Consider the following 144,179-nt stretch of genomic DNA (forward strand, 5'->3'; position numbering starts at 1 on the left):
CCCATAGTATCCAACAGACATTTACATGAAGCAGGAAATTTTAAAGACAGTTCAGTCACTTTTTTCTGTATCCTGTAGAATGTCGCACAGACTCTTTCATGAAGCAGGAAACCTGAAGGACCATCTCACCTTTAGGCAAGTTTAGCAGTCCATTCTCTGCAGATTCTTCATGTCCAGTTTATACAGTAGTCCAAGCAAGAGAAGTTTTCTTGCCCAAATGGCTAACGAACTCCATAAGAAGCCTCTTTGATGCCCATCTTCCTCTTGAAGTAGCTGGTATTGCCAGAAGCAGACATGTCTCACTGTCATGAAATGTCCTAAGTTATTAAAAGATTTTAAATGCTGTATTTTGTAGTCTTTGAAAGATGTGAAGAATGCCTATCTAACTGAAATATATTTTGGACTATCTAGAAAATCTAACTAACATGACTACAAGCTTATTATTTATGATTATCTATTAACAACCTATATTTCCTAATTATACATTTTTAAATGAACTACAAATCATAATACCTTAATCAAAATCAGAAATACATATACCTATAACAAAACTGGCCTTAAATTTATATCAGCAAAGCAAAATTTATACCAATGTAAATTATTTATATCTATATCATATCCCCCTTTAAATGTAAAAGAACATTTATAAACAATATTTGGGAATATGGACATAATTATTTTTCTCCAAACTGCTTTGTGCTTTATGGGGGCACTGTTAATCAGGTGTATCCTGTGTGCTAGGTTCATCTCAGTCAGCAGTTGAGTGAAGTAATTTTTTGAGGGTGTTTACAGTGACCTTTCAGGAGAGTGTGGTCTATCATACCATATTGGTCTAGAAGCAATCCACAGGGTCTCATCTTCTGTGAAATCAAAAGAAGAACTTCTTTTCCAAATCATCATATCCTGAAACCCAAATTCTGAAGTCAAGATATCTTTATGATATACATGCTTGTTCAGCTTAGCCCATAGAATGAAATGTCTCTCTGTACTTAGCTTCTTTACAGTCAAAAGATTCAAACAAAACACAATAAAATACATAATCCAGACTCTCTGTGAATTTCCCATTTTTATGTGGCTTATTTTTCTTTACTATTTTTTAAAGCATTAACTTTATATTATGACTTTGTATACTCTTTATCTTTTCTTTCTCAAGCCTACATACTTTGTCTAACACTATGACCCATCTAGAGGTCTATATGTCTGAATCTGTCCTATTGTGAATCTGTAATTCTTCACCATCTAGGAGCACTTTTTAAAATGCTAATGCTTCTTAAGAAATTTAGCTTGCCCCATGTAGGGGTAATACAGTACCACCTGTTTCCTGCCCAGTCTAAACCTTAACTGCATTGTTATTATGATAATTATGATAGTTTCTGCCTGAGATCAGCATAGTTCAGCATGGCAGAGCCGCTCTGCTCCTGCCTCAGAGCCATTAAGTGACCCTGAGCTGCACACAATTCCAGTCACACAGCAGTCCACATTGCCATCAAGCAAGCTGTAGCACTTTAGTCACAAACCCCATTCAAATGCTCTGTCTCCTGCAAGAGACAGAGGTCATGCTGGTGGCACAGTCCAGAAACTGTTATTTCAAAACTGCCACTTTCTATTAGAACTGATCCCACTGCCTACCCAGGCAGGAAAAGCTGATCCATGGGCATGACCTCAGCTACTTTACTCCCAACCCCAAGTGGGCACACAAACATCCGAGCCCATGAATGCTCCATACCCGGAGTTTGCATTGGCAGTAAGACCTAGGAAACCTCGTTTTAAAATGGCATGGCTTTTTTTTTTCTATCACTGAGTCAGGAAAATGTTTCTGCAGCACGCTGTCAACAAATAGCCAAAAGCTGTGTTAAACTCTGTTTGTGTGTATTTGTGTGTGTGTGTGTCTAGAATTTCTTTTCAAGCCCTCTCAGGTTTTACGTGGAGTTAGTCAACCACATTGAGGTGTCACTCTATAGTAGGTGGAGCAGCAGGCTGTGTCCCACTGCCCAGCTAGCTTATACCTGAAATAATCACACAGAAATTGTGTTAATTAAGTTACTTCCTGTCCCAATAGCTCTAGCCTCTTATTGGCTAACTCTCACATCTAGAGCTGCCTTTGGAGCTGAAGTGTGGCTCTCTCCTTTTCTAAACCCAAGCATGTTTTTAGAAGAAAAATTCATAGTTTCTTCTCATATCAGAAGAGCCACCTGATGTGGAAGAGAAGAAAACCAAACATTTAGGAACTATTGTTGTAAAAATTCTGTTATCTCCTCAAAATTCTATTTCTCTCTTTAGTATCTTTCTTTGGCTAAGCAACTTAAGTATATATTGACAGATTGATAGGTAAAATAAATAGAAAGGGAGATAGATAGATGGTGATAGATAGATAGATAGATAGATAGATGATAGATAGATAGATAGATAGATAGATAGATGATAGATAGATAGATAGATAGATAGATAGATAGATAGATAGATAGATAGATAGATAGATAGATGTGACATATATTCAATAGAATATTATTACATTTTAACATATTTGTCTTATTTTTAATTATTTGTAAGTATATGTTAGTCTATGTGTTTGTATGTATGGTCCTAACTATTTCTCTCAACAAGTCAGTGATTTTCCAGGGTCCTAGAAGATTCGACATTACACTAGCATACCCTACAAACCACAGGGACAAACCATTGTGGAGAGGACCACAAAAGCTCTTAAGTAGCTGTTAACCAGGACTATGTTGCCAGAGTCTGGGAGAAATTTTCATCTGGCCTTAACAGAGGTTCTTGTCCATATGAACTTCCTCAGTTTTGATGACCAGGGGTTCAGCTTAGCTTAGAAGCACTGGACATCCTTGGCAAGGAACACATCTGCCCCAAGTAAGATAGAGAGATCCTATTTCCCTCCAAAGGCAGACATCAGACCCTCTGCTAACTCATGGGAGAGGATATGTTTGTCCTTTTCCTCGGTCTGCCACAGCACCAATATGGGTCCCTGTGAGAAATGTATGCCCAGTGAATCGTGAATTCAGTGCCCTGGGAGGCATAAAGAGAGTGTCAGATGTCCTGGAGTTGGAGTCTCAGATTATTGGAACTACTTGCCATAGCTGCGGAGAATGGAACTTGCTCTTAAAGAGCAGCATGGGCTCTTAGTCACTGAGTCATTGTTCCAGTTCTCAAGTTCATTTTTCCTTACTGAAACAAAACAAGTAGGCCCCACATCACCTCGACTTTCACTGTAGAAACATGTGTGGCACAACTTTTACAACAGCTCCTAAACATGTGTGTAAAATACAATAAAAGATCAGCCAAATGTCTTCATATTTTATTACCAAATACTTTCAAATATCATCATAATTGATTAGATTATTCAACTCGCTATGCATTTAAACACCAGTGTTATTGGCACAGAGCTCATAGAACTGCAAGGTGAATGCTTTTGTATTTTACACTCCTTGTTTTTGTTCTTTATATTAATAAGTGGTACATTCCTTGTTTTTACTAATTATATTAATAACTGGATACTTCAAAACATATGGGATGCCGGGATTCCAGGATGTTTTATTTCTGTATATAAGTTAAATATATAAACGATTGAAAGGTTGAGCTTACACACAAACTTACCTTGGAAAAGTAGAGAAGGAGTTTGATGGTTGTGGTGACACAAATGGGAGAGTGTCCAAAGGAAAAATAAAAGTTCTGTCTAAGCATTCAGTATCTTCCTGTAAGTTAGTGTAGGCTTTTGTTTTTGGCTTTTGATATAAAACTTCTGGAATTCCATCTCATAATTCTGGTGTACATAAATCATCATGAAAATCAAAACCAGATTCTACCCTCAAGGCCCCAACTCTCAGAGGTTTCAGTTGTGTGATCAGTATTTCTGACTGATGTAGGTTCCTCAGACTGCCTGGCAGTGGGGAAACTTTATTCAGTTTGTAACAGCATAAAAACACCAGCACATGTAAATTGAGTTTTGAAAACAAGAGACACTGAGGATCTGGAGGTTCAAAAGCATCATAAGCTACAGATTTATTTAAACTTTACATCATCCAGAATACTAAACAGGTCAGAATGAATATGTGAGATATGGGTCACGCCTTGGGGTTCAAATAGAATAACCATTACAGGTAATAGTAAATGATTTTAAAAATTGGAGATGTGTGTAAACAGCAAGGTAGAAGGAACTCTTAAAGATATCCTAGAAAGTCATGAAACATCTCTACAGAGTGAATTTCTCCTATACCCAACAGTGTTCACTGTTTTAATTTTGGTTGTATACTCCATGATGTATACTCCATGCAAGGGAATAAATATATATTTTTAAGTGGCACTCAAAATTTGCTGAGGCATACACAATTTCTTCTAACCAATATTCCTCTCTTGTTGATGAGAATACCAAGGACACAGGGTCTATGTTTAATGCTGTACTTGGTGACCCCTTCAATTTGAACAGGGCACAGAGAGCACAGTTCTGTCTCAAGACACCAATTTTTTTCTCTTTAGCTGTCACAGTCTCATTAGCCCTTTGCCTTGCTCGCTGCAGTGGCATTTCCCTGTTCTCTAGTGAAGTAAAGTTCTTTCCACTGTGTTTTTTAAAGTTCAACACTTTAATTTGACTTTAGATGGACTGTGCTCTTGTGAACAAAGTATGTTTGAGCACACATTCATGTTGTGGTGGCATTTAAGGATCACAATAATATCTGAAAAGCGTGTAGCTTATTAGAGAGTAACAATGATTGACATGCTCTTTAGTGCTAAGTTAGCTGGCTCCATCTCAACATAGAAGATTCCTGCCTAGATTATAAACACCAATGTTGAAAAACCTAATCCATGCACCCTCCAGGTACTGTATGTGTGCAGAGAGTCTTAAAAAGACATCCTTCATATTTTGGATGGAAGATTCCCATAATAAATTTTCATTCTTTGGGGTGAAACAAATTCCATGTTCAATGAATTGATTTTATAATACATGCTCTCAGAAACATACAGAAATTTTTGTAATTGTTAGATACAATTTAAAATATAGATTCTATTCAAAGTTAAGGGCTGAGAATGCAGCTTGATGGTTGAGTATTTGCCTAAAATATGAGAGGCCTTATGATTCATCTTCAGTGACACATATATACTTTATAGTAATATTTCTAATACCCAGACTGTTAAAATGATGATTTTTTTACAACAAATATAGCAAGAGGATTTTCTCTTTATTCCTCACCTGCCCTCTTCTACACAAACCCAAACAGATCCCCAGATGGAAAGAATGGGTCAGGTAAATCCCTGACACTTTCCGGAAAATCCCAAATACCCTTCCTTGAGCTTGTGATATAGTCTCTGTTCACTATAACTGCTCTTCAAACCGATTTCCTTCCTTTTTTTCTAACTGCTCACTGTAACAGGCTTTACCTGTTGTTGATTTGTCCACTTTTATTCCTTTACCAGTGTATGATAATGGTCTGGGATAATCCAATGACTGATTGGCATTTTTTTGATAGAGGCAAAAGTCTTTTCATTAAATGGGTCTTTGTTGTGGAATATTATTTTAAGGTGTGTGACTTTTGTTCATGCTGTATTCATTTTAACTCTGTGAAGCTGTGATTCTTTGAGTAGCAAAAACAGCTAATGGTTTAATTAAGAGCTTAATGGTAATAGTGAGGCAGAAGCAAGACTAGACAGACATGGCAGGTAGAGAGGATAAATAGAATGAGAAATCTAGAAGAAGGGAAGAAGCAAGAGAACAAGGAGAGGAAGACATCAGGAGCCAGTCACCCAGCTACACAGCAGGGCATAGAGAAAGAGTGAAAGTAAAATATACAGAAGAAAAGGAAAAGCCCAAAAACAAAAGAAAGACAGGGTAATTTAAATTAAGAAAAGCTGGCTAGAAATAAGCCAAGTTAAGGTCAGGCATTTATAAGAAAGAATAAGACTTTATGTATGGTTAATTTGGGAACGGTCTGGTAGGCTCCCCAAAAGCCAAAAAAGTAAAGAGTAAAACATCTCAATTGTTGCAACAATAACAGAAGTGACAGCTCTTTTAGTTCTAAAGGTTATAATCTTTACAGCAACAATAGAATGTCTGCAGGTACAACTCAGCTGTCATCAGTGACAAGATGCTGTGATGCCTCGGGATTTACAGATCTTGAAGCTTGAAGACACCTTTAGAGACATTTGGCTTTTGTTTTTGCTGTTTCATTTTTTAAATTTGATTTCACATTTCCTTCAATTTTTGTGAATTGTTTTTATTAATTGAAAATATGCTCTCATATCCTTCTAACGGTTTCATCATATCCTAGAAACACAGACACCACATGAACATGCAGGAGGTGGCAATTGTATCCAACCTAGACAACCCTGACTTTAGGCCCTAGACCCCTCCAAGACCTATTGCAGCTCCACTAGCCTGTCAGCAAGCAAGGCACATGTGGGTAGGCCTCTCCACCACCATCCCCAATAGGACCCTGTAATCTACAAATCCCACTCTGCCCTATAACCCCAATATCACTTCCATAGCATCAGCAGCTATGGGAGACACAGGCACTCCCTTTGCCAATATCACAATAAATAGTCACCAGAGGTATAGACACTACTCACATAGATTGGACAAAGAACCACACCTCTCTGCATGTTGTGAATATCATTGGTTAATAAAGAAACTGTTTTGGCCTATAGCAAGGCAGAACTTAGCTAGGCAGGGAATACTAAACTAAATGCTGGGAGAAATAAATGAGATTCAGAGAGAAGCCAGTAGAGAGTAGCCCCACTGGAGAGAGGCACAAGAACTTTAGCCAGTAAGCCACAGTCTTGTGGTGATATGCAGATTAACAGAGATGGATGAATTTAAGATATGAGTTAGCCAGAAATATACTTAAGCTGTTGGCCAAACAGTGTTGCAAAAAAATAGGGGTTCTGTGTGATTATTTTAGAGCTGATCAGCAGGGAACAAACCAGAAGCCTCCTTACAACAAATTGGCCCTCCAATGTATGCTAGTTAAATCCACATAAAACCTGAGAGGGCTTAAAAGGAATTCTAAACACACACACACACATAAACAAACAAACAAACAGATTTTAGCCATAATTTTTTCCTGACAGCATAGCTCCCTTAAGAGAAATCTTTCTGATCTTCCTGATTCAGTGGTAGTAGGAAAAAAAGCCAAGTGGTTTTGAAATGGTGGCATTCTGGGCCATGCTACCAGAGAAAACTCTGGCCTTTTGAGGATGCTGAGCATTTAAATGGGATTTTGGGGCACAATGTTGCAAGTTACTTGGTGGTAGAATGGGCCAACAGGTTATCAGATTTGAGGTGGTGAGGACGGCTTGCATCCGGCAGTCTCAGAGGCAGAGAACAAACTTCTGTCATGTTGGACTGGGCAGAGCAAGCACACAGGGCCATATTTGTTCTAACAATGCCACCATTTAGGTTTTTAAGAAGCACTTAGCACTTTAAGAAGCAGTCCTGGTCAGAAAAGGATTACAGATACACAATAAAGACAAATTCAGATGGAAAAGATCTCTAAATGGGTCACAATGTGGAATAAATGTACATAGCCTTGGTAGAGAGAAGAGTATAGCGAGTTATAAAAAGTAAATCATTTAAAAAATAAAACAAAGTCTTTAAAGAGACAGAGTACAGAGAGTCATAGATTAAAGGAGTAAAGATAATAAAATAAATATTAAACTTATAGAAAAAGTAATAGAGTAAGAAAATAAGCCACATAAGGATGTAATATACACAGAGAGTCTGTGTTATGTTTATTATTGTGTTTTCTTTGAAGTTTTTGACTATGAATGAGCTAAGTAACCAACATATATACTTTAAAGGTATCTTACCTTCAAAGTTTGTGTCTAATGATATGTTGCTTTGGAAAAGAGGTTCTGCTTTTGTTCCACAGAGGAAGAGAACCTGTGGAATCCTTCCAGACTAATGTAGTTTGATGCACCAAGACCTCCTAAAAGGTCACCATGAACAACCCCAAAAATATGATGGAGTTGAAGAATATATAGTTATAGTTTTCCTTAGATATGATAAAAGATAAAGTAAGTATAAATATTGTAACTGTAATTCTTGCTTGATACCTGTTTTGTTACATGTAATTTTTTTTTGTTAAAGTTAAAACCTTCCTTTTTATTAAAACAAGAAAGGGGAAGTGATGTGGAATTCCTCTATGTATGCTGTGAATACCGTTGGTTAATAAAAATTCTGCTTTGGCCTATAGCAAGGCAGAAGTTAGATAGGAAGGAATAACTAAACTGAATGCTAGGAGAAAGAAGGCAGAGTCAGAGAGAAGTCATGTAGCCCCACCAGAGACAGATGCCAGAACTTTACTCGGTAATCCACAGCCTCGTGAAGATACAGATTAATGGAGATGGGTTAATGGAGATTAATTTAGATATGAGTTAGCCAGAAATATGCTTAAGCTATTGCTCAAACAGTGTTGCAAATAATATGGTTTCTGTGTAATTATTTCAGGGATGAGCAGCCTGGAACAAGTCAGTGGCTTCCTTACAACACAAAAATGCACTTAAAAACATAAAGAGTAGTGTGGCACCACCAGAACCTATTGGTTTTATGGCAGAAAAACCGGAACATCTAAACCCAGAAGCATCAGAAAATAATGATCTTAAAATAACTTTATGAAGATGATAGGGGCCCTTCAAGAGGAAATTACAAATTTTCTTTAAAAAATGGAAGAAAAAAACAAACAACAATTTGGAATAAATCAATAAATCCACCAACAAAAGCCAAAAAAAAATCAAACAGCTGAAGGAAACAGTTTAAGACTTCAAAATTGAAATAGAGACAATAAATAATACACAAAGCAAGACATTCTTGAAATGGAAAATCTGGGTAAGCAAACAGGAAGTACAGATGCAAACTTCACCAATAGAATAAAGATTTAGAAGAGAGACTCTCACATGCTGAGGATATGATAGAGAAAATAGATTCATTGGTCAAATAAAATATAAAATTCAATAAATTCTTAAAACAAAACATCCAGAAATCTGAGACATCATAAAAAGACCAACCTAATAGTAGAGATAGAAGAATTATAGCTCAAAGGCACAAAATATATATTCAACAAAACCATAAAAAAAAACTTTCCCAACTTAAAGAAGGACAAGCCTATGAAGATACACGCTTATAGAACACTAAATATACTGAACCAAAATATATTCCCTTACCACATAATAATCAAAACACTAAACATACAGAATAAAGAAAGAATATTAAGAGTTGTAAAGGATAAAAGGCCAAATAAATATAATAGCAGACCTATCAGAATTAGACCCAATTTTTTTTATTAATTATTTAATTATTAAAGATTTCTGCCTTTTCCCCGCCACCACCTCCCATTCCCTCCCCCTCCCCCAATCAAGTCTTCCTTCCTCCTCAGCCCAAAGAGCAAGCAGGTTTCTCTGCCCTGTGGGAGGTCCAAGGACCACCCACCTCCATCCAGGTCTATTAAGGTGAGCATCCAAACTACCTGGGCTCCCACAAAGCCATTACGTGCAATAGGATCAAGAACCCATTGCCATTGTTCTTCAGTTCTCAGTAGTCCTCATTGTCCATTATGTTCAGCGAGACCGGTTTTGTCCCATGCTTTTTCAGTCCCCGGCCAGCTGGCCTTGGTGAGTTCCCGATAGAACATCCCCATTGCCTCAGTGTGTGGGTGCACCCCTTGCAGTCCTGAGTTCCTTGCTCGTGCTCACTCTCCTTCTGTTCCTCCTTTGGATCGTGAGACTTCAGTCCAGTGCTCCAATGTTGGTCTCTGTCTCTGTCTTCTTTCATCGCCTGATGAAGGTTAATATTCAGGGGGATGCTTATATGTTTTTCTTTGGGTTCACCTTCTTATTTAGCTTCTCTAGAATCACGAATTATAGTCTCAATGTCCTTTATTTATGGCTAGAAACCAAATATGAGTGAGTACATCCCATGTTCCTCTTTTTGGGTTTGAGCTACAGTACTGAAAACGGCTTGGTACTGGCATAAAAACAGAGAAGTCGACCAATGGAATAGAATAGAAGACCCTGACTTTAGCCCACAAACCTATGAACACCTGATTTTCGATAAAGGAGCTAAAAGTATACAATGGAAAAAAGAGAGCATCTTCAACAAATTGTGCTGGCAAAACTGGAAGTCAATCTGTAGAAGAATGAAAATAGATCCATATCTATCACCATGCACAAAATTCACGTCCAAATGGATTAAAGACCTCAATATCAGTCCAAACACACTGAACCTGATAGAAGAGAAAGTGGGAAGTACTCTACAACACATGGGCACAGGAGAACACTTCCTACGTATAACCCTAGCAGCACAAACACTAAGGACATCATTGAATAAATGGGACCTCCTGAGACTGAGAAGTTTCTGTAAAGCAAAGGACACTGTCACTAAGACAGAAAGGCAACCCACTGACTGGGAGAAGATCTTCACCAACCCCGCAACTGACAAAGGTCTGATCTCCAAAATATACAAAGAACTCAAGAAATTAGACCGTAAAAGGTTAATCAATCCAATTATAAAATGGGGCACTGAGCTGAACAGAGACTTTTCAACAGAAGAAGTTCAAAGGGCCAAAAGACACTTAAGATCGTGCTCAACTTCCTTAGCAATCAGGGAAATGCAAATCAAGACAACATTAAGATACCATCTTACACTGGTCAGAATGGCTAAAATCAAAAACACCAATGATAGCCTCTGCTGGAGAGGTTGTGGAGAAAGGGGCACTCTCATCCATTGCTGGTGGGAATGCAAACTTGTGCAACCACTTTGGAAAGCAGTGTGGCGGTTTCTCAGGAAAGTCGGGTTCAACCTACCTCTCGACCCAGCAATACCACTATTGGGAATATACCCAAGAGATGCCCAAACATACAACAAAAGTATATGCTCAACTATGTTCATAGCAGCATTGTTTGTAATAGCCAGAACCTGGAAACAACCTAGATGTCCTTCAATGGTAGACCCAATTTTTAAATGGAAACTCTGAAAAGCAGAGGGTCCTGGACAGTCTGCAAACACTTATGTGATCATGGATACCAGTCCAGACTACTGTACCCAGCAAAGGTTTTAATCAAAAGAGATGGAGAATACAAGATATTCTGTGACAAAATCAGATTGAAACAATACCTATCAATCTCTACAGTAAGTACTGAAAAAAAAACAAACAAAAAACAAAACAAAAAAAACCTTCAACCCAAGGAAGTTAGCTGCACCTACCAATGAAAACACAGGCAATAGTCAAACTCAAACCAGAAGATTCCAAAGGTGGAAACAAACATACTAACACCACCATCACCAAAACCACGAACAACAGGAATTAGCCATCACTGGTCACTAATATCTCTTAATATCAATGGACTCAATTTGTCAAGAAAAAAAAAAAACACAGGCTTACAGATTAGATATGAAAACAGGGCTGACCTTCTGCTGCATGCAAGAAATATGCCTCAACTTCAAGGACATACCTTATCTCAGGGTAAAGGTTTGAGAAAACAAACTTTCCAATCAAATGGACTAAAGAAGCAAGCTGGTGTAGCTATCTTAATATCTAACAAAATAGACTTCAAACTAAAATTAAACAAAAGAGATGGAGAAGTTCATTTAATATTCATTAAAGAATAAATTCATCAAGGTAAAATCTCAATTCTGAATATTTATGCCACAAATGCAAAGACACCCACATATGTAAAAGAAATGCTACTAAAGTTTAAATAGTACACCACCCTCATACACTAATAGTGGGAAACTTCAACATGCCACTCTCATCAATGGACAAATATTTCAGGCAGAAACTTAGTAGATAAATTAGGTAGCTAACAGCTTTTATGACTCAAATGGGCTTAATAGACATCTATAGAACATTTCACCCAAAACACAAAAGAATGTACCTTCTCAGTACCCATGGGACCTTCTCTAAAATCCACCGGAAGCTTGGTCACAAAGCAAATCTCAACAGATACAAAAAAACTGTAATAAACTCCTGTTTATTACATGTTTATTACATGATTACAGATCACCATGGCCTAAGTTTAGAACTCAACAACAACATCAATTACAAAACGTCTTCAAACTCATGGAAACTGAATAAATGTTTAATTGAATCACCACAGAGTCAAGGAAGAAATAAGAAAGAAATTAAAGACTTCCTAGAATTCCGTGAAAATAAATGTGCAACATATCAAACCTATGGGATACTATGAAAGACAGTGCTAGAGGAAAGTTCATAGAACTAAGAGCCCACATACAGAATTTGGAGAAATCACACACTAGCAACTTAACAGCACCCATGGAAACTAGAACAAAAAGAAGAAAACACAACCAGGAGGAATAGGCCACAGGGAATAATGAAATTGAGGGCTAAAATCAACAAGAACAATACCAAACAAAATCAATGAATCAATGATAGATAAACCTCTATCCAAACTAACCAAAAGGCTGAGAGAGAATATATAATTTATTAAAGTCAGAAAAGAAAAAGGAGTATATAACAACAAACACTGAGAACAATTTCCTGGATAGGAATCACATACCAAAATTAAATCAAGAGCTGATAAACAACTTATTAAGTCTATAACCCCCTAAGAAAATAGAAGCAGTCATTAAAAATGTCTTCAACATTAAAAGTACAAGACCAGATAACTTCAGCACAGAATTCTACCACAATCTCAAAGAAGAACAAATAACAATACTTAAATTGTTCCAAATAATAAAAACACTGCCAAACTCGTTTTATGATGCTACAGTTACCCTGACATTTATAACGCACAATGAACGACAATGAAAGAGAATTACAGACCAGTCTCCCTCATGAACATTGACGCAAAAATATGCAATAAAAACTGGCAAACTCAATCCAAGAATACACAAAAAAAATCATCCCCATGATCAAGTAGATTTCATCCCAGAGATCAGGGATAGTTTAACATAAAAAAAAATCTGTCAGTATAATCCAACATATAAACAAAATGAAAGAATAAAAAAAAACAAATGATCATCTCATTTCATGCTGAAAAAGCCTTTGACAAATCCAAAACTCTTACATGATAAAGGTCTTGAAGAGATTAAGCATAAAAAAAAACATAATAAAGGCAATTTACAGTATGCTGACAGCCAGCATCAAATTAAATAGAGAGAAACTCAAAGGAATTCCACTAAAATCAGGGACAAGGCTGTCCACTTTCTCCATATCTATTCAATATAGTATTCAAATTTCTATCTAGAGCAATAAGAAAACAAAAGGAAATCAAAGAATAAATATTGGAAAGGAAGAAGTCAAGCTTTCAGTATTTGAAGATAATATGATAGTACACATAAATGACTCCAAGAATTCTACCAGAAAATGTCTACAGCTGATAAACACCTTCAGTAATATGGTAGAATACAATATTAACTCAGAAAAAAGTCAGTAGCCCTCCTATATATAAATGATGAACAGAAGTAGAAAAAAATTAAAGAAACATCTCACATTACAATAGCCATAAGTCATATAAAATATCTTGGAGTACCTCTAACCATACAAGTGAAAGACCTGTATGACAAGAATTTTAAGTCTTTTAAAAAATTGAAGTAGATAGCAGAAAATGAAAAGATATCCCATGCTCTTGAATAAGTAGGATCAACATAATAAAAATGGCAATCCTACCAACAGCAGTCTACAGATTCAATGTGATCAACATCAAAATCCAAACACAGACCTCAAAAGAACAATACTCAATTTCATATGGAAAAACAAAAAACCCAGGATTCCTAAAAACAGCCCTGTAAAATAAATGAACTTCCGGAGGCATAGCCATCTCTGACTTCAATCTCTACTATAGGGCCATAGTCATAAAAACAGCGTGGTATTGGCATAAACACACATAAACATGGGCCAACTGAATTGAACTGAAGACCCTGCATTAACCCACACACCTATGAATACCTGTTTTTTGACAAAGAAGTCAAAACCATGCAATGGAAAAAAGAAAACATCTTCAACAAATGGCGCTGGCATAACTGAATGTCAACACATAGAAGATTATGAATAGATCTACATCTATTGCTATGCAGAAAACTCAAGTCAAAGTGGATCAAAGACCTCAACATAAATTCAGGTACATTGAACCTGATTGAGGAGTGGGAAGTAGTCTTAAATGCATTGGCACAGGAGACTACATATGAAATATAGCATCAAGAGCACAGACACTGAGAACAAAAATCAAAAAATGGGACCTCCTGAAACCAAAAAGTTTCCATAAGGCAAGGGACACAGTCAATAAGATAAAATGACAGTCTACAAAATGGGAAAGATCTTAACCACGCCCATATCTGATAGAGAGCTGATCTCAAAAATAATTCAAAAAACTAGAAATCAAAATACCAAATAATCCAATTATAAAATGGAGTACAGATCTAGACAGAGAATTCTCAAGAGAAGAATCAAATGGCCAAAAGACTTTTAAGGAATTGTTCAACATCTTTAGTCATCTGGGAAATTCAAATCAAAACCACTCTGAGATACCATCTTACCTCTCTCAGAATGGCTAAGATCAAAAACATTGATGGCAACCTATGTTGGAGAGATGTGGAATTAGTGGAACACTCCTCCACTGCTGGTGGGAGTGTAAATTTATACAGCCACTTTGGAAATCAGTATGACGGTTTCTCAGAAAATTGGGAATCAGTCTACTTCAAGACACAGCAATAACTAATTTTAGGCATATAGCCAAAGGATGTGCATTCATGCCGCAAGGACACTTGCTCAAATATGCTTGTAGCAGCATTATTTGTAATAGTCAGAACCTGGGGAAAAAACCTAGGTGTTCCTCAACCAAAGAATGGATAAAGAAACTGTAATACAATGCACTGAAACAATGCATTGAAACACACTGCACTATAACTCAGCTGTAAAAATAAGAACATGAAATTTGCAGTCAAATGGATAAAACTAGAAAAAAGTCATTTTGATTAAGGTAACAGAGACCCAGAAAAAAAAAAAAACAAGGTGTGTACTCACTTGTAAGTAAATATAAAATGTAAATCAAAGAATAACCAGACCATAATCCACAACTCCAAAGAAGCTAGGTAGCAAGGAGGACCCTAAGAGGGACAGACACATGGATCACCCTGGGAAGGGGAAATGGAGGAGATCTTCTGTGTAAACTGGGGGCAGAGTGGGCAGTAAAGGGAAGCAGATGGAGAATGAGAACATGAGGGAATGGGATAGTATAGGAGAGCTAGGAAAGAGATACCTTGATAGAGGGAGCCATTACAGGGGTAGGGAGAAACCTAATCCTAGGGAAATTTCCAGGAATCCACAAGGATCACTCCAGCTAAGACCACTAGGAAGAGTGGAGAGGATGCCTAAACTGGCTTCCCCCTGTAGTCAGACTGGTGACTACTCTGTCATCATAAAACCTTTATACAGTAACTGAAGGAAGCAAATGCAGTTTCCCGAGGGTGAACTTCTGTCATAACCTCAGCCTGGGTTGTTTAGAGGTCCCTGTGGGATATTCTCAGCCAACAACTCAACTGAGTGTACCCTAGTCCTACCACTGCGAACCTTGCCTGTCTACCAAAGATGGCCAGTTCAGATTCCTTATCCTCCATTACTATGAGTCTTCCCTAGAATCACTTTCACAGATTCCAGGAACTTTCCACACTGCCCTCCAAATACACCCAAATTCCAGCTGTCTCTCCCTTCTCTTTCTTCCTCTACCCATCCAATAAATCCCTCCAATCTTGCTCCAACCCATCCCCAGTTCACCCTTAGAATCTATTCTGTTTCCCCTTTCCAGTGAGATTCATGAGCCCACCCACTTTTATCCTTCCCCTTTAACTTCTCTACATCTGTGGATTATCATTTATTTGAAAGATAATATCCACTTATAAGTAAATACATACTATATTTTTCTTTCTGTGTTACCTCACTAAGGATTATTTTTTTCTAGTAGCTTTCATATGCCTGTAAATTTCTGATGCCATTTTTAAGCCACTGGATAATACTCCATTATGTAAATTTACCACAATTACTTTATCAATTTTTTAGTTGAGGGGCATCTGGGTTCTTTCAAGTTTAGGGCTATTATGAATAAAACCACAATGAACAATGTTTTAAATGTAAAGTGGAGAAATAATAGTCAGTGCACATATATCTCTACTGACAGGTATAAAATCTACAAAAGAAAAAGTAACACTTTGCTCAATTTCAATCGCTGAGTATTTAGTGTAACAGTCTGTTGAGCCATCTTACCCTCACATAGCTCAAGCATACTCATTATAACAAAATTTCAGAGGACTTTTGAAGCACTGGTTATGAAGTGGGCTTGAACATTAATTTTGTTTATTCCGTGACCCATGACCCAACATGTGGTCTATCTTTGTCCTCAGCCTAGACTTGTAGCTTTAAGCAATCCCTAACTTCTGATTCCCCCTCTATCTAACTCCAAAGTACTGAGACTGACAGGATCAGCTGAGGCAGTGCTGGTGATCAAGCCGAATTCTTCTGAGTAAAGGAAGCACTCTACCAACTAAGCATCAGCTTTTATGCTCAGACTTAGAATTTTGGAATCAGAAAAGGAACTGGCTGTACTGAATTTAATATTTAAGAAATTCAGATTTATTTGTCTTATAAACCTGAAAGAATGGAAAACTTTCCACTGTCACAGTGGGTGGGTGCACCCCTCGTGGTCCTGACTTCCTTGCTCATGTTCTCCCTCCTTCTGCTCCTCATTTGGACCTTAAGAGCTCAGACCATTGCTTCACATTGGGTCTCTGTCTCTATCTCGATCCATCGCAAGATGAAGGATCTAAGGTGATATGCAAGATATTCATCAGTATAGGATAGGGTCATTTCAGGTTCCCTCTCCTCAGTTGCCCAAGGTACCAGCTGGGGACATCTCCCTGGACACCTGCAAGCCCCTCTAGAGTCAAGTCTCTTGCCAACCCTAAGATGGCTCCCTTAGTTGGACTCTCTGAACATGGCGGACAATGGTTCCCTCTCCTCAGTTGCCCAAGGTACCAGCTGGGGACATCTCCCTGGACACCTGCAAGCCCCTCTAGAGTCAAGTCTCTTGCCAACCCTAAGATGGCTCCCTTAGTTGGACTCTCTGAACATGGCGGACAATGAAGGCTGATGAGAAGCCAAGGAAAATGGCACTAGGTTTCGATCCTGATACATGAACTGGCTTTGTGTGAGCCTAGCCTGTTTGGACGCTCACCTTCCTGGACCTAGATAGAAGTGGGAGGACCTTGGTCTTCCCCCAGGGCAGGGAATTTGGACTGCTCTTCAGTATCCAGAGGGAGGGGGAATGGAGTGGGGGGGAGGAGAGGAGGAGTGGGGAGAGGGGGGAGAAGTGGGGGGAGGGAGCAATATGTGGGAGGAGGGGGAGGGAAATGGGAAACGGAGAGCAGGTGGAAATTTTAATTAAAAAAGAATAAAATAAAAAAAAGAATGGAAAACTACTAGTAACAAAATTTTCCCTTAATTCCAATTCCCTACTAATCCTAAAATATGACCAAACTAAAGTAAAAGAAACATATTCTTACCTTGTGTTTGCTTTACCAAGTGTCTGGTGTAAAAGCAGGACAGGTTCTTCTCATTTCTTTAAAGTTTCAAATTCTTTGAATTTGATCTTTTTTCCTTTGCATACCTGACAATTCCACTATGGCTTCTTAACTCTGCACCCAGCCTTCCTGCCATTTCCCCCAAGGATGTCCCATACCTGCCTCACTAAACAAGCTCGAATATCTGTCCCCTTTTTATTTTTTATACTTCAAGATAGAGAATTGTGGTATAGCCTTTTATAACACTCTTTTACCCTAATGCTCTTCCCTTTCTAATCTGTCATGCTTCCTCTGGGTTCTTTTCTCAGCCTTGCTGCATGTTTCCATTCTCTGCCGCTCACAACACCTCCTAGAATTGCAAAATAAATTTTAGTTACAAATCAGAACTTGTCCAGATGCACCGCTGTGCCCAGTCCATTCTTGCCTATCCTTACCAGTTGTTTGTGACATTCCCCTTATCCGAATCATCTATGTATTGTGTTTTTATCCATACTATTCAAAGTATAATGTATTCTGTAATACATGGCAGTTTTAGTAATTGGAATTCATTTCCATGAGGTGCAGAGGAGATGTTTTATTGAATTTTTGTTTGTTTTGGGTTTTGTTGTTGTTGTTGTTTGTTCTTTTTTTTTTCCTATTCTTTCAAGAGAGGTATAGCCTTGGCTGTCCTGAAACTCAATCTGTAGACTATGCTGGCATCAAATTCAGATGTCTGCCTGCCTCTGCTTTCCAAATGCAGGGGTTAAAGGCATGTGGTTTGTATTAGTGAAATTTATTTTTGAAACATCAAGATTATAATAATGCAAGCATCCAGCAAATCAGTGTTCCAAGGTATTCATTACCTTAGATTCTTTTTAAAGAATTTGTAAGAATAGAAAAATGATCAGGCACACTCCTTTAATCTCAACACTCAGGAGGCAGAGGCAAGTGGATCTCTGTGACTTCAAAGCCAGCCTGGTCTACAAAATGAGTTCCAGGACAGTCCGAACTGTTACACAGAGAAACATTGTCTCAAAACAACAACAAAATGAACAGGAAAATGGAAATGGAAATATGGAATTAGGGCTGGATAAGAGAGGACTGAATAAAGAATAAAGTGTAAATATTAAAATAAAACAGTAAAATTATTTGCAGTTCCTTTAAAGGTTGTACAATCTGCAAGACTGCATGTTATTTTTAAAAATAGAGTTTCAAATATATGCTATTCAAGCACAAAAAGAAACAAACCTGGTTTCAAATATAAAGTGAACAAGAAAGCTTATGTTTCTTTCATGTGGTGACTACAATAACTTAGAGAGTTAAATTGCCTGGCATAGTGAAAAGCAAACGGTAGAGTGTAAGTACCACATTGGTTTCAGTGGGGCGAGACAAAAAGAGCAGTAAGCATAAGTATTGCATTGGCAAAATGAGTTTACATTATAAATTTATAATACTTCTCAACAGAAAAACAGATAGTGGAGATGGTTTAAAGACTCTTTGTGTTTGCCTTGTCTTTATACTTTTTGTCCAGTTTCTATGGAATCTCCTGTACTTCTTACCTAGAAGAGCCTGTGGAGTTCTGCACTAAATCTCAATCTCCTGTTAGAAAATAAATGGTGACTCTCTTGGCTTTCCAAGTCCTGTCAGTTATTTAGAGAAAACAAACTTACTTTCTCTGGTAGACTTTGCCAAGTTCCTCCGTAAGTTAGTCTCCATATTCAGAAACTGGATTCTGATCACTATCATACTATGCTATGGATTATTTTCCCACTTCTTAAATAGCAGCTCAAGATTTTAATCTGATTCCACATCTACTCAGAATTAACCGAGATAAAACAAAGTCATTATTTCAAACCAGTTTAATGGGTATAATGAGTAATTCCTAGAACTTTCATTTATAACCTTGGACACTATGAATCTGTAAGATACCAAGTGTTCTTTAGAGGCATATATATGAAAGTTGAAAAGAAAACTCAGATATGACTTGTTCTTAGCTCAACATTCATCCTCCAATAATACATTTCATGTTTTCATTGAAAAGGGATTTATCTTTGAGTACCCTGCCAGTCATATATCTTTATCCTAAATATTACTTTTTACATGACACTTCTCTACAAATAAAATAAATTGAAGAGGATCTTACAATATATTGAAAGCCAGACGATCTGAATTTGATGCCTGTTCTTCAGTGAAAGAATACATTTCATCTGACTTCATGTCTCAAGGATGTGTCTCACCCCAAGATACTTGGCTATGTTCCAGACAAATTTCTTATAACCTGGTGTGACTTAAGAGCTTAAATATTTTCTTTGTCTGGTGGAAATTTTCATGGTCAAAAATCAAATATTTCTCAATTCTCTCTGGAATGACAGACTTCTGCCCAAGTATGCTTCAATGTTTGTGCTTCAAGTATGCCCAAGTTTATGCTTCTACCCCCTCCTACAGACAAATGCATCCACACATCCAGAAAGGCATTTCTTCACTAAGATATGAATAAGCAAATTTAGATGGCCTTGTTTATTGATAAATAAACTGGACTGCAAGGTCATAAAGCATAGCACAAAACTATTCAAGCTTGATTTTTTTGCAACAATTAAAGTGCTCTAATTTTCATTAGTTGAGCTTTCAATAGTAAAATTTCCATTAGATAATACGGAAAACACTATGTGGCTGTATAAATTTTATACTTCTAAGTTCAGAAAATGATTGCCCCAGTAACGTGGTAATCATCTTGAATCTTGTCAGGTCAGAACTAGAAAGTATTAGAAAACATCTAATGTTGCTATTGATGCAGTCAGGGAACAGGAGGTCTTTATGCTTTACTTGATCATATGCTAGGTAGTACTGAACTATTACAGCATGGTTGAGGGAAAGCACTGGAAGATGCACCTACCTCAGGCCTCTAACCTTCCTCTATATCTGTGTCATCTCTTTCCTTTTCTTTCCCTCCTTTCTCACCATCTCCCATTTACTTATAACTTGAGAGAAATTCACAAGTTTGTAATTTTTTCAACACCTTAGGTTTTAAAAACTAATTCTGTAACTGTATAATTAATTAAGTTAAACATGCGTAGTTAGTGTATGCTGAAGCCTGCTAATACAGTATGGCATCAACTAGGCATTCACTGACCAAAGCTAGAGGGGAATAGGAACCTTCATGTATCCAGAGCTATATAAATCCATATTCCTCATAGGGCACATAGATTTGGTCATAGAGATAGTTCATAACATCAGCTATAGGCTTATCTCATAGAGTCAACTCATAGAATCAGGACATATGTTCAACTTATAAGCTAACACTTAGGATGAGGCATATAAGCTAGTCCAACTGAGACCACTGTATGATAGACAGAAGACAGTGTCCCCATGTCAGAAGCAGCACTCTTGGGTGAAGTGCCCAGGTAGTTCATAGAAAACAACCTTGGATAATGAAGAAGAAGGTGGCTTAGTGTCACACATCCATTCTCTATTCATGCTGCTGTAGTCACTAGCAACTGATACAAGCGCTGGTATCATATCAGGCTGTTTTGAACCTTAGCAATGTTTCCTCTTTCATTACTCAAGATTAACTGGAATTTCTATCATCTCAAATATGGTAGAGTTTTATGGATCCTATCCATCCTCTGCAAAGAAAAATAAATCCTTTATAATTCTAACTTTCAAGAGTATTGCAGGTTAAGGAAAGGCATCTGAAAGAATAGTAAAGGAGTTTGTGAAAGTATTCTGAGCTGGGCAGTGGTGGTGCATGCCTTTAATCTCGGCATCCAGGAAACAGAGGCAAGTGAATTTCTATGAGTTCGAGGCCAGCCTGATTTACAAAAACCAGTTCCAGGACAGGCTCCAAAGCTACAGAGAAACCTTGTCTCAACAAACAAACAAAACAAAACAAAAAGTATTCTGAATAAGTAGGAAAAAGAACTCCTAGGAGCTATAAGGTTGATGAATGAAAATCCCACTGCCATAGTTGTGTTGCATCTCTTGAGTTGCTGGACAGAGAACACCCTGATGTTCCTATAAGCCATAAAAGTGCTTTACAAAATTATTGGTTGCATGCCATGCCCTAGTCTATATTGTAAAGGAGCTACACATTTTGCCTGTAGAACATGGAGAAATCAGAATGGAAAAGAAATGGAAGTCCTTGCTTACTGGTTGGCTACATAAGTATCAAGAGCCTCTCTACAGACTGCTGGAAGATAATTGTCTACAATAGTGCTTCCCACTGAAGAATTAGGCAAGGTGTGCTCACTAATGTAATCATGGCATGGCTGTTTGATGCCAATGGCTAGCCAGAATTTGGGGCAGAGAGAATGCTGGGAACAAAGGTCAAGTCTGAGTAGTCTTGATCCAGATACAGAGAAATCAGGATGTGTAGAAAATAAGGTTACAAACCATGAGCTATGTGGTAGAACATAGATTAGAAATATGGATTAATTTAAGTTGTAAGAGCTATTTAGTAACAAGCCTGAGCTATTAGATGAGCATTTATAATTAATAAAAAGTCTCCATGTCAGTTATTTGGGACCTGGCAGTCAGGACAGAAATGTCCACTACAGGATATAACTGTTTGATTTCTGGTTGTGGTTAAATTCCACGATACAGAAGTGAACTTACATGTAGTTCAGTAAATCAGTGCTAAAGTCTGTAGTGGGGAAGTTCATTGAACCTGGAGGTAATCAATTGCTATTGTTTTGTTAAATATGTGTGATTGGCCTATCAAATTGCTTTGTAGACATCTGTTTCTATGCCTATAGATTACAACTGCTCTCATTCTCAAATGGTTATCTTTTTGCAATGGGTAGTATTCTCTAAATAGCCAAAGCTTGTAAAGCTACTAAGAGTGACATTTTCTGTGGTCCTGACTAATGTTCAGCAATATATGGGGGATCAGACATTTACACCAGTACCTCTGAGGGTCAGGGAGCCTTGTGGTAGGGGAGCCTAAGGAAGAGGAGAGCCAGAAGTAATGTAAGGCTTCTTTTAAACAAAGACTGTATCATGCTCCATTGTAGGATATCTGTTTTCACCTGCTATTTGACCCTATGGTTATGATGCTATAATTCACTTACCATTTCTGGAATTTATTTTCAATAAATTCTAGTCTCTTTGGAGCAGAGAATGTGCCCCTGGTTTCCAAAAGCCCTAAGCATGGTCCAGGCTGCTATCCTGTTGATTTAGGTTCTTAGTTTTGCTTTCATATTCTTTATTTTTTTTAGTATAAAATATAATTGCCTCATTTTTGCCATTCTCCTCTAACCCCTCCCATGGACCTATACCCCATTGCTCAGAGACTTTGCTTAATTTTATGTTTTTCTATCTAGAATCTCTTCTTCATGAACTCTGAAAAGTTGCTTCTGTTTCATTATTTAACTTTAACTTCACCCGTGCTTTCTCAGAAAACTTATTTCTTCTCCTTACTTTCATTTCTGAATCTTCTCTACTAGCTTAACTCTTGAATTTACACAATCCTTCTAATTTTCTGAAAACATAAGGTTGATTCTTGGCTTTCCTGTAGTCTAGCTTTAAATATGTTCTTTTTTTAGAACATTCATAATTGTTAAGTCATAGCAGGACTGATTCCTCCTGAATACTTTTGATGGAAGTTTCTGTACTTATTATTCATGCTATGGAATACTGTGTTATCATCCATGGTACCTAACTTGCCATCTTACCTTCTGACTATAAACCTGTGTCTCATGTCAGTTTAAATATGAGGCTTCTCTCACAGTTTGTGTAGATATCCAATTAACTTTTAAACACACTTGAATAAAAGGCTGTCAGTGACACAGAATTTATTTTAAGCACCATATTCCTTAGCAATATTCTTTAGGGAGTCTTTGTGGAGCGTCCCCTCCATCACCATTTGGCTCCTGCTCATCCCTGCTTGCTAAGTATATCTCATTCACTTTGACTCTTCTTGACATTATTGGAAGAGCTGAGAAAATCTTTAGAGTACCAGCATCACATGAGCACTGCAAGTGACTTTGGGGAGTATTTTTAGAATCTTATTGTAAAAGGCATAAAATATAATAGGTTGTTACTTGCGGAGTAGAAAATTACTTGTATTATGTGCAATGAATGCTATTGGCACGAGCTGCACCTCAGCTATTTGTGAACAAGAGATGCTGCTAATACGTGAGTTTTGGTTTGTCTCCTAACCCAGGCCACGTCTAATTACACTGTAGAGGCAGTTAAGTAGGCACTAAATTCACACGCAACAGAACCTCACTGTGAGTACCATCAACAACACATCATTGTTTTTCTGATATTTAGAGAACTTCACAATTACACGTTTTACACCATTGAGGGATCCAACTGTAATGATATAGTTCAAGCACAATAGTGCTGGTTACTGTTCAAATATGTGTAGCTACATGGGATTAAATGTATTCAACACTAATTACATAGAAATGTGATGGGACCAATTATTTCTTCTATTGGGAATGTAAAGTGCAAAGGTATAATGTACCTCACTTACATGTGACAGCACCCCCTATCTCTGCTGCCTCTCTTGTCTGACCATGCAGATAGTACAATACCTTTATATTTTAACACCTACTTAGTAAACACTATTCAAATAAATGAATGAAATCTATCACAGAATTCCTTTGATAAATAGTGTATATTTATTATTTGTGCATTTTGAAGTTCTTTTAACTGATCTATTTCCCTTATTTGTTTGATGTACCATCAGGCAATATCACAAATGAACAGCAGATGGCATTGACTTGAAAAGCATGATCTCTCAACTTTCAACGAATCCTGGAAACATTTTGAATTTGGCATGCATTCAAGAAATAATTTTGTTCAAATATCATTTTGAAGACAAAAACATTTATGGGCAGATCATCCTCTTGTGAATAATGCCTGATCACGCATTCTAATCCCAGTGGATCACCAGCACACTATCCCGATTTTTCGGGTAATTATGGCTGGAGTTCAAAACAGAAAAAACATGATGATTACCAAACGTAGAATCCTGACTGCCAATTGCCTTGCTGGTTGAGTGGTACTTGGAAAAATATTTGGTATTCATACTTGTAATCTCATTTATTGAAAAATATAACTACTTCCAAATTTTATTTTAAGTAGGGAAGTAAAAGAGGATCTGGGAGTTAAGGGAAGGACTTGGAGGAGATTATGATCAAAATACATTATATGTAATTCTGAGAGAATAATTTTTTTACTCTTTGTGAAATACAATGGGTTCTCTTACAAATGCTCTACATGTTTTGGTTACAGGAAAAAGTGGGGGGTAATACCTCTTTCCACATTAACCATACATTAAATTCCAAAGTTGAAGATTCCCTTACCCCCTTTGAAAGGCTTGTTCTTGAAAGTAATAGAGACAATTTACAAAGAGGAAGTATTCCAAGAAAATGAGTTGATAGACATGAGCACCTGGGGATGCCAGCACCTCGTGGTGTTTCAGCCCAGCCAGGACAGGTGAGAGGATAAAGCTAGATTCTCACGTGGTTTTGAAGAGGACATACACAGGAAGGGGCATGGGACTATTCACTACTTAGACATTTACTTATGTCTCTGCAGAAGGCTCTCAGGGTGCTGACATCTTTGAAATTCTTCATCTAGTCCTCATCAATTATTTTCTTGTGTCTTTAGCTGGGCTTCTTTGCAATTATTAGCCCAGTGTACTTAAATATAAAATTATAGACTACACTAGACACAATTCCACTTTGAGATCCTACAGTTGTGTGTGTGTGTGTGTGTGTGTATATATATATATATATATATATATATATATATATATATATATTTGCTTCTTTCTAAATGAACAACATTTCTGCTTGACCATAAACATTTAATCCAAAGTTCTCTTTTATGGTCTCATTGCTTTATAAAATAGCCATTCTAGATAGTAACCATTATGGAGATGCCATATTATTCCAGCTATTTTCTCCTTCCCAGACACTAGACAGATCCCAGTGATGGTCCTGAACACACGGTGCTATTCTACACCCTTTGGAAACAGGGTATAGTGGAATCCAGAGGTCCAGTAAATCTCTGACTTGTAGAACTGTGAAAAAATCAAGTGATTGATGCTTTAGGCTATTAAATTTCAGGGAGATTGGTAACTCATCAATAGTAACTGAAACTGTGTACAACCTGGTCAATTATCCTTGACAAAGTTTCCAAAGCCTAAATTCCCTCATCTGTGAACAGCTATAATGCCACTAAGGCTTAGCCTTGATAAACGGTAAGTAATTCATGTGATTAATACATAACAAATAACGATTAAGACAAGATTAGGAACAGAAGATTTCAGTATATGACAGGTGATTATTACAAAGGAAAACATTGTCAAAATTTGTTAGATTTGTTTATAAGAATCTCATACGGGTATAATGATGACTTGATAATTGGAAAGTTAATGAAATAATTGGAATTAACTTGTACTCCAAGCAACTGGAACTTCAGAATATCTGCAGTGATTGAATGATGTCTTAGATCCAATTTCTATCGGATATACCTGATGGCACCTTTAGCTGTAGCTCACACATTGGGTGGTAGTAGTCCTATCCTGAAGCCAAATCATGCTTCTAGAAAGTTCCATATTAATCATCACCTGTTTTCCTGGTTTTCTAAGAGATACCAAGCTGAGAGTACAATTTTTCAAGCACTCACCCTTCTCCTCTTTCATCCCAAGATAAGCACCCTGATACTGTTTCTACACGGGACATTTTCTTTCTCAGTATCTTTGTGCTCGCCATTCACTTTTCTTTACCACAACTTTACCATTGCTTATGTGACCTGCTTCTGGGTTTGTGTTAGAAAATGAGATAGACCATTGAAGAATGTGATTTGCAAGTTTTCTTTACTGCAGATTTGGACAATATGTATCTACTTTTTATTGTCTATAATACCCCCATTAATTGTCACCATTATATTACAGTTACTATATTGAATTTTTATGTATTAAACACACACATGATAAAATACATACATTTCTCTTATATATTTGTACATATTAAATTTTTACTCCAAATATATGACCTAAATAAATCATTTTTTAAAAGATGAACTGGAGATTATTGTCTTTCACTAATGAAACTTTTCTCATATTTATATTTGGGAAACTAAATTTCCTTCTAGATGGCCTTGAAGATTACTGCTAATGATTTATGAAAATAGGTTATGTGAGTACCTGACAGAAAAAATGCAGCTTTACCTTCCACTGTGATCAACCCATACCTCCACAAACACCCAGAAACTATTTCATCATATGATCTGTTAGAAAAGAAGTTATCATCAAAGAGGAGCAAAAGGAATTCCTAGATCTGTCCTTATCATTGTTTGGTTTTCTAAAATCTGTATCTTAAAAAGTTGTTGTTATCTATTTTCTGGGATAGACGTTATATTGAGAATTAGGTATCTCCTGCTGCAAACACTGTGCTCTGGTGTTCATGAGTTTCCAATGTATTATCACTGCTCCAATGGATCATTCCTGAGTTACTTTTCATTCCTCCAGTAAATTAGATTGAAAGACTGATAGCTCTGCTCAGCACACCCCAGAGACAGCTGTAACTTGATACAGATCCAGCAGCCAATCAGTAACGGAGAGAAGCAGAGGCCAAAGACTTCTGAGGAGAGTCTATTAGATCAATAATAAGCTGTTACGCAGTCCTCAGGGGAAACACAACATTAGGCAGGTATTGAGGTAAGTAACATGTTACACTTGCCTAAATCATATCACTTGCCACCCTTGGGATGCCAAGCATTGTATACTGTGATACTCTGCAGTGTGAAACTGAAACTTCTTTGTTGATATCAAGCAGGTTCGTTATCTCTCTCTCTCTCTCTCTCTCTCTCTCTCTCTCTCGTTTCTTATGCAATGTGGTTTAAGGAAGAAGCCAGAATAACAGGTTTCTCTTTGTTATATATATTTTCCAGAGTGTTGTAAAATCACAGACACTTTGAATCTCAGAATATCACTTCATGGCATTTCAAAATTTTTCAATCTCTTTTAATAATTCTACTGGAAAATATTTACTTTTTGCTTAAACAATGTTATCTATCAGAAAACTAAATATTACCTAAGAGACTATTCAATTCTTTAGTTTGTTAATTCAATTAATATTGTGCTTTTCTCATATTCCATACTTGCCCTTCTGTTATTTTTACTATTAATACACCAACACATCTCAGGCACATACAACCATGGCTTTCTCTGGTCCCTGTCATTTTCCATGTCTCTGATGCCATGAGAAATTCTTAAAACTGTAACAGTAATGTCTGTTGAATCACTATGGTTTTTATTCCCTCTTCAGCATGATGTTTCCATAATGAGGAATGATCATTCAGCCTCTGAAGCTGAATCAGGCTCTGTGTCTAGCTATAAAACCCCATTTGTTATTTGGAACAAATTACTTAAATTTTATTTCTCAATTTTCTCTACTGAAACCTGATATCTATGTGTTTTATAAATTGATGCCCCAGGCAGTTCTTCAATAAACTTCTTCCTTTTCCAGGCACGTGGCCATCTCTATACTCCCAACATCAACTGAATACTCCAGACTTCCTCTCTTATTCTAGTTCTGCCTGTGTGTCTTGTAGACCATCCCATTTTACATTTTCAGAAGTGGTGTTTCAATTAAGATCTAAATATTTTCATTCTTCTCAATAAATCTGTTCCAGAGTAGAGAGTTTCAAGGATTATTTAAATGTTTCTATGTAGCAAGAAATATTAGACCAGATGTTATTAGAAGCACTGCTGTCCATTAGCTTGATTCCATGGTCCAAGACACAGAACAGAAATGTAATTCCCAATACAGAGACAAACTCAGGATGCCCTTTAGTTAGTCTTCCTACATCAGTATGAAGTGCAGCTTTGGTAACAGGTAGTGGACTCATGAGTACATCTGAGAAGTAATCTGAGCTTCTCCACAAGTTGTGAGAAAGGAAAGTATTCACTGGACAAATATTTATTGAATCCAACTTTGAGGTCATCAGTACATTCCTTAGTACTGAAATAAAATTTGTGTTCAATAATTTTATTTTTAACTGAAAGAATTAAACAATATGGATGAAGAAAGTATGGGATATATACATAATAGAGAACTACTCAGTAAAAAACAATGATTTCTTGAATTTTGCATGCAAATGGATGGAAATAGAAAACATTATCCTGAGTGAGGTAAGCCAGACCCAAAAAGAGGAACATGGGATGTACTCACTCATAATTGGTTTCTAGCCATAAATAAAGGACATTGAGCCTATAATTCGTGATCCTAGAGAAGATAAATAAGAAGGTGAACCCAAATAAAAACATATAGTCATCCTCCTGGATATTAACCTTCATCAGGCGATGAAAGGAGACAGAGACAGAGATCCACATTGGAGCACCGGACTGAAATCCCAAGGTCCAAATCAGGAGTAGGAGAGAGAGCACGAGCAAGGAACTCAGGACCGCGAGGGGTGCACCCACATACTGAGACAATGGGGGTGATCTATCGGGAACTCACCAAGGCCAGCTGGACTGGGTCTGAGAAATCTTTAATAAATAAATAAATAAAGATGATGAGAATTATAAAAATAAAATTTTAAAAAAGAATTAAACAATATATAATGATCATGTTTTCCCTCCCCTAACTCTTCTAAGATCTTCCCCACTTCCCCACTTCAATTCCCCAACTCCGTGCTTTTTCTTGGAAATTTAACAAATTAAACAGCCGGGCAGTGGTGGTGCATACTTTTAAACCCAGCATTCGGGAGGCAGCCAGGAAGCTCTCTGTGATTTCGAGGTCAGCCTGGTCTATAAGAGCTAGTTCCAAAGCTACAGTGAAACCCTGTCTCGAAAAACAACAACAACAACAACAAAAATCAAACATACTCCACAATCAGGGTCTGTGTTGATGTCTGTATCTTGTGTTGTCATGAGAGTCATGTGTATTCCCTGGGGTCTACGCTGACACCTAGGTCTGTACTGGTGTCTAAGGGATGAGCTACCACTGGAACCATGCAGATCTGAGTGGCATGGACCACGATCTGGGCCATAGTGACATGAAGACCTGGACTGCTACCTAGGACTATGTCTGGGTCTGTGGTCTGACTGAAACCAGGGTCTGTGTTGCCATCAAAGGTTGTATGGGAAGCCATTGTTAGCCATAACCTGTAGCCTTGTTGTCCAGGGGCTGTGATGCTATCAAAATCATCCTGATCTGACTCCTCTATACTTCTACCCAGAGGTATGATATTGATGATTGATGGCATCTGGACCCAAGTTGCTGCAGAGAGACATGACTGGGTCTGAGGTCTTGCTGCACCAGAGGTCTGTGTTGATGTCTGTAGTCTGTGTATCCTCAAGGGGGCATAAGAGCCAAGTGTGAATGATAGAATCAGAGGGCCATGATGAGTCAACCCTGCCCTTTGCTGTCCCAGGAATAGTTGACACTGCAGGAAGAAGCTGGCCCAGACCATCATGGAGAGTAGCCCGCCCCCACACACACTTAAGACAGATGGCCCTACCCTTCACCATGAGGGTTGAGGGTCTGTGAGAGCTGACACTGATGCCAGGGGCATTAGGGGAGATGGTTTCAACCCTGGCCTGAGGAAGGCAGCTCAGGTAGCCTGGAACTACCAGGTGGTAGCTGAGCTACCACCCAGGCCCACAACTTGGCTAGGGCTGGCCCACCTTAACACCTACCCCATCTAGCAGCTGCTGGAGCTCATGCAGGGACCAGTGCTGGGGAACGAAAGCTGCAGGATCTCCATGACTCAGAGGAGCTGCAGGATATCAGAGAGGAATTTTGGTGAGGATTCGGTGATGGTGTACAGAAACCAGAGGCCTTGAACCAGACCAGTTGCCCATTGCAATGAACGTTTGCAGGTAGAGACAATTAGACAAAACAGTATACGGTGTGACATACCTCAACCCCCAGTGCCATCATGATGTGGGATTCCTTTTTGTTTGCTGTGAAAATGCTTTATTACTATTAATTAATAAAGAAGCTGCTTTGACCTATTGCTGGGCAGAATAAAGCCAGGTGAGAAATTCAAAGAGAGATATACTGAGAGAGTAGGCAAAGTCAAAGAGATACTATGTAGCTGCTGAAGGAAAAAGATGCTAGAACCTTACCAGTAGGTCACAGTCTAGTGGCAATACACAGTTTAATAGAAATGGGTTAATTTAAGATATAAGAGATAGGTAGGAATACACCTAAGTGGTTGGTCAAGCAGTGTTGTAATTAATATAGTTTCTGTGATTATTCAGGTCTGGGCAGCTGGGAATGAAAGAGTGGTCTCAGTCTACATCATCAGAATAAATGAAGAAGTGTTAGAGAGGCAGAAAAGATGGAGAAACGAGGAGGTTTATTTATATATGTATTTTTATTGTTGTTGTTTTGTTTTTGTTCTTTGGACTTTTTGTTTTTGTTTGCTTGCTTGTTTTTTGTTTTGTTTTGTTTTACTTTTAGTTTGGGAGACCACTGAAATAGCCAGGGGAGGATATGGATGGACTGGGAAAATTAGTGAAATCATGGTGCATGATGTGAAATTTCCAAAAATTCAAGTCATCAATAAAGAAATTATGTTATAAAAAAAAGAAAAAAATAAAATAAAACCTTCTTTCTCTCTCTCTCTCTCTCTCTCTCTCTCTCTCTCTCTCTCTCTCTCTCTCTCTCTCACACACACACACACACACACATTTAAGATAAAATGTCTACAAAAATACTATTGAGTAAGTTTTGTGTTCACCTTCTACTGCTGGGCATGGAGCCTATCCGACAATGTGATTAATATACTCATTAAAACTTAACTCTGGTGATAAATAATTTTTTATTTACAAATTGGTGTCAGCTGTAGCTGGTGTTTTGGTTAGAGGTGGGAGCTTTTGTCCATTTTCCCTTCTTATCATTCAACTTACTTTTGAAACCAGTAGTGCCTTCAACATGACAAAAATGTACAAAATCACAAGTTGTTGCTACTGTCCTCCAGCACAGGACAAACTTTGAGAGTGTTGCAGGCTAGCAAGTATGTGAGACATGTGTATGACTGGTTCAACTTACTAATCTATAGTTTCAGGCCAACTATTCTCCAGTTTTATCAAGGTTATTTTACTAAGTCTGAATACAGTTTTTTTCCCCTCTCCTGTTTGGTAATAAAGATTTGATCCAAGACAGAGACTTCTGCATTCTAAGCAAGTGTTCATGACTGTGAAGTATGTCCATCCTACTTTGTTCCGTGCTCTGACAAATATATTTTGAAGCTGGCCAGGCTTGTCCAAGTTCAATGAGTCTCTCTAGGAATCTAGGTTATGTGTATATACCTGCACACCTTGATAGTCCTAGTTTCAATTTACCATATTCTCTGTCAGGGGATTACAAACACAGGTGACCTCCACAGAAAAAGCTTATGACTGTGCATATTGTCAGACTGGCTGGTTTATCATGCCCAAAATCTGTCTATAATCTTGACATTCTTTGTTTAGTATTCTTAAAGGTAGATATTAAGTTAGTTGATTCCAAACTCATTTGTGGAGTAATGAGGGTGATTTCAAATGTAGTTCAAGGTTTAGGACAAGATAGACAAGCTATATAAGCAGTAAGAATACTGGGAATTAACTCAGTAGGAACAAATAATTTTGCTCATGATTTCTATAGAGTGATAAACAATTGCTTTCTTTGGCTTTGTATTTGAGATTTCATAGCCATGATCTGTCAGTGGAACCATTCCCATTCCTCCTAGGAGACTTTTCACCTGTCATTCCAGGGCTGGTAAAGAGGCATTCTTTTGTCTGTCAATGGTCAATTTCAATGTTTAACACATTTGCAGGTAATGTCTACACTCACCACAAATCTGCATCATCATGACCTTAGGAAATGATGTTTTAAGAATTTATGAATATGAAGTCACAATTAGTATGGGGGGAAAGTCTGTGTTTTATATCCTAATTAGATTTCTTTCTATTTATTAGATATATTATATATATATATAACCCAAATTAAGAAGTTTCCAGAGTCTTGACAATTTCAACATTGTACAATCATCAGTATAAAGTTTCCTTTGAGACTCAAAGTAAGACTTACCTTCTGTATGTTTTTGACTCCCTTTCCTTAAAAACAAAACAAAACAAAAAATAAAAACAAACAAAAAACCCTTCTAACATTTAATGAAATGTAGGCATTGAAAATAGAGAGGGATTGAAATAAAGGTAAGATGAAGCAGGCCTCCATTCAGTAAATCAGATCCTGCCATGATTTGCCTGATATATAAAAATTTTTGTGAAATACACCTTGGCACTTCTACTCATGCAATTTGCACTCAGGCAAAACCAGGATCACAAGGATGTCAAGGTTTGTTTCCATCTTGAGTGGAACCCAACCCTTTCTACCACCATTATAATGGCTTCTGGGTACCTGCACAGCAGAACTAGACAGCTTCTTCCTTTGTTGCCCTTGGAAAACATGGAACCAGAACTGCACTTCTTAAAGAGTAGGCTTTTAAAAGAGTTTGCATTTTTATACTCTTTCAAAGTCCTATCTCACCAAGACGGTGGAGCTCAGGGAACATTGTCAATTCCTTCCAGAAATCAATTAAGCAATAGAGAAAGAACTGGAGGGGGTTGAAAGAAGTGGGAGGATGAAAGACAGGACTTGTAAGTAGAAACAACATACTCCTAGGTCCTCACTCCACGAAGCAACAGTATTTATGCAACCATAGAGATGTGTTCTGTTCACAGCATTCTATATCTCAAGGAACTTCAGCTGTTACAGTAATGTTAACATCACAATAGCAACTTGCTATAGCTAAGCAAGGCAAGTAGCAGGTTCTCAGTATTAACACACACACAAATATAAAACAAATTTGTTAAAACTTACAAAGCAAACTTAAAGCCATGCAAAATGATATAAAAATGCAACTAAATAAACCAAAAACTGAAATACAGAAAAAGTAGATTATCAATTATACTCATAAATCTTGATAAAAGAAGATAATGGAGAAGAACATTCAGTGTGTAAAAGAAAAACGATAGCCAAATTAATATTTTGTAGTTGATAAAATTATCCTTCACCTGCAAATCAGAAACAAGAACTCAGAAGAAAGTATACAATCATTATTCACTTGCAGTGTAGCTCTCCTGTAAGAAATCTTAAGTAATAACTGGTCTCATCCACTTCTCCCAAAGTACATGATATAATTTTTCTTTATGGCTAAATAAACTCTGTCACAGACATGTGCAACATTTTCCTTCTCTTTCTAGCTTGATTTTCCCCTACCCCCCCCCCCTTCTCTTTTCCTGAACTTGTTCAGTATAGACTCTTTCATATGCCTCTGGCTGTTCTCTCATTTCTACAATAAAAAAAATATTTTCCTCAACCATACGTTGGATCAATCATTTTGATTCATTTTTCTAGTTTTTCTGTTAATGATAAGAGGTAACATAATCTCTTCTGTAACTGTTTCTTAGCTGAAACCAGAAATTTTTGCCAATGGACACAAGAAGACTGAAATATTGGTAAAAGTCAGGATGGGAGAAAGAAATGCAGATTAGGTGACATCTGTTTTCCTCACTACCCAGATTCTGTGGGACTATCTGGGGCTAGGAAAGTGCAGGGGGTCTTGGAGTAGTGTGTGATGCCGGATCACCTGGGACTAAAGCATAATCAGATGTTTTGAAATAGACTGCAGCTGGTTGGAAGCCTGGTGAAACAGAGATGAAGGACAGAAGGCAAAGTTAAAGAGCTTAGGAGAAAAATGTTTATCTTGGCACTATACTTGAAACCTCCAGATGCATGGTCCTGGTAGTTGGGTGGGTAGAGTCCCAAAATCAGGGGAGAGAGAGAGAACCCACTCTCGAGAATAGTCAGGTGTGGAATCTTAGGCTGTTTGATGGACAGGAGAATATATATGGAGTCTGTTTGACCTGTAGCAGATAGATACAAATAAATCACAAATCACTGAAGCTTGCATGAACTTTTCTCAAGTTTTCAAAAAAAAAAAACAGAAGTTTTAGATATGTTAGCATTGTCAGTTGTATTCTGTACTAAAATGTGAATTATAGGAAAAAAACAGTAGACTCATGCCTTTGAGTCACAGCAAAACTATGGCTTTGAGCTAAAAGCATGGACACTCTTACCTCTGTACTGAGGGCTGAAGATGTAGAATAGACAGAGATATTTTCAACACAATGAGAAGCATTTTTAAATCTATATATAGAAGACAATCACAGGAAGCTTAAATTTTTGAGCTGGTGACTGTTATAATAGCATAACAGCATAGTGAGAAGGAAAGCAATCTGAAACATTTCTTACTTTCAGTATGAAATTTGTCAGCAAGGTAAACTGTGCATGGCTTTCTTAGATGAAGACCTAGTAGTTTTAGAAAAGTGAGTGTTGGGGGCACAGAGGTCCTTGTACTCACAGAGAAGCACTAAGAGAGCCAGGAATGTTAATCTTGCTGTGGTCGCTCATCAGTGGAGGAGATAAAAATCAAATACCTGCATTCTATCCAGAAAGTTGAGGGGGGAGGTTATTAATGACCTGGAGACTTTTGCTATCTGAAGGGACAGACCTCACCCTAATTTCCCAGAATGTTTATCCCTGACCCTCCCTAGACCATTCCACCTTTCAGGTAGATACAGTACTTTCTGGCCTGCTGACCTCTATGCTATCAGTCAGAGACCACAATAGATTCAAGGTCTTTTAGCTACAGAATTCACCCTCACAGTCAGGTGTACTTTGTAAAGAGTCCCTGTATAATCACACATTAAGCTTTATTGCCTACCTGGAATTCAAGTGATTGTTGCCTGGAAGCCTTCTCCCAAACCGTACTGTGTTTTAAATGTGCTGACAATAAACCACCTGGTATTATACTCCCAGAATTTGATCTGGTGGAAGTCCAAAAATGTAAGCCTATTTCCACATTGTCTGAAGGTCAGAGAGTTTTTAGCTTGTTCAAAGTTTTTGACAAGTGTGGCTATAAACCCTGCCCTAGGGTGTGGTTGCTTTGTGTTTTGGACATTAAATGGTCCATACAGGTAGATCCATTCTGCCCTGACCTAAGGTCATACTTTAGAATACTTCTGTTTTTTTATTTGAAATAAGAAGTTTGACCTAGGGAGTGGCTTCCTTTAGGATACTTGGTCTAGGGTGGGTTTGCTGCCTAAACAATAGAATGCTTTTCTCATGAATTAATGACTTGGTGTCTCAAGTAATGAAGCAAGCAACTGTTCTAGTTGTCCTTTGTATCATGTTAAAGAAGACTTTTGTCTTCTTCTCCTTTTCGTATTAGGCTATAAAAGTGAATGGGAAATTAAATATGGCGGTACTCACTGGCACTCCCTCCAGATACTATCCTATGTTTCTGTTTATTGTTTTCGCTCATGTCTTCAAACTCTTTACTTATTTTTTTCAATCCCGATGAGTTGTATCCTGGTAGGGAGGAGCTGGTTTGCTTACTGCTGTTAACATAAACCTACAGTCAGCTAGCATCAGAAATTTGAGCAGATAAATGTAGCACAAATTAGTTCAAACTAAAGATCAGAAAAGCAAAACATCCAAGCCACTAGAGAACTCTTACCTCTACCAATGCGAGGTGACTACAGATTGAGCTCTGCGTCTCTGTTTCCTCATGTCAATTTTTGTTGTTGTTTTTTTTTTTTTTTGTTTTTTGGAAAGCCAAACAGAATGAAGACTCCATAGTTCATATCAATCAGTGGAATGTCTGGAGAACTGCACAGCTATGAAGAGTCAACAGGTATATACAAAACACATGTCATCTTTACTTTGGTAACTATCACTGCTGATGCAGCAAACCAAACCAAGCTGAATTAGAAATTAAAAGTTCAAGTTGAATGAATAAAATGCTCCTGAATGTTCTTCCAGACCCCAGAGAGGAGACAGGAAGAGAGAATGGGAAAACCAAGTTACCTTTGCTTAAGATGCCACTTAAATACCCTGAAGGAGTTGCCATTTTGCAGACTTTGTGAGACTGGACAGGGTTTGGAGTTAGAAGGGGCACCCTGAGGCAGAACTCCACCCAAACTCAGTAATAAATATAAAATATTGTTTAAAAATTTCGAAGCTTATCAGCCCACAATAGATTCTCCTGTCATTGGAAAATATTTAAAATTTGGATTTTGCCACCTGTAAGAAGTAAAAGCTTGCAGGTTGGCTGTGGTTCTGAGAAAAAATTATATTTCATACATGTGTGGTACTTTGCCCATATGATAAGTACGTTAATTCTTTAGAAACACATTTTACCACCTCAGAGAGATGATATGGCAATGATAATTTTGTACTAAATGTCGAAACGTAGTCACAACTTAAAAAGTCTAATTTTATGTTGAAAATTCCCTGTTGACATTGTATATATGCACTAATATTGAGGTAGGGTTTGTATCCTTTCCTATCTACAGCACATCAGTTCTATACAACACTTGTGAAGGAGCTGATCCCAGGAGACAAGACATCATGGACTCATCTTGGTTGGGGTTTGAGTTGTTTTAATGAATGTCCAGTTTCTAAACTGACATAGTCTTAGCCAGAGCAACAAACTTTGGCACTCCTTGTTTACAGACAGGTTCCAAGTACCTGTTTGAATGTTTTATCTTTATCAGAATCACCAAATTTGGTTAGCATATAATGCCTAGCATAACAATATATTTATTTAAGACTGGTTCTTATATTGATTCATAACTACTTCAGCCACAGTTTTGAAGAGGTGGGATCATATATACATAAAATCCCTGGGATTCGAACTCCATAAAGCAACTCAGTTGTGCAAGTAGGCAAGCAGAATTGAACAAGATTCTGTAATTATTAACTCACCTGAGCCATCTTTATTGGACAATAGGGTGTATTGATGATGCGATATGATTGGAGAATTGCCCAAGGTACCAGCTGGGGACATCTCCCTGGACACCGGCAAGCCCCTCTAGAGTCAAGTCTCTTGCCAACCCTAAGATGGCTCCCTTAGTTAGGATATATACTTCGCTGTTCCCGTATCCACCCTTCCTATATCCCAAACATCCCAATCCCTCAAGCTCCAGCCATCCTCCCCTTCTCACATTTCTCATCCCATTTCCCCTTAGCCCCAAGCCACCTCTCCCGCAAGTTCCCAGTTTTTGCCCTGCAATCTTGTCTACTTCCCCTATCCAGGCGGATGACTATACGATTTTCTTTGGATTCACTTTCTTATTTAGCTTCTCTAGGATCACAAATTATATGCTCAATGTCCTTTATTTATGGCTAGAAACCAATTATGAGTGAGTACATCCCATGTTCCTCTTTTTGGGTCTGGGATACCTCACTCAGGATAGTGTTTTCTATTTCCATCCATTTGCATGCAAAATTCGAGAAGTCATTGTTTTTTACCGCTGAGTAATACTCTAATATGTATATATTCCACACTTTCTTCATCCATTCTTCCATTGAAGAGCATCTAGGTTGTTTCCAGGTTCTGGCTATTACAAACAATGCTGCTATGAACATAGTTGAACAGGTACTTTTGTCATATGATCGGGCATCTCTTGGGTATATTCCCAAGAGTGGTATTACTGGATCTTGGGGTAGGTTGATCCCAAATTTCCTGAGAAATCGACACACTGATTTTCAAAGTGGTTGCACTAGTTTGCATTCCCACCAGCAATGGATGAGTGTGCCCCTTTCTCTACACCCTCTCCAGCAAAGGCTATCGGGCAACTGAGGAGAGGGAACCTGAAATGATCCTATCCTATACTGATGAATATCTTACGTATCACCTTAGAACCTTCATCTGGCGATGGATCGAGATAGAGACAGAGACTCAATTTGGAGCAACGGTCTGAGCTCTTAAGGTCCAAATGAGGAGCAGAAGGAGGGAGAACATGAGCAAGGAAGTCAGGACCACGAGGGGTGCACCCACCCACTGTGACAGTGGAACTGATTTATTGGGAGCCCACCAAGGACAGCTGGACTGGGACTGAATAAGCATGGGTTGAAAGTGGACTCTCTGAACATGGCGGACAATGAAGGCTGATGAGAAGCCAAGGACAATGGCACTAGGTTTCGATCCTAATACATGAACTGGCTTTGTGGGAGCTTAGCCTGTTTGGATGATCACCTTCCTGGACCTAGATAGAAGTGGAAGGACCTTGGTCTTCCCGCAGGGCAGGGAATTTGTACTGCACTTCAGTATCGAGAGGGAGGGGGAATGGAGTGGGGGGAGGAGAAGAGGAGTGGGGATAGGGAAAGGGGAATGGGGGGAGGGGGCTTTGTTTGGGAGGAGAGGGAAGGAAATGGGAAATGGGGACAGGTGGAAATTTTAATTAAAAAAGAATAAAAATAATAAAAAAAGATTGGAGAATTGTTCAAATGGCTTCATATGTGTTGTCACATAGGGAATAATACAAAAGTGCTGTATGACTATAAATTTTATTAACAATAACTCTATATCACAGAGAGAAAATCAATTTGTGGAAGTAACGGCAGAGAAATGGAAAATGTTGGGATTATGTGACATTACAGAAAGTTGTTGAGCTCAAATAGGTCAGTGTGGCTGACTACCCATTGTACTGTTATGAATATCCTTCCTGCTATGTGAAAAGTATTATGACAACCACCACAATGAAGGCTTTATGAAACATATCATTGACTTGCCTGTGGAGGCAAACTTAACTGGGATAATGTTAAGAGGCTCACCCTATACTCCATTCTCATCCCTGAAGGCAGTCATGGATATGTTGCCATGGGTACTGTGGTAGTTTGAAAGAAAATGGCCTCTAGAAAGAGTGGCACTGTTTGGAGGTGTGGTCTTGTTGGAAGAAGTGTGTCATTGTGTGTATGGGGAGGAGTCTTTGAAGTTTCTTTTTGCTCAAGCATTCCTCAGTGAAACAGTCAGTAACTTTTTGTTGCCTGCACTCTTAGCTCCAGCACCACATCTACCTACATGCTGCCATGCTCTCCACCATGATTATAGTGAAATAAACCTATGAACTGTACGTGTACCAGTTCCTGTGTAGGTCAGAAGAGGGTATTGGAATGTTTTCCTCATAAGAGTTGCCATGGTCATGGTGTCTCTTCAAAGCAAATCAAAAGCAGGTATTGACATTAGATTAACAAGTTGATCTACTTTCTGATATATTTTTTATATATGCTTGTTAGTGTAGTAATCTTACTATGAAATACAGTGGTGTGGGAAGTCCTTCTGTATATGTGTTGCTTTTATTGGTTAATGAATAAAGTACAATTTTGGCCTGTGATAGACCGGAATAGAGCTTGGCCGGGAAGACTGAACTGAATTGCTGGGAGGAAGAAGGCAGAATCACAGAGATTCCATGCAGCCTCCAGAGGGAAAACATATGAGCTGCCAGCTGGAACCTTGCTGGTAGGCCATGAACCTTATGGTAAAATATAAAAGAATGGAAATGGATTAATTCTAGATGTAAGAGCTAGCTAGAAATATACTTAAGCTATTGGCTAAACAGTATTGCAAATAATATATTTTCTGAGTGATTATTTTGGGTCTAAGCAGCTGGGAACAAGCAAGTGGCCTCCCCTAATAATATAGCGTTACAAACACTTTATTATAGCTGTCATCTCACCTTATTAGATTCTGTTGATTTATTTTAGAAGCTGTCTATAGATATGATATTTATGAACCAGTGTGTTAAAAGGTGTCTGATTTGCAAAATAAGCTCACATAGTTTCCATATAAAGTAATCAGAAAATTTTTATCTATAGTAATATTAGCTTTTAGCTCAAGTTTTTATAATACACACCCTTTCTCTTCTCCCTGGTGGTAGAATGAAATTTTATTCTTACTGTAGTATAAGAAAATTTACAAATGAAATAACAATCTATATATGAATAATCAAATTTTATTCAAAATCCTTCCCATATATCTCTTCTTCTCCAAGACCTCCTAAATGTTGAAAAGTAAATTGAGCAGATCCTGTTAGGCTGGATGACAGCTAAAGTACCAAATCCTGAATCTTCTGTTTCTTTTTATTCTTTCCTGGAATTGCATTGTCTTAAAATTAGTTCTAAGTATTAATTTTCTTTCATGTAGCTTTCCCATTTCAAATGAACTTGATTCTCTGTGGATATAGAAAAAAATGAGAGCATATCAATTTGCTGCTTTATAAGAAAGTAGATATTCTAATGTGTATATATTCCACACTTTCTTTATCCATTCTTCCATTGAGGGGCATCTAAGTTGTTTCCAGGGTCTGGCAATTACAAATAATGCTGGTATGAACATAGTTGAACAAAAGCTTTTGTAGTATTATTGGGCATTTCTTGGGTATATTCCCAAGAGTGGTGTTTCTGGATCCTGAGGTAGATTGATTCCCAATTTCCCGAGAAACCACCACAGAGTCTTCGTCCAGTGAAGGATGGAGATAGAGACAAAGTCCCTCATCAGAGCAACGAACTGAGCCCCCAACATGCAGTTGAAGATCAGGAGGGAGAAGATGAGCAAGGGAGTCTGAACAGTGAGGGGTTGGTCTACCCACTGAGACAGTGTGCCTGTTCTAATGGGAGCTCACCAAATCCAGCTGGACTGGGACTGAATGAGCATGAGATCAAACCTTACTCTCTGAATGTGGCTGACAATAGGGGCTGACTGAGAAGCCATTGATAAAGGCACTGGGACTTGTTTCTACTGCATGTTCTGGCTTTTTGGAACCCTACTCTATTTGGATGCAAACCTTCCTATGCCTAGATGTAGGGGGTTGGGACTTGGACTTCCCACAGGGCAGGGTTCCCTGCCCTCTCTTAAGGAGGGAAGGGGTAGGAGGAGGAAGAATAGGGAGCAGGAGGGAAATGGGATGATGGGAGGAAGTGTAAATTTTTGAATGGAAAAATAAATAAATTAATAAAAAAGAGAGTAGATATTATTTTATGAGATGATTCTAAAAATAACAAATAAAAGTTACAAAGAGTTGGGTGAACTCTTCACCACCATGCTCTAGAAACTCAAAGAAACAGGAAGGTGTAATGTGTGAATAAAATATTACTGAGGAAAATTTCAAGAAGAAAATTTGAGAACATGAGATGTACGAAGGGCCATGCTGCAAATGAGAGGATATGAGGCCAGGCTGAGAAAACCTAAGTAGCAACCACAGTGATTGTGTTGAGATGGAGAAACAATTTCAGTGCATTTGACTGAGTTTATTTAGTAGAATATAAATACAACCTGATCAGGACAGGGATCTGTTTCTCTAAGGAAGAACTAATAGTCAACTCTCCTGAAGAGGGTGCTGTAAACAAAACAAAAGCAAGAAGGACTTTTGGTTATAAATCCAGGAGAGTTGGAGGTGTATGGCTAAATAGTTATTGTTTTCATAAAATGGTAGATGAAGTTGTGTTCAGCTCTAAAGAACAAATTAGGTCATTTGTTGGAAAACAGGTGTGACTGAAGACCATCATACTGAGTGAGTCAGGTCCAGAAAACTAAGCATCCTTTTCTGGCTTTTATTTGTCCATCTTCATAGATTCATTCTTTCACTGTATTATTGTCTTTCTGTGTCTCTGTCTTTCTCTCTCTTTCTCTCCCTCTCTCCCTTCTTCTCCTACACCAAAATATTTCCTTGCTTTCTTTTCTTCAACTCATTTTCCTGCTGTATTCTACATAATTTTTTTATTTGTCTTACTTTATTTCCTAAAATGTTCAGTTTAATAAGGAATTTGGAGTTCTGTGTGTTTGGCTTTGCTTAGTTTTCCTTCCTGTAGTCATGAAGTCCACTCAGAATCAAACCTCAGGAAATCAAGATGTGTTTGTTGAAATGATCAGGTCACTGTATGTTTAAAAAAAGGAACTTAGATTAAAAACAAAGAGATAAAATAGCTTACTTCTCTGAAGAATGGTAATTTAACAAGATTTATATAGAAGTTATTCCACCAGAGAATTTGCTTTTTTGGGGGAAAATCTGACATATAAGTTTGGATATGTTTAATTGTGGGAGGAAATGACATTTCTCTGTTTGGACAGTTTGGGCAAGATGGGTTCAGAAACTTACAAACCACATCAAGGCTTTCATTCAATATTTAAACAAAACAAAAATATATTTAATGAGAAACATAGGCCTTAATCTTGAATCGTTGCTAATTAATGTATAATAATGAATTACTATGCTGGATTTTAGAAACAGTAAGCATTTCATACACATATAATGTAAAATCCTCAAGCATAGCATTGTGTATTTTATTATGTGTGACTTCCTGTGTATGTGCACATCTCTGTGTGCATTTATCTTCAGAAATGTTTTCCAAAGGTAAAAGTAGTAAGTACTGTGGCCACATTTCCATGTTAGTGCCCTGGGTATAAAATGGAGTGTGAAATATTGTCCCCTTATGTCATAAAAGACCTCTTCTCGGTGAGCCTCTGGCATTTAAAGGTCTGAAGGAAAGAGCCACTAAGGGTGTGTGGGCTGTATCAACAATGACATTTTCATAGCACCCGAGAGCATGCAGAAGCACAGGGCTAAGTACCTCCTTCCCTCTCAGCACCCTTTGGGACTCCAGGGCTTACTTTTCATTTCGAAGAGCCATTTGTGCTCTGTAAGCATCAAAGTGAAACTAGGGGAGGATGCAATACTTTAACTTTGAATTTAGTTAGTTGAGTTCCAGCAAATTTCACTCAAATAAATGTAAGTAAGCATGTTTGTCTGAACTAAATATTTTTATTTAAATCTGTAATAAGTAAGGGGCTATGAGTGTACACTTGTATTAACAAAATAAATTGAAAGAGTCTGATAGAAGAGGTCACAAAATGGACATACATGGGAGCATAGAAGATGAAAGGCCTATGAGAGAGAGAAACAAGCCACATTTATTAGGCCATAAGCAACAAAAGGCATTTATTTTATATAGATCCTTATTCAAAACAAGAATTATCATATTCGTAACAAAAGGCATTTATTTTATATAGATCCTTATTCAAAACAAGAATTATCATATTCGTGGGCAGCTCTTGATAAGTTTGTTTATATAACTACATGTTATATTTTCTTTTTTTTTTTTTTTTTTTTTTTTTTGGTTTTTTAAGACAAGGTTTCTCTGTGTAGCCCTAGCTGTCCTGGAACTCATTCTGTAGACCAGGCTGGCCTTGAACTCACAGAGATCCTCCTGCCTCTGCCTCCAAAGTGCTGGAACACCGCTAAATGTTAATATTTTCTAAAGATGAATAAAATTCAATAAATAGTAACTCTTACTTAGGCATGCAGGGTCAGGCTTTTAGTCTCAGTACTGAGGACACTGAATGAGGCAGAAGTATTATTGTTAGTTCACCTGACCTCCTTAGTGAGTCGAAGCCCTTGTATCAAAGCAAACAAAATCTACTATTAATGGAGAAAAATAGAGATAATGATAGCAAGAAATCCCAAATTTATTCTTTTGTTACCATTCAGTTTATCGAATTAAGCAATATGATGGTCAAGCTTGAATGAGTCGAGGTTCCAGCGTATCTCTACCTGCATGCCCACTCTTACTTTGCCCCTCAAATGTGTCAGTTAAAACCTTCTCTGGAGCTGTAACTCAGGTCAATGAAGCTTAAAATTTCCAGGAGCCTAGAACTATCAAATACATGTATTTCAGGAAATAAAACAATTCAGAATTGTGGGTGGGGGTTGAAGTAGGTATAATTATTTTGCATAATCTCCATCTATTTATTGAGACTAAAACTAATTTACAGCATTTTTCTTTTCTGCTCTTTCATAATTTTCTTTTGTTTATTTTGATATTGTACTTTAATTGCTTCATCTCTCCTTTTCTTTTGCTCCCTCCAAATTCTCATATGTATTCCTTCCCACTCTCTTTCAAATTCATGGTCTCTTTTTAATAGTTAATGAAATCTAATACAAAGGATTTTGGAGTAAGTTTTTCATGAACTTCATTGAAAGAAAGGTAAACTGGAAAGGGATTCTTATAATTGAGTATGTTTGTATCTTATACATCTGTTTTCATTCACCATGGTCAATAGCCTGTCTGCCACTATAGTTCAGGGCCAGCTTCTCACAGGTTAACAAAACTCATTTGTCATTTTCTTATGGCTCCTATATTGAGTCCTAGCTTCTGTGTTTATCAAAATGATTGATTTGAAGAGATGACTCTTGGGAAAAGGAACTAGCTTCTAGCATGTCAGGAGTATTTTCAGACTTTGTCTGGGCCCTTGCTTTCTCACAGCAGGTGCTGTTTTGCCTGGTGTGCTTCTTTTCCCTCTGCATCACAGCAGAGATGTCCTCTTTCTGGGACTTTCTCTCTCATTTTATGAACCCCCCCCCCATTTTGAGGAAGCACTGTTTAGTACCCTAACTGCTGTGCTTTCCTCATATGCAATGTTACAGAACTCTAGCAAGTTAGAGAAGCTCGCTGCTATCACATCTTTTGCTTAAATATCACTTGCTTCTTAAACCTGCTAGGAGATACACCTTCTGTCCTCTGGAAGGTCTTATCCACTGATGACTGTCTGCATTTGATGACATATCCTTAATACATATGTCTACATTCGCCCAAAAGCATTATTCTACTACATTAGAAGCTAAAACTTATGGATTTTGAGTCTTCGTACCTTTGGGAATAAGATTATTTTTAGGAATGGTTAAAAGAACTAGGAAAAGAAGGAAAGGGTTATTTATAAATTAATGAGTTAATGTTTGACCAAGTCAATGCTTAATGATCTTTCTGATTATAAGGATAATCCTTTGCATACAAATATCAGTCACAAAATTCATGTTCTCAGATCACATACAGAAGGCTTAACATATGTTGTTTTCATCGTATTAAGTTGATGGTTAATAATTACCATCAACTAAACCATATTAAACATATTAAAATCCATTCCCCAACAGACATAATTTTCTGCACTTATACTGGCTCCAGACAGTCTGGAACTGATTCAATTCTTTGTTTCATGGAAGAATTAAGACATATTTAAAACAGAAGTCATAAAAATAAACTCATATCATCCCACCTGGAGTCCATTTGTAAGGAACCATGGCCAATGTGGATCGATGCTATCAGGAAGCCCCTGAAAATATTGCACCACCATGAAAACCAGCCTGCTTATGAAAAAAAGAAATTGATACTTACAGGGAGTAGTTTAATTCATGAAAGTTTGTACTTCCTTAACTCATAAAAATAAAAATGACAATAATGCTAGAGAATTTGATGACTTAAATGTAATTTAGATTATATACTAGATGATGTCAATAAATGATATCGTATTAATGTACAACACAGAATGTTGAAGTATATAGTTCGTAGTTTTATGAAACTATAGAGGAGCCATTTGTAAGAGTAGAAGAAAGTTGAAAATGTGTTCATATGTTATTAATCTTGAGAATTTGACCATTGGAAGTTACAGCCAAGAATTGGCCTAAATACTTAAAAGATTCAGGAAAGATAGTAATCAGGGCATTGCAGTGAAGTAGGGAATGGAAGAGCAAGAGGAAACTTAACAGGATGTGAAGCCACAATGTTCTGAAGGTTTGAGGTGAGGTGGAATGTTAAGGACCACCCTACTGCTTGAAATGGAGGAATAAACTTTCATAAAACCTTAAAAAGAAGAGGAAGCTTTTTTGAGGTTCAAAATGCAAAACAAATGGCCATGTCCACATAGTGATGATATTTCTGTCAGAGAAACCAAATAGGCTGAGAGGAAACCAAACCTGTGGAGAAAGGAAGTGGTCTGATGCAGTTGGAGAATGGAGCTTCTTGATGGTGGCACCAGTTTTACAGATTAGAAGTTAGATCTGATTTCTTGGCATATTCAAATTAAGTAAGCAAACGGTTGGTAGTAATTAACTTCATATACATAAATATGAGACAAATACCACATAGATGCTTAATTGTATGTGAATTATGGAAACAAATTTGGCTTGGGTACACTTCAGTGTTGTTTATGTCACCTTGAGAGGCATAAAATAATTAGACAACAGGGAAAGTGGACTATGGAGACAGAATTCACATTCAAAGTTTCAACTGATTGAGTGACACTGGGACTTACATAATGAGTCCAATATGACTTATTTTCCTATTTTCTAATTAAAGCTATGAAGTTTTTAATCAACCTGCAGTGGTAAATTTAGAACCTGCAAAGTACTTGGGAAGTAACCATTAACAATATTATTTCCTTGGAGCTAGGAAAGTTCAAAATAGACCTTGGCATCATGATATTGTACTTGAATGAGTCACATAAAGTATGTCATCCTTATTCACAAGGATGACCACAGCCTGTGTTTTTGTAGGAATTTTCATAGAGGATTTGCAGGCTATTCAAAAAATGCAAGAAGAGTTTTGCAAAAACAAAATGTAGCCCTTTTTCTGTTTGCTTCCGGATTCGTGCTCCATGGATTCTTATAGTTTGGTTAGAAACAGGTAGAATAAATACGAAACAGGCTAAAAAGGAAAACACTAATATTCACAGTGTAGTTACTCTTTTATATACTGAAGTCAAACCTTGGACCAGGTCTCTTGCTAAGGGCTATAAAATATGTTTTTTTTTAAATTGTCAGCACAGCCCTGAGTGTTATTTACTCTTATAAGCCTCATTCTTTCTAGTTCACCATCCTACCTTTTCAGTATGTCAACTTGCTTTGGAGCTAGACAGTCTTACAAGATCATTGATCACTTCTTGTAGATGATGTCCAAAAGCCTGTTGTATACCTAAAACCTTGAGAGTAGCCAACAGAGGGAAAGATTAACCTCAAATTCTTCATGGCTTCTTGAACCGCAGCTGGTGGTATACGTCCAATAAAAGTGGCATGATATAGCATCCCATTTAATACAATATGTAAAAGAGTATATTTACTAAGGCATTATTGCATGTTTTGTTTATATTGCTATAGCAAGAAATTAACATAATTTTCAACTTCCCATGTAAAATGAGCACAGTGGTTAATTTTGATTATCAGGTTAATGAAAACTAGAATCACTATGGAAGCACACCTCTTACCATGACTGTAAGAGACTTTCTTGGTTGGGTAAATGAGGTGGAAACATATGAACTGAATATAGGTATCAGTATCCTATGGTATAAGGTACTGCGTTTGACAAAGAAGAAAAAGCAAACTGAACACAGCATTCATCTCTTTGTGCTTCCTGAGCACAGATACAATTCCTGAGCCACCAGATGTCTCACAGTGGTGTCACCACGCACCCACAACAATGAACTATTACCTCAAATCATGATCAAAAATAAACCCTTCTTCATGGATTTGCTTTCGCCAGGTGTTTCGTCACATCATCAGGAGAAGTAACTAATACAAGCAGTGATGCTGTGAAGAGCTTGAAAGGCTGAGATTTACTTTCTTTCTGATTAAATACTCTATGAGGGCCAGTTTATATTTTGAAGTAAGAGCCTTTACTGTTCTTCAACAATCAATAGCAATTGCCTGAAGCTAAGAAATTACATTGATTAAGAAGATATTACTGCCCCAACAACAGATGACTTTTCCCCTGATCAGGTGCAAGGCACACCAGTCAGAACAGGTGAGTGATCTGTCTGGCAGCTGAACTGCCCCACTTCCTAGATTTGGTTCCCAAGGACCCATTCCACTGCTCTCCTGTGACATTCCACAACTCTCCCCTCTCACTACTATATACCCACCCCCAACTCAGGAGACTTACATTTCCCAGGAGCAGGTCATGCCAGTCAGAAGAACTGGTACAGGCCATATAAGTTTAAAGAACAGGTACAGGTCAGGCAAGCCAGAAAAACACACAGCAGAATTCAGGCAGAAACTCGCTGATGGACCAGAGACAACACCTGCTGCCACAACCAGCAATAGGCATCCCACCAGCAGACCTCCTTCATTTCCTCAGTGTCCCTCTCCCAACTCCCTTCCTCAACACCTTGTCCCACTCCAACTCAGGCAGAGACCCCTGTTACACCAGAGGTCAAGCTAACTCTCAGAAGTACAGCCCCAAACTTCAAGAGAGACTCTACTTGATCAATGGTCATGCCAATTGCCAGAAATCCAGGTCACAAAGACCAGAAGATGAAAGAGGAAACATAAACTAAGAAACAAAACAGCCATCTAACAAAGAACTGCTCAGAAATCAGCACCTAGACCAAAAGTCATCCCAAAACCTGATTCTTAAACACACTCTTGAGCATATACCCAAAGAATGCACACTCATACCACAAGTACCACAAGGATATGTGAACAACTTTGTTCATAGCAGCATTATTTGCAACAGCTAGAACCTGGAGAAAACCTAGATGCCCCTCAACTTAAGAATGGGCAAAGAAAATGTGATACATTTGTACAATGGAGCATTACTTAGTGGTTAAAAAAATCTTGAAATTTGCAGGCAAGTGGATGAAACTAGATAAAACCATCCCGAGTGAGGTAACCCAAACCCAGAAAGATGAACAAAGTATGTAGTCACTCATAAGTGGATATTAGACATAAAGTAAAGGATAACCAGCCTACAGTCCACAACTCCAGAGAAGTTACGTAACAAGGAGGACCTTAAGAGAGACATGCATAGATCCTGCATGAGGAAATAGACAAGGTCTCTTGAGTAAATTGGTAGCATTATGGGGAGGGGGAGGGAAAAAGGGAGAGAACAGGAAAGAGAAGATGATAGAACAAGATGGTCTAGTTGGGAGAGAGACAGAGAAGGAGAGCAAGGGAAGAGATATCTTGAGAAAGAGATCCATTATAGGGTAAGGGAGAAACCCAGTACTAAGGAACTTCCCGGGAATCTATAAGGCTATCCCCAGCTAAGACTCCAAGCAGTAATGGAGAAGATTTCTGAACTGATTTTCCTCTGTAATCAGATTGATGATTATACTAACTGTCATCATAGACCCTTCATCCAGAAACTGACTCATATGATGGAAACATATGCAGAGATCCATAGCTAAGCACTGGGCTGAGCTCCCAGAATTCAGTCAAAAAGAGAAAGGAGCAATACTATTAACAAAGGGGTCAAGATCATGATGGAAACATGCACAGAGACAGCTGACCCGAGCTAGTGGGAGGTCATTGACTTTAATCTGACAATTGGGGAACCTGCATTGGACCAAACTAGGCCCTCTGAATGTTGTTGACAGTTGTGTCGGTTGGACAGTTTTTGGGAGCCATTGGTAGTGCAAACAGATTTATCCCTAGTGCATGAACTGAATTTTTGGAGCCCATTCCCTATGGAGTGATACCTTGTTCAGCCTAGATGTAGTAAAAAAGGCCATGGTCCTGCTTCAACTTGATGTGCTAGACTTTGTTAACTCCTCGTGGGAGGCTTTAACCTCTCTGAGGAGTGGATATAGGGTGTGATATGGGGAAAATGGTAGGGAGCAGCAGGAGGGGAAAAAGGGAGAACTAGACTTGGTGTGTAAAATTAAAAAAAATTGTTTTTAAATAAAAAGTAAATTTTTAAAAAGAAAATAACCTATAATAGTCAGTGCAATAATGGCACCACCAGAGCCTAGTGATCCTATGACAGAAAGACCTGAATATTTCAATAGAGCTGAAGCACACAAACACAAATAAAACACACCTTAAACCAAGTTTATAAAGATGATAGAGGTTCTTAAAGAGGAAATGAAAAAATCACTTAAAGAAATTTAGGAAAAGAAAACAAAAATATTGGAGAAAATCAATACATCACTTAAGGAATGCCAAGAAAAAGCAAACAGGTGAAGGAAACTGTTCAAGACCAGAAATATTGGAAATAAAAGCAATAAAGAAAACATGAACTGAGGGAGTTCTGGTCATGGAAAATCTAGGTAAGTGAACAGGAACTACTGATTCAAGCATCAGTAACAGAATTCAAAAGATGGGTGAGAGAATCTGAGGTGCTGAAGATATGATAGAAGAAAGAGATTGACTGGTTAAAGAAAATGTTAAGTCTGGGTTGGAGAGATAGATGCCTCAGCCGTTAAAGGCTTGACTTATAACCAAATATATAAGAAAATGTTACATCTAAAAAATGTTTAACATAAAACATCCAGAAAATCTGGGACATGATGACAAGAACAAACTTAAGAACAATAGGAATAGAAAAAGATGAATCCCAGCTCAAAAACCTGAAAATCTATTTACCAGAAATCATAGAAAAAATTTTTCCAAACTAAAGAAGGACATGTCTATAAAAATCAGATGTCTTTCAGACACTAAGATACCATAGATGCCAGTCCAGACTATTATACCCAGTAATACTTTCAGTCACCATAAATGTAGAAAACAAGAATGTGATAGTTTGAAATGTATGATTCCTATAATCTTATAGGAAGTCGAAATATTAGGAGGTGTGGATTTGTTGGAGTGGATACGGTCTTGTTGAAGAAAGTATGTCACTCTGGGGGCAGGATTTGAGGTTTCCTATGCTCAGGATATTTCCCAGAGTCTCAGTCCACTTCCTGTTACCTACAATATGTAGGACTCTAATTTTCCAGTACTATGTCCGCCTGCACTACCCCATGCTCCCTGCCATGATGATAATGGACTAAAGGTCTGAAACTGCAAGCAAGTCACTCTAATTAAATGCTTCTGCTTCATAAGAGTTGCTGTGGCCACAGTGCTTCTTCACAGCAATAAAAACTTTTAAAAAGTCAGAAAGGAATGAGGAGTGGGATACTGCACTGATAGGCCTGACCATATTTTTGTTAGGAGTAATATGTACTTTGGGAGTTTGGATTAGGAAATCAGTAGAATATTCTAAGTGCTGTTTAATGGACCATAGTAGCAAAGCATGGAAGAGAATGGTGCTGAATGTGATTTGATGAACTTTGGGGATTAAGGGATTCAGAGGAGAAGAATGTTCATGTGTGGCCTAGAGATTGTTTTTACGATATTTTGCAAGAAAAAAAAAAGGAGCTGCCTTTTGCCCTTGCTTGAAGAGTCTGCTTGAGGCTAAAGTGAACAGTTTTTGATTAATTCTGTTGGCAGAATCTTAAAACAGTCAAGTATAGACTCCATTGTGTGATTATTAGTGTTAATGCTGATAAATACATATACTAAAAATGAACAAGAAGAGCAAAGAAAAATGCTTGAGGAGAAAAATAACACCAGAAAGTAGAATGGAACTAAGTTCTGTGTTCAAGGAGATAAACAGATTAAGACATGGGGCTTCTAGCCCAGGCTTGTGAGAGGTCTCCAGCAACACCTATACACTAATAGGGAGCTGCCTGGCTGGGCACTATTATCATCTCTCTGCAATGAGGAAGCATGATCCTGCCCAGGGTCATGACACACCAAGTGGGACAAGGAGACAACATAAGCAGGCCTGGGGCAGATTGCTTCAGGCTCCAGAAAGAAAAGAGTGGGCCACCAGGCACCTAGTTGTACCAGATAGACATTACTATGGTAAGCAAATGTATGATGTAGTATGGGAGGGAGATGACAAAATGGTTCATGCCCTGTGGACAGAGGCATATCTAAAGAGGCAAAGGAGATGAAGAGTAGGCTGAGGTGGGTTGCTTTATTGCCACTTAGGGCCAAGGTGATGTCTGTGCTGATGGAGGAAGGTCATTGGTTAATATAGAGACTGCCTTGGCCCATTTGATAGGCCAGCCCTTAGGTGGGTGGAATAGACAGAACAGAATGCTGGGAAGAAAAGAAGTTAGGCAGATGCCATGCCACTGCTCTCCAGGGCAGACACTATGCCTCTCCTCTCCAAGTCAGACACAATGAATCTCCAGCCCAAGATGAACGTATGCTAGAATCTTCCTGGAGGGTCACCATCTTGTGGTACTACACACATTAATGGAGGTGGGTTGATAAGGATGTGAGAGTTGGCCAGTAGGAGGCTGGAGCTAATGGGCCAAGCACTGTTTATATGAATACAGTTTGTGTGTTGTTATTTCGGAGCATAAGCTAGCCAGGCAGCCGGGAACTGGTGGCAGGAATGCTGCCCACAGCTCCTTCAACAGAATGGCTGCCCAATGTGGATAACTGGATCCACAGAAAGCCTGAGAAAGCTTGGGAAAAAATCGAGTAAAGCATGTTTTCTTGGTAGCAGCAATTTCTTAGGTCTACTCTACTTGCTAGAGGCAAACAAGCGCTCTCATCTAAGAGAGGCTTCCTGACTCAGCTTTAGCTGCAAAACCGTGCAGCTCATTAAGAGGTCCTGCCACAAAACACTTAAATGGCATTGATAAAAGCTGACTGTATGCTTGTTTGTTTTCAGCTGTAGCAGGAAAAAAGTTGTGCTGTTTTAAAATGCTGGTGTTCTGGTCTGTCTTGCCAGGGCAAACTCTGACTCTTTCAGACAGACAGGCCAACTGAGTGTGGTAGTATGGTCTGTGAGCAGAATGCTGCAGTTTGCTTGCTGGCAGGGACCCTGAAACGACATAGAGTTGTGGCAATAAAAATGCTACAGTAAGTACCTCCACCATGAGGCTGGAAGCTAAGAAATGGGCTGGATCTAGCCGGCAAAGCCATGGCTTTAATCCTACCCATATTGCTCAGTAATTGAAAGGCTCATGTGGTCAGAAAAAGAGAGAGCGATACAGTAAAGAGAAATTCAACAACAAAGAAAACCTCTAAATGATTTACAGTGTGTTAAAACATATATGCAGGCTAAAAGTTAAAGTTCTTAAAGTAAAAAACAAAAAGAAAAGAAAGAGAGAAGTTGCCTGTGGTGGTACACACCTTTAATCCCAACACTTGGGAGACAGAGGTAAATAAACCTCTGTGACCTCAACATGTGGCAGGACACACCTTTAATCTCAATGCCTGGGAGGCAGAGACAGGTGGATCTCTGAGAGGTCAAGGACAGCCTGGTCTACAGAGTTATTCCAGGACAAGGATATATAGAGAATCTGTCTCAAAAAGTAAAAGTAAAAATAAATGAAATAGAGGTTAAAATAAAGATGCACAAAGATGGAAAATACACAGAGAATTTTGATACTGTATGCTATTATGCTATGTTTGAATTGTTTGAATGCTGAAGAAGGAGCAACAGCTGCTAAAATATATTTGTTTATAAATGCTGCTGAACTAATCCAAGATACATATTTTGAAAATACCTTGACTTCAGAATTTGGATCTAAGGATATGATACTTTGGAAAAGAGATTCTTCTTTTGTTTTCACAGACGATGAGACCCTGTGGATTGCTTCCATCCCAATATGGTATGATAGACCACGCCCTCCTGAAAGTTTGCTGTGAACACCTTCAAAAAGTTACTTCACTCAACTGCTGACTGAGATGAATCTGGTACACAGGTTATACCATGAAAGACCTAAATAACAGTACCCCCATTCAGCAAGAAGCAGTTTGGAGAGAAATAACTGCACCCATATTCCCAAACATTGTTTATAAATGTTCTTTTACATTTAAAGGGGGATATGATAGAGATATGAATAATTTGCATTGGTATGGATTTGACTTTATTGATATAAATTTAAGGTCAATCTTGTTATATGTATATATATTTCTGATATTGATTAAGGTATTGTGATTGTATAGTTCATTTAAAAATGTAATGTATAATTAGGAAATATAGGTTAATAGATAATCATCTATAATAGTCTAATTTCTAGTCATGTTAGGTTTTCTAGATGTACATAGATGTATTTTAGATAAACATTCTTCATATCTTTCAAAGACTACAGAATATGACATTTAATGTTTTAATAACTTAGGGCTTTTCATGACAATGAGACATGTCTGCTCCTGGCAGCACCAATCTACTTCAAGAAAAAGATGGACATCTAAGAGACTCCTTATGGAGTTTGATAACCATTTGGGCAAGAAACTGTTCTTGCCTGAACTATTGCATAAACTGGACACAGAGAACCCGCATAGAGAGGACTGCTGAACTTGCCTAAAGGTGAGATGATCGTTCAGGGTTCCTGATTCATGAAAGAGTCTGCGAGACATTCTGCAGGGCACAGCAGATAGTGACTGAACTGCCTTTGAAATTTCCTGCTTCATGGAAATGTCTGCTAGAAACTATGGGCCTGTAGGCCGAAGATGGATGCCCTAATGGTACAGAGGAACTTTGGGTGACTGTCCAGACAGCGAAATGTCTCTGTCATTTCTAGAGTTTTGAAAGTTGCTTATTTTTTGTTTGCTTAGGTAATATTGTATTCTTCTGGAGTCTTTGATGGAGTTGAAGAATAGATAGATAGTTATAGTTATAGTTTTTCATTGTTATTATAAAAGATAAAATAGATATAAATATTGTAACTGTAATTCTTACTTGATAACTGTTTTATTATATGTAATTTTGCTATGTTAAAGTTAAAGCCTTCCTTTTTTTGTTTAAACAGAAAAAAAGGAAATGATGGAGGAAGGTCATTGGTTAATAAAGAGACTGCCTTGGCCCATTTGATAGGCCAGCCCTTAGGTGGGTGGAATAGACAGAACAGAATGCTGGGAAGAAAGGAAGTTAGGCAGATGCCATGCCACTGCTCTCCAGGGCAGACACTATGCCTCTCCTCTCCAAGTCAGACACGATGAAGCTCTAGCTCAAGATGGACGTATGCTAGAATCTTCTTGGAGGGTCACCATCTTGTGGTGCTACACACATTAATGGAGGTGGGTTGATAAGGATGTGAGAGTTGGCCAGTAGGAGGCTGGAGCTAATGGGCCAAGTAGTGTTTATATGAATACAGTTTGTGTGTTGTTATTTCGGGGCGTAAGCTAGCCAGGCGGCTGGGAGCTGGTGGCAAGAATGCTGCCCACAGCTCCTTCAACACTGTGCCTCAGTTTCTTTGCATTCACCTTCTTATTTAGCTTCTCTAGGATCACGAGTAGGCTCAATGTCCTTTATTTATGGCTAAAATCCACTTATGAGTGAGGACATACCATATTCATCTTTTTGGGTCTGGGTTACCTCACTCAGGATAGTATTTTCTATTCCCATCCATTTGCATGCAAAATTCAAGATGTCATTGTTTTTTACCACTGAGTAAGACTCTAATGTGTATATATTCCACACTGATGAATATCTTGCATATCACCATAGAACCTCATCTGGTGATAAATAGAGATAGAGACAGAGACCCACATTAGAGAACTGGACTGAGCTACCAAGGTCCAAACAAGGAGCATAAGGAGGAAGAACATGAGCAAGGAAGTCAGGACCATGAGGGATGCTTCTACCCACTGAGATGGTGGGGCTGATCTAATGAGAGCTCACCAAGGCCAGCTGGACTGGCACTGATAGAGCATGTGATCAAACTGGACTCTCTGAATGTGGCACACAATGAGGGCTGAGTGAACAGCCAAGGACAATGGCACTGGGTTTTGATCCTACTGCATTTATTGGCTTTGTGAGAGCCTAGTCTGTTTGGATGCTTACCTTCCTAGAACTGGATGGAGGTGGGGAGAACCTTGGACTTCCCACAAAGCAGGGAACCCTGACTGCTTTTTGGACGAGGGAGAGGGGTATTGAGGGGAGGAAGAGGAAAATGGGAGGAGGGGAGAAGGTGGAAATTTTTAATAATAAAAATAAATAAAATAAATAAAAAAAACAGAGCCAGATATCAAGGAAAGTGCTGAAAAATCTGAGAGAGCAAGGAGCAAGCCACAGCCAGCTCTTACCTTGCAAAGTCCTCAGCTGAAAAGGGGATAAGGTCCGGTATCCTCCTTCCTCTTTTTGCACAGCCATATCACTTCCTGTCTGTCTGTTCAGATCTGAAGATTTCTATGGTGAACTAGTGGGTAGCTGCACACTCTGATCTTCACGCAAGCATTATTTGTTAGAGTACAAACAATATATCACCACATTCCCCCTTCTGTCTAACATAAAAATAGAAAGTTATAACTAATATAAGAAAAATTATATAGCTTGATGGTGGTGGTGCACACTTTTAATTCCAGCACTCAGGAGGCAGAAGCAGATGGATCTCTGTGAGTTCAAAGCTAGGAAGGTCTACAAGAGCTAGCCCCAGGACAGGCACCAAAGCTACAGGGAAACCTTGTCTCAAAAAATTATATACAATAAGTACAATAGTTATATATAGTATAAAAAGCAATAAATACACAAACAATGTCTAGTCCATTAGCAAATGACAAATTCAGAGAGAGGAAATACTCCATATCTATCCTATTTTGATATGTCCAAAAGGTTGTACCTAAATTATTCTATTCCAACTTACATTCCTCAAATTATCTGTTTTTGTGTTCAGTTCATATCCCCCACTTTTTTGTTTTTGTTTTTTTCTTAATTTATTTTTTTATTGAAAAAAAATTTTTCCCGCTTCCTCCCCGCCTCCCATTTCCCTCCCCCTCCTCCTGTGCCTCTCCCCCTCCCCCACTCCCCTTTTCCTCCCTCTCCAGTCCCAAGATCAGTCAGGGTTCCCTGACCTGTGGAAAGTCCAAAGTCCTCCCCCCCTCCATCCAGGTCTAGGAAGGTGACCATCCAAACTGTCTAGGTTCCCACAAAGCCAGAACATGAAGTAGGATCAAAACCCTGTGCCATTCTCCTTGGCCTCTCTTCAGCTCTCATTGTCCGCCATGTTCAGAGAGTCCGGTTTTATCCCATGCTTTTTCAGTCACAGTCCAGCTGGCCTTGGTGAGCTCCCAATAGATCGGTCCGACTGTCTCAGTGGGTGGGTGCACCCCTCGTGGTCCTGACTTCGTTGTACATGTTCTCTCTCCTTCTGCTCCTCATTAGGACCTTGGGAACTCAGTCCGGTGCTCCAGTGTGGGTCCCTGTCTCTATCTCCATCCATCGCTAGATGAAGGTTCTATTCATCAGTATGGCTATAGGATAGGTTCATTTCAGGTTCCCTATCCTCAGGTGCCCAAGGAACTAACTGGGGATATTGCCCTGGGCACCTGGTAGCCATTCCAAGTTCAAGTCTCTTGCCAATCCTTAGGTGGCTCCCTTAACTAAGATATGAGTTTCCCTGCTCCCCTATCCAACCTTCCTTTATCCCCAATCATCCCGTTTCCCCCATTTCCCCTCATCCTCTCCTTCACACTTTTCTATCCCCATCTCCTCTCACCCCCATACCACCCCACCCCCAAGATTCCAATTTTTTGCCCGGCAATCTTGTCTATTTCCCATAGCCGGGAGGATAACTATATGTTTTTCCTTGGGTTTACCCTCTTGTTTAGCTTCTTTAGGATCACAAATTATAGACTCAGTGGCCCCTATCCATGGCTAGAAACCAATTATGAGTGAGTACATCCCATGATCTTCTTTTTGGGTCTGGGTTACCTCACTCAGGATAGTGTTTTCTATTTCCATCCATTGAATTAATTTATTTTTTTTAAAAAAAACTCCCTTTTCTCATTTTACATGCCAAATACATTTGCCACTACCTCCTGCCTCTACCTTCCCCCCAACTCCCATCCCATTCCCTTCATTCCTCAGAGACGGTTAGGCTTCCCATGGTGAGTCAACAAAGTCTAGCATATTGTTTGGAGGCAGGACGAAGACCCTCCCCACTATATCTAGGGTGAGCAAGGTATCCCCCATAGAGAATGGGTTCCAAAAAGACAGTAAAAGCAGTAGAGATAAATCTGGTCTCATTGCCCCACAGTCTGCCCCAGCCATACAATTGTCACCCACATTCGGAGGGGCTAGTTTGGTCTTATTCTGGTTCCCTCGCTGTCAGTTGGAAGTTGGAAGGCTTCCATTAGCTCAGGTAAGCTGTTTCAGTGAGTACCCCATTACAGTCTTGACCTCTCTTTGCTAGTATTCTCAGTCCTACCTCTCTTCAACTGAACTTTGGGAGCTCCTCAGTGGTTCTCTGCCTCTTCTTCCATCAGTTTCTGGATGATGGTTCTATGGTGACATTTAAGATAGTCATCAATCTGACTCAGGGCAAGGCCAGTTCAGACACATTCACTATTGGTTAAGGTTGTAACTGGCTTCATACTTGTGGATTTCTGGGAATCTCTAGTGCCAGGTTTTTTTTTGTTTGTTTGTTTGTTTGTTTTTTGTTTTTTTGCTAGCTTCATAATGACTCCCTCAAACAAGATATCTTTTTCCTTGTTCTCCATCTCTGTCCTTCCCCCTACTTGACCATCCCTTTCCCTCTTCTTCTCTTCCCCTCTTCCCTTCTACCCTCTCCACTCCTTCCATTTTTCCTTCTCTTCCCACACAAAAACCCCCAATTTTCTCAGGAGATCTTGTCTATTTACCCTTCCCCAGGGGATCTATGTATGTTTTTCTTAGGGTTCTCCTTGTTACTTAGCTTGTCTGGGGTCATGGACTATAGGCTTCTTATCCGTTGCTTTATACCTAGTATTTACCTATGAATAGAAACCTACCAAGTTCATCTTTCTTGGTCTGGGTTACCTCACTCAGGATTTGTTGTTTTTTTTTTTTTCATCCATTTGCATGGAAATTTCAAGGTGTCATTATTTTTCACCATTGAGTAGTACTCCATTGTGTAAATGTACAACATTTTCTTTATCCATTTTTCAGTTGAGGGGAAACGAGGTTGTTTCTAAGTTCTTGCTATTACAAATAATGTTGTTATAAACATAACTGAACAAAAGTCCTTGTAGTATGCTTGAGCATTCTTTGGGTATATTCACAAGAGTTGTATTACTGGGTCTTGAGGTAGTTTGATTCACAGTCTTCTGAGAAACTGCCATACTGATTTCCGGAGTGGTTGTACAAGTTTGCATTCCCACCAGCAATGGAGGAGTTGCCCTTACTCTGTTGTTTTGCATCCTCTCCAGTATAAGATATTATTAGTGTTTTTAATCTTAGGCATTCTGACAGGTATAAGATAGTATCAGAGTAATTTTTATTTGCATCCCCTGATGGCTAAGGATAGTGAACATTTCCTTAAGTGTCTTTCAGACATTTAAATTCTTCTGTTGAGAATTCTGTTTCGATCTGTATCACATTTTCAATTGTATTATTTGATATTTTGATGTCCAATTTTTTGAGTTCTTTATATATTTTGGAGATTAGTCCTTTATCTGATATGGGGTTGGTGAAGCTCTTTTCCCATTCAGTAGGCTGCCTTTTAGTCTTATTGACTGTGTCCTTTGCTTTACAGAAGCTTCCCAATTTTAGGAGGTCCCATTCATTTATTGTTGCTCTCAGTGTCTGTGCTACTGGGGTTATATATTTAGGAAGTGATCTACTGTGCCCATGAATTGAAGACTACTCCCCACTTTCTCTTCTATCATTTCAGTGTGGTCGTATTTATATTGAGATCTTTAATCCATTTGGAGTTGAGGTTTTGTATGGGGGTGGACATAGATCTGTTTGCATTCTTTTATATGCTAACATCCAGTCATACCAGCACCACTTGTTGAAGATGCTTGATTTTTTCCATTGTATAATTTTAGTTTCTTTGTCAAAAATCAGGTATTCATGTGAATGTCTTTGATTTGATTCCATTGGCCAACATGTCTGTTTTTATGCCAACATCAAGCTGTTTTCATTACTGTAAGTCTATACTAGAGCTTGATATCAGTTATGGTATGTCTCCAGAAGTTCCTTTATTGTACAGGATTGTTTTGACTATCCTGAGGTTTTTTTGTGTTTCCATATGAAGTTGAGTATTGTAATTTCAAGCTCTGTAATGAATTGTGTGGGATTTTAATGGGGATTGCATTGAATCTGTATATTGCTTTTGATAGGATTAACATTTTGGTAGGATTAACATGATAATGTTGATCCTACCTATCCAGTATCATGGGAGATCATTCCATTTTCTGGTATATTATTCAAATTCTTTCTTAAAACACTTCATGTTCTTATTGAATAGAACATTCACTTCTTTGGTTAGTTTTACTCCAAGATATTTTATGTTATTTGTGGCTATAATAAAAGGTGATGTTTCTCTGACTTCACTCTCAGATTTTTTATCATTTGATTTTTGAAGGGCTACTGGTTTTTTGGGTTGATACTGTATCCTGCCACATTACTGAAGGTGTATATCAGCTCTAGGATTTTCCTGGTAGAATTCTTGAAGTCACTTATATATATATATATTCTCATTTTAACTGTGAATGCGAAAATTTGACTTCTTCCTATCCAATTTGTATCCCTTTGATCTTCTTTTGTTGTCTTATTGCTCTAGCCAGAAATTCAAGAACAATGTTGAGTAGATATGGAGAGAGTGGACAGCTTTGTCTTATTCCTGATTTGTTGAATCACTTTGGATTTCTCTCCATTTAATTTGATCTTAGTTCTGTTGGCTTGCTGTTTATTGCTTTCAGTGTGTTTAGATATGTTTCTTATATCCCTGAACTCTCCCAGACCTTTATCATGAAGGGATGTTGGACTTTGTCAAATGACTTTCAGTGTCTAAAAAGATGATCTTATGTTATTTATTTATTTTTTTTAATTTTCTGCAATTAGTGTTGCTGTTGAATTCTAACTTTAAACCATAGTGATCCAATATGATATGAGGGGTTATTCCAAATTTTTTTATCTGTTGAGGTTTGACTTGTTAAAGAGAATGTGGTCAATTTTAGAGAAGGTTCCATGAGGTGCTGAAAAGAAGGTATATTCTTTTGTGTTTGGGTGAAAAATTCTATAGGTGTCTGTTAAGTCCACTTGAGTCATGACATCTGTTAGTTCTCTTATTTCTCTGTTAGGTGTCTGTTTGGTTGACCTTTAGGTTGGGGAGAGTGAAGTGTTGACGTCTCCTATTACTAGTGTGTGGCCTTTGATGTGTTATTTACTCTTTAGTAATGTTTCTTCCATATATGTGGATGATCTTGTATTTGGGGCATAAATATTCAAGTTTGAGACTTCATCTTGACGGATTTTTCTTGTGATGAATATAAAGTGTCTTTTTTCCATCTCTTCTGATTGATTTTAATTTGAAGTCTATTTTATTAGATATTAGGACAGCTACAACTGTTTGTTTGTTAGGTCTATTTGATTAGAAAATTCTTTTCCATCCCTTTACTCTTAGGTAATGTCTGTCTTTGAGATTGGGGTATGTTTCTTGTATACAGCAGAGGGATGGAACTTGCTTTTGTATCCATTTTGTTGGCCAGTGTCTTTTTCATAAGTGAATTGAATCCATTGATATTAAGAGATAATAATGACCAGTGATTGCTAATTCCTGTAATTTTTTGGTGGTAGTGTTTGTATGTTTCCCTTCTTTGGGGTTTACAGGTATGAGGTTATATGTTGCCTGTGGGGTTTTTGGCTACAGTTCACTTCCTTCAGTTGGAGTTTTCTTTCTAGTACTTTCTGTAAGACTGTATTTGTGAATAAATATTGTTTAAATTTGGTTTTAACATGGAATATCTTGTGTTCTCTATTGATAGTGGTTAAAAGCTTTGCTGGGCTGTCATCAATAGTCTCTTGGTGTCTGCAGCATATATGCCTAGTAACTTTTTGACTTTCATGGTTTTCATTAGAAGTCACATACAGTTCTACTATGTCTGCCTTTATATGTTACTTGACCTTTTCCCTTTGTAATTATTAATATTCTTTCTTTTTTCTGTATGTTTTGTGTTTTGATTATTATATGTGAGGGGATTTTTTTTTTTGGTCCAGTCTTTTTAGTGTTATATATTCTTCTTGTACCTTCATAGGGATATCCTTTTTTAGGTTGGGAAAGTTTTCTTCTATGATTTTGTTGAATAAAATTTCTGTGCCTTTTAGCTGGAGTTATTTTCCTTTTTCTATTCCTATTTTTTCTTATTGTTGATCTTCTCATTGTATCCCAGATTTCCTGGAAGTTTTATGTTAAAAATTTGTTGCATTTAACATTTTTTTGACTGATGAATCTATTTCCTCTATAGCATCTTCTACATTTGAGATTCTCTCTTCTAGCTCTTGTATTTTATAGTTATGCTTGCATAGGTAGTTCCTGATCATTTACCCAGATTTTCCACTTTCCAAATTCCCTCACTTTGTGTTTCTTAATGCCTTTATTTCAGGTTTCAAGCCTGGGATTGTTTCCTCACCTGTTTGTTTGCTTTTTCTTGAGTTTCTTTAAGAAATTTATGGATTTCTTTCAATTTTTTTGTTTGTATTTTCCTCTATTTCCTTAAGGAAAACTTTCATTTCCTCCTTAAAGATAACTATCATCTTCATAAAGTTATTTTTAAGATAATTTTCCTCTGCTTCTTTTAGGTTAGGATGATCAGGTCTTTCTGTTTTATGACCACTGGGTTCTGGCATTACCATGTTGCCTTTTAGGTTGTTGAATAAATATTTTACTCAAGAAGAAAATAATATTACCTGAGTAAACAGGAAGTGAAAGCAAGCAACTTTCAAAATTGTCAGAAATGACAGAAACAGCTGGCTGTCTGTACAGTCACCCAAAGTTTCTCTGCAATATTGAGGCATCCATCTGTGGCCTATAGGCCTAACATATCTAACAGACTTTTCTGTGATTCAGGGTATTCTTAAGGGCTGTCCTACCTTGTCTTGACAAAGTTTGTCAGTCATTTCCTTTATGTTATACTTGTCCAATTCAGACAGCATACTATAGTCAACACAAACATATATTTTTACCCAGTGGTTTACTTTTACCTCACAGAAAGCAAACTCTATATGGAATTTCTTCAATGTCCATCACATTCTCTGAAGTAGATTAGTGCTGCCAGGAGCATACATGTCTCATTGTTATTTAAAAAAAGAACCTATGCTATTAAGCCATCTTAAATGCCATATTCTGCCAATCTTAGAAGTATTTAAAGATGACCTGTATATCTAAAATATATCTTTGTTTGAAGTTGAAAACATACCTAATATTACTAAAAATAGGTAACTAATTACTAATCTATATTTCCTTATTATCCTAAATAATAATTTTTAATGACTAGAAGATTGCTCTGCATTGTTAAATGAATTGTATAGATACCTTGAGCAAGATTAGAAATGTATGTACAGTATGTTCCAACAAAAATAACCTTAATATTGTAACAATATGCAAAAATCCATATCAATGTAAAATACTTAAAACTAGTAGTTGCTTTTCAGGTTTAAGAATAGATTCAATAACCTAACATTTTATCCTTTCTCTTAAATTTTTTGGTTGTGAGCCTAACCTTTAATGACTAAGCCATCTCTCCAGCCCTTCTTCTATTTCTATATCCCTCAATTTTCTTTTTTGGAGTAGACTCAATAGTCTACCTCTATGTCCTAGCATATCTATATGTCCCCTTTTATTTTCTTTTGAAAACAAGAACTCTGAAACTAACTTTCTTTGTTCAATTTTTCCTGACCATTACCCAAAACAGCTTGTAACCAACTCCTCTAAACAATGAAAGATGTCTATAACCCAATGAAAGACCAAAAACCACCCATCCCACCTCTAGGGAATGTCAGTGCTGTGATCTTAAATTTACATACACTCTCTGGGGATAGTGGCATCTTTAGGGGAACCTGAAAAGAAAAAGTTGGATTAATTGTTTTTTGTTGTTGTTTTTTAAATATTTATTTATTATGAATACAATGTTCTGTTTACATATATGCCTGTAGGCTAGAAGAGGACACCAGACCTCATAACAGATGGTTGTGAGCCACCATGTGGTTGCTGGGAATCGAACTCGGGTCCTTTAGAAGAAAACACAATGCTCTTAACTGCTGAGCCATCTCTCCAGCCCCCTTGTTGGATTAATTGTTAAGTCCTGGGAGAGATAGCTTTATCATTTGTTGTCCAGTCTCTGTGTAATGGAAAAGTGCAGGGCTTGTCTTAAGTCCCAGTAAGAGTAGTCTGTTTTCCTGGATTATCTCAGCTAGCCACCTGAATATTGCCCTGGGCATCTTCCAGTCCAAATCTGATCTTTAGGTGGTATTTTTCAGCTTAGTGGTGTTGTGATAGTCCTGGAGGAATTGTTGTTGTGAGGCCCCATCTTCCTTTTGTAGACTTTAAAGGTCACTGTTAGGCATGGTTTTGGTTTACTGCAGAAAATCCAATATTTTAAATGTTATATGCAGCAGATCTCAAAAAGGTTAAAGTACCATGTTTTGTTATGTACATCCAGAGTACAAAATCTTAATTCCTAGTTACCTGATAGAGACTCAAACCAGAAACAATGTACAGAAAATTATATTAAGCCTTTTCTTTAAAATTAGTAGTATTCTAAATGATCATGAATATCATGGCAAAAAAGTTTTAAATATATATAGTAATCTTAAAAAATTTTGAGATATTTATACACTAAGAAAACTTTCCATGTGTCAAAATTAAACCAAAGGAGTATGAGATTAGTGGCATTATAATAGTCCCTTAATTTTGATTTTTCCTCTGTTCCATATCAGGTGACTCATCTGGCATAAGACAGAGATTTTGGATTTTACATTAACAAACATGCTTGCATATAGAGAAAGAGAGAGCCACATTCCACCTCCAAAAGCCAGCTTTAATTTTTAATTGGACTGGGACTACAAAAAGATCATTTGCGTTATATGTCTGTAGAGAATGGAGTGCTATTCAGCTGTTAAAAGCAATGAAATCATGAAATTTACAGGCAAATGGATAGAATAGAAAAGCAATCATCCTGAGAGGTAAACTGGAACCAGGAACACAAGAATGGTATATACTCATTTACAAAATTGGGGAGACAGCTCTCAGTCTCATTCTGATGTTTCCTGGAGGCAGGATCTTCATTTTTAAAATGAGATCAAGGTAAGAGCCAGTGGCTGGTTGCTTTGCTTTTCTGGTCTTCAGGTTGAACCTCAATGTCTGTCTCTGAGTTTTTATTAATTATCCTTCATTTTGGCACCCGATGTTTAGGGTATGAATTCATAAAAAAAATTGCCTGAGGCTTTTTATTCATTGTCACAGGCCGGAGCTAGACCAAAACCTAGCCACCAAAGTTCATGAGAAAAAACAGCACTCCCAGCTCCCATCTGCCCCGGTTTAGTTTTCATGTAAACATGGAAAATACACAAGAATATGGGTGCTGTACATTATTGTGTTGTCTTTGAATTGTTTGACTTGTGAGCAAGGAGCAACATCTCCTAAAAGGCATGTGATTTTAAATGCTGCTGAATTAATCCAGCATATATATTTTGAAAATGCCTTGATTTCAAAATTTAAGTCAAAAGATATGCTACTTGGAGAAGAGATTTTGTGTTTGTTTCCAAAGGAATTTTGGGTTCATTCTGGATCAAGAAAAAGAAGGTTGAATAAAGGAAAACCCCTTGAAAAATCTCTGATAATAGTAGAAGACCAAGATGATCTAATGTTGCAGTTTCCTCAGAGTTTTACATCCAGAATAGCTTCAAGAGTGCTGGATGAGATGATCTAACCTCGCAGAATATTCTAGTCAGAACTTGACCATAATCTTAAATTGGGACCCTATAAGATTATCAATGTGCCCAATAAATGGAAAGTTGCCTAGAAAACTATGCCCACATTCCCATAAAATAAATTATGGATTTTTGTCTTTGTTTAGAATGTTGGTTGCAAGTTGTTATGGATAATGATCAAGAAAAAAGCTAAATAGAAGTAATTAGATTAAAGTTTCCTATTTTTAAAAAAAGGAGGTATAGATATGATAGGATAAAAGGGTAGGTTATTTAATCTACTCTGAAAAGAAAAAAGGTAGTTTTTTGAATCTACTTCTAAAAAGCAACTGCTAGTTTTAATATTTTACATTGGATTGTATGTTTATATATGTATACAAATTTTGTATATTGATACAAAATTGAGATGAATTTTGTTAGAACATACTGTACATGCATTTCTAATCTTGTTCAAGGTATTGTCCTTATACAACTCACTTAACAATGTAGTGCAAATCTCTAGTCCTTGAAAATTATTATTACCAACTGTTTAGGATAATAAGGAAATGCAGGTTAGTAAGTAGTCACCTATTAAAATCGAACTTGTAGTCACATTAGATATGTTTTTAAGGTCAAAAAAGATATATTTTACATAAACAGGTCATCTTCAAACACTTCAGAGATTGACAGAATATGGCATTTAAGATGTTTTAATATCATCGGCTCTTTTTATTACAATGAGACATGTCTGCTGCTGGCAGTAATAATTTACTTCAGAAAAGATAATGAGCATCAAAGGAACTCCTCATGGAGTTTACTTTCTTTGTGGCAAAAGTAAGCCACTTGGCAAGAAATTGCTCCTGCCTCGACTGCTGACAATATGCTCTTCTAATTAAACAAGCAAAATGCAAAAAAAAAAAAAAAAAAAAAAAAAAAGCAACAGGCAAACATTGTCAAGAAAACAAGGAATAGCCCTTCTGAATATCCTATTTGACAGAAAAGTCTGTTGTATATGCTAGCCCTGTAAGTCAATGTTAGATACCCCAATGTTGCAGAGGAACTTTGGTGACTATCCAGGTAGCTAGCTGTCTCTGTCATTACAATTTTTGTTTAGTTCCTTGTTTGCACTTCTTACTTAACTCAGTTAATATTATTTTCTTCTTGGGTCTCATAGGGAGTTGGAGACTAGATAGTTATAGTTTTCCTTCTTTACCTGACACAAAAAAACAAGTTATAATAGAGAGTAATTTAGACTTTGGAGTCAGCAAGATAGGATAGATATAGAATATTTCCTCTGAATTTTTCAAATGCAAATGGACTAGACATTGTTGATGCTGTGGAATATTTGTTCAATGATGCAAAGATATTTGGCATTCTTTTTTATTTTTATTTATTTATTTATTTTGATTTTGAGAGACAGGTTTCTCTGTATCTTTGAAACCTGTCCTAAAACTAGCTCTGTAGACCAGGCTAGACTTGAACTGAAAGTAATACACCTGTCTCTGCCTCTCAAGTACAAGGATTAAAGGCAAGTGCCACCACCACACAGTGTACTGCAGTCTTTTCTATTGTATTTCTTTAGCTCTATGAAGTTGTGTTACTTTGCCTGTCTAAAACACCTGATTGATCTAACAGAGTGATGAATGGCCAATAGAGAGGCAGGAGAAAGGATAGGTGGGTCTGGTAGGCAGAGAGGATAAATAGGAGGAGAAATCTTGGAAGAGGAGATTGGGGAGCACGAGAATTATAAAGGAGGAGAACAACAGGGGCCAGCCACACAGTAACACAGCCAGACATGGAATAAGAAGTAAGGAAAAGTTATAAAGAAATAGAGAAAGGTAAAAGCCTAGAGGCAAAAGTAAACTGGGATATTTTAAGTTAAGGAAAGCTGGCTAGAAGCAAGCCAAGCTAAGGCTGGGCATTTATAAAAAAAGAATGAGCCTCTGTGTGATTCATTTGGGAGCTGGGTGGCAGGCCCCCAAAGAGCCAAATAAAGAGAAAAAAGTGCTAACAACAGGTCAGTCCATTGTAGGTGGTGCCACCCATGGGTAGGTCGCCCTGGAGATATGTAAAAAAGCAGGCTGAGCAGGTGAGGAAGACAAATCCAACAAACACTTGACCCTTGCCTCAACTTCAGTTCTCATAGGGACCTGCCTTGAGTTTCTACCTTGATGATGGACTCCATAATATGGACGTATTTCTTCTAAAACTATTTTAGGACATGGTGTTTCATCACAGCAATAGAAAATCTAATACATATATTTATGACTGCTGACATGGCAGGTAAATCCCCAAGAATATAAACAACAATTAATCTGACTGGGTGTATTAGCAACAGTATATGAGTGAGAAACCTCCATCTTTAGTATCTCCCAAGGAGATGTTACAGACTGGAGCGCTTTTGGTTCACCCAAAGGAAAATACTCTCATTCAGAGATAAGATGGAAACAGTATAATTTAAATGAAATTGTGGAAATTGGTGCTTCTGTTAATGAACCTATCCGATGGCATGGAGTTGGAGTGATAAGTTCTCTCCTGCAATTTAGCAATTCAATTCAGACTACCTTGTGGAAATTAGCAAGTGCCTTCCACCCACTTAAAGTGTGGGAAGGAAAACTAAACATTAAGGATAATATATACAATTTGTCCTTTAGAGTCAATCAAAGTCATCCTTTTTTCTGCATATGTACTTACTACTGAAAGGGCCTGTGCAATGGCACCTGGAAAATTACAGCATCACTTGTGAACACTGTATCCTTCATACCTGCATTAACTCTAGTATGCTTTTAAATTTGACCTTTGGAAGTTTATATATTCTTAGAGCCCTATGTGTGAATATTGCCTGAGAGTTTCCCATAGATACAATGCCTATGTGAAACTTGGTTAGGGGCAACTCAGAAAACCACAATGACTCCTGAATCAGGTGTTTGCACTTGGCATTTTATTTTTGGAAGTTTCATTCATTTTGTTTTGAGCATAAGGAATTAAACTGGCTTTAATGTAAATATGAGGAAAAATATAAATGCCTGGGCAAAGGAAAAGTGCTTACATTCACTGAGGCTGGGGTCCCCTGCGACTGTAGAAGCTAAGTTCCTGCTCAGGTGTCTGTGAGTCTTCATTTCGTGGACCCACATGAACCCATACACTCATAACACAACATCTGTGACAACCATTTCTTTCCTTCCTAGTGGAGTGAAGAGAAAATAAGATTAAATATATGTTTTAGAATAAATGAACTCAATCATTAATAAAATCTCTAGGAGCCAGGAGTTGGTGTCACATACTTTTAATCCAAGAACTCAGGAAATCAAAGGCAAGTGGATCTCTGTGACTTTGAGGCCAGCATGGTCTACAGAGTGAGTTCCAAAACAATCAGAGATACACGGAGAAATCATGTTTCAAAAAACAAAACAAACAAACAAACAAACAAAAAACAGAAACAAAGAATAAAAAACAAAACAAAAACCCAACCCTCTGGGATCTCAAATGAATAATCATTAGTAAAACTCAAAGGACACTCAGTTTATTATTCCTTGGCAAGACTAGAAGGTTGAATGGAAATTAAAAGACTTACTTATGAAATTTAGTGATCGGATTTTTTTTTTTTTTAAAAAAAAACTAATCTGAGGCATTGTTTAACCTTGGTGACTAAGATCAATCATTTGACTAAATGGGCATATGTCTGCTCTTCCCCTTGTTAGTCCATGAAGATCATCTCTGTAGTTATTTACCCTACCAAAAATTATTAATTTCTATGGGAAAATTAAGTATTTAGGATATCAGAGAATTTTTACTTTAACTGCTTCTATTATTAACAGTATATCAGACTTGACCTAAAATTTTCTGTGCTTACATGAGAATCTTCACACTCCAAAATTAAGTCTCTCTGTAGTTCACAACAGTACTATATAAACATAGGGACAGCAGAATTAAAGTGGCTAGCATACAATTTCTCAATCATTTGCATTCCTGATCCAAGGACTGTCCATTCACATCTGTCTTTAAAACACCTTTGAATGTCTTATTTCTGGTAGCTCGTATACCTTACATTGAAGGATGAAGGTGGGCATCCATACCTCTTTCCATCAAATAGGGCATGGGAAGGGGAAATGACAGATTCAAGATCATGTTAAAGAAATGTGTTCTGGCTTCTATCTCTGCATCGCCCCCCCCCCCGGTCTATTTCCCGTGGGAACCTCACCCCTTATTCTCAAAGGGGCAAGAAGAAATTTCCTAGCAGAATGTTTTCCCAGGAAGATAGTGGCCTTCCCCTCTCCCACCAAGGAGATTCCAAGCACAAGCTCACTTAGTTCAGCCCAGCCAGCCACCTGGTACATAAAGATGGCCTTGCTCTAAAAACAAGGAAAAAACTAACTTAACAGAATGGGAGGGAGCAAAAGTCCTTGTACCCATGCCAAAGCATCTTCAAAGATTCTCTTTGTAGTTATGCCTTTAAAAGCTTATCCCACAGAGGAGATACAACTCCTCTCTACCTTGTACTGGGAATGGAGATGAGTTCCAAACATGTTTGTATTATGCTGATTAAATCTTGCTTATTACAATATTAAATATTGCCTCTCTGGTGGTCTCTCTCTGGGGGTCATAATCTAGGCACAACATTTCCCATTTCTAAAGAAGAAAACTTTCATACTATAACTAAGGAGATGTTCATTCATTGCCAAGGGATTGAGGTCTTTGTTCCAATGCTAGTGAAAGCCTGAAGATATGAAAAGATCTCAGAGTAAACAGATATTTCCTTCAACCTCATCAAGAGGTGACCATGCCAGGCCTGTCAGTGCCGAGTCTTGTAAAAACCTATAACCCAGAGGGATATAGCCAAATCGTACCCAGAGGGTTGATCAGGGAAAATTGTAGAATATAATTGTTATTTATTTTAAAGTATGAAATCTTAGATAATTGTTATGCTGTAATAGAAAATTGAAAACCAGTTGACTAGTGAAAGTAAGTCAAGAACATGGGATAACTAATAATAAATAGATAAAACATGGAAGTGATAACCTTAAAAGTGTGAGTTGACCCAGGTGTATTTATTTCCCTTGAATATTATGTATTCAATGATAGGACAAGCGATTGCATCTCCTTTATAGAGATCACAATACATGGGGCACTGCATCCTCTAAACCTTTAACATGGATAATGGGCTAGGAGCAAACTGATGCATGTTGACATGTGTGGTTTCAGTTAGTTCATTGTTTATTGGGCCTGCAATAGTTTGCTGCAAGAAGCTATCATAGCATATCCATAATATATCACTACTAATAATATTGCACATTGATTGTGAGTATGCTTTTTTTGACTGCCTTTTACCTAACTTAATGAAAGGAATTGAAAAAGAGATAATGCATTTTGTGAAAATTAAATATGTTGTTATATTATGAAAGCTCAACTATGACTTTGGCTTTAATGTTTTATATGTACACATGCAATTAAACAAAATAAACAGAAATAGAAAGTGGTACACCAGAAGACATACATTAAGTAAAATTCTGTTTCTCCAACAAGACAAGTGAATGCAGAAGGTGAGTGACAGGCTGGTTTCTTGCTGGTATATAAGATGTTGCCATGGTGATAATTACATAACATCTCCATGCAGTGAAACCATCTGTGAAGGGGTAGAACATTCCTTTAAAAATATGTTATACTGTTAGCATGCTCTTTGTAGCTGGCTAATAATAGTTCAAACTTAAGGATGTTTGATTTCCTTGACATAAACTACAGTTTACAAGAAACAAACACTAAACAGCCCATCCTCCAATGCCTATTCAACTCTCACTACTGCGTCTTCTTAGAAGGTCATTGTCCTTGTGAGTTCACTGATTCACTTGGTGCTTACTGAGTCATGCACTAAGCTGTTTTGTCCCAAGGATTTTACTAATAGAATGTCATTTAAGACAGATCAGTGTATTCAAAATATATAGCCCCGCATATCATTTTCTAGAGGACCTCTGCCCCAATAAAACCCCTTCTGTTATTTACAGTATGTTTTGTTAAGATGTTTATGATGGTTTTCAGTTGGTAATCATTAATAGATAATGAGATTTCTCTAGACAGGTAACTTGACTAATTTTATTTTAGTTTATATTCATAGACTTAATCTTTTGATTATTTCTTGAATTTTTATAAATATTTACAAGTGAGTAATAATAAGTAATTTATTAATGAAGAATTATTTGCTTCTATGCATTGTCACTGTAGGATTATTTTTTTCTCAAGATCTCCTGCATCTTAGACCTAATTGTTTTATAGATAAAGATGATGTTGTGGTACTATGATTTGAAAAATAGAAAAAAAAACCAATTGTTCTAGTAAGCTCGTATTTCTCTTCTGACTTATACCTTTAAATTCCTCTTTTCTTTGGAGCAAAGCACTAAAGACCAGTTTAAAGGGCAGACATTGTCTGCATTGATAATAGCATTTGCTTAAAATCTATTATTATAAACCCTGCTTGAATTTCACAGTCAGTGAAGCTCACAGCCTGAGTGCAGGGCAGTGAGATAACAAATGCAGGGAAGAGAAAATTTGAAGTGCATCATCAACTGTTTTCAGGAAGTATGGAATCATCTTAGATAAGATGACTCAGCTCTCCTCAAGGGTATTGGGTTGAGAATAAAGTAGCACTCAAGCACTATGAAGTACCACTAAATGCTAAAAATATGCCTTTATTATAAGCACAACTTTATTGCTTATTTTTTAGATATGCTAATATGTTGATGGATGGCATCTCTGACTCTGGAGAATCTTACCTGGACCCTTGGCTTCCCTGAACAAAGGACTGCCAGACTAGCAGCTAGGCATACACCACTGAGAAGAGTCACACTTCTGTATTGCCTTACCTTTGTATTGAGGAAGCTATACTCTACTCCTGCCTCCTTGTTGCCTAGATTAGCTCTAGTTTCAGAAAGCACTATGACAGTCATGACTATTTCAGCCAGCTAATGCTGGATTCTTTTCTACATCATAAGCTTGATGGGCTCCAGATAATCTTGTTTACCCTCCAGTTCTCACCTAGCTGAATGTCCGTGAATTGTTCAAGTATGGTCTTTAATTTCTTTGAAAATCTGGCAATTATGGTGTCAAAATTCTGGCTACACTTCACATGCAGGATTTTAGGTTGACTTATAAAATCAATGAGTGATACTCTTTTGTACTGCCTGCTGGGGTTACATTAGATCAAAAACAAAAATCATATCTTGAATTATCATCTACTGGCTGCTTTTGACTTTCATCACTTGTTGTGTGTCCTGGACTGTCAACATCAAGAGGAACTACTGGGAATGACCCAACAGCAGCAGCAACAAGAGTAGTGATGGAAGACATAGTAACAAGAAGTTATCTGAAGAGTTAACATAGTGTCTTGAGAAATAATTATAGGAACCAGAGTTAACAACTCTAACAAGAGAGCAAAAGCAATGAGGACAATAAAAGAAGCCAAACTAAAGGACCACCAAAAAGGAGAGATAAGAAACTATGGACTCTAGAGGGGTTCGCAGGTGTCCAGGAATATGTCCCCAGCTGGTACCTTGGGCAACTAAGGAGAAGAAACCTGAAATGACCCTATCCTATACTGATGAATATCTTGCATATCACCTTAGAACCTTCATCTGGCGATGGATCGAGGTAGAGACAGATTCTCAATTTGGAGCAACGGTCTGAGCTCTTAAGGTCCAAATGAGGAGCAGAAGGAGGGAGAACAAGAGCAAAAAATCAGGACCACGAGGGATGCACCCACCCACTGTGACAGTGGAACTGATTTATTAGGAGCCCACCAAGGCCAGCTGGTCTGGGACTGAATAAGCATGGGTTGATTCCGGACTCTCTGAGCATGGCGGTCAATGAAGACTGATGAGAAGCCAAGGACAATGGCACTAGGTTTCAATCCTAATACATGAACTGGCTTTGTGGGAGCTTAGCCTGTTTAGAAGCTCACCTTCCTGGACGTAGATAGAAGACCTTCGTCTTCCCGCAGGGCAGAGAATTTGGACTGCTCTTCAGTATCGAGAGGGAGGGGGAATGGTGTGGGGGGAGGAGAAGAGGAGTGGGGATAGGGGGAGGGGAGTGGGGGGAGGGGGCAATATTTGGGAGGAGGGGAGGGAAATGGGAAACGGGGAGCAGGTGGAAATTTTAATTAAAAAAGAATAAAAAAAAAAAGAAAAAAAAAAAAAGAAACTATGGACCCTAATCACCAAATTCCCAGGAAACTACCAAGTTTTCAAAAAGGTTTCAGGTACTTCAGGCTCCAGGGCAGTAGCACAAACAGGCAAAATCTGTTGCTACTTCCTCCTTACTGATGCTCACTGCAACTGGTAACTGAGGACTATGGCAACTACGAACTACCAGGGTCATTGGCTATTAAACTTAGAGCAATAAGCAACCAAACTGAGACCCTAGAGCTTTAATCCTCTGATTTCCAAACTTCAGCTCTCAGAATTTAGAAGCACATACCTCTAGATTTGTCCATCTAGTCTGTAGGTTTGGGTACTCAAGGGTCTGGGAAAGTGAACTTTGAAAGAGCTTCCGCTCATTCACCTACCATTGCTCTCTAGTAGAGGAAAACTTCAGCCACCAGGGTGATAACAATCTCAGCATGCACTCTCAAATTAGCACACTTCAGGAGAACTGCAAAGGAAATGAGGAGGCTCATAGTGCAACGGTCATGTAGGTTCTTACTGAGGTTTTAACACAATTATTCCATTTCCTGTAATCTCAGCAAATCGTAAATGTGAACGTGAAATAGAAAATTAAGGATAATAGCAGTAAATCATATGCATTCAAATAATTAGATCTACGGATTTACAAGATGGCTCAGCAGGTAAAGGCACTTGCCCCCAAGCTTAGTTACCTGTGTTTTATCCTCAGAATCAATACGGAAGGAAATAAATAACTTCCATAAGATGTGTACTAACAGAAAAATTCTTAACAAGTTTAGGGGTATCATGAGCATCTAAAATGCCCTGTCAGTTACTGTGAGTAGATTGTCTCCTCTACCATCAGTGTCGTACAAGATATGGGCAAGACTGCTATAACTACAGAGGACTTGATCTGATAAGTCCATGTTAGCCACAGGAATCTTACAAAAACAGAATCAGTTTCTTCCTTTATCCATTTAATTAACAAAAGAGAATGGTTCCTGTGAGTTTCTGATAGTCTATCTTAAAATCAAGCAGCTGAGAGATGTTGGCATCTAACAACACCAATGACAATGGAAAACAAAATCCATCGCCATTCATTCCTTTCTAGAGAAAGGAGCCCAGCTTCACGGGATCTCAGCTGGATTGTGGATATGTTCGAATGCTGTAAAAATAAATGTGAGTTCAGAAAGAATAATGACAAGATCTGCTGAGTTCCCCTCTGCATCCCACAGGAACATCACACATGCTGTTGTTTTTCTTTGCTTCTTGTTGCAATCTTATTTAGGAAGAGTTGCTCTATTTGAGCAGTGCTGGCATCAGAAGGGAACAATCCTTCTTCCTTTGAGAGATAATTATAATTACACAAATATTTGTCTTTTTTATTTAATGTTTATCAATAATAACTTTTTAAAGAGAGTTCTCAGATTCATGTATTTCTTTCAGTGTTCTCAGAATGCAGGAAGTGAACAAAGTGCTATACACTTAGACATTTAAGTAATCACAAAATAGCAACATATAAACAACACATGATAAAAACGTGTCTGACTTGCCATTTCATCATAGTTTGCTATAAAGTTCTATAAAAGAGCTATTATCATTAAAAAATAACTCTTTCTTGATGCCATGATATTATTACCTCTCATTCTCACAAGTAGTATATGGAAAATCCCCATCTTTCTAACTTCTTGCCAAAAAAAAAAAATGAGAATTAACATTTGTGCCAATCATTTAACAACAGGCTATATTAAAGTGACTTTAACACGCATTTCTGCAGTGATTACTAAGATTAGCTTTTCCTTTATCCTCTTGGAGTGTTCTGTTTAAACAGTGCCAAGCTACATGTTTTTCTTTTATACTATCAGTTTGGTCTTATTTATTAGCACATTTCCTTACGTTGTGGTTGTTGGGTGTGACCTGTATTGTAAATGTCTGATCACTGTGTATGGTTGTGGGTTGTGTTTTCTTTTGCTACCTTTATAATTTTACTTTACATAAAACAAAAGTTGCTAATTTAGGTATTACTTTCTACCTTTTCAAAGAGCATTTTTAGTAAAATATGATTCATCACTATAAAATTTGCTCTTTTAAGTTGTATAAGTTAACACAATTTCTTTCATTCAATAAAATCACTGCAGAACTTTCACTCATTTGACGTGTCTACTTTTGGTATTTTACATAAAGTCATCCTGCCTAAAGAGTAGAATCCTCAAGGTAGACAAGTCACTTTAATTCTTGGTCACTTGATACTTTCTCAGTAAGAAAACCTAAGTGTATTTAACAACTCATACTCTTGTTAAGAATTTGCCTGTCTTCCTTTCTTAAAACATTTTTTGTTAATTGTCCAAAATAATTTTACTATTGCATGAGTTTAATAAACTGAAATCATATTTACCTCCCCAAGACCCTCTTTGGCTCCTTCTGCTGCTTCTGGTTTCATCCTCTCCTAAAATAATCTCTTCATATTATAGCTTTAAAACTAAGTCCAGACATCTCATACACATGAAAACATGCTTGACTTAATGAATATGGATTATTTTGTTTCACCCAATGATTTCCAATTCTATCTATTTTTTCTTCAAACAAGATAATCTTATTTATATTTAAATATAAGTGTATCATATTCACATATGTAGCTTTATATTTAATTATTTTGCATTTTCTTTAAGAATGCACCTGCTTTTAGGCCTCTGGTTATTTTAATAACTTGGCTCCAGTGAATAGTTCACTGTGAAGTTGCCATGCAGGTATTTCTGTATTGTGATGACTGACAGTTCTTTGGTCTATACCATGAGTGTATAGTTGACTTGTATTAGTCAAGTTCTAGCTTTGGTGAAAAGTCTCTAGATTTCCACAGTAGTTGGACTAATTCACGTTAGTACTAACAACAGATAAGCATTCCCTTTCTATACATCTTTGTTGTCGTTTGTTTGTTTTCTGATGACACTCTCAATACCTAACCTAGTGCAGGTTCTTCGGACTCAAGATTTATCCATCTGAAAATCCTGAGTGTTGCAATTCAAAACATTAACCATTGAAATGTTTTTATATTTCTGACAATGTTTTGTACAGATAAAGTGTTTTACTATGGATAAAGTCTAGCTTACCACTTATCCTTTTAAGTACTGTGTCTTTCTGACAGTGTTTCAAAAATGTGGGATGAGATTGAAAATTAGAACAAGAATCCAAAACATCACTCCATACAAACCCATGGATCTAAGAAAGTTTTTCTGAGCTAGAAAGATGTGGCATTTAGGATAAGGAATAAGGATATAGTCTGATGTTACCATCTGCAGGGAAAAGTATGAAGCCCTTGAATGGACATTCTTCTGAACTAAGAATCAATTCTGAATAAAACAAAAGTAAACATTGAAGCCAAACTTAATCTTCTTGAAAAAAAAAGATTTAAATAATCCTTTAAACTTGGAGATAGGCCAGTTTTAAAGCAAGACGTTTATAATCCTCTGAAAATAAGAATTAAAATTACCATGTAGTAAATAATTACCATTTGTCAAAAGACAAACAAGAAACATTGGGGCATACAAAGTAAGAGATAGACTTACTACAATTCACAAAAAGTAATACCATGAATATTTATTAAAGCAATTCTGAAATAAATTTTATTAAAGAATAACACCCAGAAAAACACGGAGCAAAACTACTAACACAATTTTACAGGAAATGAAAGATAATCAATATGGATATTTAATATACTTAATTTTATTAATCACATTAACATTTTAATATTAATAATTTTAATAAATTTAATGATTCAATTTTAATAATTTAATTAATATGATTAATAAATTATACTAATTGAATTAATGTATATTTAATATACATTGAAGTCATAGCACTGAAACTATATTTTTTAGATAGTATACACAATTATACAAAATAATCTTGTCATCTCGAGCAAGAATATTGAGCAACATAGACGCATGGTCCACCCTGGCAATGTATTACTACATGTTGTCCATCCACGGTTTATGCAAAACAATAATTTAGAAGTTCTTCTTCTAATAAGAATACTTGAAAATATGCCTTATGTAGTCTCTCCATTACAGGAACAAATGCAAGTGTCCACTGAAAAAAAGAAAGTAATTCAATTGGCCTAGCTAAAGCGGTATAGCAAAATAGCTCTTTGTACATCATTTTCTTTGAATTTGGTCAACATGGTGATATGGAGGTGATTTAAATCACAAATTATGATCTGGTAGATTACGTTCAATGAGCACTATGTTTCACAAGCACTTTAGCATGTACCGATTTACTGTCTTTTTGTATTCTGGACCCAATTATTCACATATATGAGGGCTACTATGCATTTATATAACCAAATATTTCTCAGTAAAAATATTAACAATTGTGGATTTGTTTAATGTAGATTCATGTTTAATGTCGAAGAATCCCTCCATATTCTTTAATGTGTTAAAAAAAAAAGTCTCATGGGAGAAGCTATATTGTGATCCTGCATACATAAAATTTGAAAACACATTCAAGTGCACCCATAAAGGTACAAAAAGATTCCTTATATACACATGTACATAAATTTAAAGACACATACATTTAAATACTATAAAAACTAAAACAAAAAGCAGCGGAGAAATGACTGCTCTTTAGATTTAAGATTAACTTTGCTGCAGAGACTAGAGAGTGCAACACAGTATCATAAGGTCTTTGTATCAGAAACTGTTTCATTGCTCAGGAATTCTTCCCCCACCCTATCTTTCCTTTCAGGAACTCTGAGATACACAGGGAGACATTCCGTATCTTTCTGATAGGTGAAAGCTTCTGCAGAATCGAGCCATTTTCCTTGATGTGGTTTTCTTTTTCTTTCTTTTTTTCTTCTGTTTGTCACTCTCTTGCCCTTAAGACCTAAAAAAGACTGCAAAGTGCATCAGGTCTCTGCCTGCAAGTCCTGGGATTTCTAGCACTGCCCTGCCTAGAGCAGCAAGCAAAATGCCCAGGGGTGGGAGGACTCTGCAGGTATCTTGAGAGGGCTCCTCATTCATGCACCTTCAGGTCCTCAGTGCTTCTAGGCTGAGCTACAGAGAAAGAGGCATCCAGCCTCTCTGAGGAAACAGAGTGCTGTCTGATTAATCGTTCTTTCCTCCGAAGCCAGCATCTAGCTTCTGCAGACACAGTACTCCAGGGCCAGACTGCTTGCTTGGCATTACTGAGCCCGTGAGGGGCACGCTATCTAGACATGAGGAATGAGGGCCTTACTCCTCCCCTTAGAAGGATTAAAGGGAAAACAAGCTCGCTAGAGAGAAAACAGACTAGAACAACAAGAAATGACAAGAAATAGTTGCCTCCATCACATGTGTAGGTAATATTAAAATTTCCCTGGGGAGAGGAGTTGGAAAATAACTTGATTTAGTAATAATAAAAATAAGACAGTTATCATAACATTGAATATCTAATTATATCCTTTTAATAAAATATAAGCAACATTGTAAAGCAGAGCAGTGTATCAAAGCAGAAATATGTGAAATCACATGCAGAAAGTTCATTTCTATAAATATTTATAGGTTCCTTGTATCTTTTCAGCCTTGAGATAGATGCTGTGGGGATAGAATGATAAATCAGAAATGACCTCTGCCCTCAATACGATGAGATTCAAGGTGAGAAGCTAACACACATAGAAATATCTACAACATAATTCAGAATCTTGTAGGAACTCCGAGAGAAACAAAATTGTCAGAGCAGAGGGTGGAGCTTTCATTGCCCACCGTCTCAGTAAGAAGTGGGCTCACAGTGTTTAAGATGATAGATTACATTTTTCCTCCGCTAGCATGCATAGCAGTGCTAAGTGGATTCTTGTTTTGGTTTGTTTGTTTAAGAACATAAAGTTGAGAGAAAAAATGAAACAGGATAGGGGAAGAGAGGAGGAGGGAGAGAGTGAGCAGGAGTGGATTAGTTCGAACACATTGTATGCGTGTATGGAATTCTCTAACAATACATTTTTTAAAAAGCAAATACAACAATGGATGTGCATGGGGAGGCTACATTCTCGAAAGATTAATCTGGCTGTGGAAGGGCCTAAGGAAAGAAGGAAAATGAGTGTGAAGACCTCATGTCTCATGGAAACAGACATCTAAGTCCTGGAAATTTGGAAAGTCCCTCAGAGAAAATAACAATTCAGAACACAAATGGATGGAATATCAGCTAAAAATTCACAGAGATGTAAAAGAATGAAAAATGAATAAACAACCCTTTAATCAGCATTTGAATGTCAATCAAAACTGCACTGAGCCTCCATTTCCCTCGAAAGAATGACAGTCATCAATAACCCAAAGAACAGTGATCATTGGTGAGCTTGGGGTGGCATATGGGGGACCTAGTCACTCCTAGTGGAAATAAAAATCAATGCAGCCACCATATAAATCCTACTGGTCATTTCTTATCCCATTAAAAATGAAACAGCCTTATGACCCTGGATACCGTATCTGAAAAGATTTGCAAAAGAATAAATTCATATTGCCATAGAGACACTGCGTAGGCATGTTTATCACTGCACTGTCCACAAACCTCAACATCTCTCAGTGGACAGATAGATAAAGAAAATGTGAAATAAACACAACAGAGTTTTACATAGACACAAGAAGAATAAAGTCATTTTGTCTGAAAGAAAATGAATTTGAGGTTACCACCTTACATCATATCAGCCAGTCCTTCATAGAGAAGCAACATGTTTTCTTTGTCTATGTGGGGTAAAGAGGAAAATAAAAAGATGTAAAAGTAAATAGTGGGTCAATAGCAGGGTGGAAAGGGTTACAGAGAAGAGGAGAGGAATATGAAAAAGTTACAGTAACATGATGAAAGCACATTATGTGCCTATGTGTAAATGACACAGGACCGCCTTCACTTTGTGCACTAATTATATGCAAACAAAATGAAGAATTCAGGGGTGGGAAAGTTGATGACTCGGTGGCTAAGAGCACTTGTTGATCTTCTGGAGAACTGGGGGTATGTTAAAAATTTTGAAGGAAATGAACAGTTTGTATTATGATGAATTCCAAAAGCAACATTGACCAACAGCTTTGTTTAATGGCATTTTGTGAAAGTAGAAAGAAAAGAGACATCAAGGAAAATAGATATGAACCTTCTGACAAGCAAATATTGACTTTACCAATTCTTTTTAAAATGTTTTTTAATTGAAACAGGATTACAACACTCCTCTGTCCTTTGTTCCTTCTGCTCCTTGCAGGCACCCCTCCTTGAACCCCTCCCTCCTGCTAGGGTTTCTACTGCCATGTATGGACACCAAGACAGTGGCAAGCCTTAGAAAGAAAAAAATTTATCGGGGCTGGCTTACAGTTTCAGAGGTTTAGTCTATTATCATCATGGTAGGACATGGCAGCATGCCGGCAGACGTGGTGCTGGAGAATGAGCTGAGAGTTCCACATCTGGACCCACAGGCAACAGAAGGAGACTGTTTGCCACTCTAGGCTTAGTTTGAACTTATGAGACCTCAGATACCACCCACACAGTAACACACTTCCTCCAGCATGGCTACACCTATTCCTAATAGTCTCACATGGGACAAACATTTAAACACATGAGTCTATGCAAGCCATACCTATTCGAATCACCAAGCCTCCCATGCCTGCCATTCCCTTTCAAGTTGACAGACTCTTTTTCTTTGATTATTTCACTTCTTATTTAATTTATATTTGAGATTCTCCCCATCTGGTCTCTGTGACTTTGGTTAGGTGACTACCATACTCTACTGATATATTACCAATCCCAATTCCTGGCTTTCATTTACAGCTGATCAAGCTAAAGATCTTTCAATGCAGTTTTTTTAAGTGCTGCATGACCCAAGATCACCCTGGAAGGAATGTAATGCAATGCCAGAATGCTGGCCTGTGCAAACAGGGAGACAAGGAGTCTTCATCTCATAGACCTGCTAGTGGAAACAAGCAACATTATAGTTTCTGGGAACTGATATACTAAACCAAAAATACAGAGAAATGAACAAGGGGAAAATGAGAGTCCTCAAATCTAAACATCTAATCATTTCTACAACAACTATACTTCTAGGTCTTAGTTTGAATTAGTCTATTCATTCATGATTGCTTTAGACTTTCAATTCAAGTTTTAATCATTTATGAATAAAAAAAATCAGTTAATGCACAAGTCTAGTAGAGGATGAAAGAAGAGCATCTTACTTGCATCAAGATAAAGGCAGATCAGAGAGTGAAGAGCCTGGCTGAAGCTTTGAGAAAACTTTCCAAGACAGGTATGAGATAAATAGATTTGCTAAAGATGAAAAGAGAACAGCCTACATGGTGGCAAAATATCTGGAGAAGTTATGTGCTAACTACTGACAAAACTGAAATTGATTAGCTAATTGCAAGATTATGGGTAGAAAGGCATATTTGGGTTAGCAATATTTGTTTTCCAAATTAATAAGACATTCTTATTTCAGTATGTTGTAGAGATTAGAAAGAAGACACAGACTTGCAGAATGCACCATGACTGATAGAACATTCTGAGATTTTTGAGACATGAATCATGACACGATTGATCCTACCATCCAAGTCCGTAGAGGAGAAACCAGAAACCAATAGAAGTGTGAGATATAGCCTGTACAGCAAATCGGAAACCACCGGTCCAGAAGTCACAAGATAAGAGGAAGTTCTCATAAGTGCAAAAAGCTAAACAAATATACCAAGGAGAGTAGGATATCAGGATATAAAACTCCCAGATCTTGAAAGCTGAGTAAGATTATAAGCTGTTATGTTAACAGCTTTCTAGTGGGTAACAGAGATACAAGGCATGCTTCTAAGAAGAAGAACCAATGTAAAGACAGAATATATATTCTGTATAAATGATGATAAGGCAGTTTCAACAACTTTTAAAGGCTCATAACTAGAGCTATGAACTTTGGTTGTTTGTCATGTATCTCATGAGTAATTCAAGACAGGTAAATAATGGCTTGTCCTATGAAAGTATGACAAAAGAAGTAGCTGGAAATGTGGCTTCTGATTGGTTGGTTTGTGTATCCAAGGTTTTTTCACTAGGGAGTTTGTAATCCTTAGGGACTGACTAAACTGGTCAGCATAATTCATAGACTCGCAACCCCAAAAATCAGAAGAATGAAAAAAATTACAGAAATGAAAAAACAGAGAAACTTACCTTGCAATAATCTTAACTGTGGAGAACCTAGAAGGGGCAATTACAGACTATAGTATGATTAATAAAAACCCAGAGTCAGAAATTGGGATTCAACCTGAAGGTCAGGAAAGCAAACCAGCCAGCCACTGGCACTTATCTCCACCTCAGTCTGAAATGTGATCCTGCCTCCAGGAATCTCACAATGAGACTGTGAGTGAGAGGTGTCTCCTCCCATTTTATATTTCTCTCTGGTGCTGGGATTAAGGAGTAAGGCATGCACTACTACTGCCTGGTTTCTATGGCAAATTAGTCTAACTAGTGGGATTAAAGGTGTGTGTCACTACTGCCTGGTCTGTAAGGCTGATCGGTGCAGCTGTTTTACTCTCTGAACTTCATTGAGCTTTATTTATTAAAGTAAAATATCACTACAATAGATCTTGCTTCTAAGTGAAGAGTGATTGCTTCCTATAGACTATTATGCTTAGTACATGATTTTCCTCATAGTTCTCTCTCTCTCTTTCTCTATCTGTTTCTCTCTCTCTGTCTCTCTCTCTCTCTCTCTATTTTAAAGCTGATATGGAAAGGATTAGAAAATATTTCTTTGTTATTATTTTGAGGACTTGCTAGCTACTATGCTAATGATTTTGTATATTATGTTAATTTTTTATATAAAACATAATCAAATAAGTTGTACTCCAATATGTATTTATAGTTGAGACTGAGTCCTTAGGATAAGAACTCATGCTTCTTGCGGTTACATTTACCATATGGTGCTTCACCTTATGTAGTAGATTGCATAACAGGTATTGTGTGTAAAAATTATTATCAAACAGAGTACAGAATTTGTCATGTCGACACTGTGTTCTGATTTGCTTCTAGTTCAGTTATGCTCTGTTACACTGTTAATAGGAGCGGTGCTCATCAGAGCGCATGGTTACAGTGTCAGTCCTCATGGGTTCAGTGCATCACCCCTTACAACAGTGCAGAGCTACAGCAACCCCTCCTTACCATGGTACATGGCTTCACTACGTATTCAGCTTGTATTTTGAACATGACAGTGGCTTATAATTTAAGGCAAACACTTAGCCTGACTTTGAGCATATAAGGCCATAAATCTTCCATCCCCTGAGCAACATTATTCTGCCACCCCCTTCCTACAGACATAAAGAGACGTGTGATGCATGCCAGAAAAATATAATGAAATGCTAGGGCAGTTATAAACGAAGCCCTGCAGAGGTCCATGATTGGTTCATGCCTTCCCGGAGGACTCTCTTTCATCCTTGGCCTCACTTAGTGTTGTCCACTTCCTATGTTACTCTATTTATGACATTTGTCCTTTTCCTTTTAGTCTCTTTTATTTTTATTTTTTGATGCTGTTCTTGAAGGAACAAAGGAACAGCCACGATTTATTCCTATGGGTGTTTGACTCAGAAATTTGCTTTTTGCATTGCTTTTTGCTACTTTTTAAAACTAATTATTTTTTTTTTCCATTCTGTGACTTTTTCCCGGATTCACATTCTACTAAAGCTTTTGTTCTCTCTCTCTCTAATGTTGGCAGGAGTGATTTCCTATGGACTGTCATGTTGAGCAAATACTTTTCTCCTTCCAAAGCCAGTTTAATATTCCTCACTGAATCAGACCACAAGTCTCTACATCTAAAGAAGAGAATAGTAAAACAAATAAAATATAAGGACTAGAATGCTCTTTTGATTATTTACTCAAGGAAACATTGGCCTACATTCTTGACCCTCAAGTAATGACTGAGCACCTGATGATCATCTACTCACTGGGGTAGCAAATGTTTGGAGAGCGTAGATGCTGTGCCTATGACCAGTGGCCAGTAGCCAGGCATAAGCGGTAAGGCTGAAAGTGTGCTTTCCATTATCATCTAGCATGAGTCTTTCTCAACAATGTGAGTGACAAAAGAATTCTTTAGTGGAAGTTATCTGCTCTTACTACTTTCTGTAACCTTGATAACACAGGACAAAACAGATGTGTGAATGAAGGGGTGAGGGAGGGAAGAGGGAAGAAAGAAGAGCGGCAAGAGAGAGAGTACTACTCCTGTGTGTGAATACAGGTGAAGCCACAGTGTACTTGTGGAAATCAGAGGACAAGGGATGTTGTTGGAGATGTTGGGCAGGATTTAAGGAGTATTCGTGGGAAAGGAGGTATCTAATCTTGGGTCTTACTTGGGAGTCCCATAAAAACACTAAATTGAAATCTATAATATATGTGCAGAGGACCTGGTACACATCCATGTAGGCCCTGTGCTGGCTGCCTCAGTCTCTATGAGTTCGCATGAGCTCTGCTCAGCTGGTGTAGAGAGACTTAGTCTCCTGGTAGTCTTCATCCCCCCTGGCTCTTATACTCTTCCTGCTTCCTCTTAAGCAGAGTTCTGAGTGCTCAGGGGAAGGATTTGATGGAGCCTTCCATTCAGAGCTGACACCGATATTTTAAACTGCCTAGTTTATGGAACTTGGTTGAAATGAATATGGAAAAACAGTTTGGACCTTGCTATCTAAACTGAGGTGTGAAAGTGGGGAGCAAGTAAAAGAACAGCTTTTCTTTGTTTTGAAGGATATTTGCATTTGCATCCCCTATACACAGCTTCATGGGCGAGAACAACATTCAGTATCAAAAGGAAAATTTCCAAACTAAATACATTAAATTATTTTCATATATTTGGACTGTATAGTCAGGCAAATGTTGAAAATTAAACTTTCATCCTGGTGATAAATTTCAGAACCCTAAAGCCCTATATAGCCAGAAAAATACAACAGAATTTGGCTTTGATTGTTTTCCATGTGCTTGTGTGTGTGTGTGTGTTTCTTCTATATGTCTGTTTTACGATCTAGGGAGACCATATACAAGGCATGGTGGTATACACTAAGGTGAGATATTATAAAACAGGTTAAGAGTAGTCTTCCTCACGAGGAAATGGTAAGGAAGGGAAATGAGGAATTATTTCTTCCTCCAGATACCACATAGGAACAGGAGCACGTCAGTCCAAGAAGTTGAACACATGGGGATGACTCTTGACTTCCTACCCAGGGTCAGCCTCAGAGCACGTAGAAAATACTGCCAGACTTTGATGAGTCTGAGTATTTTAAGTTACTGTGGGTGAAGCTATGTCAGGGTCCATGAGTTTTAGAGCAGGTGAAAACTAGTATTCAGATGTCAACCTGCCAAAGGAATGATTATCTGTTGGAGATTAATCCTGCCTAAGCCTGTGGTAGCATCAACTCTGAAAACTTTTGCTCATTTTTGCTAAAGTAGCTTGGGGTTTCCCCAATGCCTGCATTATAGTGTGCAATCTTATGTGATATGTATATGTAATCTCATGATTTCATCTCAATCTTATGGGCACATATATCTATGAGTGGCCAGGAAGATGACTTTTCATTTACTTATATAATTGTGGTATATAGAATATATGCTGGGACATGCTTTATAACAAGATCTATTTGTCCCATGAGTACTATGGACTCTTAAAAGGTTGTTTTGTTCCTTTTGGCTCAAACTAACTGCACACCATTGGTTCACTTTCACCTCAGAGCAAACTCAAACTAGACAAAAGGAATTTTGTAAGTAGATCATGAGTTTAAAAGTGTTCAGAGCCATAGATGTACAACTAACAACCTTAAAAAAAGCATGCCAATTCTTTGCTTGTCAAGTCTATTGACAGTAGACTTATGTCTCAAAGTTTGTCACTGGGCACTTTGCCCCCTGCCACCACATATGATTACAGTTTTACTCCTGAAACCTAGAAACACTTGTGTTGCCTTGGCAATGGATCAACCTACCCTAGGCAAAGGTCATGGGAGAAAGAATTTTTAGGTTAGAAGAAAGAAGCTAGAAGAAGCAGCTAGGAGGAATTAGCAGTCGACAGGAGAATTAGAAGAGAAGCAGAACAATAAAGAGAATGATTTAGAAAGGCACGTGTGAGAGTTTGTTCACTTGCCCTGATATAGCAAGAGAAAAACATCCTTTTCACTTGTAACATCTGAATCTGAACCCTGGAGAGTGTCTTGGGGCTAGACCTCAAAGGTTCTTATTAGGGCAGTGAGTGTGATCTGGAGCAAGAAGCTGACAAGCACATCTGTGATACGGGCACTGCTGAGGATAAAGGAGAAGCTCTCAGTTCAACTGCCATTCTTCCTGGCTGTGTCCTGTATGGAAGCAATCACCAGCTACAAAGAAGCCCAACACATTAGGAACTGTCATTCCCAGTGATCCATATGTGTATGTTGCTGACTTGAGTCAACAGCTTCTCTAAATCCCATCCATCCCTTCATTTTTCATTTCCTAGAGTTTAAGGATTGTGTTCTACAGAGTTAATGGATGATGTTTTAACTTCAGAAGTTAAATATCCAATCTAAATGCTCTTGTAGGGAATAGTGAATTACTCAGTCTGGTTTGATTAAATAAATTTACTCTTGGGCTTTTATACCTCAGGCCTTCTGTATATATCAAGCTGACAAATAGTAAGTTCTCAATTTCCTTAATTTTCAGAGCCAGAAAAATAATCTGATACTCCTAGGGAAAATGAGTTCAAAGAGTAAAGTAACAAGACTTTTAGAAAATAAAGACATTCTACTGTCATGCTGATATAAGAATATGATAAAAAATATGGCAGAATCAAGATATTATGATAAATAATTTCACGTACTGTTTATTTTAGAAGTAGACTGGGAAGACAGATTAAGACATATAAATATGCCAAATTCTAATTTTGTTTGTTAAAGGTAGAAATCAACTCATAAATATTTAAAAAATAATTTAAAGTATATCATGATACAAAACATAAGATAATACTAAGAGTTCTACATAAATGATATATATAATGTATTCATATTATATATTATATTTAGAAAACGTTTACAGTCTCAGACAAATTCTGATGCTGTAGAAGCAACCAGTTTTTCTGTGTGCTGATTACAAAAGATATCTAAAATATAAGGGGAGGAAAACACATAAGCAAAAGTAGGAGTAATAGCTTTTAATGCTGTAATTACATAAAGACCTGGCTGCACATATATTTGATAATTATAGCTTAACATACAAAATGATCTGAGAGTGTCCCCAGCTAAAGAGAAACTTGGAATTTATTGGAAATATTTAGATACGAACATAAGAGTAATAAATTAAACTCAATGTAAATGAACCATGTATTAAAAATAATGCAAGGGAATTAGCTAAATCTGCAATGTTCATGTTAATTTAGCACAGGCCTTTTACTTATTGATGACTAATGACCTTAAATGGACAGTGGTTTACACATCTTCAGAGCACTGAAATTCTGAAAACATCCTCCTAAACAGTTCATGTTATAGAAATATAAATGATACTGAAGATGGGCTAGAATGAAAATGCTGTATAACACAAATGGTACAGCAAACAATATCTTAAGAAAAATAAGTGAGCTAATTACTTGACTACAAAAGTAAAAATAACTGAGAATGTATGAGTGGAGAGACAATAACAAATATTTTAAAAAGAAACATGGGATAGAAATGCTTAGGTGACATAAGATAAACTCCATGTAAAAGGATAAAATGATTTCCCTGAAGTGGACCAATATCATTAGTCGTTTCAAAAAATTAAAGCAAAATGGATGTTTGTCAAGTGCGATTAAGAGAAAAATGTGTAGATAAATAATTTTAAGGAAAAAGATAAGTTATCAGAGGTAATATGTCATTAAAATATATAAGGAAAAGCTTCACATTGAAATTAAATTAGATGAAAAGGCAGCCTGCGCTCTTTATATGCGTGAAAGAAACTGAAATAGTGTTTCACAAACATTTTCACAAACTCGTGTCCTAACCATGGTTTAGACATGAGTTCCTAAACATTTTTAACAATAATGTTACAACTTTATTCATTTTCATTCTGAAAATTTCCAAGAGAAAAATACTCTCCATTATTGGCTATCAGACAAGATTCAGCCAGAGAAATCCTAAATGAAAGACTAACAGCCTATTCATTTAACTCACTAATTCTCCTTAAAAACAAAACAAAAAAAAAACTCCTAAAGAAATAAAAGGCATGAACCCAAATATATGCACCCGAAGAAACTACAATTATGCACTGTATCAATTACATATGTACATGAAATATGCATATATTATAAAACTGCCTCATTCGCTTTATCTCAGTGTGAAAATATGACTTGATATGAGGTGGTATCCATATTTAGTGAAATAAAATTGATTTAAAATGGAAAATCCTAGTGATATTTTGATAGAAAGTTTTATTAAATATTAAACCCAATGATGATTAATAATGTATTAGTTATTCAAATGTGTTTGTTCAGATTATAAAAAATGCAGAAATTAGTCTGGAGAGATGGTGATTGGTTAAGAGTACTTGCTGTTTTTCAAGGGGAACAGAGTTCCATTCCCAATACCATCTTATATCCATCAACTTGAGCCCTAAATGATCTATCCTATGCCCTTTGCAGGCCTCTGTGGTCACCTAGACATACATGGCACATGTACTTATACATACAAACACACACACACAATAATTTTTTTTAATGGAAGACTCTGACTATATTTTAAATAAAATTTCTTAATTTTCCAAATTAAGAAATAATGTAGTTATTTTTTATGATGAATACTTGCAGTCTCAATACTTCAGAAGCTGAGACAGAAGGATGGTAAGACTCATAATCATGGACAAAACAGGACAAGTATACCATTGCCTTAGGGAAAGGCCTCTCTTTAGGTCCTTTGGGTGTTTGCTTTAGATGTTATACTGGCTTTCATCTACATTTTAGACTGCACTATGCCTCACTTCTGACATACTCTCTGACATTTTCTCTATTATGATCTGAGAGATATGTGAAACAATACCGACATTATAGTCAAGATGCTTGTGAGTCTGAGGGGTTACTGCTTTATGACTATTATTTGAGGAACAACACCCAAGGAATATGGTCCATTTCTATTCTCAAGTTTCCAACAGTGATTTATGGTCTACAATATAGTTCATAAACTCTTCTTGGTATATTACTGCATTTGCTAAAGATGTGACCAATCAAAAATCAAATCACTTTGCACTGGATATCCCTAGTTGTCCAATTTCCATAGACATCCACAGTTCCTCTTCTCTGGGATTTTATCTGTAATGAAAGCCCTTGTTTACCTGATATAACTCTTGCTAAAACAAATGCTATCACCACCCCATGTGCAGATGTGTGGAACATATAGATTGCAGTAAAGACATGGTGAGTGGGAAGGAGAAAATATACGTTTATAGTAGTTGCAAATTTTATAATAATTTAATTAGAAGCCAGAAATAAACTGTAAGATATATTATTAAACATTAGAACATTTAAAAGTCAGGTTTATATAATATTAAAATAGAGAAAGACTATATTTTAAATCACAGCAGGATATTTTATACCACTGACTGGATATTAAATAAAAGCATTATGAACAAAAGAAACAAAATAACCAATAATGAATTTAGCAAAATATTGTTAAGGCCCCTGTAGGAAAAATCATACAATTTTTAATGGATATTAAACATTTATAAAGTGGTGTTTCCAATCATGGTTAACAGAGCTTAGCATTATAAAGATTAATTCCTTTAAAACATCAATATACAAATTCAGCAAAATTTTAATTAAATTTGTAGCAGTCTTTGTTTAGAGTATTGATGAAATAGGTTTAAATTTTATGAAAGATTAGAAGGACAAGAATGTTCATGGCATATTTGAAGAGGAAGTCAACATGGGGAAGCTACAGTGATATTAATGTTTAGAAATCAATTTGAAGTGGAGTATTATTTTAAGAAGTAATGCAAAGCTAGGATCTCACAGCAGCTGTACTGGCTGGAGAGAAGGCCTTCAATTGAGGATGAGAACTTATTGGAATTTATTAGTGGTTATATCATGAAATATTTTCATGTCCTCAGATTGGTAGTTTATATTTTCTGTGCATAATAAATGGAGTAATTCTATCCCAATGGAAACTTAGAGCATGTTTATTTAGATGTAAGCAAGATTTAAGCAAGCAGGTATATTGTTTAGTTTCTACATTTTGTATTACTGTGTAAGTATTTGTTATCAGTAGGTGACAGTCATATAGGAGATAGTAATGGATAAAAGACAGACATTTAATCAAGCCTGCTTAGGAGCCATATTTCACACAGTGGCCTTGGCCCTTTATATCTATCAGTAATCAAAACAATTCCCCAACAGACCTGCAAATAGGCCATTCTGATCTAAGTAAATCCTTAATTGAGAATATCATCCCAGATGATTCTGGGTTGTATCAACTTGATGGTTAATCTCATAAAATTTACTAAGCAACTTCTTTGTCAATAGTAAAAGCAATATTCAGATCACACCACTGTTAGGGGTGATTTTTAACAGTTGAAAGACATAACACAGTATTTTATAGTTTTTGATGGCCAATGACAACAATGGATAATCAATATGAATCATCCACAGAAAATTCATTTTAAGATAATGTGGCTGAAATACATATAAATGTAGACCTAGAGCAAGAGAAGATCAAAATTTGCCTTGGTAGTCTATTCCTGAAAAAGAGAATCTCCATCGGGCTGAGTCATTTCCATTACAGCACTATTTTCTCCCTAGGGAACAAGTGAACTCCCTGTCTTTTACCTCTTCCTGTAAGTAGAATCAAGATTACTCAGGATGCTAAGTGTTTCATGCATTCACTCTGATGAATACCTGAGGATACAGTGGATGAAATACACCACACGCACACAGATTTAATCTAGTGTATGAAAAAACAAACACACAGATTTAAGACATCTATATTCTAGATGTTAAAGACAGGCAATGGGTGAGTTATTCCACACAGCAAACAAAATGGTGATGACATTATGTCATGACAGATTCAGCATACATATGTATGTGTATGTGTGTATATACATATTCATATATGTGCATGTACATATCTATGTATGTATATTACAATGTGCTAAATATATATGCAAGTTTTTTATATGACATATAAGACAGAGAATTACTATTGTTAAGTATCATTTATGTAAGCATTTTTGAGGAAAGAGTTTTAAGATTTATTTTGTTTTTTTTGTTTGTTTTTCTAGCTTCTTTTTTATTTATTCATTTATTTATTTATTAAAGATTTCTGCCTTCTCCCCGCCACCACCTCCCATTTCCCTCCCCCTCCCCAACAAGTCCCCCTCCCTCATCATCCCTAAGAGTAATCCGGGTTACCTGCCCTGTGGGAAGTCCAAGGACCACCCAGCTCCATCCAGGACTAGTAAGGTGAACATCCAAACTGCCTAGGCTCCCACAAAGCCAGTCCGTGCAGTAGGATCAAAAACCCATTGCCATTGTTCTTGAGTTCTCAGTAGTTCTCATTGTCTATTATGTTCAGCAAGTCCGGTTTTATCCCATGCTTTTTCAGACCCAGGCCAGCTGGCCTTGATGAGTTCCTGATAGAACATCTCCTTTGTCTCAGTGTGTGGGTGCACCCCTTGCAGTCCTGAGTTCCTTGCTCGTGCTCTGTCTCCTGCTCTTGATTTGGACCTTGAGATTTCACTCCAGTGCTCCAATGTGGGTCTTTGTCTCTGTCTCCTTTCATCCCCTAAATGTTTTTCTTTGGGTTCACCTTCTTAATTAGCTTCTCTAGAATCACGCATAATAGGCTCAACGTCCCCTATTCATGGCTAGAAACCAAATATGAGTGAGTACATCCCATGTTCCTCTTTTTGGGTCTGGCTCACCTCACTCAGGATAGTGTTTTCTATTTCCATCCATTTGCCTGCAAAATTCAGGAAGTCATTGTTTTTTACTGCTGAGTAATACTCTAATATGTATATATTCCATACTTTCTTCATCCATTCTTCCATTGAAGTGCATCTAGGTTGTTTCCAGGTTCTGGCTATTACAAACAATGCTGCTATGAACATAGTTGAGCATATACTTTTGTTGTATGATAGGGCATTTCTTGGGTATATTCCCAAGAGTGGTATTGCTGGGTCCAGGGGTAGGTGGATCACAAAATTCCTGAGAAACCACCATACTGTTTTCCAAAGTGGTTGCACAAGTTTGCATTCCCACCAGCAATGGATGAGTGTACCCCTTTCTCCACAACCTCTCCAGCAAAGGCTATCATTGGTGTTTTTTATTTTCGCCATTCTGACAGGTGTAAGATGGTATCTTAAAGTTGTCTTGATTTGCATTTCCCTGATCGCTAAGGAAGTTGAGCATGACCTTAAATGTCTTTTGGCCATTCGAACTTCTTCTGTTGAGAATTCTCTGTTCAGCGCAGTGCCCCATTTTTTAATTGGGTTGATTAGCCCTTTATGGTCTACTTTCTTGAGTTCTCTATATATTTTGGAGATCAGACCTTTGTCTGTTGCGGGGTTGGTGAAGATCTTCTCCCAGTCAGTGGGCTGCCTTTTTGTCTTAATGACAGTGTCCTTTGCTTTACAGAAGCTTCTCAGTCTCAGGAGGTCCCATTTATTCAATGATGCTCTTAATGTCTGTGCTGCTGGGGTTGTACGTAGGAAGTGTTCTGTTGTTTTTAAATATGCATATCTGTGTGTATTACTGCAAATGTACAAGTGAACGTCAATGGAGTTCAGAAAAGGGTATTGTATCCTTTGAACCTAGATTTACAGGTGATCTTTACTGCTTAATATGAGTGTTGAGACCAAATTCCTCTGCAAAAATAGCTTGTAGTATTATAAGCCAGATCTCCAGCCCAGAGATATGGGATTCCCCTCTGTATGCTATAAATATGTTTTATTACCATTTGTAATAAAAAAACATCTGCTTTGACCTATGGAAGGGCAGAATATAGCCAGACAGGAAGAGATATATAGAGAGAGTAGGCAGAATCAAGGAGACGCCAAGTATCTGCTGAAGGAGAAGGATGCCAGAAACTTACCAGTAAGTCACAGCCTTGTGATACACAGATTAATAGAAATGGGCTAATTTAAGATGTAAAAGTTAACTGGGAATACACCTAAACTATTGGATGAACAGTGTTGTAATTAATATAGTTTTCATGTGATTATTCGTGTCTGGCCATCTGGAAAACAAATGAACAGTCTCCATTTACAAAATGATGCCCACCTTCTTGGGCATGGATCCACATAAGACCTACGAAAAGCTTCAAAGGGGGGAGCTTCTAGACAAAACAAAAAGAGGAGTCAATTACAACTTCTTAGTTTCCTTGTAGTTTCAAGTAGGCTCTGTTTGCTGGTGATGAGCAGAGGCATGATTCCTTTAAGAGAATGCTTCCTGACTCAGTGTTAGCAGCAAAACCTGCAGGGTGTCTTTAAGAAAGGATTTCCTGGTTTGTCTGGTAGCATGAACGACTCTGGCTCTTTCAGGGGGTTCTGCTTGAATGGGGTTTATGGCTAGTATGCTGCAAGTTACTTGGTGATGATATAGGCTAAATGCTTCCCAGAGTTGAGATGGTGAGCCCAGCTCCCATCTGGTGGTCCCAGAGCAGGTGGGAAATATACCTCTGCAATACTGAAAGTCCAAGAGAGGCAAAGTCAGCATTCAGGGCCTCTGTGAACATACTGTTTATCAATTTAAAAGTTTTCCTTGTCAGAAAAGGATTTCATATATACAATAGAGAAGACTCAGACATAAACGACCTCTAAATGAGGCACAGCAAGTTTAAAAATGTTCATAGACATGGAACAGAGAGAAAAAAGTATAGATAGTTATTAAAAGAAGTAAACAATTTTTAAAAGTAAAACAAAATCTTTAAAGAGACAGTAAAAGTAATATGGAAGAGTACAGACAAATATGGAAAACACACAGGATGTATATAATTGTGCTTTTCTTTGAATTTTTTTGACTGCAGAGAGGCATTTGATTCTGGGACCAACTAAGATAAGCAAAATAAAGGTATCTTGACTTCAAAATTTGAGTCTAAGGATATGTTACTTTGAAAAAAAGGCTCTGTTTTTGTTTCCACAGGAGATGAGAACCTGTGGATTCCTTCCAGGCTAATGTGGTTTGATGGAACAAGACTTCCCCCCCAAAGGTCTTTGTTAACTCTAAAAATATTTTGCCCATCAAACAGCAGAAAGCAATTAGGAGAAAACAATGTCCAAATTCCCAAAATGATTGTTTATAAATGTTTGCTTTCACTTAAACAGAGTAAAAAAATTGTTAAAATGTCACAGTCAATCTCTTTCTTAAAAGATGTGGGAAGGAGATATGAAATAAAGGTGAATACTTCACATTGGTGTAGAACTTGGCCTATTGATACAAATTTAAGGTCAATTTGTTACCCTGTATATATGTATTTCTGCTCTATTTTAAGATATTTTGTAGCTCATTTAAAAATATAATGTATAATTAAGAAATACAGATTAATAGATAGTCATCTACAATGATCAAACTTATAGTCATGTTAGTTCAATTTTTCTAGATGTACAGGGATGTTTTTCAGATGGATAGGTATTCTTTAAACCTTTCAAAGACCTACAGAACATGGCATTTAAAAGGTTTTAAGAACTTAGACTTTTCTCAACATTGAGACATGCCTGCTTCTGGCAGCACCAATTACTTCAAGAGGATGATGGGCATTGAAGGGGTTCTTTATGGAGTTCATTAGCCATTTGGGCAAGAAACTGCTTTTGCCTGGACTGCTTGATGGTATACTGTATAAACTGGATAGCAGGACTCACAGAAAAATGACTACTGAAGTTGCCTAAAGAAGGTGAGACAGACCCTGTCTTGAAAAACCAAAAAAGAAGAAGGTGAGATAGTCCTTCAGGGTTCCTGATTCACGAAAGAGTCTGTCAGACATTCTGCAGGGCACAAAAGGAAGTGACTGACAAACTGCCACTATAGGTGGAGCTGTCTTTCAAATTTCCTTCTTCATGGAAAAGTCTGACAGATACTATGGGCCTGTAGGCCCCAACATTACATTATTTTGGTTGACTGTCCAGGCAGCAAGATGTCGCTGTCAATTCTAGAGTTTTAAAAGTTGTTTACAATGCACTTCTTTATTTAGGTAATGTTATATCCTTCTGGAATCTTTGATTGAGTTGAAGACAGATAGTTATGGTTTTCCTTAGTTACGATAAAAGATAAATTAGATAATGAAATTTTGACTCATAAAGATAGGATATATGATTAAGTATTACCCTTAATTTGCCAAATTTAAATGGATTAAATCTTGTAACTATAATTCCTGCTTGGTAATTGTTTTGTGAATGTAGTTTTACTATGTTAGTTAAAATCTTTCTTTATTTAGACAGAAAAGGAGAGATGATGTGGGATTCCCCTCTGTATGCTATGAATATGTTTTTATTACCATTGGTTAATAAGGACCTGCTTTGGTATATAGCATGGCAGAATATATCCAGGCTGGGAGAGATATATAGAGAGAGTAGGTGCAGTCAAGGAGATACCAAGTATCTGCCAAAAGAGAAGGACACCAGAACCTTACAAGTAGGCCATAGCCACATGGTGATACACAGATTAATAAAAATGAGTTAATTTAAGATGTAAGCGCTAGCTAAGATTATGTGGGTTTTTCATCCTACTGCGCGTACTGGCTTTGTGGGAGCCTAGGCAGTTTGGATGCTCACCTTACTAGACCTGGATGAAGGTGGGTGGTCCTTGGACTTCCCACAGGGCAGGGAACCCTGATTGCTCTTAGGGCTGATGAGGGAGGGGGACTTGATTGGGGGACGGGGAGGGAAATGGGAGGCAGTGGCGGGGAGGAGGCAGAAATCTTTAATAAATAAATAAATAAATAAATAAGATTATGCCTAAGCTATTAGCCGAACATGTTGTAATTAATATAGTTTCTGTGTGATTATTTGGGTCTGGGCAGCTGTGAAACCAACACACTCTCTCTGTCTGCAGTTTCATGATGCCCAACATGGAGTTCGAACCCATGATCCTGAGGTTAAGAGTCTAATACTTTACTGACTGAGCTATATTTGTTTTTGGATTTTTATTATTTGTGCTACAGTTTTGAGATAAATACACAGAGGCATGATGCCATAGCAACGAACTCCAATCAAAATGATGTTTGATATCAAATAGCATTTTCACAGAGCACAGAGATTAACACTCATTGGAAAAGTACGTTTGGTTAACAAATAATTGAGATAGTGCTTCTAGAAAAGGAGAATATAACCGAATTGAATATCTGTATTTCCATTTCCTTTCTGTTTCTTTCCTAGTCTCAGAAAGTTGTCTTAATAAAGAATTCTGCTTTCTGGTTCTCAGAAAGTAATCTGAAGTAAATTTTAAATAACACACAAACAAACCGAATAATTTTGAAGTTTAAATTTAGTGGGACTGGATGAACTTAGCTACTATTTTGTCCATTTTCCTGTCTACATGTCCATTATATTTAATGGATTTAAAAAATAGTTAATTATATTTCCTCCACTCTCTATGGTTGGAAACCTTTATGGATATTCTTGAAGAATTGCCTAACTGACATAATGAAACAGCTTCAAGGTGCCAACATAAGAGTATTTTAAATTTGAATCGCCCTCTGATTTAACATATTGAAATAGAATTTTATCATTCATGTCTATTGATTATATGATATATATGAGCATTACTCCAATGATTGGTTGTGCTTGATTTCAATCTCAGTACACTAACTAATAACCATAAACCATTTGATGACAAGCAAGAGCCAGCTTAGAATTGATGCCTATAATGGTTTACTATATTCCATTTATGAGTGCACATCTAATTAACATATTTTAAATTAATCTTAGCACTTCTGAACTATATGCTAAGGCAAATTTGTGGTTTTATTTTCCGATTAATGAATGGCATAAAAATGTTTATGAAACTCATTTAGATTTAAGCCTGTTATGGACATGCACACAGAATCTTAGCACTCCCACGGCTACTACTGAAATTCGCTGTTTCCAAACTATGATGTGTGAATTCCTCAATATGAACTCTGAGACAAAAAGAATAACATAAATCTATATAGCTAAATATTTTCTAGTGAGTTATTGAATAAAACCCTTGTAATGTCTATTAGGAATCATCAACATCATGTACAATATTTGAAAGTGGGATATGTGTGCTTGGTTGCTTATTGTTGTGTGTAACACTAAATTGGAGCCTTTGAAGTTGAATAGACCCAATCCTGGGGATAATAGCATCTTTTCCTTTTGGGTAAGGACACCTCTGGTACTTGCTTCATTATTTATTTGTACATGCCTCAGTTACGTTATCTGCAGCAGAAAAAATAAACTCAATTGAATATTTTACATATCTTACATATTCAACTTTTAGTATGTATAATTTATATTTGGTGGACATTCAAAACCATGATGTTTTTAAAGTCTCCTTACTAAGATAGAGTGAGCACACCTGCTCCTAATAAATTATAGAAAATTTGGAAATATATCGTTCTTTTTTCTCTCAATTTTCTGTGATGTGTTTTGTTATTGTATTGAAATGATATATTTTGATGAGATATGACTCACTATAAATTTTTTGTGCTTAAATATCAAAAATGAAATGTAGAATTACTCATCTACAGAGATTCTTAAGTATTCAGTATACTTAGAGGAAAATGACAAGTTTTCATCGACTGGACTGAAGTGAACATTTCCTTTATGGAATTATAAGGTTCAATTTCTAATTCTGTCTAACAAGAATTACCAAAATTGTCATTTATTCCAACCATTTTATAAAATGTTAAATTGGAGAAGACTTGGATCTGCAGTTTTCAGAATTTTTAGTCTCCACCAACTGTAAAAATATCAACACATATTAGTAAATTTCAAAGGTTAAGACATACTACAGCTGATATGTTTGTGTTAGAGGCAGGCATCATTATATTAAATGATGAAATAATATTGTAGGTACTGGAGCAGATAGATCAGGGAAGAAAGGGACTAAAAGACAACTTCAATTTTGGGTACTTTCATATTTTTTAAAAAAGGCAGGTTTATGAGGTTTTTATGGAGGTGAATACTATTCTTATTTAAGTTAAGAGAACTTAGGTAAAATTAGTTTCAGAATATTTGCTGAGACGGTATAGTTTACAGCTTCAGTGTCAAATTGAAGACACCAGGTATTCTCCAAAAAGTAGTATTAAAGACATGCCTGGAGAATATGATCAAACTGACAGTCCTCAAGACGTACTGTTTAATCACAACCGATTTTCAGTTAGGAAGGAACATAAGAGAATTCCCACAAAGTCCCTATGAGGAGAAATGCTGAGTAAGGATGGAATGGGTGATTCAATGGTATGTGTTACTTTGCATCTGTCTTTTTTTTTAACTTTACATCAGGTTGATTAGAGTCTCATCACCATGCCAGTAATCAGTAAGGTGTTTTGATTTTGGTTGACAGAAAAAAAAATGAACATGAGAGAAGGAAGAACAGTGGGGGAAGAGGAGAAAAGAGAAAGGGGGAGAAAATGATAGTGAGAAAGAAAACAGAGAAAAGAGGGGATTGAGAAATGAGGAGGAGAAAGAAAGAAGTAGGGTAGAAAAGAAGGAAGGGAGGCAGAGGGAGAAAGAGGAGGATGCAGAGAGAGAGAAGAAAGAAATTGGGTGGTGGAGTTCCTGTCCCTCATAGTCTAGCTGCGAAGTTCTAACATCTTGTCATTAGAAAATGTCCGTGGAAATTGACAACTGTGATGCTGTGAACTAAATATTCATATCCAATTAAAATGCATATTGAAATAGCAGCTACAATGTGGAAGGTGGCACCAAGGATTTTATGAGGCAATTTGGCTAGAAAAGTGGAACCCTTGTATTGGGGGAAAGAATGGATCAGTGTTCATGAGAGAAGGACACAGAGAGCACTGGGACTCTCCGTCTTGTGGGAATAGAGTAAGTCAGCAATCTGTCTCAAAGAGAGGACACTATTCAGAACTCAGCAAGGCAGACATGTCTAGCCTCTGAAAAATAGAAGATTTCCTTATAGCTGCCCAATTCCCATACCCTTTTATTATAGCTCATACCAAGGTAGCTACTGAAATCTTTTTACCAAATACTTAGTAACAACTCTTTTGTGGCAGACATGTATGGTCAATAGTAGCTGAAAATCTGAGAAGGATGAGGAAAAACCCACAGTCCAAGAGGAAAACAATGGAAAATGGTGTTGGCAAACCTAAAGCAAAGGTCAGTGCAATTATCAGAAACATAAGGTGGAGCTCTGATATCTGACAACTATCACTTAACTATATCAGAAGCAAATGATCCATAGACTTAGAGGTCCTGGTATTTTGCTTTGGACTTACTTGGATTAGTATGCTTTCAGAAGAGAAAAATCAAAACCCCAAATTAAACTGACTTGCAGAGCTAAGAATATATTTTATCTCCCATGCAAGTGTTAACCACAGACCCAAACCAGCTTAGCTTTAGATGAACTGTCTACCAGGATGGCATAGTCATGACAGGAGCACACTGTTCAAGTATCCCGAGGAACTTCAACACGAGCTCTCAGGACACTAAAGTTTGGTTCACAGAGCAAGGGAAAGAACAGTTTGGGGAAAAAGTAAGATCCTGACTACACACTTATAAACAAACAAAATTTTAAAAGGTTAGGTTATAGCTGAGTAGTAATGGCCAATCAAGCACATGCAAGTCCCTTGGTACAAATATATATATGAGAGGGGGCGGGGAACAGAGAGAAAGAGGAAGAGGCACAGACAGACAGAGAGAGGGACAGTGAAGAAGAGGCAGATCCAGAGGAAAAAAAGCATGAAAAGAAACTGGGTGGGGAATCTAATGGTACAGAAGTCACATGACAGCATGCAGGCAGACATGGTGCTAAGAGTGCTACATCTTGCAGCAACAGGAAGTAGATGGAATGACACACTGAAAGAATCTTGGGAAAAGAAGCCTGAAAATCCATCCCTACTTACACATTTTCTTCAAGAAGGCCACAATTCCTACTAGTTCCACTCTTTTGGGGGGGCGTTTTCTTTCAAACAACCACATTCCACTCCCTGATCCCCAAAGGCTTATACTCAAATATCATAGAACAAAAAAAAAAAAGAATACATTCAATCTAACTTAAAAGTTCCCATAGTCTATAACAGTGTCTTCTGAGACAGATGACAATCTCTTAACTGTAATCACCTATAACATCAAAAGCATTACATACTTTCAACATATAAAGTGACACAGGATATACATTACCATTCCAGAACACAGGGAGAGTGAAGATAGTAAGGAAATAGTGGTCCAATGCAAGACTGAAAGCCAGATGGGGAAACTCCAAGCTTTGCATCTCCATGTTTGATGTCAAAAGGCTCTCATCTCCAAATCCCTTAACCTTTCTTGACTGCAACACACTTCATTCATTGAGCAGTTTCCACTGCCTGTTAGTAGCTGTCCTGTATCACACAACTCTTTCCTCCTTAACATCTGGTGGTCTCCAATGCAATCCAGGCTTCAACTTCATAGCTTTACACAATGGGTTTTCTGAGCCTCCTTTCAGGAACACCACTGACACATGACTGGCTTCAGCATCTTTATTCCATAACACCTTTCTTTTATTCTTAATTCTAAACCCAAAACCACATTGTCAAAGCTCTCAGATTTTGTTGCTTACTAGGACTGAACATGGCCTCCTAATTCAATTACATCTTCACCAGCTTTCTGTCTTTCACTGCCTAAGTAAGCTCAGCTGTCCTAAAACTTGCTCTGTAGACCAGTCTGGCTTCAATCTCAGTGATCCACGAGCCTCTATCTTTCCAGTGCTGGCATTAAAAGTGTGCCCCACCACATCTGGCTCTAAGCTTTGCTTCAGTTCCTTTTCACAAGTAGGAAATTTAGCTGAGTGGGATCTTGACTTGGGGTGAACACTCCCCTTTTTTCTCATTTCTTAATATATTTTTCTCCTTGAACAGAGAAGGTAGCTCCACTCCACTTTCTGATGTCTCTCTTCTTCTCAAATAGTTTTCTTTGTTCAACTTCCTCTTTTTTATTATATTTCTTCATTAGATTTACCACTAATATACATGCATAACAGATACTAGACTGTTTTGATAGTCTTTTTTTTGAGTATGAAGTTTTATTAAAAGGGGGTGTAGAGGGGAGGAAGGGATGGCAGGAAGGAGAGGGGGGAGGAAAAGGAAAAGAGGCTGAGACCCACTTGCAAACCTTATTTTTATTTATTTACTTTTTAAAAAGAAAACAATCTTTTTATTATACATATCAATCCAAGTTCTCACTCTCTCCCCATCTCCCATTCCCTCCACATACCCTCCCACCCCACCCACATTCATCATCAGAGACGGTAAGGCACATTGCTTTGGGGAAGGTCCAAGACCCTCCCTACTGTATCTAGGCTGAGCAAGGTATCCATCCAAAGAGATTAGGTTCCCAAAAAGCCAGTACAAGCAGTAGGGATAAATTCTGGTGCCACTGCCAGTGGCCCCTCAGTCTGCCTCAGCCATGCAACTGTCAACCACATTCAGAATGTCTAGTTTGGTCCTATGCTTGTTCCTTCCCAGTCTGGCTAAATTTACTGAGCTCCCATTAGCTCAGGTAGACTGTTTCAGTGGGTGTCCCCATCATGATTTTGAACTCTTTGCTCATATTCTCATTCCTCCCACTCTTCAACTGGACTTCGGGAGCTCAGTCCAGTGCTCTGATGCGGGTCTCTGCCTCTGCTTCCATCAGTTGCTGGATGAACGTTCTATGGTGATATTTAAGACATTCATCAATCTGACTATAGCACAAGTCAAGTTTGGGCCCCCTCTCTTCTATTGCTTAAGATCTTAGCTGGGGTCATCCTTGTGGATTCCTGGAAATTTCTCTAGCGCCAGGTTTCTTGCTAACCCTATAATGGCTCCCTCAATCAAGGTATCTCTTCCCTTGTTCTCATCTCTGTCCTTCCACTATCTTGACTATCCCATTCCACCAATGGGATAGTCATCTTCTCCTTCTACTCCCCCCCATGCTCCCAATTTTGTCATGTGATCTATTTCTACTTTCCAGGTGAATCTACATGTTTTACTTAGGGTTCACCTTGTTACTTAGTTTCTCTAGGATCATGAACTATAGGCCCAGTATCTTTTGTTTATAGCTAGTATCCACTTATGAGTAAGTACGTACCATATTTATCTTTTTGGGTCTGAGTTATCTCACTCAGAATAGTGTTTTCTAATTCCATCCATTTGTATGCAAAATTCAAGATCTCACTGTTTGTTTGTTCTTTTTTTTAAGCACTGAATAGTACTCTAATGTGTAAATATGCCACATTTTCTTTATCCAGTCTTTGGCTGAGGGACAGCTAGGTTGTTTTCAGGTTCTAGATATTACAAATAATGCTGCTATGAACATAAATAAACAAATGCCTTTGTAGTATGATTGTATATCTTTTGGGTATATACCCAATAGTGGTATTGAGGTAGGCTGATTTCCAGATTTCTGAGAAACTGCCATACTGATTTCCAAAGTAGTTGTACAAGTTTGCAGTCCCACCGTCAATTGAGGAGTGTTCCTCTTACTCCACACGCTCTCCAGCATAACATTGGTGTTTTTGATCTTAACCATTCTGACAGGTGTAAGATGGTATTTTAGAGTTGTTTTGATTTGTATTTCCCTGATGGCTAAGGATGTTAAACATTTCCTTAAGTATCTTTTGGCCATTTGAGATTCTTCTGTTGAGAATTCTCTGTTTAGTTCCATACCCCATTTTTAATTTTAATTGGTTTATTTAGAATTTTGATGTCTATTTCTTGAGTTCTTTATATATTTTGGAGATTAGTCCTTAGTCTGATTTGGGGATGTTGAAGAACTTTTCCCATTTAGTAGGCTGCCTTTTGACTTATTGACTATGTCTTTTGCTTTACAGAAGCTTCTCAGTTTCAGGAGATCTGATTTATATATTGTTGCTCTCAGTGTCTATGTTACTGGGGTTATATTTAGGAAGTGGTTTCCTGTGCCCATGCATTGAAGACTACTTTCCACGTTCTCTTCTATTAGGTTTAGTGTGATTGGATTTATGTTGAACTAGCCCTGCATCTCTGGAATTAAGTTGACTTGATCATTGTGAATGATTTTTTTGATGTGTTCTTGGATTCAGTTTGTCAGCATTTTATTGAGTGTTTTTGCATCCATGTTCATGAGATTGGTTTGTAATTCTCCTCCTTGGTTGAGTCTTTGTGTGGTTTTGGTATCAGGGTAACTGTAGCCTCATAAAAAGAGTTTGGCAATGTTCCTTCTGTTTCTATTATGTGGAACACTGTGAGGACTATGGGTATTAGCTCTTCTTGGAAGTTCTGGTAGAATTCTGGATTAAAACCATCTGGCCCTGAGGGGTTTTTTTTGTTGTTGTTGTTTTTTGTTTGTTTGTTTGTTTTTGTTTTTGTTTTTTTTGGAGGTTTTGATGACAGTTCCTATTTCCATGCAGTTTATAGGTCTTAATATTTATATTGCCCACTTGGTCTTGATTTTGGTATATGATATCTATCTTGCAGAACCATGTGGTCGAACTTGCCAAATTCTTCTCTACATTGAGGCTAGACATTGGCTTCCTTGTTCAGATAGTTTTTCATCAGCTTTATGTTTCCAATGTTTTCCTTCACCTTTAAAACTTTTCTGTAATTCTTTTTCACAAGTTGGAATCTTAGCTGGGTGGAATCTTGTTTTTTTTTTTTTATTTTATAACTTAAGTATAGCATTTTATTTTATTTTTTTTTTCACAAGTTATATTTTATTTTATTTTTTTATTTTTTTTCTTGCTGATTTTTTTTATTAATTAATTAATTTAATTATTAAAGATTTCTGCCTCTTCCCCGCCACCACCTCCCATTCCCTCCCCCTCCCCCAATCAAGTCTTCCTTCCTCCTCAGCCCAAAGAGCAAGCAGGTTTCTCTGCCCTGTGGGAGGTCCAAGGACCACCCACCTCCATCCAGGTCTATTAAGGTGAGCATCCAAACTACCTGGGCTCCCACAAAGCCATTACATGCAATAGGATCAAGAACCCATTGCCATTGTTCTTCAGTTCTCAGTAGTCCTCATTGTCCATTATGTTCAGCGAGACCGGTTTTTTCCCATGCTTTTTCAGTCCCCGGCCAGCTGGCCTTGGTGAGTTCCCGATAGATCATCCCCATTGCCTCAGTGTGTGGGTGCACCCCTCGCCGTCCTGAGTTCCTTGCTCGTGCTCACTCTCCTTCTGCTCCTCCTTTGGATCGTGAGACTTCAGTCCAGTGCTCCAATGTTGGTCTCTGTCTCTGTCTTCTTTCATCACCTGATGAAAGTTAATATTCAGGGGGATGCTTATATGTTTTTCTTTGGGTTCACCTTCTTATTTAGCTTCTCTAGAGTCACGAATTATAGTCTCAATGTCCTTTATTTATGGCTAGAAACCAAATATGAGTGAGTACATCCCATGTTCCTCTTTTTGGGTCTGGCTTACCTCACTCAGGATAGTGTTTTCAATTTCCGTCCATTTGTACGCAAAATTCAAGAAGTCATTGTTTTTTACTGCTGAGTAGTACTCTAATATGTATATATTCCATACTTTCTTCATCCATTCTTCCATTGAAGGACATCTAGGTTGTTTCCAGGTTCTGGCAATTACAAACAATGCTGCTATGAACATAGTTGAGCATATACTTTTGTTGTATGTTTGGGCATCTCTTGGGTATATTCCCAATAGTGGTATTGCTGGGTCAAGAGGTAGGTTGAACCCGACTTTCCTGAGAAACCGCCACACTGCTTTCCAAAGTGGTTGCACAAGTTTGCATTCCCACCAGCAATGGATGAGAGTGCCCCTTTCTCCACAACCTCTCCAGCAGAGGCTATCATTGGTGTTTTTGATTTTAGCCATTCTGACCGGTGTAAGATGGTATCTTAATGTTGTCTTGATTTGCATTTCCCTGATTGCTAAGGAAGTTGAGCATGATCTTAAGTGACTTTTGGCCATTTGAACTTCTTCTGTTGAAAAGTCTCTGTTCAGCTCAGTGCCCCATTTTATAATTGGATTGATTAACCTTTTACGGTCTAATTTCTTGAGTTCTTTGTATATTTTGGATATCAGACCTTTGTCAGTTGCGGGGTTGGTGAAGATCTTCTCCCAGTCAGTGGGTTGCCTTTCTGTCTTAGTGACAGTGTCCTTTGCTTTACAGAAGCTTCTCAGTCTCAGGAGGTCCCATTTATTCAATGATGTCCTTAGTGTTTGTGCTGCTGGGGTTATACGTAGGAAGTGTTCTCCTGTGCCCATGTGTTGTAGAGTACTTCCCACTTTCTCTTCTATCAGGTTCAGTGTGTTTGGACTGATATTGAGGTCTTTAATCCATTTGGACTTGAGTTTTGTGCATGGTGATAGATATGGATCTATTTTCATTCTTCTACAGATTGACTTCCAGTTTTGCCAGCACAATTTGTTGAAGATGCTCTCTTTTTTCCATTGTATACTTTTAGCTCCTTTATCGAAAATCAGGTGTTCATAGGTTTGTGGGCTAAAGTCAAGGTCTTCTATTCTATTCAATTGTTCGACTTCTCTGTTTTTATGCCAGTACCAAGCCGTTTTCAGTACTGTAGCTCTGTAATAGAGTTTGAAGTCAGGGATGGTAATGCCTCCAGACAATCCTTTATTGTATAAGATTGTTTTGGCTATCCTGGGTTTTTTGTTTTTCCATATAAAGTTGATTATTGTCTTCTCCAGATCTGTGAAGAATTTTGATGGGATTTTGATGGGGATTGCGTTGAATCTATAGATCGCTTTTGGTAGAATTGCCATTTTTACTATGTTGATCCTCCCAATCCAAGAGCAAGGGAGGTCCTTCCATTTTCTGGTGTCCTCTTCAATTTCTTTCTTCAAAGACTTAAAGTTCTTGCCAAATAGATCTTTCACTTCCTTGGTCAGAGTTACCCCAAGGTATTTTATGCTATTTGTGGCTATCTTGAAAGGTGATGCTTCTCTGTTTTCCCTCTCTGCTTCCTTATCCTTAGTGTATAGGAAGGCAACTGATTTTTTGGAGTTGATTTTGTATCCTGCCACATTACCAAAGGTGTTTATCAGCTGTAGGAGTTCTTTGGTAGAGTTTTTGGGGTCGGTTATGTATACTATCATATCATTTGCAAATAATGAAAGCTTAACTTCTTCCTTTCCAATATGGATCCCCTTGATCCCCATATGTTGTCTTATTGCTATTGCTAGAACTTCAAGCACTATATTGAAGAGGTATGGAGAGAGTGGACATCCTTGTCGTGTTCCTGATTTTAGTGGGATGGCTTTGAGTTTTTCTCCATTTAATTTAATGTTAGCTGTCGGCTTGCTGTAAATAGCTTTTATTATATTTAGGTATGCCCCTTGTATCCCTAATCTCTCCAAGACCTTTATCATAAAGGAGTGTTGAATTTTGTCGAATGCTTTTTCAGCATCTAATGAAATGATCATATGGTTTTTTTCTTTCAGTTTATTTATATGGTTGATTACATTGATAGATTTGCGTATGTTGAACCAGCCCTGCATCTCTGGAATGAAGCCTACTTGATCATAATGGATAACTTTTCTAATGTGTTCTTGGATTCGGTTTGCCAGTATTTTATTGAGAATTTTTGCGTCGATGTTCATGAGTGAGATAGGCCTGTAATTCTCTTTCTTGGTTGGGTCTTTGTGTGGTTTTGGTATCAGGGTAACTGTAGCTTCATAAAAGGAATTTGGCAATGACTCTTCTGTTTCTATATTGTGAAATACATTAAGAAGTATAGGTATTAGCTCTTCTTGGAAGTTCTGGTAGAATTCTGCATTGAAACCATCTGGCCCTGGGCTTTTTTTGGAAGGGAGATTTTTGATAACTGTTTCTAATTCTTCGCGACTAACAGGTCTATTTAGATCGTTCACCTGGTCTTGGTTTAGGTTTGGTATATGGTACTTATCTAAAAAAGTGTCCATTTCTTTTGCATTTTCCAGTTTTGTGGCATACAGGCTTTTGTAGTAAGATCTAATGATTCTCTGAATTTCCTCTGTGTCTGTGGTTATGTCCCCCTTTTCATTTCTGATCTTATTTATTTGCGTGTTCTCTCTCTGTCGTTTAATTAGTTTGGATAGGGGTTTGTCAATCTTGTTGATTTTCTCCAAGAACCAACTTTTTGTTTCATTGATTCTTTGGACTGTTTTCTGTGTTTCTATTTTGTTGATTTCTGCCCTCAGTTTGATTATTTCCAGTCTTCTACTCCTCCTGGGCGCGTCTGCTTCTTTTTTTTCTAGAGCTTTCAGGTGTGCTGTTAAGTCCCCAATGTATGCTTTCTCCGTTTTCTTTAAGTGGGCACTTAGTGCTATGAACTTTCCTCTTAGCACTGCTTTCATCGTGTCCCATAGGTTTGAGTATGTTGTCTCTTTGTTTTCATTAAATTCAAGGAAGACTTTAATTTCTTTCTTAATTTCTTCCTTGACCCAGGTGTGGTTCAGTAGCTGACTGTTCAGTTTCCATGAGTTTGTCAGCTTTCTGGGGGTAGCTTTGTTGGTGGCTTCTAACTTTAATCCGTGGTGATCTGATAAGACACAGGTGGACACTGATATTTTTTTGTATCTGTGGAGGTTTCCTTTGTTTCCAAGTATGTGGTCAATTTTCGAGAAGGTTCCATGAGCTGCAGAGAAGAAGGTGTATTCTTTCCTATTTGGGTGGAGTGTTCTATAGATGTCTGTTAAGTCCATTTGATTCATTACCTCCAACAATTCTCTTAATTCTCTATTAGTTTTCTGTCTGATTGACCTGTCCATTGGTGAGAGAGGTGTGTTGAAGTCTCCTACTACTAGTGTGTGTGATTTGATGTCTGCCTTGAGTTTTAGCAATATTTCTTTTACATAAGTGGGTGCTTTTATATTAGGGGCATAGATATTCAGGATTGAGACTTCATCCTGCTGAATCGTTCCTGTTATGAGTATAAAGTGTCCCTGTCGATCTCTTCTGATTGATTTTAGTTTGAAGTCAGTTTTGTTAGAAATTAGTATGGCCACACCTGCTTTTTTCTTAGGACCATTTGCTTGAAAAACCTTTTCCCAACCCTTTACTCTGAGTAGATGCCTGTCTTTGTGGTTGAGATGAGTTTCTTGCAAACAGCAGACTGTTGGATCCTGTTTTCGTATCCAATCTCTTAGCCTGTGCCTTTTTATTGGTGAATTGAGACCATTAATATTAAGTGATATTAATGACCAGTGGTTGTTAACTCCGGTTATTCTTACTGCTTTTGGTAGAAGAGTTTGTGTGTCTCCCTTCTTTGAGTTGTGCTGTTGAAGGGTCGCTAGATGCCTGGGTTATTGTAGGCAGTGTTGGCAATGTTGGATTCCTTGGGTTGTGATTTTCCTTCTATTACTTTCTGTAGGGCTGGATTTGTGGCAACGTATTGTTTAAATTTGTTCTTATCCTGGAATGTCTTGTTTTCTCCATTGATAGTGAACGATAGCTTGGCTGGGTATAGTAGTTTGGGTTTGCATCCATGGTCTCTTAGTTTCTGTAGTACCTCTATCCAGGACCTTCTGGCTTTCATGGTTTCCATAGAGAAGTCAGGTGTAAGTCTGATCGGTTTACCTTTATAAGTTACTTGGCCTTTTTCCGTTGCAGCTCTTAATATTCTTTCTTTAATCTGTATATTTTGTGTTTTGATTATTATATGGCGAGGGGACGTTTTTTTTTGATCCAGTCTGTTTGGTGTTCTGTATGCTTCTTGAATATTCAAAGGAATATCTTTCTTTATGTTGGGGAAGTTTTCTTCCATAATTTTGTTAAAAATGTTTTCTGGACCTTTGAGCTGTGCCTCTTCTCCTTCTTCTATCCCTATTATTCTTAGGTTTGGTCTTTTTATTGTGTCCCATATTTCCTGAATGTTTTGTGATGAGAATTTGTTGGTTTTGGTGTTTTCTTTGATCAGTCCGTTTATTTTCTCTATGTTGTCTTCAGAATCTGAGATTCTTTCTTCTATCTCTTGTATTCTATTGATTATGCTTGTTTCTGTAGTCTCTGCTCGTTGACCTATATTTGCCATATCCAGCTGGTCCTCAGTTTGTGTTTTCTTCCTTGCTTCCATTTCAGTTTTCAATTCTTGGACTGTTTCCATTACCTGTTTGATCGTTTTTTCTTGGTTTCCCAGGGTATCATTTACGTATTTACTCATTTCTTCAAACTTTTTGTTATACTTCTCATCCATTTCTATGAGGGCGTTTTTTACATGTTGTTTAAGGGACTCTATTGCTTTCAAAAAGTCAGTTTTTTCCTCTTCTCCTGTGATAGGGTGTTCAAGTCCTTGTGTTGTAAGATCATTGGGTTCTGGTGTTTTCATGTTGTTTTTCAGATTGTTGGGTGAATTCTTGCCTTGGCGTCTGCCCATCTCCCCTTACCGATGCTATCTATTGGGTTTGATTTAATTGTAGCGGGGCAATCTGTTCTCAGTGCAGGCTTCACTGTTTCTTGCCCGCACTATCCTGTATGCAGTGCCTCCGCCGCCCGGGCCTGCCTGCCGGTGCCTCCGCCGCCTAGGCCTGCCTGCCGGTGCCTCCGCCATCCGGGCCTGCCTGCACGCCGGTGCCTCTGCCGCCCGGACTTGCCTGCGTGCTGGTGCCTCCGCCGCCCGGGCCTGTCTGTGCGCCGGTGCTTCCGCCGCCTAGGCCTGCCTGCCGGTGCCTCCGCCATCCGGGCCTGCCTGCACGCCGGTGCCTCTGCCGCCCGGACTTGCCTGCGTGCTGGTGCCTCCGCCGCCCGGGCCTGTCTGTGCGCCGGTGCTTCCGCTGCCTAGGCCTGCCTGCCGGGCCTGACTGCCGGTGCCTCCGCCACCCGGGCCTGCCTGCACGCCGGTGCCTCTGCCGCCAGGACTTGCCTGCGTGCTGGTGCCTCCGCTGCCCGGGCCTGCCTGCGCGCCGTTGCTTCCGCCGCCTAGGCCTGCCTGCCGGTGCCTCCGCCGGCCGGAACTGTCTGTGCGCTGGTGCTTCCGCCGCCTAGGCCTGCCTGCCGGTGCCTCCGCCACCCGGGCCTGCCTGCGCGCCGGTGCTTCCGCCGCCTAGGCCTGCCTGCCGGGCCTGACTGCCGGTGCCTCCGCCACCCGGGCCTGCCTGCACGCCGGTGCCTCTGCCGCCCGGACTTGCCTGCGTGCTGGTGCCTCCGCCGCCCGGGCCTGCCTGTGCGCCGGTGCTTCCGACGCCTAGGCCTGCCTGCTGGTGCCTCTGCCACCCGGAACTGTCTGTGCGCCGGTGCTTCCGCCGCCTAGGCCTGCCTGCCGGGCCTGACTGTCGGTGCCTCCGCCACCCGGGCCTGCCTGCACGCCAGTGCCCGCTGGGTGGAATCTTGCCCTTAGATTACGACTTCCCTATTCCTTTTAGCATCAGGCTCTCTTCAAACTTTTATCACCTTGAGCACTGGACTTAGCTTCAATACACTTCTTGGTGCTTCTTTTCTCCTCAAACTGTACATTTTATATTTTTCCCTGCTTAGTTTGCTCCTTTTCATTTTAGATCTGAATAAGAGTGACCACTAATAGCCACATGTCACGGTCAGTACTAGGCTGTATTGAAATCTCCTTGCCAGTGTCATTAATCCAAAATTCTTCTTAATAGCTCAGACAAATTTTTTAGACAAAGGCAAGAAGCAGCTGTTTTCTTTAGCAAAATCTCACAACAACAGATTTTAGATGAATTAATACTAGTCTTCTCCTATGAAAGCTCCTGAACCCAGTCATTATAATCTGTATAGCTTTCAGTACCACTCTCTTCCATGTTCCTGCCTATATGAATAGTTTTTCCTTTAGTTAAAATTTTTATTGCTGTAAAGAGACATCATGACCACAGCTGCTCTTATGAAGGAAAATATTTATCTGCTATCATGGCTTATAGTTTCAGAGGTTTAGTCCATTTTCATCATGGTAAGGAGCATGGCAACATACAGGTAGACATGATGCTGGAGAAGAAACTGCTATATGTTGGTATTCAGGCAACAGTAAGTAGCCTGGGTGTCACATTGAGTGCAGCTTGAGCAAAAGAGACATCAAAGCCCACACCCACAAGGGCACACTTCCTCCAACAAGGCCACAAATACTCCAACTCCTGATAGTATCATTCCCTTTATGGTCCATTTTCTTTCAAACTACTATAGTCCCAAAGTCTACATTCTTCTAACATGAAGCATGGTCAGACTTGTCCCAGCAATATCCCACTGCTGGGTACTGACTTCTGTCTTAGTCACTATTCTATTGTTGTGAGGAAACATCATGAGCAAATCATCATCATGTCAGGGAGTATGGCAGCATACACACAGGTACTGGAGCAGTAGCTCAGAGATACATCATGCTCCTTAAGCAGAAAGGAGGATTTTGCGCTTGACATGACCTTTCCAAGTCCTGTGACACAGTTCTTCCCTCAGTTACCCTTCTTCTTGTTTACACATCAGACAGTGACATTCCCTGGTGGCAAAGCATTCAAATATATAAAACTATGGGGAAGATTCTTATTCACACCACCACAGAGGTACAATAGGTTTTTACTCCACTTCCATCAGATGGTCTGTGCATGTTACTAAGTCTAGTCTCCCTTCTGGACTTCAGTATGTCAGTGGCTGCAACTAGAATGGGATAGCCCTTCAATCATACCCAGCAGAATGAGTATTCCTTCTCTATTCAAAATCCAATGTGCTATTGAGTCAAATCCTTACAAATCTGTCCCTACATCACCAACAGTTCCCATAGGAATGTTTTGTATTAAGGGACTTAAGCCTAGGCCATTTACCAGAAAGTGACAGTTTCATCACGCTCACCAGGAAGTAATCACAATCCACTTTCCTTGGGATTCGGGTTCCCTGAATGGATTAGAGATGAAGTTCTTTCCAGTCCGAAAATGTAGCATTTTCACACTTTTAGAAAAATTTCAAAAAATAATTTTTTTTTATTTTAGAAGAAGCTTCCAAATATCTTGTAATCAGTTGTCTGTTATAGTTGAGTTGATGGATGTATTTTTTTCTCTTTCACCACAGTGTAGCAGAAAATATTTCATTTTACAAAGGATATACCTGCATATATCTGAGCTAACTTAGCTATTGAACTTTCTGTTTTTGAAAATACTAAATTGATTCTTAAATGTACATGAAGGAAAATTTTTTATAATCATAAATACATCATAACCATATTTGCTTCTCTTTTTAAATTTAAGTATTTTTTGAAGATGTCCTGTATGAGTGGTGTATTTCATTTTTTTCTATCCCTGACTCCCTACCTCCACTCTTGTTTCTTTCCACTCCTCCAATTCAAGACCTGTTCTTTGTTATTGTTACACACAGAGAGACACACATACATAGACACACACATATAAAACCTACTGGGTCCATGCACCTAGAGAAAACTGACTCTCTCCTGGCAGCTACCAATGGCCGAACACTCCATAAAGGGGAATGGAGTTTGACAAGCTGGGCCATTTTAACCTGAGTGGCCTGTCTTGTCACCCATGACCATGGCATTCTCTGGTCCAAGCAACTGCTGAGGGCCATTTCTGGGTGCCCTTCCACAGCCAGTAATTGATGTCTAATGACTCTGCTTACCACGTAAGACAGCATAGGTACCCAGGATCTGGGCTGAAACTTGAGGCCATGTTGGTGCCTGAGGGTTATGCTGCCACTAGGGTCATAAAGATCTAGTGGCCTGTTCTACCACCTTGGGCCATGTTGACATCTGGGCCTGATCTGTGGCTGAGGGCCATGTCTGGGTCTGTAACTCTAACCCAACTAGGATTTGTGTTGAGGTCCATGGCTCCTGTTAATATCAAAGGTCGTGCAATTGCCTAGGGTCTGAGATGCCACCTGGGGCTATGTTGGAGTCCAGAGACCATCCTGTTGCTTGGCCCATACAGATCTGAGAGGTCTGTGCTGCTACCTAGGGCAATGGTGACATCTGAACCCATGCTACTGCTCATGTTCATGTCTTGGTCCATGGTCCTACCATAGCTAGGGTCTGTGTTGCTGTCCATTGTCTGTATTATCACATGGCACCTGAGGGATGGTACCAGTGGCACAGTCAAAGCATCTCAGCTACCATCTATTCAAAATATATCCAACATGTTGGCATTCACCAGCACCTACCCTATCTATAACCCTCAGGAGTGTGTGAAGGAACTGATCCTGTGAAAACATAGCTGGATAATCTCCATGATTTCGCGCAACAATAGAATATCTGAGAGGAAATCTGTGAGGGTCCATTGATGATGGTGTACCAGAAGCCAGAGGCCTTAAACCTGACTAACATGTTATACAGTGAACATTTGCAAGTAAAACTGTTTGGGAAAAGGGGTCTACTGCATGATATATAGCAGCTCCCAATATCACCAAGACTAACGGATAGTTGATGGAGGGGCGCGAAGACAGAAGAACAAAGTCGTTTTTGTTTGTTTGTTTACTTTTATTGTTGTTGTTTGGTTTTATATCATTTTCTTTCTTTCTTTCTTTCTTTCTTTCTTTCTTTCTTTCCTTCCTTCTTTCTTTCTTTCTTTGTTTTCTATTGGAGGGACAGGCATGAAGGGTACAGAGAGACTTGGGAATGAGTGAGATTTGGCTGCATGATGAAATTCCCAATGAATCAATTAAAAATTACATTACAAAATAGTTTAACTAAGCTTGATCAAATACACAAATTAATCTCAACTTTGAACATTTTCCTGTCAAAACTTTGGTTTCAAATTACTGAACTGAAACGATTTTCCTAACAGATTTTTGCTGTTTCCATAGACATTTTCAAAGTAAGAAGAAAAGATAATCATAACTATACATAAAAATAAAATGTTACAAATGTGATTTTTTTACAGTTTTGCTTTCAATTTTATTGTCAAACAGTTATAAAAATCAGCTTTCTTTCAAAAATTTGCTGAGAACAGACAAGAATTGCCACCCACTCCACCCCAACATATTTCTTCCTCTGTGTGCAATGAATATATTATCTGACAAATACATGTTTCTGAAAGCCCCTTTAAATGAGACATGCACTTTGTTCATTTAAAAAGGCACCAAACTATACTTTGTACTAGGCATGTGCTAACTTATTAATGCATGTGAGATGTTCAGTTCTTCATAGCCACTGCTTTGCCTGAAAGTATTCACCCAATCAGGGATAGAAAGCAAGTATCTACACATTTGAACCTGCCAAACAAGTGAGTTGGAGTCATTATTCCTGAAACAGGTATTTCTATAACTTTGTAGTTTCTTAGATATAAGTATTCTCTTATTTGTTTTGATATTTTGAAATGTCAAAAACTCACTCAAGTCTCATGTAGGCAGTATGTTGTTTACCAATTAGCAGTACCCACAGCAATACATAGAAATATACTAGAGATTGTTTCAACTCTGTTAGATGTGTATAAATTATATGAAATACTATACTATGTTGTGTATAAGACTTTAGAATTCACAGTTTAAATTCTAAAAAATTCCTATAACCAGTTCACCACAGATATCAAAAGATGAATCCCCACTAAGTATATCTAGATAATATTTTATAATTATTGAATTTATTAGTTGATTTATTTTTATTTTATGTATTTGGATGTTTTGCCTGCATGTGTGTCTGTGTGCAACATGGTGCAGTGCCCAGGGAAACTAGTAGAGGGTGGTGGATTTATAGAACTTGTTGTAGGTAGTTATAAGCCTCCATGTTGGTGCTGAGAATAGAACTTCTGTCCTCTAGAAATTCAGCCAGTGCTCTTAAGTGCTGAGTCATCTCTTTAGCCCATAGTACTCTTAAATTAGATAATATATAAAATTTCCAGCTTATAACACTGTGAGCACAGAGTGTCTGTTGACATTCTGCATGCCTAACAATAGCAATTACAACAAATAATATATGTCAAGACTTCTTATATGTGTTTAAGACTCTATACATGTCACTGGTGTCATTAAATAAGACTCCAAACTTTTTCTCATGACAAAATATTAAAGTTTATAATAACAAATGGATATTCCATGAGTCTGAAAAAAAGCAGAGACATAGAGGAAAACACTGTTATTGAGAAGATTTGATGTTATTGCAACATTTATTGTTCAACGTAAATGAAATAATGAGTTTCAAATTCAGTGAGAGATTTTGTCTCCACAGATAAGTGGGAGTGTAATGAACATGCAAGACATCATTCTCTGGTCTCCACACTCGTGTGCACCCTCTTGCATGTGCATGCGTGTACACACATATATGTACAAAAATTAAACTTTGTGCTTATCTGAAAAGAAATCACTGTATGCAATAGCTGTATTTCTGAGGTCTGGTCACAAATAATGGAATTCAAATTACAGACTTACAAGCCGTTTGACAGGAACATTACTTCATGTGTATTTTGGTTTGAATGACAATTGTCCCTATTCTCATGCAAATCTTGGTTCCCAGTGGGTGGTATTGTTTGGGGAAGGATTAGGTGGTATACCCTTGTCAGAAGATGTCTTGTACCCTTGTCAGAAGATGTCACTGGGAGATGTCTTTTAGCTTTCAAAGTCCATGCCATTTCCACTTAGCCCTCTGCTTGTGGATCAAGATGTTCAGTAGGTGTTATTATGACTGCTTTCGTTCAGAGCTCTGAAGAGGGTATGAATGAATTTACTTTGAATTATCTTTTCCATTTCATCCATTAAATTTGTTCACTGCATGTCCCTCACTTCTAATATTTTTATATACAGATTCTATTTAGATATAATCACTGTTTCTTGATGTAACAGAAAACAGAAAGATTACTTACAGTCTCCATGGCAAAAATCTGTTTCAATTGTTAATTACTCGTGGCTTTTTGTTATACTCACCTCTAGACCCATCACAGATATTTAGAAGATTTTGAATATATCAATTACTTTAATAAACACTTAAACACTGAATTGTAGAATTTTCCAATTTCCTGTTTTTAATTTGATGTATTTACTACATTTTTCCCTAACTGTGCCCACAGTCCAGCAGCATTTTATCACTCTTTTTTTTATTACATGTTCCCACACATTAACTGAACATGTACTGCTTAGTGGAAATAGATAACAAAACAAAACAAAACAAAAACAGTACATCTGAGTCCTGTACCAGATCACTGAGATGATCTTCTGTAGAAAATCAATGAGACTATTCTTCCTTGATGTCACCTTACATTGATTCATTGACTGCTTTGGCTATGGCTTGGGAGAAGGACTATCGGGCCTCGTATTTTATCTTGGAGTAGAACACAATCACATAAAGGCCCCTGTCATGCCAAGTGCCTTTTGTTATCAAGCTTAAACTATGCTCCTATGGCAACGAAGAACAGGTTGGTTCATGTTGTGTATGAATGCATTCCATTTTGTGTGCTGAAACACAAGGATTTTCTTTATTATGTAGCCTAAGATCCAATCTTACAGAAGCTCTTCGTATATAGACATCTTATAATAGTTATTCAAGTTCTGAAAATAATATGAGCTTTTTTTCATAAATGCAGTAAGAATAAACACAACCTAGAGTCACTAAAGCAATATTGAAGTGATAAGTTGTGGTGCCTTCAGTATTTCCTTCATCGGATGAGGCTGATCCTGATTGCCTTACTTCTAACCTTATCTAAATTGCTTGACTTGCTTGCAGTTTTGGTTTTACTTTGTTTAGATTGCTAGCTTCCTAAAGTTGGGACTTGTGCAAAATAGAAAGAAAGATGATAGAAAGAAAGAAAAAAGAAAGAAAGAAAGAAAGAAAGAAAGAAAGAAGAAAGAGGGGGGAGGGGAGAGGGAGGGGGAAGGAGGGAGGAAGGGGAGGGGAGGAGAGGAGAGGAGAGGAGAGGAGAGGAGAGGAGAGGAGAGGAGAAGAGAAGAGAAGAGAAACAAAAAGAGAAGCAAGATGATTCAGCTTAAAGAATAGATTACAAAAGAATTTTACTAGTAAAAATTTATCACATCACTACTATGATTTTTCTGTAAGACAGGATTCCCTAACATCAAAGGCACTCTAGTCTTGGACAAACTCATTCATTGTGTTAATTTGATGGGGTAATCACACACACCAATGCACCAATGTTGTAAAAATCCTTCTACAAGCATAATCAAAATTGTGAGAGGGATGGTTGCAAAGAAATGTATCTAGGTTTGATATTTGCAATATTTCCATATTTTTCAATGATTTACAAGTTACAGGTACTGATTATTTAATGCTAACACATTTTAACAGGTCATACTAGGCTAATTATTTTAGAAACAGGAAGTTGAAGTGCAGATGCTCTGACCACAGAAGCACTTGGGTTTGAAGTTTTTACTTCAAATTCTTTTTTACTTTTTCCAATTCTTAATATTCGATTAACTCATGATACTTTTTCCACAAAATGTAACATTTATTTTTGCTTGATACTTGATCTGGCTGTCAAAGAACAGCTCTGACAAAAACACCACTTACCAGGGAAGGGGCACAGGGATCAGGAAAATACTAAAGAGAATGAAGATATGAGTGAAAATAATAAAACTGAAAACACAGGATAGTACCAGATGGGCGTTTTAGTGACTACTGAAATCCCTGTGTTTAATTTTCCATAGACATTTAAAACCCAGTATGATGGGGGAAGCGACAAAAGACTATTTTAATATGATACAAAGGACAACTCGAGCAGTTACTTGCTTTAATAATTTTAGTCATCAAGTCATTAGCGTTCTGTTGTTAAGGCAGTGAATCCACTCTAGACCAAGTATCCTGAAGGCAGCCACACCCAAAGTCAAACATCCTATTTCAAAAGAAGGAGCAGAAATATGCTTGAATATCCTGGCAATTAGGGTGGAGTGGATCCAATTGTATGGGCCATCTTAATGTCAAAAGAACCATGGTCAAGATGTGTAGCCCTGGTTGTCAACAATTTTGAGCAACCTCAAACTCTCTGACCTTCAGACAAGATGGAAATAGGCTCACATTTTTGGGCCTCCATATCTGGCCAACCATGAATATAGAAACTAAATTGGTCATATTTTTGCTACTATAATAGTCACTTAAAATTATATATTCTGAGTACCAATAAACAGTCCATAGCCTATTTATCAAAGGTGGCATACATGTAAAGTTAACTGTTCGACATATTATTCTTGTATTCTGCAGAAATTTTTTCTCTTGAAAATTTAAGTGACAGTTGAATTTTAAGTTAGACTGTATGTCATCAAAGTAATAATTTAACTCTGCAAATTTTTACTGGGTTGCATAAAATTCTTGAGACTTCCATTTTGACCTTATGGTCATTAAGTAACAATGGACTGTGAAAAATAATCAAATATTTATGTCAAGTTTACTAGGATTTTATTGATCAGAATAGACCATCAATGAAGTTTGTTAGGTTCATAAATGGAATGATTTATCTTGAATGCTTCTATGCCTAAATGAGTTTTAAAAGGTAAAAGTGGATTTAATTTTACATGTAATAAGACTGCTACATCACTATTTTTGGTACTCTCCCCTTCATCTCAAACATTTTCCCAGCCTTATACTTCAGTATTAGGGCATTTTGAGGCTTGTGAGTCCGTATATACCAAAGTATGAAAAGAAATGGTGTAACTTTTATATGAAAACTTGATTTTCACTGAATAGAACTAAAAAACTCAGAGTAAAAGCATTGTTAAAATAAAAATGTTACAGTAACCATGGCTACTTCATTCTGTTCAGATACAGAGGATGTACAGTCCATGTTTAAGAGGCAAACATAGCTGCTTCATTCTGTTAGAATGTAGAGGATGTGGAATTCAGCTCTCTGCATGTTTCATACCTCTCTCGCCCAGTGGAAGGAAAGGTATTTGTAAGTAGTGCAGAGTAGTTTCTCTCCAAAATTCCCTAAAATCACTGTATAAAAAGAATAGGTTCAGTACCCCCAAAGCATGCTTTCTTGAATACATCTCTGTAAGAATTATAAGACACATCATTCTATATTCATGGTATATAGTTCGTTTTACTGAAGCATTCACTGTTCAATGATGTTTCTGGTGAATATGTGCCTCACACAAGAAGATCATGAGTAGTCTGGTGCAATCTACATAGGTGTCAAGAACTCTACTATACATTCTTTAAGACATGGAAACTTTACCCTTGAGTATACCTTACTAGATATATTGACACTACATATTAGGGACAGATGTCATATCAATAAACCATTTCAGTTATTGAGTTTGACAATCTAAATTCTTAACCACAGTGATAAATTTCCTTTCTGAAGCTGATTAATGTTTCACCTTGTAATTTTCTTTTGCTTTTGACTCTTCATTCAGAATAAATGCAGCAACTACTGTTGTGTAAAATTATAAATATCAATGCTTGCTTTGCTCAATCTGTATGGCTATTTTTGTGCTATTAACACCTCATAATGGATATGCTATTATGGACACATTTCACATGATAGATCAAATATTTATTTAGGAGACTATTCAGAATCTTTACATTGCTCAACTGTGTCTATGAAAACAAGTATAGAGTCTTCAGCTCAGTTTCTTTCAGCAAATATTTATGAGATGCTATTGAGTGTTGTTCATTTGGCTATAAGTTTTTGCTGATGACTCAATTGAGTTTGAGCTAAAAAATATATTTTGTCTATCTATCTTCTATCTATCTATCTCTATCTATCTATCTATCTATCTATCTATCTATCTATCTATCTATCATCTATCTATCTATTATGTTTTCCTGTTTAACCCCTGTCTCTTGATCACTTAAGAACTATTTTAAAAAATTCAGAAGCATTTCAGATCCAGAACTCTGAAGAACAGTTCATTAAAATTCTTTTTATTATTTGTCCAAAAAATAACAGAACATGTTATCTTCTTCATATTCCAAATGGTATAGAATGGTTAATATTTTAATCTGATAATAAATATGGCCAGCATATAAAAGGTAATGATAAACAAAATTTACAAAAAAAAAAAATCAGGTGCAATCAGTCAATGTTTTGTACATGACCAAACGGAAGAGAATAATAGTAAGGGCCAACACTATTTACAATTAGCTGGTGGGCAGACACTGGTCAATGAAAGGAAGAGACTCAGATATGCACTAATCAGTTCTTAGAATTCATGCCACATCTGGGTCTATGGTCAAAGCACATTTCCCAGACCAGAGGCAGGAAAACTCATGCTCAGGGTTGAAGCCACAAATACTGTGCATGGTAACTCTTTTTGGGAACTTTAAATCATTAAAAAGTCAGGATAAAATTGGGCTGTTCTTTTTCTTGCCATTCTGTTTAAAGATCAGGGCTCCAACTTAATTTGTTCACAGCTATGAGACCATTCAATGTCCACAAACCCATCAGTCTGTAAAGAAAATGATCACTGAAGCCCAGCAAAGCAGAAATTTCTAACACTAGGTAGACTTGCTCTTGAAAAGGAGGCATCCTACAACTGTAGCCAAATAATACTACCAAGTATACACATGTAATGAGATGGGAATAAACTAAAATTCAGGACACAGAAACTATGTAATTAGTGACCAAGCCACTGACTAGAAGTATTGCCACATTTATGAGTTTAATTTATTTGCCTTTTGTATGCCACTTAGAAAACATAGGTTCTTAACCTTCACTTCTCCCATGTTTAACTGGAATGTGAATGGATTTTGGAAGAAGAAAAGGAGAAACTGAAGAACAACAAAAATATCTCCTTTGGATTAAAGCCTTACTGTTAATTTTATACAGTATGGGAAGACAACCATAAGCATAACTATGCATAAACTTCACAGTTAAAAATTCTTTGAAATAATTTGTTCTTTAACATTTATAACTAGCCTGTAGGGTAGGTATATGTGAGGAATTTTAGTTGTCAGTTTACATGAGATTTGAACCCACAGAGTTGGGCTCTGTACCCTGTGTTCTTACTCGGTTGTACTAACCTGACATTCAGGGAATAAAAACTTAAACATCAAATGAAAATAGTTTGGGTATACTAGTGAGTGTGCTTGTTGGTAAGCATGAAAAAGAGACCATCTAAGATAAAGTGTTATGGTGTGGTGAACTCAGTGTGGGCTAGGAAAACAATGGGATCTGCTATTAGACAATACTGAAGCTCAGCAGCTGGCTCACAATTGCAGCAACTGGGTGTGTAGCCAATGGTGCTGCATCTGAGATGATAAATCAACATTCAAACTTGTGTCCTTGCTTTAAGATGTGAAATCCTAAGATTATCAGGTTTACACCATGGACCCATCCACTGTCTGGAGAATCTGGGACAAAATAATCTGTATTTTCTCTTCCATACTAAATATAAACTGTTCAAACCACCTTATTTTTCACATTCAAAGTTTCACTGGGGCTCCATTGAATTCAGCAACCACTCTCTTCCAGCTGCCACAGCTGTGACTTTGCCATTGTTGGGTGTCATGGCTGAAAGAACCCAGTTCCTAAAACAGCTGGATTCTAACTGTATTCAGTTCTAAAATTCTTATATAAACTCCATCAATCATTTTTCTTGCAGTGAAAAATATATGGCAAAAAAAAGTCTAAAGAAGGAAGGATTTACTCTGTCTCATCATTTACAATAGGATCCAAAGAATCCATATGACAATGAAGATTAGCCATCACACATACTATCTATAATTTCCATTCTCATTGGATTTTATTTCTTGTGACAGGTCTACTATCAAGATACCATAGCAGTGATTTTTTTTTTACTAAAATTAATCCACTTCATGAAGAATGTTTAGGTAAAAATGATTAAATTTGTTCAAGGATAATTTGATGGTCCCAGAATTTTTGAGATTACAAAAAGGTTGAAACCCATGAATATATCCTAATGATACAAAAAAAAAATATCCTCTCACCAACCTTCAACATGAAAACCCTTCACCAAGAAAATGATTTTGGGAAGGCATAGTGTTCCTGGCTTTCTGACAGGACTCCCCAGTACTGAGATACATAAATGCTAATCTTACAAAAAAACATTCCACATGGTTTTTGAGCTCTCACATTTGTCTAACCAAATAAGTATTCTTAGGACATGTCTGATTGAACAAAGATGTGTCTCGTGTTGGTGTGAGGCACATGTGTGTGTGTGTTCATGTATATAGGTGGGTATACGACACGCTACATTTGTGGAAGTCGAAAAATAACCTTAATGATTGACTCTCACTTTCAACCTTCTTTGTGATGGTTTGTTGTTCCCTGTTGCATTAGCCAGGCTATTTATCCTGCAAGTTCCAGGAATAATGCAGCCTGAGCTTTGCATCTAATTGTAGGAGCACTAGTACTACAAATGCAAACTAACAGATCTGAAATTCCCACACTTTGTATTACCGAATTTGGGTTTCAGTTCCTTAAGAATAAAAAAAAGGTTCCCTTCCCCTCAAAAAAAAAAAAAAACCAAAAAAAACAAAAAACAAAAAACAAGAAAGAAAGTTAGGTCCTGTGAAATCCTGTAAGGCAAGCCCTGACTTGCCCAGGCATTTTAAATGATGGAAAAACTAAAACCGCAGCCAATCAAATCTATACTAGTGTAACTGCTGCTAGCTTGACCAATCATGTTAGAGATGATATAACTGTTCCTTGAATTCCCCTAACTAAGCTTAAAAGGAGCTTGCATGTTCCTTTCCAGGTCACCACTTTGTACAAACAGTCAACATTGCACACTGGTTATTTCTGCTGAATAAATGCTTTTTGTTTTTACATACTACTTGAGTCTAGGATTGTTTGGCAGATTGTTACTAAAATGTTACATATGACTTAAGGTGGATTCTAGAGATTCAAGCTCAGATTCTTATGCTTGTGTGAGGAGCACTTTACCCATTGAGTCATCTTGTTGTGCAATATTTAAGAGTGTTCATAAAGTGGCACTGCTGCTCTTACCATAAAGAAGGAGCAGCATCCACACAGGGCAGTCCCAAACATAGTAAGGATGCCTGAATATGCCCATCCTCTTATGAAACATCAAAGATTTTTTTTCCTTTATGATTCCAGTGACCTATGAAACTAATGATTGAGCCTTAAATTTGAGGATGACCACCAGAAGGGATGTGAAATTATGTTTCTGATGGATTGGTTCACAGAGTGAGAGTTGACAGGAAGCTGATGAACTAGACACGGTTGTGAGGGAAGTGGTTGAGGGGGAGTGGGATTGCAAAGCTGTTTCTAGAACTGAAAAGGACATCATTTTAACCACATGTCTTCTGTCTACACTCTTCATCATTGCCATCTTCCCCACTCTCTACTAAGCTTAAATACACACACACACAAAAAAATGGAAGAGAATTCCCTTATACTTTTCAAAACTCAAGAGCATATTTGAAACTGTCATGGTCAAATGGATACGGCAAGAGAATGCTGCGAGGTCTTTTGTATGATCAAATTCTGACAAATAGGAATTCTAAACAGGCTTAGAAAGTCCTAAGAGATTTCCTTTCCAGAAATTCTGATCTAAAATCAGCCATTGGCTTTATTAGGGAGCTCTTGTGGTCAATATATCAATGATTTGCTTATAATTAATATTCAAAACAGTCTCCAACTGTCACTACTTAGAATTCCTTACAGAGCATGGAAGTGACACATGGTGGGATCTTTGCTGCTTTTGTTACAGCTTTAGTTTGGAGCCACTGTCAGACGGGCCCTTGATCTTTTCATTTTCAAGTTTGGATAACTAATGTAATTGGAGAATTAAAGGTGATAAAGCATATATATATATATACATATACATATATATATATCTTCATTAAGTTTTAATTTGTCTATTTGTACCAAAAGACAAGCAAATGAGTCCTTTTTTTTTTTTTTTTTTTTTTTTTTTTGGTTTTTCGAGGCAGGGTTTCTCTGTGGTTTTGGAGCCTGTCCTGGAACTAGCTCTTGTAGACCAGGCTGGTCTCTAACTCACAGAGATCCGCCTGCCTCTGCCTCCCAAGTGCTGGGATTAAAGGAGTGTGCCACCACCACCCGGCCAAATGAGTCCTTTTTATAGCAATTATACTCATATTAAAAAATAAAAAGCATGTCTGAGTCTATGGAATATATAAAATACATATTTAATTTTTTCACCTGTATTTAGTAGGTAGACAGTAGAAGCTGCAGGCCCCATAATTCATAATTTTGAAGATGCCCACAATACCAAATATAATTGCTGTTTCTTTCTATATTTTAAACTTGTTCATGCCATAAAATACAAGCTTCTTAACAATTTTCTTTTCTTTGTATACTTGATAATTCTTTCTACTTCCTGTTCCATAAGAATTCAAAGTACTTAAAAGTGGATAGATGGATTTAATTTATTGAAATTAATCTAAATATTTAAAATATCATAACTTTAAAAGAATAATATTGACTTTATTTAATTATGATTGGTATATTTTAAGAATTATTAATTATCTTCTAAGTATCATGTTCTGTGAGTATTTGATTATTTCAGGTAAATATTTCTGGCTAAAGACTTTGCCCCCATATTTAGCTATGTGTAAATATAGTAAATATAACCAATTAAAATATGTTTATGACATATTCTAGATCAACTGAAATATAGTACAGCAAACCAAGACTTGTGGCTATTGTTGGTGGAAAGGATGAGTTTCAGCTTGCATGTGAGACTTCTGCCATTGGGTCTAACATGGGGGAAATAAGCACTTTTTCAAGGTGAAAGATAAACATGATGAAGGTGGAGAATTTGCTAGTGGATTTAAAATAAAGAGCCAGTTTAGAATAGTTTTTTTTTTTTAAGACAAAAAGGCAACCCACTGACTGGGAGAAGATCTTCACCAACCCTGCAACAGACAAAGGTCTGATCTCCAAAATATATAAAGAACTCAAGAAACTAGACTTTAAAATGCTAATGAACCCAATTAAAAAATGGGGCACTGATCTGAACAGAGAATTCTCAACAGAAGAAATTCAAATGGCCAAAAGACACTTAAGGTTATGCTCAACCTCCTTAGCAATAAGGGAAATGCAAATTAAAACAACTTTGAGATACCATCTTACACCTGTCAGAATGGCTAAAATCAAAAACACCAATGATAGCCTTTGCTGGCGAGGTTGTGGAGAAAGAGGCACACTCATTCATTGCTGGTGGGAATGCAAACTTGTGCAACCACTTTGGAAATCAGTGTGGCGATTTCTCAGGAAATTTGGGATCAACCTACCCCAAGATCCAGTAATACCACTATTTAGAATAGTTTTGATGCAGGACTGAAACCAAAGCTTTATCTGAATGTTTTTAAGAGGGAAATACAAGGTAAAATCGGAAGAAGGGATACTTATAGACATCTCAAACTGTACTACAAGAAGGTTTGAAGCAGAAGGTAAGGACTATGGTATCTGTGCCCCAGAATGAAATGTGGATTTATTTCCACATGGATCAAAGTTCAAGTAATTTATTTACTTATTTATTTAATCAAACATGAAAGCAGAATCTTTTGTGGGTATTGTAAAGTGAACGACACAAGAAAAGTGTCATTCTGGTTACATGGGTGTGGTACTTTCTGTACAAGCTTGAGGACCTGTTTGGTTTCTGTCACCCGCATGAATACTGAGCTGTCATGGACCTGATAGATAGTTTGGCTAAACAATCTTATGTCACAGATTAGTAAAAGGGAACGTGAAGTTGTAACTGACTTGTGAAGATGAATCATAGGCTAACGTGGATAGATAGTGCTGGGTGACTGTTCAGTAGCCCAGTAATGTCTTCAGTGTTAAGCAACTGGGAGGCCTTGCCACCATCCTGTTCTGCCCTTAAGTAACCTGTGTGCCACAAAATGTACATAATCTGAAGCATTGTGCACTGACAACAGATGGAAATCTCTGGTGGACACCTGGGAAATAGAATTAGTGAAATAAACAGTCATCCAGCTTCTTTGACAGTGGAAGGAATACTATCACTGACCTTATTTATCTTCTTAGAAAGTGAGACAAAAACGTGATTAGAAGCAAAATGGCCTCACAGTTCAGCATAGAACTGATATAGTCATTGTTGTAGGAGAACTGGTTTGTAGCCATCTGGGAGTAACTTTTGTGTCAAGTGACATCTCTGACATTGTAGTCAATAAATAAGAACTGTACTGATGTGGTAGATCATATAATTTATAAGACAGTGAAATATGTTGGGATCCTGTATCCAGTGCTTAACCAAGAGCCTCAACAACACATAAATCTTCCCAGACTTTAGTGCAATCACAGTCTGCTGTCATACGAGGCTTCTCAATTGTCGCAGAACCTCCATGATTGTTTTTGTAATAAGTACCATTTTTCTCCTCCTTTTCTCCTGTTGCCCAAAGAAATAATATCTGGAAAGTGCTTATGGAAAAAAAAAATTGGAGTCTCCAGGAAATTGTTCTGAAACTGAAACCCAGCAGGAAATTGATTCCAAAACACTACAGACAAAATCTAGAGTATTATTTTAAATGTTATTGTGAAATCACCATTCTTTTAAAAATGATAGAAGAAAGACGCTCATTTAAGCACTGACCTCTATAAATACGTGTTGGTCAGAAGCACAGTGTAAAGGTCAGGTCACATTGAGGCAGCATTTTCTGTGGGATGGAAAATTGTCCTAATGATGCATTTAGGTTCCTTGTTCAATAGCTTTTACTATCCCTAAAGGCTGCTCTGCTTCCCCACTGAAGTATTCATTTAGAAATCCTGACTCCCTCAAAAGTCATCAGAAGCTATTTTAATGAAGCACTTTTGAATCTATTTTCCTCTCTACTAATTGTTTAGCCTGGATAAAACTTTACTTTTCAGGCCAGCACCTTTGCCAAGCACACAAGTCCGCTGTGGAGAACCGTTAGCGCTCCGTCAGTGCCAATTGTTCATATTCCTCAAGTCTTCTGCAGAGCACTCTCTGTCTTATTGTCTCTGCACTTTGTTATGGCCCTCTGTAAGTCCCCCATTTGGAGTGTCATAGTGCACGGGATAACCCTCGCTAATCCATCTCCAAGTTTTCACTCTCCTTATGGAATTTCCTCTCTGGTCTTTAACACAATACATACCATGCTTTTTATACAGTTCTCCTCTGCATCTGCAGTCTGCTTCCTCCTTTGTTTCTCTTTAGTGCACTTAGGAGTACACGTTCCTGCAAGCAAAACCTCCCAAAGCACTTCATCAGAGTATGCTGTGGGAATGAGAGGAAGCATAGATGTTCAGGCACAGGAAGGCAATGGTGTGTTTAACTCAGGTATAAGAAAAGCATACTTCATACAGCCACTGACACTCCACACATCTATTGCTAAACCACAAAAATGCATACAGCTCTAGCACAGAGCACAGACAGCTCTGCTCTCCTTCACTTGCTTGTACTTTTTCAAAAATCCTGCATGAACAAGAGGCTTCAACAGTCCTTGTTCCCTCATTCTACTGGAGACATCAGTCATTTTATACAGTGTTATTACATGGGTATGTTTAAAAATCTTTTAAAAATAATGCTGCTTTGTCAATATTATTATTCATTTTTTCACAACTTTTCCTTTTATCCTTGAGATTATATATAGTTACATCATTTCTCTTTCCCCTTTCTTACTTCTAAACTTTCCCTTGTACCCTTCCTTACTCTCAAATTAGTGTCTTCTTTTCATTAATTGTTGTTATATGCATATATGTATATTATATATATTTCTAAGTATAACCTGCTTAGCCTGTTTAATGTTACTCAAGTATATTTTTTCATGGCTGATCATTTGGTATGGACAACCAGTTAGTAAGCTTTTTCTTGAGCAAGACTATTTCTCCAACTCTCAGCATTCCTCGGGTGCCTGTATTTGTTTGCGTACAGTTGAGACACTGTGCACCCCATCCACTTATTCTGCCCATTGGTGCCATCTTTGTTTAGTTCATGTTGAGTCAGTCTTATTGATGAGACTTTAAAGATGTATCTTCTGTCATTAGGAGAAGACACTCCCCTGGCAAGGTCTCTGGTTCTCTGGTCTTACCATTGTTCTACCCTCTCTTCCAAAATGTTTTCTGAACCTTAGGAGCAGGAGACATCTGTAGATATATCTATTTGGATTCTGCTTCACAGCTCTGCGTTTTGATTGATTGTGGTTTTCAATAGTGATCTGTGTCTGCTGCAAAAAAAAAATTTCCTTGATGAGGGATGAGAACCACATTTATCCATGATTGTAAGGACAAATGCCTAGATTGTAATTTATAAGATGTAGTTCATGGAGGACTGCAGATATAGCTCAGTTGGCAGAGTGCCTGTGTGCTGGCTAGTTTTATATCAACTTGTCACAAGCTAGAACCATCTAAAGATAACGAACCTCAATTGAGAAAATGTGTTGATAAGATTGGGCTATGGGGGCATTTTCTTAATAGTGATTAATGTGGAGAGAACAGTCCATTATGGGTGGTGGTATCTTTGGTCTTGTGGTCTTATGTTCTATAAAAAATCAGGCTAAGTAACTTATGATGAGCATGCCAGTAAACAGCACCGCTCTACAGCCTCTGCATCAGCTCTCACCTCCAGGTTTCTGTCTTGTGTGAGTTTCTGTCTTGACATCCTTTAGTGATGAACAATGATTTGCAAGTATAGTCCAAATAAATGTTTTCCTCCCCAAGTTTATTCAGTCATGATTTTTTTTAAATCACAGTAATAGTAACCATAATTAGAAAAGCTTGCAATGTAGGTGGGAAGTCCTAAGAGTGATCTTAAGAAATCATGTTTAAAACAACAACCAACCACCAAAAGCAATAACAAGTATAGTGTTATGTGCTAATAATCCCAACTTTGAGAAAGCAGAGACCAGTGGACTACAAAACTTTTTAGCAAGACAAGTAAGCCTATTTGGCAAGTTCCATGCCAGTGAGAGATCCTATTTAAAGAAAAAAGGAGAAGGATAAGAAAAAGCCCATAGCACCTAGTAAGGTAGTCCACTGGTTACCATATGAATATACACACAAAAGATATGATCATTCTTAGGCATAGACAACCTCTACATGTATGCACACATGAACATAAAATCACAAATAAAAGATTTCCTGAAACAACTGAATGAAACACAACAGTACCAATAGGGAAGCATAAGCAGGGTGATGTAGTATATACCTATAATGTCAGCAAAGAAAAGGCATAAGCAGGAGGATCGGTTCCATGCAAGCCTCATCTACATAATTAGTTCAAAACTAACCTGGAAAACGTACATAAGAATCTGCCTCTACAATATACATTAAGCCAACATCCAACATCAAATTAAATGGAGAGAAACTCACAGTGATCTCATTGAAATCAGGAACAAGACAAGGTTATCCGCTGTCTCCAAATCTATTCAATGTAGTTCTTGAGGTCCTAGCTGGAGCAATAAGACAACAAAGAGAGATCAAGGGGATACAAATCAGAAAAAAAGATGTCAAACTCTCACTATTTGCTGATGATTTGATAGTCTACATAAGTGACCCCAAAAATACCAAGGAACTTCAAACACTCATAAACACTTTCAGTAATGTAGCTGGATACAAGATTAAATTAAAAAAAATCAGTAGCCCTCCTTTACACAGATGATAAATGGGCTGAAAAGAAATAACAGAAACATCACCCTTCACAATAGCCACAAATAGCATAAAATATCTCAGAGTAACTCTAACCAAATAAGTAGAAGACACGTATGACAAGAACCTTAAATCTTTGAAGAAAGAAATTGAAGAAGACACCGAAAGTGAAAAGATCTGACATGCTCTTGGACAGATAGAATTAACCTAGTAAAAATGGCAATCTTTCCAAAAGAACTCTACAGATTCAATGCAATACCCATCAACATCCCAACGAAATTCTTTACAGACCTCAAAAGAACAGTACTCCACTTCATATGGAAAAGCAAAAAAACCCAGGATAGCCAAAACAATCCTGTACAATAAAAGAACTTCTGGAGGCATCACAATCCCTGACTTCAAATTCTACTACAGAGCTACAGTACTAAAAACAGCCTGGTATTGGCATAAAAACAGACAGGAGGACCAATGGAATGGAATCAAAGACCTGGATATTAATCTACACACCTATGAACACCTGATTTTTGACAAAGAAGCAAAAAATATCAAATGGAAAAAAAGAAAGCATATTTAACAAATGGTGGCTGCCACAACTGAATATCAACATGTAGAAGGATGAAAACAGACCCATATCCATCACCATGCACAAAACTCAAGTCCAATTGGATCAAAAACCTCAACATAAAGCCTTCTACACTGAACCTCATAGAAGAGAAAGTGGGATGTACACTTGAATGCATCAGCATAGGAGACCACTTCCTAAATATAACCCCAGTATGACAGACACTGAGAGAAACAATTAATAAATGGGACCTCCTGAAACTGAAAAGCTTCGGTAAAGCAAAGGACACAGTCAACAAGACAAAATGGCAGCCTTCAGAATGGGAAAAGATCTTCATCAACCCAACATCAGACAGAGGTCTGATCTCCAAAATATACAAAGAACTCAAGAAACTGGTCATCAAAAGAACAAATAATCCAATTTTAAAAAGTGGAGTACAGACTTAAACAGAGAAATCTAAAATGACCCTTGACCAATGAATGGATAAGGAAAATGTGGTACATTTACACAATGGAGAACTACACAGCAGAAAAAAAAATAATGACATCTTGAAATTTGCAGGCAAATAGATGGAGCTAGAAAACATCATTTTGAGTGAGATAACCCAGACCCAGAAAAGCAATTATCATATGTTCTCGCTTATAAATGTTTTTTTTTTACATAAGGCAAAGAAAACCAGCCTACAAATCACAATCCCAGAGAACCTAGACAACAATGAAGAACCTAAGAGAGACATACATGGATCTAATCTACATGGGAAGTAGAAAAATACAAGATCTATTGGGTAAATTGGGAGTATGGGGACCATGGAAGAGTATTGAAGGGAAAGGGAGAGGAAGGGAGGAGAGCAGAGAAAAATATAGAGCTCAATAAAATCAATTTAAAAAATCAGACTTTAAAAGGGAAAAATAAAATAATGAGGGAAGTTTAATGTAAACAACATCTACTTAAACGAAAAAGCACATAAGCAATATATCAATTTATGATCACATTTTAGGAAATCAGTAAACTAGAAAAAATAAATTCAAATTTAGAAAAAAAGAATGAAGGAAAAATAATGAAGTTTAAAGCAGATAAATAAGTGGTGTTTTAAAAAACACAAATGATAAATGCCACAAGCGGTAGATTTTCAATAATAAAGTCCTGGATATTTTTTAATAGGAGGAGGAAAGAGAGACAGAAATAATGTCTGAGAAGGAAAGGAAAGCATGAGGAGTGACGTCACAGAAATGCAAAGTGCAAGAACAACTGTCAACACATACTGCTAACCCAGAACACACAGGGAACTACCCACATACACATGTCCAATGGAAATCTGTCCAGGAAAAATGAACAACATGATTGAATTTGTAGTAGAAATTAAGAAAAAATTCCAAGGTATGGATTTCCCCATTGAGTTGCATCAAATATTTACAGAAAAAATAGAAATTCTAAAATTATTCTAATAGTTTGGGTGACACAATCTTCCATATAAAACCAGTCAGTCTTATTCTGACTAGAAAAACAGATATAGATACAACAGTGGCAGAAATAACGAAGCCGAACAAAGATTAAAGATTATCGATTCATGTCAGGAGTACAAGGATGGGTATATCCTAATCAATATATGTGATGTCTCATACCCTCAGAAGGAAAAGTCAAAAACCTATCACCTGAAATTTTTCAGAAAAAGCATTGACACAATTCATTACCCTTTCTTAGTTAAATCACTAAAGAAAGTTAGTATAGAAGGAACATAACTTATTATAATAGACTATTGTGGAATTTACCAGAACAGACTCCTCAGACAAGTGTTTAAGCCAGGAAAAAGCCCTTATTAACCACTGGTGACTACACTGGGTATTCAGGGTCTCAGTGTAGCCCTGGGGCTTCTCAGGGTGAGGTTTGAAGCACAAATAACGTGTCATGGATTGACATATTTCAGTTAACAAGAACATTTAGTCAGAAACAGAACTGCAGAAGTCAAAAAGCAAGGTTAGTACATTCATAGACTTTCCCATAACTATGGACTTTGATGGATTAGGTGTTAGTTTTAGTTTTGGCAGGTGGTGCTGTCTACACGCAGAGTTTAACAGCCTGAATGGTACTTCTACCAGAGAGTCAATTGTGCTAAGGTCTCAGGGCCTACTGAGTTCAGAGGCCCTGTAATATTTCCCTCTAGTGTTAGTGACTGAGTCAAATTGTAGACTCGTCCTGCTTAAAGAGATGCAGTTTGTCCAAAGGACCATTATTTCTACTGAACTGACAAATAATTGGCCATACAGCTTAACATGCAGGGGCCACTGTTAATCTAATTAGAAAGAGAATTAAAGGCCCAGCCAGTGCTGAGAGCAGAGTAGTCAGCCAGGGGGACTAAAAGAATAGACACCTGCTATCAATATGAAGATTTATGTTTTTGTCTCTCTTTTTAGTTTTTTTATTCAATCATAACAAGATGTTTTTAATTACTCCTGATCAATTAGTATAGAAACAACATTTTTTCCCAAAACCAGAAACAATTTGTTTTTATCTTATAAGAAGTAAGTCTAAGTCTTTCAATTATATAGGATCATTTCTGCAAAGAATCTAACTTGCTTTCATACCTCTAGATCCTGGTCATTTTGTCTCTTTAGTTTGTGAAGCATCAGAAGAGGTACAGCGAGTCAAACCATTGACTTCTATTTGGGCTACCCCATGGTACAATGAGTTTCGTCAGTCAATGGGAATCCTGAATGATTTCTAGGTGAGAATTATTAACTCTATCTGTAAGATCTCTTCTTGTGGCATAGAGTTTGCTTCTCCAAGTTTTCCCTGTTTCCCAAAGATCAGACTCTTTCTTAAGGAATGTTTTAGAAAGTCTCAGTTTTAGCAAACTAATTTTTACAATGGAAACTCCCCTGCTTCTGACAATCAGGGTGCCTAGCCACATGGCATGCATAGAGTTGTAAACGCTGTATTCCGATCTCAAACAAGAAAGTCCCACATCTTTCCTTTCTTTAATCCAGCATCAGTGAGGAAAGGTCAAGATAAATATGGATTGCTGGTCTGTACTCACACTGCATCTCTATGACTGCATTCATCTTCCATTAGTTCCCATATCCAGAAGGCAGTGGGGGTTTGACCATAATGCTGTTTTTATGCCAAACAGAAGTCTCAGAAAGAGGTTCAGAGGCAGAGGATGAAAGGGCTTGGAGCCCAATTAAACCTTAATTTCAGGGGATCCACATCCAAAGACAGTTTATTTGGCAGCATCTGTGTTTTCCATGTTCTTAACCTGAGTGACCAGGATTTGTGGTGTAATGCCAGTTAGCTTCACAGCTATAAGGATGAAAAGATTCACTGTAAACAGTCATTTCCACGTTGGTTTCAGTGACCCTTTGGCTACCTGCCAGACCCAGACAGTATCACGGGATAGGGGAAAGTGGTGGTGACTTGAAAGTTGGATTCACTGGCTGACCAGTGAATACCTTTTGAGGAGGATAAAGGGCCTGTAGTGTCCATAGCGACTTGAGAAATTGAGTGATTAGAGAGTTCTGCCAGTTGCTAGTCTCTAAGCCTGGGAATAGTGGGGAAGGTCTTTAAAACACAATTTCATAGGGGCTAAATCCTTCCCTATATGGGGAACAGCAGGCTGAAGCAAAGCAAAGGAAGAGGGCCTATCCATCCTTTGTTGAACTCCAGCAAGAGTTTTGTTAGAGCTTCTTTTAATGTCCTCTTCATTCTTTTTACCCAGCCAGAACTCTGAGGTCTATGGGCACAATGAAGTTTCAATCTGTGTCTAAAACTTTAGCTATTAATTCAGAGTTTGTGGCTATGAAAACCAAGTCATTGTTGGACCCCATTTCTAAGCGGAAGCCAAGGCAGGGGAACAATTCCTGGAGGAGAATTTTACCTACTATTTGAATAGTTTCAGTCTGGGCTGGGAATATTTCTACCCACTGAGAAAAAGCATCTGTAAAAACTAGCAGTACTTTCATCATCCCTTAGTAGACCAGATCTTGGTGAAATCAGTTTCCCCAAAGTTCACCGGGTTGTTGGTCTTTCATATGAGCACAAACTGGGCATCTGGCAGAGACATTCCATTTTAGACTGTCTAGACTAGGTATAATACACTTTAGTCTGAGCAACTCAGAAAGTTTTGTAGACCCGAGATGAGTGGACTGTTGCAGGTTAGTTACCAGAGTACTTCCAGTTATTTCTGAAAGAACATTTTTTTTTCTCTCTGGCATCCTCTATCAGCCTGTGGGTTGGAGCTGTCCATTTCTTCTTTACCATGGAGCCTCAGGCAGCAATGCGTGGTGGCATGTCATCAGAATATCAATAGGTCCCACTGGTCTTAAGGCTATTATGGGGGCAGCTAGGTCATCAGCCTGTCCATGGAGGACAGCAGTTTTTAGAGGAAGCTGAATATCCTTGGGGAGGGCCTAAATTTTTTAATATCCTTTTCACCAGGGAGGAGAAGCCGTCTTTCTCTATTGATCATACTTTAGACGTGCCTAGTAGTAAATGTGTACTGACTGATGCTCTGTGTAAAAGGTGATGGACTCTCCCCATCTGAGAGCCTGAGTCTGCCAGTCAGTGTGCTATCTGGGCTAAAGCACATGGCTTGGACCCAAACCATTTCAGTTAAAGTAACTACTGCAGTTCCCACATACCTTCCTTCATCTTCAATCTTGTGAAAACTTGCATAAACACTTGCATCATCAGGCAAGGGGGTGTCAAATGAATAGAGGTGGATTTCTCAAACTGGACTTGAAGGTGGACCAGTGATAGGACCACCCCAGCTCTTAGACAGGTGGGCCATCCTTCAGTTATAGAGTCCAATCGTTTGGACAGATATATAGCAGGGCATTTCCATGGCCCCAAAACTTGGTTTAAAATCCTTTCGGTAATGTCTTTTGTAGACAAACAAATAAGTAGGTTTTTAGACATCCGGAAGTGTTAGGGCTGGAGCCCAAGTCGGAGCAGCTTATAAAGTCTAAAGTCTCAAATGTCTTTTTTTTTTAGCCTCAGTCCAGATTAAGGGCTCAGTGCCCCTCACTTTGAGTTGGCATATAGAGGCCTTTTCCTTTCCACAAACTCTGGACCCAGAGTCATCAATATTTAGTTATACCTAGTAACTCTCAAACCTGTCTCGTAGTCTAGTCTCCAAAAAGGATTCAGGTCCTCAACAGGAGGAGCTATAGATCTTAAACAGGATTGGGGTAGGGGCTCAAACTAAAGCAAACCACTGGTCAAAATAGGGAAACAAAAGTGAGAGCCACACATAGAAATACACACAGATACATTAGTAAAAACCACCAGGGTAGCCACCATACATTCCTACACCTGAGCAGATAGAGGGAATCCAGTGATGTCTCACATGGCTCCCAGACCCTGGATCAGCAGCCCCATCTTGCCTCTGTGCATACAAACAGAAGGCACTTTTACCAGATTTTTTTCCAGAGTTGACAGACTAGGCATCTTTCTAATTTGTTTCCTTTTGGGCAGGGGTTGACAGACCCTCCAAATCAATAGGCAGTAATTGATAGAAGGGAACCCTGGGAACCTGGAACATCTCAGGTTGTGCATCCCCTAGGAGTCCCCTGACTAACACGCTCTTCTTTGCTCCAAGGGGCACTGAGACCCCAGTGTCTTGAGATCTGGTCTCTGCAGACCTTTATGGGACTTCCAGAAATTGAAAAATCTGCACTGTTCTTAAGCTCAAGAGATAATTATGATGCGTAGAGAAATACTAATGTCCTTCTTCACATAACAACAACAATGAAAAATTATACATGAACATAGAACAATAAAATTTCAGATAAAAATCTCAAAGCTACAAAATCAAAAGTAATGTAGTAGAAGAAAATGTGTTATTTGAGTTCAAACCATGCTACAAACAGACTTTAATAAAACACTTGGTAAATGCATAAAGGCAGTCATAGAAGACAGTGGAACAGTCAACTATTGGGAAGTAAACACATCCAGTATTTATAGATATTCACAAATGTGCTAAAGGCAAATATTGGAGACAGGACAGTTTTTAAAAAATGTATTGCTGAAAAACAATCTTCATGAAAGAGGATTAATCTAGACTCAGGTCTCAACCAGGTGGTGGTAGCATGTGCCTTTAATGCCAGCTCTCCAGAGACAGAGGCAGAGGCAGGCAGATCTCTGAGCTTAAGGCCATCTGATCTACAGAGTGAGTTCCACAACAGCCAGAGCTACACAGAGAAACCTTGTCTTGAAAAAAGATCAAAGCAAACCGAAACAAAACAACAAAAACAAACCAAAAGAGTTAACTCAGAAGAGATCAGAAGAATTAAATGTTACACTTGAAATTGCCAAGCTCCTTGAACAAAGCATTTTGGAACATTAGAATAGGAAAGGATCCTTCACAGAAAACCCTGAAGCACTGGGAACAAAAGACAATAGACAAGTGAAATGGAATCCATCCATAATGTTTCTATACAAGAGAAGAAACTATCACCAGACTAACGGCAAGAAACATTTTCATAGTGTATGACTGATACTTCTGACAAAGAGCTTAGTGTGTTTAATTTAATGAGAATTCAAAACTCAATAGATTGCAAATGTCCATATTAAAGCAAAAAGAGTTGACATAAATAGGCCTTTCTCAAAGGAATGGACCATGGGCATACAAAACCTGTCCGACCTAACAAACATACAAGGTAACACATGAGAAAACAAACAGTCTCTTGATCCCTGTGAGGATGACACTAATCAAGAAAATAAAAGGAGCTGGTGAGAGTACAAAGAAGGGTGAGCTGTTGCTCAGTTGGTGGGGCGTGAATGATTGCAACTATTAGTGAGCACACACAAACTTCTCATGAGATGGAAAGGAGAGCTACCACATGGCTCAGCAACCTTACCACCCAATAAGAATATTTCCAAAGGCAACAACAACTATCATAGGTTCTGTCTACATCACCACAGTCAATGAAATACTATTCACAAGGACCAAGAAGTAGAAATAACTAAAGTGTCATCAAATGATCAAGAGAGTGTGGTAGAAGAGAGCCAGATATGACCTAGTCCTGGGCTGCTCTCAACCTTAGACAGAAGAACTTCTGTTTGCAGTGTGGTACTGTCAATGCAGAGAGGCACAACTGACCAAACTGCTGAGGATAAGAGACAGATCACTCAGCCTTAAATGAGACTGATTTATAATTTATTCCCTACTCCTCACATCTCAGGGAACATTTTTGATGAGAAGGCAATGTAAAAGTCAGAGGATGGAAATTAGTGCTGTGAAATGCTGTCTTCTGGCCATGATTTGGCTTTTGCCCTATTGAAGTCACAGCAGTTGTGGTTACCTACACAGTACCTACTTCAGATCAAGCTAGCTAAGTCTCCACCATAAATGGAAAGATACTCTCCAGGCCCTATCACACACTAAGGAGCTTTTGGTCCTGATAGTCTCTGTGGAGGGGAAAATGATTCTTTTTAAGGAAGAATAATGTAGGCTTCCCACACTCCTGTGGATGGCCCACTAATTTTACCTAATGGGTTATCAAAAATGGCTGGGCAGTGGCAGCATGTGCCCTTAATCCCAGCACTCAGGAGACAGAGGCAGGTAGAATTTCTATGAGTTTGAGTCCAGCCTGGTCTACAGAGCTAGTAGCAGGACAGGCCCCAAAGCTACAGAGAAACTCTGTCTCGAAAAAATAAAAATAAAAATAAAAAAGAAAGGAAGAAGGAGAGAGAGAGAGAGAGAGAGAGAGAGAGAGAGAAAGAAGACATGAAATTAGAAGGGGTGTTGGGGTGTTGGGGACATGAGAAGTGTATATGTTCATACTAGTTGCATATATGTAAGAAATACTCAAAGAGTATCAGAAAGAAAATGTTGTACAGTCCAAACAAAATCATATTGAATCCTATCCTTATGATGGTGTGGCTGCAGCTAGAGATGACTGTTAACAAAATATGCCAGGCACAGAAGGATGAATGAACGCATCATACTGACATTTATAGTTGGGCTAACAAAAAGAATGGGGAGGAGTGGGTTGATTAGATTAAGTAGACCAGGGCATTCTACAATTATAGTTCATTAGATATAAATAAGTAGACATGCTATGAGAAAACACAGTAGACATTATTTTAATACAGCAGAAAAAAGGTCTTAATTTGTTAAAAAGTAAATACATAAAGAAGTCTTATTTGTCCAATATTAGTCCTCTGTATGTGTGCATACAAATAATTATCAAAGGTCTTCCATGCCTACGGATATGCAAAGAAAACAGATCAACAATATTAAAGCCTTAGAAAGAATTCTGCAAAAATGGACAGAATAAACATTTCCATAACTGGAAATTAACCTAAGATTTGCAGCCTCAAAGAAAACGATTACTCGAAGAAAATGCTGAACTTTGTTCAGAACACTGAACTTCTGGCATTTTAACCTGACATATTCTCCTTCATCTCCTACCTCACTATAGCCTTGGAAACCAACACAGGGAAAATCAACAAAAGAAAGTCCTCCAGAAAATCAAGAGGGTGGCCCGGCTGCTCTGCTGCCTCTTGCTTAGGGATCTGCCATTATCTGAAATGCTTATCACTCTCCCCCAAGACTTCAGTTTAAAGATAATTTTCCTTTGATCTGATGAGGATCTGACCAAGTTCAGAAAGTCTTTTCACCCAAGGATGCTTTTCAAAAATAGTAATGAAGATTTTACTAGCTACAATAGCTTATGGGATACCAGTCACTGTAAATGGTGTACATATGGTATATATTCAAGAAGATACAAGGCTTATACTAAAAAGAAATCATAGGTGTTTAGGGAGATAGATATGTTTACCTTGATTTGAGAATTTTGTAAGATATTCGCGATCAAAAGATTATAGGATGGTCTATAAATATATGCACGTTTTCTGTCTTAATTTGAAATACATATAAAATACATAAAACCTCAATTCCACTTATCAGTGGCTCAAAAAGCAAAACACTTGGAAATGCATTTAACGAAAGGAGGGCCATGCTTTTGTAATGAGCTGCTTGCTGGAGTCTATTCCCTGTGGTGGGATGCCATGTTCAGCCTTAATACAGGGAGAGGGTCCTGGTCCTGTCCCAATTTTATATGCCATACTTTGTGGACTCCCCAAGGCAGCCCTTACCTGCTGGGAGGAATAGATGGGACGTGGACTGAGAGGGAGCTGGGGGGTGGAAGGAAAGGTGGGAGGAGAGGTAGGAGGAGGAGTGGGAGATGGGTGGGAGGATTAAGAACTGTTGTTGGAGTGTAAAATGAAATTAAAAAATAATAAATAAATTTTACAAAGAAATTTTTAAAACATTTTTGAAGGAAATAAAACATAAATTAAGAATTCTTCCTGAATTGACACTGCAATTCACAAACCTCTATCAAAACTTCACTTTAAAAATAATCGTAAACTTCTTAAACTGATATATAATGGAAGACCCAACCAACCTGGAAACAAGTCATTGGAAGATCTCTTGCCAGTCTCAGTGCTTATTGTGAAACTCTAGCTACCTAGTCATTGTGACACTGGCATTGAACAAAAAAAAAAAAAAAAAAAAAAAAAAAAAAAAAAATAAGGGCCCAGAAATAAGGCAAGTGTTCAAGTTTACATTATTTCATGTTTTCATGTTCAAGGAAGACCACTCATGCACCCAGTGGAAGGAAGGATGAGTCTTTAAGAGTTGTGTCATTTTGAGTCTAAGAAAGAAAGGTAAAAGCTTTAAACAGAACAATATGGGTCTGGGGAAAGAATTTCTCTTCCTGACCCCAGGGTCCTTTATTTCAGTGGATCACAGTATGAGTTTGACTTATCTATCATCCACTGATCACACAGGGGAAGAAGGTTACAGTAAAAAGATTACAATCTATTGGGGGAGGGGAGTCTTTATAACACAGATATCTCACAGCGATACCCAAAAAAGACAGAGATGGATGGGGGAAAGATTGCAATGCCTCAACCATAGGCAAAGAACCAAGCAAAGACTGCTGAGAGTGGGAGCCATAGTCTTCCCCAGGGAAAAGCACACAAATTGGTTATTTCAATAGCAAATGGTCAACCTTAAAACATATATGAATAACATTATACAGGCAGAGCAGTATATATTTAAAAATATATGTATGTCTATATTCACATGCACACATTCATGTGACAACAATTAATGAGACACCATGAATTTTAAAGAGAGCAGAATGTGGGTGAGAGTTATAGGAAGCTTTAGAGGGGGGAAAGGGAATTGGGAAATTATATAATCATATTATAATCTCAAAACAAAAAGAAATGATTTATGAGAAAAAAACAGAAAACCAAACATGTCACTTGTATTTCTAACTTTCTTATGTTGTCTGAAGTTATATTATCCTGAGAGTTATGCCTGGTCCCCCTAGTGCCTTTGTCCCTGCTGCCAAGGCTCAGAGCCCTTCCTATTCTTGCATCGCACTTCATTCTCTCACTTTTCCTTTTTTTACTGTCTTTTACAATGCTAATTTATGGAGGCCTGGGTTAGTGCCCTGTCTTCTCTGTGAAGCCTTTCCTGATTTTCCTTTGCAGTTAATTTTCCTTTATTCTGTGCTCAAAGAATATTTTGTACAGTTATTTTTCTCTTCCACAAATATCACAGTGAATTACAAGCTACTTCTTTCTTTTTTATTCCTCTCTGGAAATTTATCTTCTTGAGACACAAGATAGGTCTTAATTGCTTCTATATTTTACTGCCAGCACTACCGCTGACATATGGGAAACACTCAAGTTTAATCTGCAAAGAAATGAATAAGTATTCTCAATTAATTGATTCATTGGTTAAGATTATTAGCCAACCACTACTCAGTGTGCATGTAATATGAATGCAAAAGAGAGCAGTCCACATGCTAAGCAAGAACCATCATTTTCCTAGAATTTCACATCCTTTCTAAATTTCCCAGCCTTCTCTGATTCACGTATGTGTAGGCTCTAAGACTAATTAGCACAGTGCATCCCAAATTTAAATACCTTAAAAACAGGGACAAATTTCCTTATATAAGTAAAAACAGAGCATGGATACATACATACAGATAATGTATGCATATGCACTGATATCTACCCACACATTTTTCAAACTCTTTTGAGCCATAAAACCTGCCAACATTGATGTTCCTTGGCAGGTATCATTTATCACACAAAGGATACAGAAAAGACTGAAGCTAGACAGAAATTTAAAAGCAATTATATTTTTCAGCAACATACTTAGGAGTTATTTTTTGAACTAATTGTTATTTTAAATTATATATATGGAACTGAGTATGTGCACATTGTAAGGAAGAGCATAGTAAAGAAACCATTGACATGACAACACCATGGTTATTGGGAAGGCTTTTATTCTAGAGGAGACTAGAGAGAGAGAGAGAGAGAGAGAGAGAGAGAGAGAGAGAGAGAGAGAGAGAGAGAGAGAGAGAGAGAGAATAGTCAGAGGCATCTAGAAGAGGTCAGAAAACAGAGAAAAGGAAGAAGACTGGATGAACATGGCCAGAGCTCTCTCTGGAGATTGCAGAAAGAAGACAATGAAGGGAAGACAAAGAGAAACAGGGGAATGAACAATAATTTGGAACAGCCCAGAAGCCAGGATAGTGAAAAGTGAATGATATATATAGATGTAGATATAGATGTAGATATATAGATATAGATACCCACATGTATATAGATACCCAGGGACTACCACAGACATTTTGAACCTTTTGTGTGGAAAGTCCTAGTTAGTGACTCACTTTAGATATTAGTGAAACAAAGAAGTGAAAGGCCTCTTCGACAAGAACTTTAAGTCTTTGAAGAAAGAAATTGAAGAAGATATCAGAAAATGGAATGATCTCCCATGCTCTTGGATAGGTAGGATCAACATAATAAAAAGGGCAATCTTACCAAAAGCAATTGACAAATTCAATGCAAACTCCATAAAAATCCCAACACAATATCTTTAAAGACCTCAAAAGAACAATGCCTGATAGAAGAGAAAGTGGGAAGTAGCCTTCACTGCATGGGCACAGGAGACTAACTCCTAAATATAATAAAAGTAGTGCAGACACTGAGAGCAACAATAAATAAATGGGACCCTCTGAAACTGAGAAGCTTCTGTAAAGCAAAGGACTCAGTCAATAGGAAAAAAGGCAGCCTATTGAATGAGAAAAGATCTTCACCAACTGCACATCAGAGTACTGATATCCAAAATATGTAAAGAACTCAAGAAATCAGATATCAAAATACCAATTAATAGAGTTAAAAAATGTGGTACAGATCTAAACAGAGAATTCTCATCAGAAGAATCTCAAATGACCAAAAGACACTTAACTAAATTTTCAACATCCTTAGCCATCAGGTAAATGCAAATGAGACCAACTCTGATACCATCTTACACCTATTAGAATGGCCAAGATCAAAAACACCAATGATAGCCTATGCTGGAAAGGATGCAGAGTAAGGGGAACACTCATTCAATACTGGTGGGTATGTAAACTTGTTCATCCACTCTGGAAATCAGTATGGTGGTTCCTCAGAAATTTGGGAATCAACCTACCTCAGGACCCAGCAATACCACTCTTGGGCATATACCCAAAGCATGCTCAATCATATTACAAGGATATTTGATCACCTATGTTCATGGCAAGCATGATTTTTAGTAACCAAAACCTGGAAACAATCTAGATGCTCCTCCACTGAAGAATGGATAAAGATAATATGGTACATTTACACAATGGAGCTCTACTCAGCAGTGGAAAAAAAAATGGCATCTTAAAATGTGCATGCAAATGGATGGAACTAGAAAGAAAATATCTTAAGTGAGGTAACCCAGCCCCACAAAGATGAGCATGGTATGTACTCACTCATAAGTGGGTAGATATTAGCTGTAAAGCAAAGCATAAAAGTCTATAGTCCACAACCACAGAGAGGCTAAGTATCAAGGAGAACACTAAGAGAAACATACATGTATCACCCTGGGAAGAGAAAATAGACAAGATCTCCTAAGAAAATTGGGAGCATGGAGGTGAGGGGAGAATGGAGGGTGTTATGCCCAAATCTATGAAGTCCCCCAAAAGTCAACAAGGAGACTGAGTCCCATATGTAAAACCAAAGAGCCTTTATTTTATGTAAGTTTGAAAACTCATTCTCTCCACATGTCCAATGTATTGGAATAAATGGAGAGCCCAAAGCTCAGTTAGTATTGGGTTTTTATAGTAGTAAATGTAGGGTTTCTGAGGTTCAGAACCCCTAATTGGCTGACATTTGATTTGTCTAGGAGTGTCCTGGTGAGTGTACTAGCAGGTGGTCCTATCTACAATGGTTGGAGTGTTAGGCATTTCCTTTGGATGGTTTGTTCTTGGGTGGTGGTCAGGTAATCTCAGCTTGTGGTACTTCCTGCAACCAGGTATTGCTTCAGGGTAAACTACTGAGACTCAGGGCTTTATTAAATTTATTGATATCTGAGTCCTATTCTTGCAGGTGATAATGGTTAGAAGTAAAGAACTTTCTTTGTGTGATAGCTTATCATGGCTGGCTCCTATGGAAGGTAGAAGGGGAGGAGGAGGTGAAAACAGAATAAGGAGGA

The sequence above is a fragment of the Chionomys nivalis genome, chromosome 4 (assembly GCF_950005125.1).
Source record: "Chionomys nivalis chromosome 4, mChiNiv1.1, whole genome shotgun sequence".
Taxonomy (NCBI): Eukaryota; Metazoa; Chordata; class Mammalia; order Rodentia; family Cricetidae; genus Chionomys; species Chionomys nivalis.